Raw genomic sequence first — 121,896 nt, 5'->3', positions numbered from 1 at the left:
CTCCTGATGCCAGACCACCGCTGTGTTTAGTTCGTCTTCTGAACAGTGTCTCTGTATCTGTATCCAGTGTAAAGTACCATATTAAAGCTGTGGTTCAAAGAACAGAACTTTATACAAAAAAGCAAACTGGAAAACACCTAAAGCAATATACTCCTGAACTTCAGGCCTTTAACACAATTTCTTAATTTTTTTCTGTTAAAACATGGCATAAGTGTAAATGTATCTGATTCGCAGGGAAACGCCTTTTCAAAAAAAGGCTCTGGTTGAATTTGGAGAAAAGAGCTCTGTGTGCTCCTTCAGTTCCTGTTTGTCTAACCCTCATTCAGAAAGGATTTAAATCAACTAATAGGGGAATTCACACCCAACAAGTCACTGAAATTTTTGGGTGCTCTTAAAAACAAAACAAAAAACACACACAAAACATCTCAAGCCGAACTAGCAGTGGGTGGCATACAGAGCTTGCATACACTACGCGTATGAGAATTATGCACTGTACGGTACTTCCATGAAATCATTTACCTGGTCCCTCACGTTACTCAGGGCAACCCACCCCCAAAAGAGCAAATTCTGCAACCCTCAGTGACAAAAATGCCGCCCAGCATTGTTTCCCAAAAACCTCCTTGCAAATCGTTTCCCTTAATAAGTATACAATGTGGCAAAAGTTCAAAGATCAGAAAGAAGTCTTTAAAAAATTAAAATTAGTGCATATACAAGTGGAAAAAACAAAAGCTGGAACATCATTCCCCTAACGGTGCTCCTTAATCTAAAATAAACTCTTCACAGATGTGGCCCACCGGCAGCCACAGCTCAAGGATAAGTGAAACATTCTTCCCTTCAAGTAACAGCGCACCTGACCCAAGTGCAAGCAGCTCTGCTCATCTTCTGCTTGTTTCCCAAACGCGAGATGAGATGATGAGAACAGCTCAGCTGTAGTGCAATTTGCTATTGGTTAATAAGCTCCTCGGCCATATCCCGCCTGTTTTTTTTTTTTTTTTAAGCAAATACTACAACTGACCATTTGCAGCTGCAATCAGTTCTTGAAAAGTATTTTCAAAGCATCGCTTTAAGTCACTGTAAGTCACCACAAGTACACTCTTCTCATCTCTGGAAATGAGGCTTATTTTTTCTGGCACACCAGCATCTAACTGAAACAGACAGAAACACAACATATGAAGTTCAAGCCTATTTTAGGACAACATTTCCAACAGTGATATATGAAATATTTTTTAAAACGTTGTCACATTCCCCTCTAGATATTCATAAATATTTTACATCACTAATCACTATGTACACACTTTTCAACTCAGATGCGTTTTTAAAAAACATTGTCCTAGGGGCTTCCCTGGTGGCACAGTGGATGAGAATCCGCCTGCCAGTGCAGGGGACACGGGTTCGAGCCCTGGTCCGGGAAGATCCCACGTGCCGCGGAGCAACTAAGTCCGTGCACCACAACTACTGAGCCTGCACGCCTAGAGCCCGCGAGCCACAACTACCGAAGCCCGTGCGCCTGGAGCCCGTGCTCCGCAACAAGAGAAGCCACCGCAATGAGAAGCCCCTGCTCGACAGAACATTGCCCTAGGGGCTTCCCTGGTGGTCCAGTGGTTAAGACTCTGCACTCCCACTGCAGGGGGCGTGGGTTCGACCCCTGGGTGGGGTATTAAGATCCCACATGCAGTGTGGCGTGGCCAAAAAATAAATAAAACACATGCAAAAGTCATTTTTTAAAAAATTAAAGAAACATTGCCCTATGTTGCTGCCTATCTTATTTTAAAACTTTATTATTTTTATTTTTATTGGAGTATAGTTGCTTTACAATGTTGTGTTAGTTTCTGCTGTACAACAAAGTGAATCAGCTTTATGTATCCATATAACCCCATATCCCCTCCCTCTTGGACCTCCCTCCCACCCTCCCACCCCCAATCCCACCCCTCTAGGTCGTCTCAGAGCGCCGAGCTGAGCTCCCTGTGCTATACAGCAGGCTCTCATTAGCTATCTATTTTACGCATGGTAGTGTGAATATGTCAATCCTAATCTCCCAATTCATCTATCTGTCACGTTTAACATTTGTGTATATTATATTCCATCCAGTTGATAGTCCATAATTCAATTATTCCCCCAATATCTTCCAATTCCTTGGTATCGTGAACTACAGTGCAATGAACATATTTGGCTAATTTTTTTCTTCTATAGAACTACTTCTCTAGGAGAAACACTTAAAAGTATAAATACTGAATCAAGAAGTATGGGTAATTTTATAGCTTAATACATACAGCCAAATTGCTTCCCAAAGGACACAGAACACCACGGATTTATGAGTTGTACCAGTTTACCAGTAACTCCATATCAAGTGAGTGCCTTGCTATTTTAATTTACATTTTTCATTAATGTTACCAAATGTTTTCATACATTTACTTTTGTTATTTCCACCTGTGTGAATGCCGGTATATAATCTTTATCAAATCCTTATCTATCAGGATTTGGCAATAATATTTTAATGAGGTCTTTATAAAACGTAAGTATGAATCCTGAGTCCATCTAATAACTTTTCGTTAGGATTTTCACTTTACTTTTGTTAGTTTTCAATGTACATATTTCCGTCTTCTTTCAATAATTCATTAAAATATGTTTAAAACTAATTCTGAAGGCACAACCTTTCAAATCATTTTACCATCTAATTTCTGTCATCATTTCCACCAAAGTAATCTATGTAAAAAAAATTTTTTTTTTTCTTTTTGCAGTACGCGGGCATCTCACCGCTGCGGCCTCTCCCGTTGCGGAGCGCAGGCTCCGGACGCGCAGGCTCAGTGGCCGTGGCTGACGGGCCCAGCCGCTCCGCGGCACGTGGGATCTTCCCGGACCGGGGCACGAACCTGCGTCCCCTGCATCGGCAGGCGGACTCCAAACCATTGCGCCACCAGGGAAGCCCCAAAATTTAATTTTTATATCATCAACATGGCCATCCATCTCTTTTAATTTATTATACGCTTTCCAAACTTAAAAAATTGTCACATATTCAGATTTGGGATAAATTTTATTTACTCCTATTTTATGAAATGAAACAGAATTTTCAGTTATCCTAATATTCATTAAATAATCTTCATTTAAGATGTCTGTCCATGGCTTATTTCCACAGGATCCACCTGTCAGTGTTTATTCTAGTTCTACATATTTTTAATTACTGGTGCTTTGATACTATGGATACTGTTTTCTAAAATCTGGTAGAATTATTCTCCACTCGTTGCTCTTATGAAAAATGTTTTCCCCTTAAGGGAAAAGGGCAAATGAATATACAAATTGTACCAGGTTAGCTCAATGATAACATACAGTCTCGTTCTGTCTTATTGACAATACTCTACTCTCTAAAGAGTTTTAAGGAGATTCAAACACGGCAAAGCAGTGCTTAAAAATAAAACACCACCGTGTTTTACCTGCAGGGTTAGCACACTGTATGCCAACAGCTCTAAATCATGTGCCACCGTAGGTATTTTCTCCTCTAGTCCTTGTAATTTAGGGACAGTTTAGACCAGGGGTCAGCAAATGTTTTCTATAAAGGGCCAGATAGTAAGTGTTCTAAATTTCAGGGCCATCTATCAACACAAGTCTCTGTCTCATACTCTTCTTAGCTGGTTTTGTTTTTACAATCCTTTAAAAATGTAAAATCTATTCTTAGCTTGTAGGCTGTACAAAAACAGGCAAAAGGATTTGGCTCACAGGCCAGTTTGCCAACCCTGGATTTAGATATAAACCTATACACAAAGGCTAGGATATACTTCTGGAGACCCATTCTCTCTGTAATTCCAAGTAATTCATAAGGAAAATGCACTCCTCCCTCCCTCCATAAATCGCACCTCTCCTGGCCCTTTCAAAAACACAAAGCTCACCTCTCAAAATTATGATACATCTCTACCTGCTTACTTCATCTAATCACTTCTAATTCTCCATTTATCACAGCTGGGTCTAGTGATATGCCCAGTACTGCGTTTTCACTATTATTAACACTTGATTAACACCCACAGCTGAGAGCACATGAACTAAGGACATGCAGGACTCACAATGACTGAGAAGAAAGGAATTCAACTTTTAAAAAATATTCAAACACAAAATACTGCTTTGTTTGTTATAACAAACTACACTTGGTAAATAAAAGAGAGTGGGGCGGGGGTGTGGGAGGCAGTCCTTTTGTGACATTTTATCACAGTAGAAAGATCCACAATGAAGAATTCTTAAATCATTCATGTAGGCGTTAAAAACAATCCTCCCTGGGGCTTCCCTGGTGGCGCAGTGGTTGAGAATCTGCCTGCTAATGCAGGGGACACGGGTTCGAGCCCTGGTCTGGGAGGATCCCACATGCCGTGGAGCAACTAGGCCCGTGAGCCACAACTACTGAGCCTGCGCGTCTGGAGCCCGTGCTCCGCAACAAGAGGCCGCGATAGTGAGAGGCCCGCGCACCCCGATGAAGACTGGCCCCCACTTGCCGCAACTGGAGAAAGCCCTCGCACAGAAACAAAGACCCAACACAGCAAAAATAAATAAATTAATAAACTCCTACCCCCAACATCTAAAAAAAAAAAAAAACCTCTCATTCTACAAATTGTTATTAAGTAGGTACACCTAATAATTATTAATAAAATGTCTTGTATACTATAGCAGACTACATCTTAATTTCTTAAGTCTCTTAGTATTTGTAGGAGATGCAGCTCTATAAATTGTAGATAACAGCACTGTGATCTTAAAAGTCCAGATACAAATTACCTTGTTAAGACAAGAAATGATATGACTGAGGTCAATCCAAGGAGCGCCCGCTTCTGTCACCTGATGAAAAAGATGGTCCCTAAAGAGTTTCAACAGATAACGGTCTCCAGTCTCCGACCAGGTAGGATCCTTCTGAAACCTGGGGGAAGGTAATATTTCACCTCAGTAACTCATGCTGTATACCACAGGGCTATATGTTTATACTTCAGACTCAAAACTAGTTGAATTTTATTGCTTTCTACAATAAATCAGAAAGTAGGGTTTGTGTGTAGTTTTTTTAAATAAAATTTTATGTCCAGATTGCCCATAGATTTTTAAAAACTAATCTCACTGAACATGAAAGTATATGAATACCACTTGCCACTTCTCAAGGCAATCACCCCCCTTACACACTCCTATTTTATAATCACTTCCTTCTTTAGGGCCCTACCATTAGATAAAATGGGGAAGAAAGCAAATGTCTTCAGGTATCTTTAGAAATAGGCTGAAAGAGATTATCCTTTTCCTCCTCCACCCTTAGGTCATACGGTAGAGAGAGATGGTCAGATAGGTGTTCTGCTTTACTGGGAGCATAAAACAGGGAAATGTTTACGAAGCAAAAAGGGGGTAGATTCTGGTTTCCTACCATCATGTGATGATGTGAAAGTGAGCTGCTAAGAACTGGAAAACTGACCAGATGATCACTGCTAAGTTTTCAGTGACCCATGGAACTTACAGGCTAGTGGGGAAAACAGATATTCAAATAGTAACTGCTTATTTAGAGAATGCTATTAAGAAGAAGGGATATGGTATAGAACAGAAACACCAATTCACCTGGGAAAGCAAGGAAGGCTTTCTAGGGAAGGAGTGGATGCTCTTCCCAAAGGAAGAGTGCCCCTTAGTCAGAGGTATCGGGATTTGCAAAGGACAGAGCAAGGAGCGCTTAAGAAACTTAGGAAAGGTCAGTGTAGCTGGATGGGGTTGGGGGAGAAAAGAGAAGAGAAGAGAGGGAGCAGAACTGGAGGGGTGCAGAGTAAGGACAAGGAGGGGTGAAAAGCCAGGCAAAGACAGCACTAGAGGCGAGGAGGACAGTAAAAGGAAAGAAACACATCTGAAGCAAGGATAAAAAGGGAGAGGTCAGACCATGCAGCCTTAGCTCACATTTAAAAATTAGATCTGTATTCTGAGAACAAGGAGGGGTAAGCCCACCACAGTCATGTATCTGGGTTCATACAACAAACGGAAGGTGGAAGATTCTTTTCTGCAGAAGCTGACCTACCCAAGGGAAATACTGACATTTGGAAGTCTACCAACAACAAACAAAAACCATACGTAACAAGATCACGCTGCTTTATCACACAGTCTAGTATATAATCCCTGCTTCCACAAGGAACTTCCCCCTAGCTTTTAAGGATGTCATTTTTAATATGAATGAACAGCCAAGGATCAGAAATCCTTTGCAGAATAAAACAAAACAAAGCAAACTGTTCTTTTTTCTATGAGATATTGCAGGGAACAGAATAAAAGTTAAATAAATTAAAAAAAAAAAAACCCACTCACTAAAAATCTATAATTGACAGTCTCAGAGAAAAGGAATTAAATGCTATAAGACAGGAACATTTAGAAAGCAGAAAGTTGTTGAAAATTTAAAATATGATAGCAGAAATTCAAAAATTCAAAGGATCAGGAAAAAACCCTTTAATTTTAGACAAAATTAAGTTGAGATTATTGCCTAGAAAGTAAAACAAAAAGATACAACATAGAAAATAGAAGAGAATATTAGAAAATCAATTGCAAAGGCCTAAGAGCTAAGCAATGGGAGTTCCAGAAAGAGAGAAGTAAAGTTTTCAAAGAAACAATAAGACAACTTCCGAGAACTCAAAGACATAAATTCCCAAGATTAAAATGCCCACCTGTTGATTCACCAGAATGAATCAAAAACCCACACACACCACAGCACATCGTTGTGAATTTCTGCACATCAGTGATTTAAAAAAAAAAAAAAAAATCCTAAAAGCATGGGGAGTGGAGAAGGATTTGGAAAGAAAATGGCTTTGAGTCTGTCTGGAAGTTAAAAGACAATGGAGCAACGCTTCAAATTCTGAAAGAAAACTATCATTACTATTACTTAACTATGTACTAGAGGTACTAGCTAACACAATCACTCAAGAGAAATCAAAAGTATAGAAATTAGAAGGGAGGAAATATACTGTCATTATGTGAAGACACAATTATATGCCTGGGAAACCCAAAAGAATTTACTGAAAAACTATCCAAACACTAATGTACCAAGGTTGAAAATTTATAGAAATCAATCATTTTCACATACAACGATAACAAGGAGTCTAAGAAGACAGAATGGGGGAAAATTCCCATTTATAATAGCAATAAGAAAAAATACCTAAGAACAAACTTAGTGTGCTATAACTATATGAAGAACAATGTAAACACTGAAGAACACTAAAGCAGACATCAGCAATACAACGACATGTCATTATCTTGGTTAAGATAACTCCACATCTAAAAACGCAAATGCTCCTTAAGTTTACTAATAAACTTAATATACCATCAGGTTTAAAAAATTTTTTTAACTAAACAAGCTGATTCTAGAATTTATACAGATAATTTAAGTTTTAGGAAAACAACAAAAGAACAATAAAATGGAGATAAGAAAGAGCTAACACTCCTAGATTTTAAAATGTCAATCATGATAGTGTGAAAGAGGTGCTGCCTTAATAAACCAGTGGAAAAAGCTAGACTAGTCCATAAACAGCTTCTGGACCACTGGGTAGTCGTCTGGGGGTGGGGGGAGTTGGATTCGTACCTTACATCCTATATAAGTTCTGAATATATAAAAAACTTTAACAGGAAAAAATTGAAACCTTAAGTGTTCTAGAAGGAACTACAAGATTATCCCTTCACAATCTTAGAGTAGAAATGCCTTCTAACTTTCTTACTATGACTCAAAATCCAAAAGTAGAAAAGAAGTTTGATCAGTTAGACTACCATAAAAATGCCTATGTGTGAAAAGATTAAGCGGTCAAAAGAAAAATGACAAACTTCAAAGAAAATGATCACAAAGGGTAAATCTCTCTGGCTCCTGTACATCAAGATGACAGACAATCCAACTGAAAACAAAAATGCGCAAAGGATCTGGAGAGACAGAAAAGGAAATATAAATGAATCAAAAAGATAGGCAACATGCTCACTATGAGTAAATACCAAAAACACCTGCACTGAGATTTAATTTCTCATCTATCAGGTTGTCAAAAATCGAAACTTTTTTCTTTTTTTTTTTTTTTGCGGTACACAGGCCTCTCACTGTTGTGGCCTCTCCCGTTGCGGAGCACAGGCTCTGGACGCGCAGGCCCAGCGGCCATGGATCATGGGCCCAGCCGCTCCGCGGCATGTGGGATCTTCCCGGATCGGGGCACGAACCCACGTCCCCCGCATCAGCAGGCGGACTCTCAACCACTGCGCCACCAGGGAAGCCCCAAAAATCGAAATTTTGAAAGAAGTGTTGTTGGTGAAAGACTCTCATGCACTGTGCCCGGTAAACCCGTCTACGGGCCATCATTACAGTCACAAATTCCAACGGGTGCTGACCCAACGATCACAGTCGAACTCGTATTTGTGCACACACTAAATTCAGTGTGTGTAAGTCAGTCCCTGCAGAACTGCTTATACTAGCAAAAGGCTGAAAACAACTCAAATGCCCATCAATAAGGAACTGGAGAAATAAACTACAGTGTACCTACAGGACGGACTATTACATGGCCATAAATTAGGAGGAAGCACAGCACAGTGGTTAACAGCATGGACTCTGGGACCACCATTCTGTCTGGGTTCGAATCCTGACTCATATGTGACCTTGAACAAGGTTTTTAACCTCTCTCTGCCTCAACTTCTGGGTTAAAAGGGAATACTAACAGTACCCAGCACCACAGGCTGTTAGGAGGGTTAAGTTAGGTCGTATTTGTTACCTATTGAGAATAGTATCGAGCATACACTAAACACATCTAAAGAGAAAGATTTCCAAAATATATTGTTATGAGAAAAGAGCAACAAACAGAACACTGAACATGGTTTACAATTTGTAGATATTTAGAAGTGGGGGGAGAGGGGTGATAAGAGTATACAGTTGTAACTCGGGAAATATGTGCAAGAGACTAGTAAAAGACTGGTGGGAGGAACTGGGGAGACTGGGGGTGTCAGGTATGAAAGAGAGATTTTTTATTTTTCACTGCAAACCCTTTTCTACTTTTTAATAAATTGGTTCATATAAAATCTATTCAAAAGATTTAATTAATAAGAAGAATTTTCTGAGGACAATCTGGAATTATATGCCCAATCATACTATCAATAAAGTATGAAAGTAGAATAAAGATATTTTCAGACTTTCAAAGACTCAAAAAACTCACCTTTCTCAGGAAGCTACTGAAGGCTGTGCTTCATTAAATCAAAAGAATAAACCAAGGAAAAAAGCAAGAAACAGGGCAAGCAACACAAAGGGAGAGACAACGAGAACAGCACAGGGAAGCTCAGGTTCTAAAGTGAGAGTGTGAGCAGGCCTGAAGCCAAGGAGCCCAGAGAGTAAAGGGCAGAGGCTCCAGGTGCAATTTCTCTAAGGGGAGGGAAAAAAAGGGAACTGACAGGTTACCTATTTTTGACCATATGGAAAGGTATTTTAGAACTCTGGCAGAGAGTCTGGAATGAACAAGTGGTAAATATTTTTTCACTTGTTTCGTTTTCTATATAAGACAATAATTAACATCAGGAAAACAAAAATCTAAAAACAAAATACAAAAGAAAGGAAATACAGTCATGATTTACTATGCAAGGCAGCTACGAACAGTATTTACCTTGTTCTAACAATGCCAACACTGAATAAAGATTTATCTCAAAATTCATGGGTTAAGCGGTACAATGTGTGTGTACTTAGTTAAGGGAAGGGGGTGTGAGAGAGAAAGCCTCATCTTCCACAGGACAAAGTCATTAGCTGAGTTACAAATTGAAGAAAACTTTAAACACTGAAGGAAAAATCAAGGAACAGCACTCTAAGCATTATACTTTTTTAAATAAAAGAGATAAATGCCAGCAAGAAGCAGCTAAAAGTCTTTTTTAAATGGTTCAACATATAGTCATGTTCTCTTCATTCAGAAAAATCATCAGGGAAAATGCTAATTGAATCTTTTAACTTTGAAGAAAGCTACGGGAACTTAAATTTTGTGGTCAAAACATTCTCCCAAGCAATGATATTTACCTGTCACCTATCTCTATTAACAGAGGTAACAATCCTGAAATGCAACTTATACTACAGTCACAACAGCTGCACTACTGCTCTACCTGTCTTGGACAGGTGTAACGCACAAACACCAAACTTGCTTCTTTCCTGAACATATGGTTAACTTACAAACAAGGCAGAACTAAACAACAAATAATGTAAGATGGTGATGCTATTCCAATGTCACTGATACGACAGCTATAAATAATGCACTTTAGCAGAAGAACGGCTAGAAACATCTGAAGTATCTAATCTGACCAAGGTAACCTGAACTGAACAGGCTTCAGAAAGGAGACAGGGAAGAGGCAGTACTGACAGGCAGAAAATGCACCCTCGTACGCAAACCACAACAGAGATTTCTAACACAGTGTATTTTCTGTTTGCACGTGCGTGTGTGTGTGTGTGTGTGTGTGTGTGTGTGTGTGAAATCCCTAAGGACAACCACAACATACGCTGTGGTTGAAAAACCACACCCTAATGGCTAACAATAGGCTTAAGGTCACTTTACATGAGAATTTTTCTTTTTCCAAATAAAACCAGTAAGAATAAGGTATACTCATTCTTGTTACGCAAAATAGTGCCCTTGATTGAAAACACATTGTAAAATACTGTAAATCCTTACTCCGGCCTCTCATTGATTGTTCCCAATTTTGCTAGAAGCCTAAACAGTCTTCCATTTTGAACCTCCTATAAAACATTTTAAAAAGAGAGAGAATATTAATGTTCCAGCTAACTGAATATAAAAGCAAAAGTTTACAAAACTGGTATCCTGTACCAATATTACCTTTAAACAATAAATCTTAATATCCCCACCTTCTGGTTATACTTTTGAATACAACATGTCCATTTCATTCAATAGTAATACTCAAGAAGATTACGCAGCTGTCCATTTTTTTCTTTCTTTTTTAAAAATTTTATTGGATAATTGATTTACAATGTTGTGATAGTTTCAGGTGCACAGCAAAGTGATTCAGTTATACATACACATATATTCACTCTTTTTCAGATTCTTTTCTCATATAGGTTATCACAGAATATGGAGCAGAGTTCCCTGTGCTATACAGTAGGTCCCTGTTGGTAATCTATCTTATATATATATATAGTAGTGTGTGTATGGTAATCACAAGCTTGTGATTTATTCCTTGCCCCCTACAGCTGTCCATTTTTAAGAATTATTAAAGTAATTCACATTAAAAAAAAAAACATCAAGATTGTGTCTCATGACTGTAGCAAAGCCGCAAACAAAAAAGAACAAAACAAATGCCCAGAGGACCTAAGAAATCAAAATACGGAACACTAAGTTTGGACAAAAATATCTGCAAACAATCTTAGCCAGCTGTGTACTATATTCAGCACAGTAATTACTCTGTTTTATATCTACTGATACACACAGATGCAGGTGTGTACACACTCCTTTAACTACACACTTTACCTTTGCAAGGTCTTCCTCTATGACATCATTTCTCATTTGAGCAGCATCCAATTGAGTATAAAATCGAGCACCAATCATGGGCATGATGTCATTTACACTTCGCATCCTGTTTTGGTCAGTCAACAAATATCTAACCAAAATAGAGAAGGATCACTTGAATGCCAACCACGCAATTCACACAGCAACACAACCCCCAAGCACGCAGCACCGCTGCCGCCAGCATGTTAGTGTGCGCAACTTCGGAAAAAATCGTTTCATGCAAGTCGAGTTCATTTTTAAAGCTTAGTAGTTATATTTCTTTTCTCTGGAAAACTTTAAGAGCCAATGGAAAAAACTGTAAAAATGTCTCTTTCTCTAAATGTTTTACTATTATGAAAATGAGAAAGGAAAGCTGGGTAGAGTTAGACTTACCATATTTCCATTCTCAAACCCTTCTTTACAACAGTGGGAGATGAAAAGATTGTTACAAATATTTTTGGTGGGGTGAAATGGGGGTGATTGTAGGTGGGGGAATTTTTCCATTGCTCTTCAAAAATGGTTTTTGAAACTAAAACTAGGTCTTCCATTTTGATACGTTAAACAAGCCTCAGCTTTTTAGGAAGCTGTCTCCTGCTCTGTGACCTCATTTACCACCTGTCATGGTATATTTATTTCTGAGACATCTTCATGCACTAACACACATCAGAAAAGACTGAATCAATTTCTTCTATCATTATAACTAAGGCAGAAAAATACTACACGTTTCAAAAGGCCACCTGTCAGAATACAATGATTATCAATCATCTATTACTATTTATTCTGATAGGTAAGCCATGTCCTAACCATTCTCATCAAAGCAGCCTCCTAATCTGTCACTCTCTGCTTATAATTCGACCTTATTTTCTCCATACGACTTATTACTATCTGCAAACATCTTACTTGTTTATATGTTTATTAAGTCTTCCCCATTATAATGGGTGGAAGCTCCAGAAGATGGGGAATTTTGTTCATCTTATTCAGAAGTGTCTTCAGCATCTGACATATAGTAGGCATTCTTTTGTTGAATAAAGGAACAGTTATAAACTCATGTGGATAATCTATGTCTTGGCTATTCATCTGTAATTACTGACATATTTGTATCTAACTATGTATAGTATATGTATACTAACTATGTATAAGCTATGTGACTTTTGGCAAGTTACTTTACATCTTCAAGCCTCAGTTTTGACATCTCTAAAATGGAGCTAATAATGGTACCTAATTTATAGGGTTACTGGGAGAATTAGGTGAATTAATTCATATCAATCAGTTCAAAAGTGCATGATACATAGTTTACTACTCTGTATATTTTAGTTATTGGTTAGTATGGAAGTATGACCTTTTTGTTTATTCATTTTTTATTAAGGAACATTTCATAACATTTGTAGAAGGAAAGAGAATTATATGATGAATCCTCATGAAGCCATTACCCAGTTTCAATAATTATTAACTTATGGCCAATTTATTATATCCTTTACTCTCACTTTTTTAAAAAAGGAAAATTATAACGAGATTATTTAAGACATCCTAGGTATTGTAAGCTACAGCTAGAAATCACTGCTGTGATAATATATGAAACAAACATTTTTATTTAAAAGAGAAATCAACTTATTTGATTATTAAAAGGAACCAGGTAACCACTGGCTTCCAGTGCTCTGTCACCAGCAGGACACTTATGCCAGTGTAACAAAGCACAGGTGGGCAGCCCCATCCTCCATCCCTCAATTCCATACCACAGGGCTAGTCCAAAAAGAAACTGGATCATCCAGGGTTACACAGAAAGATCAGAAGGAACAGCTGGAAGCTAAAAGAGACTGAAAAGGATCAATAAGCTCTAATTGCTTCTAGAACATCATAGAAAAAAATTTCAAAAGAGACTTCCTAGCATCTGTTCTCTTGAATAACTTATAATAAGGGTTATGGTTGTCCATCCCCTGGAATCCCCGATGTTAGACCCATCTTAGACTGTTGTGACTGCAGTCCACAGTGGGCTTCTCTTAAGCCAAGATCATTTCAGACCTATGCTCAAGGATTCCCTGGAGTATGAAGACACAGGAGGAGAAAGAAGCATAGGGACCCTCACACATGTGCCTTCTGGAACAGGTGTCTGGGCCACACAGCACATGACTGGGCTGCAGGTGAGGTTATTTATGACAGCTTTTACAAAGACACTGATCTCTCTGGAGAGCAGCACTAACAGGACTTTCTGAGACGATGCGTATGTTCTACGTCCACGCTGTCCAGTATATTAGCCAGAAGCTACATGCGGCTTCCGAGCTCTTGAAATGTGGCCGGTGCAACTGAGGAACTGAATTTTAAATTTTATTTAATTTTAATTCATTTAAACTTAAAAGGTCATATGTAGCTCACAGATACCAATGCAGCCTTAGAGGGTCTAGCCTTTCGCCAAATGTTTACAACATCAATAACTAATTTAAACACACTGGTTTATGAATTTACACTTGATCTTAGCCAAAAGGCCGAGAAGTGATGGTTTATGAATTTACTCCAAGAAATACATACTTAGCAATAAAAACAAAGAAATTAAAAGTTGTTTAATTATGTTTTGCCTGATTTTAAATAGTGGAAACTAAAATAAAATCACTGTTAAAAGGCCCTCATGAAAAATCTGTCTTATCTCATATGATTATTATATTAAAACTTACAAAATCAGATTCTTCAGATCAGAGGAGTAGTTGATTGTCACCAGTTCCATGGCTTTCTGTAAATTCTCTCGCTGAATTCCTGCCAAAGAGTTGCAAGCCAAAGCCAACACAACTTTTCCTAATGATATCAGATCTGCTTGCTGACATGAAAGAATAAATATAACTTTTAATTTTTCTTTTATAGGTACAAATTTAATACACTGACACTACTGCCTGCATGGAAAAAGCATCTTTACAAAGAAGCTGAAGAACTCAGCACAAGGTTCCCAGGTATTGGAGCTTATCAGTCACCTGGGAGCTTATTAACAAGACCATTTCTGAGCGGCTCCACCCCAGATTCTCATTCAGGAGGTACGGGAACAGGCCCAACGTTTTTAAAGCACCCAGGTAATTCTAATGAAGGTAGTTCTGGGGGATACTTTAAGAAACATTACCTGAAGCAATTCACATGCCAACTGCAGAACTGCTGCTTTAAATCTTTTTTCTAAATTTTTATATTTAAATAGAGCTGATATCCTTACTATTACAAGAGATCTGAGGTTGGTTACCGTATAGTTAGTTGCTTTACAGTGATCATTCACGATAGGCACTTTTCTCATTTTCCATGACGCACAAAATATAGTGAGAGTTCATTTGAAGAAAAGTAATTCCCTTATTCCAAACACAGCAGCAGCATTACCTGATTTCAGAGTAGGTTCCCTAGACACTGACAATGTTGCAAACCCCCATGACATTCCATCTGCCGTTGTTTCCAAACAGACCGTCTTATACTATAAAAGATCTCTGAGCTCTGTAACCACCTGATTTCCTACCCCCCCCCTTTTTTTTTTTTTTAAAGATTTCCCACTCTGAGGCTTTCCTTCAAAAAGAATTTTTAAAAGACAGCTGGCTGAATTGAGGTAAGCTCTCTTCCACCTATTAAAACGCCAGGAAACAGAACGGTCACCCCAGGTGGCCCTGCTTGGCAGGTGAACTATTAATGATCACATGCCTAGGAGACAATGGAGTAGTTCAGAGTTCAATGAAATCATCTGAAGTCATTTCTACAGAAAACTTACATAAATCTTCACAATCTGAGATCTCATCTGAATTATTGGATACATGTTTATTTATGGAATATTGGTTCAGTATAGGAGTTTTCAAACCTAGTTTTACATTAAAATTCACCTGAGAAGCTCAAGAAACAAACAAAAAAATCACCCAGTGGCTATCCCTTCATCCTCTTCTGGTGTTATTAGTCTGGGGCAAGATATACGTATTGGCATTTTTCAAACCTTCATAAGAGATTCAGATGTGCAGCCAGGGTTGAGAATCACTGGTTTCGTGGAAGTTTATAAATGATGTATTTGCAAAATCAGGTGAGTATTTCAAGGCAATCACTAATGAAACTTTAGGACTATACAGCTCTCCTTAACAACATTCTACCCAAATAGTAAAGAATAAAAGGAAAACAAACTCCATTATTAAGATAACATTAAAAAGTTCGAATTTAAAAATTTATCCAAATCTAGCACATATGAATCTGACACTGAGCCTAAGATCCTATAATCAGCAGAACAACTGATTAGACAAACAACTTTGAATCTATCAGGAAAAGAGATGCCAAGGATTCATGCCAGAGAAACTTTGAAACTTCATTAGTGGCAGAGTTAGGGGCCCAGGCTGGCAGGGGAGAAGGTGACAAGGGGAGGGGCGCGAATACTGTGGCGTTTCTGTTCTCCGGATGGCTCTGCCGTGACTGAATTCGGGAAGGGTTCCTCACGGTCATTCTCAAGATCAAGGAAAACATTCACAGTTATATTAATGAAATCCTAAAAATGCGGATCGAGAGAAATCAGTACACGTAAAAGCTAACTGTAAATTTCTACAAGTGTTTCAGTCCAATGTCATCCGCAAAGTTAAGCTTGTTATTGTTTAAGTATTTCAGCAGCATGTAGCAACACACAGCTTCCCAACCCTCAAACAGTAAAACCTTCAGTTCAGCTCCACCCTGAATTGATGCTGTAACTAAACCTCCCACCGAGAACATTCCGTTATTCCGTTATGAGATAGGAAAACCAAAGTGCAAGACAGCTGAAGGACTGTTATGGGTATAAAAAATAAGGCCATCTGATTCTGAGTGTAAACGCCACCTTTCTGAAGCTGACTCAAGGTGGGAATACCCACTTTTAGAAATAGAGTATACATGTCTCATAATCCAGACTAAATTAGAACTGATCTTTTTAAATAAAAGAGGTTAATGAAGTCCTGCTTAATTAAGAGAGTTTAACATCGTAAAAACTCAGTAACTCTCCTTTCCTTATTTCCCAGCTAAATAATTTTCCATTTGTTATTTTGCTTCTTACCTCCATCTGGCTTTGCCCCCCATTTGTTGAATTCTGGAGGTTTTCCCCCCAACTCATTTTCAGTTTCTTCCTGATTCTTGACTTCTTGATTTTTCTCTGATTCTATCTATGGCTCTATTTATGTCCATTTTACTGAAAGTCAGTCTCTATTCACGTGTCTGAAACAGACTATGAAAAATAGACTACAAGAAACAATGCACTCCTTTCTCATGCACCCTCTTCTCTGTAAAATCACAATCCCCCGTTTGGGACTACCTTTAATTCTCTCCTTTACCTTACTACATAAGCTATATGGAAAATCTACACATATATACCCACTCCAAAAAAAAAAAAAAAGGAAAGAAAAGAAAACCTGATACAACTTTTACCGCTGAAAAATAAAGGGAGGGTGACAACTGGTTGAAAGTAGCCTAAGTTTATGAATGAAGGCAGTTCCTAACTTACCAAGTTGCCCCAAATCCTTACTTTAAAGTTATTTGTTTTGAAACTCTGGGATTATTTTTTCTTATGAAGAGTTGTTTTTCAAGGTAACTAACTACACAACCCATAATATAACTCCAATAACAGACATTTGCAAATAAAAAATGGAAAACAACACTGATGTGATACTCACAGAAAAACAAAATCAAACTAGTCTTATCTTATATGAGTAATTAAAAAGAAAAAGGAACTATTCAGAATATAAAAGACTGAAGAGATACCGTGAGACTGCACGTAAAAAACAAAACTGGAAACATGGGGTTTCCAAATACTTGCAATAGACGTTGATGGCACTGGTTCTAAATAATGTCTGATTTCTCTTTAAAAGTTTAATATTATTTTCCTGGATATATAAAGATCACTAGTATTTTAACAGTCAATAACCAGTCACTTTCAGGAGCACAAAGATTATGAAGAAAAATTTTCAGAGCCCATTAGTTAGGCACTAAGTATAAGACAGAAGATAAGCAGGAAAACAGCTAAGAAACAACCAACCTGGATAAGAAAGAGGGAGCAAATTCCCTTCTGCAGAAGAAAGCTGCTAGGGCTGGGGGCTGGGGGCTGGGGGCTGGGGGCTGGGAGGGTGGGTAGCCAGTTTCTTCCATGGAGATCCCACTAGATGGCGCTACCAACCAGAACAGCTTGGCTGCTGCTGGGGGTAGGTGGGCACCAGCAGAGGGGAAGAAGCTGGGTAAAGGCTGCATACAACTGAATGTGATGAGTGGCTCTAAGTCTGGGGACTGCACTGTCCACGGTCCAGTAGCAAAGGAAGAGGTTTATGCATGAATCAACTGTAATACTAAAAACTACCTGGACTCTACTTCTCCTTCTGGCCTTTCCTTTTGTTCTGAAATTCTGTCTCATAAAGTGAACTAAAATCTTTCAAAGATTTCAAGAAAAGAGAATGAAATGAGAAGGACAGTGGGAAGGGAAGGTATCTCCTCCTTGTTTCTCCATGTAAACGAGAGATTCTGCCTTACATCAAACCTCTGTAAGTTAATAAATGTTCAGAAACAACAAAGATTTCTTACATGAAAGAAACTAACATTGTCTTAAAATGACAACTGCATACCTCCAAAAAATATGAATACAAACTGAATGATACGAAGTATTTACTTTAAATAGCTACATTACTTGCACAGGGTAATCAAAGCAAAAGCAACTACACTTAATGCTCCTTGCAGAGGTAGGTTCTTACTCTGCTACACATTGTGTTAATCAAGAAATAAAAACTAAATAGCTAAGAACAAAATGGGACCTAAGTCCACAATATTATGATGAAGTCAGACTATAACCAAATTCTAATAATGTACAAGAAGTGAGTGATAGGCTTTGGTTAAGCAAAAGAAAAAAAATCATTTAGAAAACAGCAATACAAAAATTTTCCTTTGAAAATAAAAATTTTGGATGGATAGTGGGACAACTATTCTAAAAGTAAAAATAACAGGTGTGATTTTAACACACTAAAAAGTGAAGAAAAGGTAAAATGTCATTTAATATATTTCATTCAGCTGACTAATTGTTTTAATCTATGCTGAGGACAAATTTCCTTGTCAAATAAATGCATTTTCATTCAAACAGCTGGAGTCTCTGACACTGTCATTAATTCTGTATATGCCAACGTATAAGGGCTCTACACTAAACACAGCACAGGGATTAAGAAAATACACGTTCAAAGTTTGCATAGAGACCACCCCCAGCATAAACTGAAATCTAGACTTAAAACCCTGAAAAACTTTAAAATAAACAAAATTTATCTTTAAAAAAAAAAATCAAGCCTTAAGTTATTAAGTATCCATGTTAATTCTTACTCACCTGGTATTGAGCCATTAATGCCAATGGATTATTATTCTGACTGTTATCAAATGTTAAAACATCAAAAACTCCAACACAATTTACTCGCAACCTTTAAAGACCAGAAAATTTAAAGAAAATAATTAAAATGAGATTTAAAATAAATTATATACTACTGGAAATTGAACATTTCTTATGATATTAGGAGGGATCTCAGAATCCTATCCAGTCTTACCTCCTGTCCTACCCCCCATAACCTCTATCAATCACCATTTTAGAGATGACATCACAGACATCAAGTGATAGGCCTATGGTTATAAAAGTCAGGAATGGATAAAGCCAGGACTATAACACATCTTTTGACTACCAGGCCAGTGGTCTTTTCACCAAACCGAGCTGCTTCTTTATTAGTTATTCATGAAAAGAGAACTAGTTAGCTTCCTAACATGTACTAGGCACATTCAAAGCATTTTATATGTAGTAATTCATTTGATCCTCTCAATAATCTTATGAGGCAGGTACCTTACAAATATGGAAAATGGAGATAATAATAGTACCTGTCTCACAGACCGCTGAACACAGAGATGTTAATTAAGTAACTAACAGAGCCAGGATATGAACCCAGGTAACCTGGTACTAGACCTTAAGCTCTTTATGCTATGCTACCCAAGACAACTCTCAAAATTTCAGCAACTCAAATAAAACTCTAGTGAAGTCAAGGTCTGTGTTACTTAACCCTTTATCACTGGTTCTCAAAGCATGAAACCCAATCAGCAGCAACAGCATCAGTCACCCAGGCACTTGTTAGAAATGCAGATTCTAAGGCCCCGCCCCAGACTTCCTGAATCAGAACACTGGGGGTGGAGCCCAACAGCTTATGCTAAGTCCTCCAGAACACTGGGACTCGTGACAAAATGTGAGAACCACAGTTGTACACAGAAAAGTTGTACTGACACTGTTTGCTATCCCCCCAACCTTAACCATACATACCTCCCAAACCCTCACAGGATCTTGGTTAATAACCAGGCATCTTATTAAGAATTCAACATTTTAAGAAAACTTACAAATGAACTCAAAGTCACGGCAGTTCTTCTGGATGGAATATATGAAAAGGTAGAATTAAAACAGATCATCACGCTATGCTTACTAAGCTGTCACAGGTTAGGTGCTCAATAAAGAAGCCAAAGCTCAAAATGCCAGTACCTCGTTTTGCCAGTTATCAGAATCTTTGTTGGGTCCATAACTCGACATGCCAAGCCTGCTGTGTGAATGGTGCGTAACGCAGAGCTCAGCTGGACGATATAAGCCCAAATAAGAGATTCTGGCAATAACCCAGCATGCTGTCTGGGCAATGGTCCATCGTGTTGACCTATAAAAGCAAATAAAAAATGGCATCTTCATTTAAATAATTAACTAAAAGACTAAAACATGCAAACCAAGAAGAATTGAAGAAACAAACCCAAATTTTCTTATTTATGATATTATACCTTTATAGTGTTAGCAGCAGCAGAGCTCTCGCTGAGCTTCTCTTTTCTGTGACCATTATAATTATTGCACAAAAATTATTTAAAGTAAGAATTTATACTTAATTGTGAGCCAAATAAATGAGCTCAGATTAAAAACAGGAACTGCGGAGATTATTTTTCTTAAAGTGTGGCTAACCCTTGCCTATACTACCATTCAGGTGTGTGGGAACTGCACACCTGTGGCTTGAGGGAAACAAAAGTCTCTACCATCATTTATGTTGAGTGTTTTCTTATTCTCCTCATACTGCTCAGCCTCCCCTATTATAGCCAAGTCAGTTAGATGAAATGACATCCAATTCACAGAAAACATAAATGTAAAACACTGAAGGTCACTTATGTGTAATGAAGAGACACAAAAATAACCTGGTCTACCATGAAAAGTAATCCTTTTGATTCTATCGACTCTTGTTAAGTGCTTCTTGATACTACTTTCTGGGTCACTGTTAATCAGCAGAAAAGAAGCCGTATAAATTTAATCTAGACTTTGTAATTATTTCAGGGAATATGACTTTATAAATCCAAGTGTTCATACGGTTGTAAACAAACCTTTTCTGAATCAGTTATAAAAGCAACACAGTTAAATGGTTAATTGTAGAGATAATAAATAGCAAATAAGGAAGAGCAAATACAAAATTCAAAAACTGCTATCCCTCAATTTAGACAGAACTAAAGATAATACCATCTGGAAAACAGTGATAGATGACTCAAAAAGTAGCTCTAGTGATAAATGTCAAGACAACATCAAAGACAACCACGAAGAGTTTAAATAAAACTATTTAATAAGTGTGGTAATAAGGAAAAGAAATATTTATAGCAAATATTTATAGCTACATATTCATAGCAAATATTTAGTGCATACTGTGTGCCAGATTCTGTCTAGTTACTTTACCCACATTATGTCATTTTAAACCTCTTATCACAGTCCCTATATGGTATGCTATTATTACTGCCACTTTCTTATTAGAATATTTATTACAATATGCGATTTTTTAGTTTGTTTTAAATTAACAAATTAAGTAGTATAAGAAAGCATTATACTTCCATTTATGTCTCTATAAGTTTATACAAACACTGGCTCTTTTTTCCTTCTTTTTTTAATATTCATATTGCGAAAACAGAGGATTCCCTTGTATTATATAAATTGTTGTAAATTAAAGTATATATGGTACATTTAGGGAAGTTACTACCATTCAAACAATACTAGAAAAAGAACTGATTCCTAGGAAAATGTAAACATAATATATCCAATAGTCAGACAACACCAAAAAACAGAATTAAGATTAAAAAAAAAAAAAAAACTGGAAAGGAGTGCTATAAATCAGTGGTTCTCAACAGGGGTCCGTGTTGCCCCCTCAGGGACATTTGGAGGTACCTAGAGATATTTTTGGTGTCACAACTGGAGGAGGGGCTGCTCCTGGCATCTAGTGGGTAGATGGCGGGGATGCAGCTGAACACCCAGCGATGCCCAGAACGGCCCCGCACAAATAATTATCCAGCCCCAAATGTCAGCAGTGCTGAGGCTGAGAAACCCAGCTGTAAATTAAAGCCAACAGTCACTTCACAGGTGTTATTACTAAAATAAACTTGAACAACTACAGCTATATTCATCTGTAGGAAAAGTTATACCACATCCCCTTCAACAAAATTATGTATGTGCTACAGATGACATGGCAAAAGGAAACAAATGACCACACTATGTGACCAGATTTTTAATGTGAAACAGCCATGTAACCACAGCTTTCTTCTTTCAACTGTCAGAAAGCACAGTTACAAGTAAACAGAATACATTTTTTATCCATAATGCCGGTTCTTAAAGGAGTCATGATCCAAAAGATACTGGAATGTGGACTCAAGTCTTCTCCCTCCTTACTTCCTCTCAGGATATATTCAGGAAAATCTTTAACAAATTAAAAACCACTGCCAAGAACGTAATGTTTCTTTCCTGCCCCCATACAAGAAAATGATACATACATTTTTCCTTCCCCCAAAACATAAACTAATTAACAGACACAACAAAATGGATTTATTTTTACTCTGAAACAACTTACCCTTTAATAATCATTTGTTAGGATGTAATTAAAATATTTTGGTTCTTTGCAATATTTGAACTAAAAAACAATTCTTTAAGTAAATATTAGAAAGGGGCAAAAAAAAAATATTCCCCATTTAAGTAAAAGTTACCTGAAAATTTATTTTGAAGACTAGCTCCTTAAGGAACACAGAATCCCACCTTCAAGCAAAAGCATTTGTTTAGGGAAATAATTACATATTGATAAATGATACACCGTCACACTGGAGTATGCAAAACAAAACAAAACACAACAAAAAACCAAGACTAGAAAGAAATATACCAAGAGACGTGCTTTGGGTGGTGAACTTACAGGGATTACTTTTCAATTTACTGAATTTTCCAAACCATCTTTATTCAGAAAGCATTATAATTTTTTTTGTGTGTGTGGTACGCGGGCCTCTCACTGTTGTGGCCTCTCCCGTTGCGGAGCACAGGCTCCAGACGCGCAGGCTCAGTGGTCATGGCTCACGGGCCCAGCCGCTCCATGGCATGTGGTATCTTCCCGGACCGGGGCACGAACCCGCGTCCCCTGCATTGGCAGGCGGACTCTCAACCACTGCGCCACCAGGGAAGCCCCAGAAAGCATTATATTTTTTAAAGAAAAAAAATTTTAAGAGGAAAAAAAGCCTTTTATCGTATTCTCAGCTACTTAAATTTCAGGTATTTACATGAGTCTTTCATAACCCACCTTCATCTCAGTCTACACATGTACATAACATGTTATTTCCTAACTTGTTACATATTGACTCCATTTCTTTAAGGTATTTCTTTTTTAAATGCAATAGGGTCTTTACGCTGAATGATTACAGGGCTAAATTTACATGTGTTTTAAAATACAAAACTACTCTTCCACAGAGCAAAGGCATCTGTCAAACACAGCTTGCTTGAATCTTTTTCTTACCCCACTTTCTCTTTGTGAAATAGGCATCTGCATTAGGGTCATTGAAGTGTCTGCTCATCATAGTCTCTCCTCCAGCGTGGAAATCATATGCAAACACAAGAGCTTAAAATAAAACACAAACACTCATTACTGCAATCTGGCTTCAAATAATGAAGCCCACTAGCAAAAAGACCATTACAAGTCACTCACAAGGCTCTGCAAAAGCTTTAGTGGTAAACACTTCACGCAAGGTCACGATATTTGAGTGCTGGATTTTCTTCCACATGTCCACCAATACCATGCACTTTGTGTTAACAAGACGAAAACCTGAAAAAGAAAAAATTTTCTGCTAACCTGTAAATGACATCTCCCCCTTATTTCATCAGAAATGTGCAGAGGGCTTCCCTGGTGGCACAGTGGTTAAGAATCCGCCTGCCAGTGCAGGGGACAGGGGTTCGAGCCCTGGTCCGGGAAGATCCCACGTGCCACGGAGCAACCAAGCCCGTGCGCCACAACTACTGAGCCTGAGCTCTAGAGCCCACAAGCCACAACTACTGAAGCCCGCGCCTAGAGCCCGTGCTCCGCAACAAGAGAAGCCACCGCAATGAGAAGACCACACGCCACAACAAAGAGTAGCCCCTGATCGCCACAACCAGAGAAAGCCTGCATGCAGCAACAAAGACCCAACGCAGCCAAAAATAAATTAATTTTAAAAAAAAGAAATGTGCAGAAAAAGCCATGTTATACATCACTTATGAAATACTAATTTCCAAATGAAATAATATATGTATTATCCTTTAAATTCATGTTAAATAAACTCATTTAGGAATCTATGAATAATCTTAGCCTCACTAATATGCTCCGAAAAGAGGATAATTTATCTTCCTTACCATGTATCCTCCGAAGGCAATAAGGCAGATCATCTTTGCTATTTACAGCTTTGTAGCAGGACGTAATGTATCCAAAATTACTTGATTTCTGTATCCGGTTGGGTGGTGGCAGTGGTTCTAGAGGGAACAGGCTATGGTAGCTGTCAACTTCTGTAGGGACTGCTAGAGTAATTCATAAGAAGATGACTTTAACTTGCAGACATTCACAAATCTCTCAGATCTCAAAGTAATGAAGAAGAAACCAACTCTATAAACCAGATATCAAACACACTGTATTCTAGAACAGTGTCAACATTTATAACAATTCTATAGGACACACTCGTCTCACTATCAATAAAAACAGGCATTATAAAACAACCAAAGAACAACTAGATTTCATGCACTCAAAAATATTTGTCTTTTATAATAGCACACCACTCTTGTTTCTCAGCTGTTAGAAACAATTTGCATTATCACTTATGAGATATTAACCATTTCTAATTCTGATGTAAAATAAAAATCAAGACAGTTTTTGTCTTTAAACATCTTATTTTGTAAAAACATATTTAGACAATGGTGTTAAGTACATGAAATTCTTTTTTAAAGAAACTGAAAACAAATAACAATAAACTGGAGTGTATATGTAATATGTCTGTGTATGTATATCAATTTATATGTACAAATATAGCAATCTGTACCAAACTCTCAAACCATTCATTGGAATAGCAGTTTGAATACCTAGCAAAACACAAAAGAAAAAAACTAAAACAGCTTTACCACTATGCCTGCCATGTTCCCCTGTATTTCCTATTAAGAAATCCAAGTGAAACGTCATTAAGAAATTCCAGAAGACAGGTCCAAAATGACCCCTCTGCCTTTACCAAATATTTACACTCATTATCTCTTAGTTCTTGAAACAATTCTATGAGATAGGATTCCCTATTTCATAAACAAGGAAAGTGAAAATCACACATCTAGAGAGGTAGTTGAGATGCAAACCCAGGATTCTGATTCTGTAGTCTTGTGCTCTTAACCCCTAGATCGAATTTTGGCCGTAGTGAAAAACAAACATCAATTCATTGTTAACTTTCAAACCAAGGTCAAGGCATGTTCTATGGAAGAAAGGCGGTATAAGGGAAATATACACACAAGTGAATATAGCTGTAACTTTTGCCCATTTACTATTTTTTATTTGAACAATCAGTTCAATTTCCACAAAGAAACAAATGATGAATAAATGTTGTTTCCTAGTTTTTTGATAAGGAGCACTTAATAAGGGAATTAATTTCAAATTAGTAAAAATATATTGAGTATCCACTATGTATTAGTGAACACATATTAATGAAATACGGGTTCTTATCAAGAGGCTTAGAGAAAAAGGATTGAGATTTACATAAAACAATATAGTACCAAGCAAAACAGCTTTTAAAAAAGTACAATTCACCATGGCACTGGTTCTTAAACTCTAGCACCCTTCAGAATTACCTAGAGGCTTGTTAAAACACAGTTTGCTGGGTCCCATGTCCAGAGTTTTGAGTCAGTAAGTAGGTCTAAACCAGGGCCCAAGGATTTGCAATTCTAACAAGTTCCCAGGTGATAATGAAAAGTCGCTGTTGGGTCAAGTGCTTTGAGAACCACTACACATGGAAATACAAAGCCATGGAAAGGAAAGCCAGTTCCAAGGATATTAGGAAAGATCTTACAGAAGATGTGGCATGTTTACTACAAAATTATGGATGAGACTGCTTCCAGTGAGCTAAAACAAATGGAAAGAGTGGTGAGACAGCTAACAGACCAACAACAAGGACTTGAAATTTACTACACCAAACACCAGTACTCAGAGCATCAGTGTGACAAAGAGACTGTGTGAGGGCCACAATAAGCTAAAAATCTTATGCTCTGAACTCCCTTCTCCCTCTGTCTACTTTTAAGCAAGTCATGAATTCTACACACTGAAGGAAAACAATTGTGCTTCAGTGGAAAACGGTGCACTGTCTAAAGGGTAACCCTCTGGCGTCTGATTCTGTGGGAGATATTTTACACCTCTGTTAAGCTGTAAATAACTGATAAATACCGCACTGCAAAATAATTCTCGTCTATAGGCAATTCTGTCTGGTGAAGGCTCGACGGACTTCCCTCCTCCCCTGTGGAAAAGACAGTTTACACATTTGTTTCAATATTCCTCATCCATGATGTGTTTTGTAATATAGGATTGGCTCCCTCACAACTTAAATAAAATCTTTAGTACTTTCTCCTTTTTATATCTGTACATCCTGATTTTAACCTTTTTTCGGAAAATCATCTTTTAACCCTACATTTCCCAGTCTACTCTGAAATAATCATATGTGGCCTAATATTAACCTTGAAAACCAAATGTTTCCCTTAATAGACAGGAATATTCATTTGTTGTTCTGTTTTGTTTCTAGTTCAGTTTAACAAATACACAAAATTAAGTACCAATAAAGGGAACAGGGGTGTCTCAATCACTGTCTGGCATCAAAAATCAAAGTAAAGAAAACCAACTTGGAAGATCCCAGACAAATGCACTCCTTAATTTAGCCCAATATTTAGTCTGGGGCTCAGTTCAACCAAATAACATTAAAAATAATGATAAAGAAAATTTTAGTTTCTTCCCTCTATTCAACCCAACGTCCCCTCAAAGAACATAGAGAATGACAGACTGGTTCTAAGATACTGAATGTCTGAGGCTCACCATGGTAAACCTATGGCAGAGTTTCTCAAGCTCAGCACTAGTGACATATTGGACCAGACAATCCTTTGTTGTCGGGGACTGTCCTGTGCACTGTAGGGTATTTAGCAGCATCCGTGGCCTCAACCCACCAGTAGCCAGTAGCACCCCGCTGCCAACTGTGACAATCAAAAATGTTCCAGACGTTGCCAAATGACCCATGAGGGGTAAAATCATTCCTGGCTGAGAACCACTGACCTACAGGAAATAAATTATGATTTGAGTTGAGAAGTCCTAATTTGATGCAAGTATGAAGAATGGAAAGGAAAAGGGAAAAGAAAAAGTCAGTAAGACCAACATTAATAAATGAGTGAAAATGAGTCAAAGGTTAATAGTCAACATGAGACATAAAAAAGATCAGAGTGAGACAAGCAACAGAAAAAAACCACTTATTAAACCTTGTTTGAACACGGGCGCACAGAATTGGATTAACCACAATCTTTAGTTTGTGACACTCAAACCACTAGCTCGTGTCCATGCATGGCCTGCTTTTATTCAGTTAATTATTCTTAATAATACGGTAAGCATCTGCAAACTTGGCACACAAAACGAAGCCTCAGACCTTGACTTGAACGGTCATCTAAATACATGGTTCTCTACCAACCTCTCTCTCTTCCTTCCGTTTTTATATAGTTTCATTATACCTATATGTATTCCTCAAAAGTTTATTACGTATATGCATATATGCATATACACATGCATTTATTGATAATGTAAATACATACATAAATTTCAACTTTATAAAAAGGTATCATGCTCTATGTAGTCTCTCGCAGCTCGCTTTTAAACTTAATATTACATTACTGAGATTCTTCCATATTACTGCTTTCTTTATGAAGTGTACTTTCTTCATTTAAACTGCTATGTAATATTCCATTGTCTGACAGTATGTTAATTCACCCACTGTCCTTCAAGATGAGCGTTTGGACTGATCAAAGTTTCTGCTATTGTAAGCAGTGATATTATGGATACTTTATACATTTTCTAGTTAAAAATATATAGTTTACCTATATCTAGGAGCAGAACTGCTAGATCACAGGGTACACAGATATTCAACTTCAGGAATTTTCCAAAGTGATAACACATTCACCAATTTATACAACCAAGAGCAATGTACTGGAGAACCTGTGGATCCATATCCTAATACTGCACATGGTCAGACTTTCCAATGATATCTTATCTGTCTTTCCCTAATCATCAGTGATGTCCAACATTTCTTCGTAGATTTTTCGTTGTATGAATTTCCACTTTCTTGAAATGCCTATTCCTACCTTTTGGCCATTTTTCTGGTTTTTTTTTTTTTTTTTTTTTTTTTCAGGCTCTTACTAATTTGTGGTTTTTATTTTGTCAATTGTGTAAATACCTTCTTCAAGTTTTTTCTTTACTATAGATATCTTTGGAGTGTTTTTAATTTTTTTTAATTAATTAATTAAATTTTTGGCTGCCTTGGGTCTTTGTTGCTGCATGCGGGCTTTCTCTAGTTGCGGCGAGCGGGGGCTCCTCTTTGTGTGGTGCGTGGGCTTCTCGTTGCGGTGGCTTCTCTTGTTGTGGAGCACCAGCTCTAGGTGTGCGGGCTTCAGTAGTTGTGGTGCACAGGCCCAGCCGCTCCGCGGCATGTGGGATCTTCCCGGACCAGGGCTCGAACCCGTGTCCCCTGCATTGGCAGGCAGATTCTTAACCACTGCACCACCAGGGAAGTCCCTTTAACCGTAATTCAGTAAAATTTATCAGTACTTTCTTTAAGAGTCAAGAATTTTTGCCTCCAGTATAGGAAATCTTTCTCTACGGAAAGATTAAATTTACTCATTTGTATTTCATTGTACGAATTTTAAAGTTTTGCTTTTGACATTTAAATTCTTAATCTATTTGGAACTGGTTTTTGCATGTGGTTTGAGATCATGATACAATTGTAACAATACAATCTTTTACCATAAAGAAAACCATTTTTTCCAATGCCTTCCTTTCCCCACTGATTAGCCACCTCTATCACAGAATGTGTCTAGGTTCTCCCTAGTCTGTTCCAGTAATCAATTTGTCTAACCCAGTGCCATTACGACACTGTTTCAGTTACTACAGACTCAAACCAAGCCTCCCCTCCCCAATATACCCAGAACCCTAATCATAATCTTCAAAGTGCTTCAGGTAGTCTTGGACCTTTACTCTTTGATATATTTATCATATACTATGAAAAGCTCTGCTATGCTGTAATATAATAAAAAAATAAAATAAAATCTTGATTAGAAGTGTGGAAATTTCAGCCAATCCCCCAACCTTCCACAGAAGAGAGAGAGGTTGGAGACTGAGTCAATCACGAAGAGCCAGAGATTTAATCAACCACGCCAAGACAATGAAACATTCATAAGAATTCCTAAACAGAGGGATTCAGAGGGCTTACAGGTTGGTGAGCATGATGAGGTGCTGGGAGGGTGGCATACCTGGAGAGGGCATGAAAGTTCCCCACACCCCACCCTATCCCCACACTTTGCCCCATATATCTCTTCCATTTGGCTGTTCCTTGAGTTGTACTCTTTATAATAAGCCAGTAACAGTTTACAAAGTGCTTTCCCGAGTTCTGTGAGTCATTCCAGCTAATCGCCGAACCTGAGGGCATGTTGTGGAAACCCACAAATTTGTAGTTGGCCGGAGAGAAGTTTGAGTAGCCTGGGTACCCCATTTCAGCTGGCATCTGAAGAAGCAGTGGTCTTATGGGACTGAGCCCTTAACAATTAAATTGTTAGGACACGAATTAGGTGTCAGGAGTATAAGAGTAAGAATAGCTCATGTGCTTTGACTGAAATTATACGAATCTATAGATTAGTTTACGAAAGTGGCAACCATTATGTCCTCCTATTCATGAATATCGTATTTCACTCTCTGTATTTATCTTATTTAACACCTCTTAGTAAATCTCTGCCACTGATATCTTACACATCTTTTGTTCTGCTTATTCCTAGGTACTGATATTCTGAAGCCATTGTAAATAGCATCTTCTCTTTTAACTTTTTTTTTTTTACCCTAGCTAGGGCCTCAAAGACAATGCTTAATAATAAGGAAAATTCCAACGTGAACATTTCAAAGGCTATGACAGGTAAGTTTCCTGCCCAGTCTTAAGACATAACAGCCAGACAGACATATTCCTTTGAATTTTTTAGCGATCAAGAGGATACACAGTGGACTGTGCTGAATTCGTGATTACAACCAGGTGTTTTGAGATTATCGCTATAGCAAATGTATTCCTACTCTATTATTTCTAAAGTTTTCCTAAATTACACCATATTTCATTGTGCCTATACCGAATAAGCTAGGCAAAGGGATTTTAATGCTGAGAAACATCATGGTACAGTCAGAAAAACCGAGGTTTAAATCCTGACTCGGTCAGATAATTACTAGCCACTTGTTCTTAGAGGCAAGTTACTTAACCTGCCTGTTAACTTCAGTTTCCTCATACATAAAACAAAGGTGATAATGTTAGTATCTACACCACAGGAGTTTTGTGAGGAAAAAACTCACACACAGAAAGCCTTAGTACCCTGTCTGGCATGCCGCAGCCTCAATAATAACAACACTCACCTCCCCACCCCTACTTAAGTACCTATACTTCATCGTTTCAAAAGAATAATATTCTAGTGCACGATGAGGTAAATCACCATGAATTCTAAAACTACCTATTTTTTGGATGAACTAGAATCTTGTCACATGTAGAATTCTTTGAAAAAATTCTAGATCAATGGCATCTTGGAATTCTTCTTAAGTAGGTTTCAAATAAATGTAGTCATAAAATAGTAATTAGCTAGCTTAAGGCATAAAAACATATAGGACTACATAAGGATTACACTCTCCTTTAAAAGGAAGGATCAGTCAACTTGCATTTTACCTGGCATATCTGCTTGATCAATCTGAGCCATTGTTATTAAATGTCTGTTAATCAGCTCCTAAGAAAAGAAAACAAGTATATTTACATCTAAACACAACTTCTGAAATCTGGACTTTCTATTGCAACTGAAGAGCCTGAGTACTAATATTTTTGGCATGTGTACTTTTTAATGTTGGTATCGGGACATAACATTTCCAATAATGTGAAACGTCTAAATTCCAGTCCTGGATAGACCTGCCCATCGCTAAGGTTGGTTTCAAGTAGCAGTGCTATAACCCAGAGCATACGGCTAGCTCTGTGGCCAAGCTCGTCGATAATTCACTCTACAAACATTATACTGGTGCAACTTACTTCTGTGAAATAAAAACATTTCCGAGAATCGAAGAGTAAAGTAAAATTCTACATATCAAATAATACCTGTTTTAACACTGACAAAAAAACTAAATAATTTTATAAAACCTACTTTACAGAAAATATTGAGCTGCCTTAAAAATGAAGTTCATTTCTAGGCCAAATTACTTATTAGCCAACTACTACAGATATTAGCAAAAAGTTGTCTAGTGGTTAGAAAGCATTTAAATTATTTATTTGTACACTTCAGAGACCTTCCAGTGCACAGGAGTGCCGTGCAAAAAGGTGGCCCATTTAAATAGCTACTCCGTGTTCTACATCTGAACACAGTTACTTGCAATTTTCTTAAAAAATGGGTTTCCTTAAATAAATATCAATTAGTCTCATAAACTCTAAATTCTATCTTCTTTATTACAGCATATTTGATTAAGTAATACAATTTGAAAGGAGCTCTGTTCTTTCTCCAGTTCTTTGCTAAAGCACGACAGACATTAAGTATTTCCACTCCGAACTCGGAAAGCATACCTGTCGGAGTTCATCAGCCATGAAGAAGGAAGGTGCATTTGCTTTTGGTTGCATATAAGCAACATGAGGTGCAGTTGGAGGATAAATATGGTAGTTTGGAAAAACCTGAAAGATAGGAAGGGGGAAAATATCATGATCAATTGATAAGCTTTATCATTATTTCGATAAAGTTTTAATCTTTAAATGACAGTGACAAATCGATACTTTTAATCTTTAAATAATAGTGAATTAAACACCTGAGAATAGCTATTATTAGTATACCTTCTGAATGATTTCGTTTTTTAAATAATCTTTATTGGAATAACAAGTTTTTAAAAATCTAATGAGAAAGGAAACATTTCTTCAGATACAGTAAAATTTTAGCTCCAATGAGAGGCAAAAGGAGCTCTTTGTTAAGTATTTTTTTAAGGCAGCTGGAAGAGAGGAAGAAAGTAGATATTAAAGGTGCTTGGGCACAGTCAGTTCATGTAGTAACTCTGCCGTGGACGCCCAAAGAACTGTCCTCTTTAAGGGTTTCTAGCGACCAAACTAAACAAAATGTTATCTAGATACTTAACACTTCAAACTAGAACAGAAAAGAGGACCAACATACTCTGGGTCAGCAGTGGAGGTGAACAGGAGGGTATGACAATATACCTTCCAATCAAACTACAACAAAGTTACTAAATTCTGCTTCCAGCTTCTTGTCTTTGCCTCTTCCAATTGGAATCTTCTCACCACCCCGCTTTTTTCCCTTTTTCCTCTGCCTCTCCTTCCCTTCAACTGGTCCACGATACAAAATCAAGTACATCTTAAAATATCTTTTGTTTTATTCTTTCATTTTTAAAGCCAAAACAAACATTTTTTTTTCTCTTTTAAAAATGAATTCAGTTGATTTCTGTTGCCCTCATGTGGCTCTTCTGCTCTGGACCTCAACCAGGAAGTGATTTTGCAATACCTGTAAGGTTTCCTTTAACCTATACCTGAAGGGAGAAGAGTGCCTCCTTTTTCTTGCCTTGGTTTCCTTATATCAGGTAGTATAGTTGGGCATGACTACCTCAGGTTTACCAGGAGCATATTTTTAAGAGTGGTTTGAAGGGTAAAAACATTACAAAAATGTGCCACATATAATCTCCACAAAAACAGCTGAGACAGTTTTGTGACAAAAGAACCTCTTCATAGATTAAACTAACTTTTTTCTACAAATGATAAAATAAAAAACGTAAATAATTATAAAATATAATAACCCCTCCCCCCAAAAGTAAAACATTGATGGAATTCTTACTTGAAAGAACCAAGGAAAGTCTCTACTCTACCTCAATTATTTGACCTTCAGTTCGGCAAGCTGTTCTGTGATAACTTTTGAAAGATCTCTGACCAAAAACAAAACAAAACAAGAAACTATTAGCTATTTTATTACTTTTTAGAAAGCATTTTACATGATTTACAAGTACTTCTATAAATGTTTTCACATTTATTTCTCATACGATGGTCGTGTGCTTAACCTCATTTACGATCGGGGGACCAGTCTCAGAGGTACTAAGATTCAAGAGTCACAAAACAATGGCAGAACTGGGACTCTTAAAAAGAAAAAATTAAAATCTGTTGTCTTTTCACTCAATCTGCCTTTTAGTAAAATATTAAATGTAATCAAAATAAATCATTAATTTAACTTATGGGGTCAAAATCTGCTTACCAAAATCCAAACATACTTTTCATCTAAGCCTGTCAGTTATGATTTTGTCAAATATCTACAGTTTAGACCAGCATTCATATTTTAATGGAATTTGGCTTTCTTACTCACGAGATCTTCATCTACTACTTATTTTTCTATAGCTAAATGATTTTTGAACATGGACAAAATTATGGAACTAAAAGTGTACAATTTACGGAACATGACGCTTCCCTCTCGGCCCCTCCCCCCCCCATAGTCCTTTGGTAGCTCTTTCCTTACCCATAATCAGGGCTCCCTGAACCTCCTCCCTCCTTACCAGTGACCCATGCTGGAGGCCTCCTATCACTGTGTCCTCCACCATCCAGAGTTCTAGCTATTAAATCACTGCCTCGCCTGAGCAAGCATTTATCATCGGTTTGCTTTCAGCAACTACTAATAAGAATCCATCTACTTCTCTAACTACTTTCTCTAACTTCAGAGGTGAAACTACCTATATCTACAAACAAAAGTCAGCAAACATCAACACCAGCTAGCACAAGTACTAGGTAACCCCATAAGCAAAACATGCCATAAAGTAATAAACTAGAGCTTAAATATAACTTCTGATTACAAGCAGATTTGTCCAAAACTAGAGATATTATTAATGCAGAAACAGATTACTTTGAACAGGTAAGAAGAGATTAGAATTATCATCTAAGTCAGAAATTAATTACTTTTTCACATCACAGTATAGAGAGACAGGACTGGGTAAACCTCCTCGTTAATCTCATTAATAAGAAGAAGCTGTTATAAGAGCCCTCTCTTTTCTCCTTTAAATGCAGACGTACCATTCCAGTCAAAGGTGCTGGAGTTGTGTCTGTATAGAAGTAAGTCGTCCCACCGACAGTTTCCTTTTGAATCACCTGACCAGAAGATGGAGTCTGAGAAACAGGATTATTAACAGGTGTAGAGGCACTAGAAGGCACCAAGTAATTTGCTGGATTTGGAGTGTGACTTCTTCTTCTGGGAGCAGGAGAAGTATGTGGAGTGATCTTGGGGGAGTGAAGAGGGGAAGATCCAGCAGACAATGACATTCCTGAAGAAGATGTAAAAATGTTTCTTAGAAAGCAAAAATTGGTTTCAGAGAAAAAAATCTGGAAAATAAAATGCAAACGTTCATTTGGAAGAAACATCTTTAGCAAAATTCTTTAAGTTCAAAAATAAAAGACAATTTTGTCTCATTTTAGAGAAAGCTCTGATTAAAAGCAAATGTAAAGAATTTCTTTTTTTCAAATATAGTCATTCCCAAATAAATTAGGATATTTACTGTAAGAATACGTCTCCTCCATATCAAGGTTTACATGAGAAACTTCAATAATAAGAATTACTGATAATTTAATAAATTAATCAAAAAGTGAGAAATAACTGGGACTATAAAATTATGCCTTTTATAAAAGCCTTTCTTTAATAAAAGGCATAATTCCTTTTTTGTAATGAATCATTTAAAACTATGGCTATTAACAATACAAATATCACATATCCCTAAAATATTTTAGTATCAAAAAATCAAATTATTTAATGAGATTTATTAGATTTCTTTTGGCCAAATACCACTAACAGAATGGTTTGAAAAAGCAAAAAAAAACCTAAGTCTAGTCTTAGTTGAAATACATGGCCGCTTAAATACCATATTTTTTAAAAATCACGACGTATACTGTTTCGATGCCTTTGTCTTTAAACAGGTATACGCTATATAGTAGACAATTGAAAATTCCTGCAGATGCATACTCTGCTCTAGTGCGACTTTTACCTAAACACAACTAGCAAGAAACCAGTGTATGCAGAGCATCCTCTATCATGAATCTATGGCGGAGAAAGGGAAAGGACAATTGTCTTCACCCCTCAGGAGATTTCAAGCTATGTGAGAAAACAAGGCCAGGTCACATGTAAAAGACATAAAATGGCTTACAGAAACACTCAAATAGAAACGAATGTACTGTCAACTCCATGCCTCCATACAGATGGAATGCAAATTAAGTAAAACCAGGCACAGTTAGTCAAAGGCTTAATGGAGGCGATCAGTTCTGAGCAGAGACTGAAAATGGTTTCTCCAGCCACAGTTAGTTACACTTCCTGAAAGAATTAGCTTATCCAGGAGCTATTTTCTGGCTATTTGGGGAACAACTGAAAAACTTCCCCTGAAGTAATATGCCATCTCACAATTCAAGAAAAAAGTTACCAAAATGCTTCCGGTCACAGAAATATGATTAACAGGGATATGAATTTCAATTGCTAAGAATTCATAAAACACAAACACTGTTTTTTGAAAAAGATGTAGGCGAATAAAAATAAGGTTGAGAACTGAGATAATACTTATTTTTACTCTGGATAGCCCTCTGTATTTTCTAAAGAGCCCTGACATAATTATTTTGTCTGATTTTCTGAGCAACGAAGGTAGGCCACGTAACAAGCACCGCAGTACAGATCAGAAATTTACACACAGGGGGGTTGTTATCTGACCAAGGACATATGTGCACAGCCAACAGCAAAGCCAGACTTCAAACCCAAGTCTCCAAACTTCCAGTTTAATACTCTTCCTGCTATAACACAATGTCTACTGCACTGACATTAAAATAGGCCAGGAATTTCACAAGTATGTCTTAAATACATCTAAGAGAAACTTTAAAAGTCTAAAACCCTTTAGAAAAATACTTATAAGGAAGCCAAGCTATTATATTAACATGTGAGCCTAATTTTTAAAACTCATGATTCTTTTTTTTTTTTTTTTTTTTTTTTTTTGCGGTACGTGGGCCTCTCACTGTTGTGGCCTCTCCCGTTGCGGAGCACAGGCTCCGGACCCGCAGGCTCAGCGGCCATGGATCACGGGCCCAGCCGCTCCGCGGCACGTGGGATCTTCCCGGACCGGGGCACGAACCCATGTCCCTTGCATCGGCAGGCGGACTCTCAACCACTGCGCCACCAGGGAAGCCCTACATATGAGCCTAATTTTTAGAAAACTTTTCCAGAGTTCTGTGTTTTTTCTAACTCTGTATATTATACATTTAATTGTAGGTCAATCCATACTGCAAAAATTGGGAGGATTATTCAAATATTTTCAAAGATACATACTCCCCACTCATCTAATATGAAATGCATCTACAGTTTTCCTAAAGCTAGTCTCTAAGCCCTTCCAATATAAAACTGGCCAAGTCACCAAAAATGAGTAAATTTGTTTACTACCTTTAAATTAATAACAGCAGCAAATACAGCTACCAATTCTTAAGCACTTTCCATATGTCAGGCAGTAATAAAAGTGCTTCACATACACGACTGTTTAATCCTCACAACAACCCTGTGAAGCAGGTATATCAACAGTCACCTCACAGAGAAAGAAACTAACTTAAAAATAATTTTTAAAAATTTATTGTGAGGGCAAATACAGGTTACTGAACAAAAGAATCAAGATTGAAACTCAGGTCTATTTGATTCCAAAGCCTGTGCTCTTAGCCAATATCTAATACAGCTGCCCAAGCCCTAAGCCCTACACCAGAGAACAGAAAGGGGATCCATTACACTTAGGAGCGTTAGTGTGACAACTTAAACGACGTGTGGGAGCAGGGTGGGGGAAGTGGGGTGCAGCAGGAGAGGAGGGGAAGAGTCTGACACCAGAGCAGGCGTACAAGTGAAACCAAAGGTAGAATCTCTCCTTAAGGCTAAATACGAGGAAAAACTACCAAAAACAATCTAGTAGAATTTACAGGTTGTAAGTTACAAGCTTTCTCTTCAGAATTTTAAATTTTGTGGCTATTCTAGTACAAAGTTTCAGCACTGAAATCTGAGTTAATATATCTGAGCTGAGGCTGGCTGGCATGATCTAAACACATACAAAATAAAACATGTGAAACAGTAATAAGGATCACCACCCATAAGGGTAACAGAATATTTAAGTTGTATGGGAAGCTAGAAAGGAAACTGACCTCTAAATTACTGAAACATCCAGCCACAAAAGGCATAGCTTTGTGCCACCAAAATATTTTGCAAACATGTTAAAGAATCGAGTAAAATACACACATATCTGCTTGGAGAGAGTTACTCTGTACTTGGTACTGTGAAGACGATAAGCACAACACACTCAATAGTAACTGCCTGCATGTAACACTAAGTTACAGACAGCACAAAGGAGCAGAACCGTACTACAGAAATCAGTAACTAAAAGTGAAAGTGAAGTAGAATGCACAGATTCCATTTCATCTCACTCGCATGTAAATATTCCTTTATAAGTTCCATCTTCCCTTATATGGAGGCGGGGGTGGAGGCAGGGGTGCTACTTGTGGTTATTACAACAGTTTGCTGTTAATTAGTACTCAATCGCTGGAACACTTAAGCAAACATAGCAACACACTGAGGATACCATGAGAGACAAACAAGAAGAATGAAAATCGGTATTTAAAAAAAATCTGAATTAAAAAGATTTCATTTGTGTATTTATTTTTTGCATTACTTTTGTAATTAACTCTTAAAATGACATTTTGGTGAGATCATATACAATAATTACACTATAAATTCTTATTAAGTGAATATGCAAACTGAGATATTTAAGTCATGTGTAAGTTAATCGCTTTAGAACATTCGAAAAAATCCTTCTTAAAAGTACCCAATTCAGGGCTTCCCTGGTGGCGCAGTGGTTAAGAGTCCGCCTGCTGATGCAGGGGACACAGGTTCGTGCCCTGGTCTGGGAAGATCCCACATGCTGCGGAGCAGCTAGGCCCGTGAGCCATGGCCGCTGAGCCTGCGCGTCCGGAGCCTGTGCTCCGCAACGGGAGAGGCCACAACAGTGAGAGGCCCGCGTACCGCAAAAAAAAAAAAAAGTACCCAATTCAAAGAAAAGTGAGGAACAATACAGAAATGCCCACTGGACGAATTAACCAGAGCAATGAACAAAATAAAGAAATGAAATTTTAAAAATTTAAGGTTAACTTATGAAGGTAAAAGTAGCAGTGTTTCTGGATGACATAATTCTATACCTGAAAAACCCAAGGAAACAAACAAACAAAAAAGACTCTTGTAAATAATGACAGAATGCATAAAGTAAATGGCTCCAGTATTACGAAATACCAAATGAACATCTTTCCTAAATACAAACATCCACTTAAGACAATCGTATTTCTGGGAAATCAGAGACTGAGCTAAATAAAACAAATACCCTCCCTCAACCCCAACCAAAATTATGAACACATAGAACTGCACGATAAAATACAATACCCACATTTTAAAACATAGCTGAAATCAAAAGAATAGCAACAAAAGCAAAAACTCCAAGAGCAAGAAATTAAGGCAAAATTGTGAACTAGAGATTATACTGTGGGAACTTTGGAAAACCACATCCCAGGCCAGATATAGTGTCTACAAGTTAAGGCTTCCATGTTCACATAGGCATATGAAACATGGCCTTCAGCATATAAAATGTGAAAAATGAAATTCAAATCCCAGTGTAAAGGCCAGGGGTCTGGAAAAGCTGTACCATCAGGCAATGGTGGAGGAGAAAACTTCTACCTGTCAGCCCACAGGCAATAGGTAGGCTTGTTTGTGGAACAGAGATGGAGGAAAGGAAGAGGGCTTGGCGCGCGGTGGGGGGGCGGTTCAGGAGAAATGGAAACCTAATGCCTGCACCATGCACAGGTGCAGGAGAGAAAAATCCCCAGGAGATTCTGTGTGATAGGGATCCCAGTGTGTAATTATAAAACTTAAACTGCATTGGCAATGGACACCTGGGTAAAGCAAACACCAACTATTTCGACAAACAAACATGATCTACAACCCATAGCACACATGATCTCTCCCCAGAAAATAATCTCATGTGAAAAGAACTCCCAAAATGAGAATCAAATATGCACAATACACTGAGAATTAGCACCCTGAAAACAATGAATCCCAGGTAACAGAACCCTATAAAGGAGATTTTTAAAAACCCTACAACTAAAATGATTAAGGACATGAAAGAAGTGACAAACATTTGGCCTCTCCCGTTGCGGAGCACAGGCTCCGGACGCACAGGCTCAGTGGCCATGGCTCACAGGCCCAGCCGCTCCGCGGCATGTGGGATCTTCCCGGACCGGGGCACGAACCCATGTCCCCTGCATCGGCAGGCGGACTCCCAACCACTGCGCCACCAGGGAAGCCCCATTTGTCCTTCTTAAACAGAACTATATTCTATAAGAGTAAAAATTATAACCATTAAAATTAAAGGAGAAAAAACTTAACAGGTGAGTTAAATAGCAAGGTAGACACAAAGACAAGAAAAGTAAACCAGAGAAGAATCTAGAAACAAAGCTTGGAAAATATAAAAGACTGGTTAAGATACACAGAAGGTAGAATGAGAAGGCAAATTTCCAGGATAAAGAAAATACTGGAGAAGCAATATTCGAAGAAAAGCTTTGGGATATTCAAGAACTAGGAAATCCTCATTCCAGAAATCCTAAACAAGAGTTCTGAACAGAATAAGTAAAAACAAGTCCCTTTCAATCAATCAGGTGAAACTGTTGCATGCCAAAGATAAAGAGAAAAACCTAAAAAGCTACAAAAGCAGAAAAAGACAAATTATCTTAAAAAAAAAAAAAGGACAATTACATTCACAGGAGACTGATCAGCAACACTAGACAATGAAAAAATGTGCTCAAAGTAAGGGAAATAAACGTCATCTTAAAGTTTATGCACAATTGCAAGTGAGGGGAAAAGTAAAGACATTTTTAAGGTCACTCACATCTCCTTGGTGAAAGAACAGTTAAATGATCAACTTCAATACAGAAGAAAACTCCTTCCCCCAAAAAGCACAGAATAAAAGAAGGTATGGGTAAATCTGAATAAGCACTGACAGTGAAACAATTAGGCTGAGATAGGTTCAAGTCAAAGTGTAATTAAAATTCTAGGTTACTGTAACACTGAAAGAGGGCAGGAAGGACTTCAACAAGTTCATACTGAGTAAAGCATGCATGGTAAAATTCTAGGGGTGACCACACATAAAACCAAACCATAGTACGTAACATCCAACCTCTACCCTACACCGTACACAAAAATTACCTCAAAAATCTAAATGCAGGAACTAACCTATAAAACTCTAAGAAAACCAGCATATACTTCATGATCTTCAGCTAAACAAGCGTTTCTTAAGTTGACACCTAAAGCACACATAACCAAGGGAAAAAGAAAAAGAAATTAGACTTCACTAAAATTTTAAACTTTTTGTACTTCAGAGGAAACCATCAAGAAAGTGAAAAGCCAACCCACAGAATGGGAGAAAATATTTACAAATCATATATTCAGTAAAGGTCCAGTACATAGAATATATAAAGAACTCTTATAACTCAACGACAAAAATAACCAAATTTTAAAATTGGCAAAGGATTTGCACAGACATTTTTCCCAAGAAGATAAACAAATGGCCAATAAGCATGTAAAAAGAAGCTCAACCACAGTGATACCACACTATACCTACTATGATGGCTATAATCAAAAACAAGAACAATAACAAGTGTTAGTGAGGAAGTGGAGAAAACGAAATCCTTAACACACTGCTGGCGGGAGTGTAAAATAATGCAATCACTTTGAAAACAGTTTGGCAGTTCCTCAAATTGTTAAACACCAGTATTCTACTCCTAAGTATGTTACCCAAGATAACTGAAAACATTATCTTCACACAAAAACCAGTACATGAATGTTCAAAGCAGCACTATGCATAAAATAGTCAGAAAGTGGAAACAACTCAAATGTCTATCGACTGATAAACGGGTGAACAAAATGTGATCTCGCCTATACTATGGAATACTATTCACCTGTATGAAGGAAAAAAATACTGATTCCTGCTACAACATGGATGAAGCTTGAAAACACTGTTAAGTGAAAGAAGCCAGAGACAAGAAGGTCACACGTCGTATGATTCTATTTACATAAAACGGCCAGAAGAGGCAAATCCATAAAGACATAATGTAAATTAGTGGTTTCCAAGGACTGAGGAGAGGGGAAAACGGGGAGTGACTACTAATAGGTAGGTATGAAGTTTCTTTTTAGGGTTATGAAAATGTTGTGGAATTAGACCATGATGATGGTTGCACAGCCTTGAGAGTATACTAAACACCACTGAATTGTACACTTTAGAAGAGTGAATTTTATGATATGTGAATTACATCTCAACAAAAATAGTTAAACCTAAATTACTGCTGCGGGTGAGGGGAGAAGGATCAAGAAAACTCCATTAATCCAATGGGCGTATGGGGGTGGGGGGTGGGGGAGAGAGGGAGAGTGAGTGAGTGTGTGTGTGTGTGTGTGTGTGTGTGTGTGTGTGTGTGTATGTGTGTGTGTGTTGGAGAGGGGGGAGAGACAAACAGATTGCAAAAAACAAAATTCCACTTACATTAACTAGCAATAAAAACCTAAAATATCTAGGCACAAACTTACCTAGGATGTGCAGGACTTACATGAAGAAAAAGGTAAAACTCTACTGTCAGAAACAAAAGATAACTTGAACAAAAGAAAATAAATACCTGTAGCTATTTGTTGTAAAAATGTCAATTCTACCCCGAACTAATCTAAAAGCATAATGCTAGCTCAATAAGAAAACCAACATAATTTTTTTTATTTAGCCAAACCAATTATATTCATTGGAAAAATAAGCAGTAAGATAGCCAGGAAAATTACTAAAGTAAAGCAAGTACAGAGGAAGAACAAAAAAAAAAAAAAAAGAAGAAGAAAGAAGACTGAAAAAGTAAAAGGAAGAAAAAAGTACTGTATAAGGTCACTGGATACTAAAAAAGTGATGAAAGCTATAGTAACAAAAATATTGGATAAAGGCTCCCACGAACAGTGGGTCAACACAACAGAATAAGCATGAAACTTGACCCCAAATATATATGAAAAAATAAGCATAAGATAAAACTTCAGGGGAGGAGATGGACAGTAGTCAGATATGCCAACTTACTAGCCATCCCTAAATGACGAATTGAGTAAAGATAAAAGCAAACAGATGGTTATTTAGATAAAATAAATAAAAGTGACTCACCCTTCCATTCATTACGCCCATAAAAAAGACAAATAAATATTCAGATTTAATATTTAAGAGTTTAAAACGAAAAGTACCTCAAAGAACATTTTTTTAAATGTTATGAAGACATATAAAACACAAAGGTCAAAATAGAATTTAACTTCTTCAAAAAATAAATATTTCTACACAGCAAAAAAAGATATTTGCAACACTTAGTAAAAGGCTAATCATCTTATTATATAGCTCTTAAAATCATTAAGAAAATAGAAAGCAACCAATAGAAAATGGACAAATTACACAAGTAGTCAGTTTGCAGAAAATTAAATACCTCAAACATATAAAAAGATGCTAATATTCACTGATAATTAAAAGAGATGCAAAGTAAAGCCAGCGTATCATTGGCTCAGATTGGCGTAGATTAAAAAGTTTATTTAGACAATTATTAAAAGGGTGGATGGCATATAAATACTGTCATACATTTTTCGTGTCGACTGTTACAATCTCTTTTGGAAGAATATTTGGCAATACCTATCAACTAAAACCTTTTAATTGGCATGATAATGATAAACAATTCAAACTAAAAATGTCATAAAATGAAAAATAAAAGCTATAAACTCCATTAAAGTGTATATTTTTGTCTTGCTCATCTTTGAGGCCCTCAGAACTCACTGAATAAATGCCTCATGAAAAAATGCTAAGGTCACTTTTAAATCCCTTCTAGGAAAAACAAATGTAATATTTTCTTCTCTCAAAGAATTTTTTTTTTTTTTTTTTTTTTTTTGCGGTACGCGGGCCCCTCACTGTTGTGGCCTCTCCCGTTGTAGAGCACAGGCTTTGGACGCGCAGGCTCAGTGGCCATGGTTCACGGGCCCAGCCGTTCCGCGGCATGTGGGATCTTCCCGGACCGGGGCACGAACCCGCGTCCCCTGCATCCGCAGGCGGACTCTCAACCACTGCGCCACCAGGGAAGTCCTCAAAGAATTTTTTAAAAGGTGTCCTCTCAGATACAAATGTATCTAAGGTGCCAGAGCAAAGATCCTCCTAAATATGAAAACATTAGAAGCATCACTTTTAAAATCAGGTACAAGATAAAAATGTCAACTATGACTTCTTCTGTACAATCCCATACTAAAGGCCCTGGCCAATGCAAGAAAACAACAGAAAAAAGATTACAAAGGAAGAGATTATTATCCTTATTTGCAGGTAAGTGTTCAAATTTTATACACACACACACACACACACACACATATACATATGTATATATACATATAAAAGAACCTACAAATTATTAGAAATAGAATGTCGCAAAGTAACCAACACACAAATGTCAATCACATATTGTCACACTAAGAATAATGAACTAGAAAATTTTTATTTTTGAGACGCCAAATTATAATACCAACAATTACCACAAATGTGTCTCAGAATATCTTACAAAATATATGTAATACTTGAACACAGAAAATTATAAAACTTTGTGGAAAGGCATTAAAGAAGACCTGGAAAAAAGAACTGGACAGAGAGCCCACGTTCATGGACAGAAAGACAATACTGAAATCGTGACGATCCTCTTCGATTCATCTAAAGATTCGATACAACTTCCCTGAAGGCACCAGGCTGCTTCACGGATCCACAAGGCTTGAAGACTGTCCCCTCCTCTGGTACACTCATCAACAACCCTCCTTGTCAACACCGAGCTCCCTAAACCCCACCCTCACAGTAAATTCCAATTCAACTTCTGAAAAATCTTCTTACTCTATAAAAATTCTCCTGATACTCATGTTTAAAAATTATTCCCATCATTTTGTACTCTATCTTTTGCTGCAAGTAGCACACAACGCAAACTGTCTCTTTGCAGGGGAGAACTGCGCCTTAATCCTCTCTGTATTCCCAACTACACACGTAACGGCACGGTGTCAGCACACAATACATTTATCGAAAAGGAAAAAGAAAGAGGTGAAAGTTTCCTCTTCTTGGTACAGCAGTAGCTACAAACAGGAAATGAAGAGTGCCAACACCAGAATTAACTGAGTATAACGAGTTGGGAGGAGAAAAGCAAGTGTTCATGTTATCAAGTGGCATAGACGCCAGTTGTCACTATTTAAAAGCAAATGTGAGAGAGAGAGAACCTGAAGAATCTGAGGTGAAGGCATTCTTGTAACACAGCGGTCTGATTATTCCAGTACTACTCTTTCCAGATCTATGTAGCCCTGGGTAAACCTAGATTACACTAATGTTAACTAAAATTGTTAATGCTGTTGTAACTAAAGTTGTTAACTTTAACAAAGTTCCAATAACCACATTAAATCCTCAGTAATAAACTGTCATGTATGGCTACACTGAAGAGAATGGTTTAGATTAGAAATCACCAAAATATATCTCATACTGAACAGATGAATGAAAGACAAACAGAGGAAGCGTTTTATCTTCTCAACAATAGGGCCAATATTTGGGACCTCATCCAAGAGAAAATCATAGTAAGGAATTTATATGATCATATCCAGGAATACAAAAAACGAAGTTACTACTAAAGATATATTTCTTACTTTACTGATTTTTTTAATCCAAATTCCCTAATCACACCCTCTCCCAAATAAAACAATGCCCAGTTTATAGCCCAAAAAACAGACACTAAGTTTATACTCCTAAATTCTAACAGGATCTTAAACATATAATGAATTAATAAATCTTTTTCCTTGATATTGCTTATGATAACTTAAAGGGTGGGTATAGAAGGACAACTCCAAAATTGAGATCAGAGCGCTTTTCTCCCCCTCCCTCCGCCACTCACTCTTTCAGTGAGTCAGAGACAAGCTTTATTTCCTAGTCCATTTCTATCCACTAGCTGTTCTTAGCAGGAGGAGAAAGTGAGTTTAAAGAAAGTGTTTAATTGTAATCATTGACAGTTAAGTCTGTATGTCATGGAGTTCTCTGCAATTTGATGCAACCTGTCAGACAAATCCCCAGGATACTCTAGACAGCTATCCTATACGCAGGACAGACTTCTACTGTGTAGAACTTTCTGAAATAAAATGTTAAAAATTACAGAACAACATCAGAAATGCATTAAATTCTCCGTATGATGTTGATGACTACTGCATAAATAAAACTGCTTTAAAATATAATCCCTACAGTTTCTCAGTAAATTTAGTAACAAAGATCCTTGACTGGTGGGGGGGGGTCCCCCAAGACCACTTCCATGTTCAGAATGTCACTGGAACTCAGCACAGGGTTGCACTCGCGACTAAGATCTACCACAGCAGTGTAGTAAATGTACACATCCAGATCTCAAGGGGCGAAGACGCAGGTGGAGACTAGAGGGATTCATCTGTGGGCTTCCTTATGCCCCCTTCCTCACGAGGGGTCACACGGCCCACTCTTCGTCCAGGAGCACAAAGGCAATATATCTGCTCAGAGAAGCACCAGGGTTTTTATAGGTGACTGGTCACTGCCTAGCACACACCAGAATCCCACACTCCCGGACGGAAAGCATGTGAGCAGCACAAACCACACTGTTTGCACAGAGTCTAGGAACAGTAAACCACCCTAATCAGTTAGGGAAACACCGGACCACTCCCCAACTCCGAGGTCCCAGACATCAGCCCAGGGCCAACCTTGCAAGCAGGCTCTGTTAAGGACACTATGTTAACTCACTTCCGCGCATACACCTTAAGTTGTCTACTACAGTACAGCCACCACTTTTTCATAATTCTGCTCTACAGTGTAGTGAATACTGTTACAGACAAATATAAGGGCAAATGTTTTGTTTCTTACATCTAAACATACCTCAGGGAAGAGGGAGGAGGGGGAAAAGTAAGCTTTAAGTTAGGGCAATGGATTTACGTTGATTCCACTAAGTTTGTCCACACACATTGAGAAAAATTATATAATTAGAGATGTACCCTCTGTCGCTAGGAAATATAGCAAAGAAAAATTAAATACAGCTCATGTAAAACGGAGCTGAACCTATGTGTTCCATCAGCTCCTTTCGTTAGTATCTAAACTATCTAAACACACACCATAAAAGTAAATATATGTGTTATAGCTTAACTAGGATTTCAACAACTAATGTTAATAGAAAAGATTTTATAATATCATTAGTTGGCATATTTTAATTTCTAGTATACTAATATTATAGAAGCCATTCAAAATGTTTACTTATGTAAAAATTAGAGGGGAATTTCCCTGGTTGTCCAGTGGTTAGGACTCTGCGCTTTCACTACCAAGGGCCCCGGTTCGATCTCTGGTTGGGGAACTAAGATCCCACAACATGGCCAAAAAAAAAAAAAACCAAACATGTGTTGGGACTTCCCTAGTGGCTCAGTGGATAAGACTCTGTGCTCCCAATGCAGGGGACCTAGGTTCAAACCCTGGTCAGGGAACCAGATCCCACACGCATGCCACAACTAAGAGTTCACATGCCACAGCTAAGGAGCCTGTGTGCTGCAACTAAGGAGCTGGCAAGCCACAACTAAAGGAGCCCTGGAGCCACAACTAAGACCTGGTGCAACTAACTAACTAACTAAATAAATAAATAAAATAAAAATAAAATTTGGAAGTATATGAAACAAAATTTATTCTTCATAAATAACTGTTGGACTTCTGGAGTGATCCTAAAGAGGATCATCTGGCTATGGCTTGGTGTAGACGTCACAAAAGCAGCTGCTTTCAATCTCAATAGCTTAAAAACTATGCACAGCCTTTGTCCCAGAAATTCTAGCTCTGGAAAGTACCCTAAAGAAATAATCCTAAATCCTGAAAGACATTTATAGTTAAAATAAATGTATATAGGGACCTCCCTGGTGGCACAGTGTTTAAGAATCTGCCTGCCAATGCAGGGGACACGATTCGAGCCCTGGTCCAGGAGGATCCCACACGCCACAGAGCAACTAAGCCCGTGTGCCACGACTACTGAGCCCACGTGCCACAATTACTGAAGCCCGCGTGCCTAGAGCCTGTGTTCTGCAACAAGATAAGCCATCGCAATGAGAAGCCCGTGAACTGCAACGAAGAGGAGCCCCTGCTCACTGCAACTAGAGAAAGCCCGTGTGCAGCAATGAAGACCCAATGCAACCAAAATAAATAAATAAATAAATTTATAAAATAAAATAAATGTATATATACACAGAGCATATACATATGTGCTGCTTTTTAAATGGTAACACTATAATTCAACATTTTAATAGATAAAATAAGTTTTTAAAAACTGAATGCAATTCGAAGGATAGAAAAACACTATCAATCTGAAGTCTATTAAGGTGGTAAGAATGGTTTTAGGAGAAAACAGCTCATTATAAGTGATGTTCTGTGATGTACACTAAATTTTTCCCATGACACAATTATTTAATTCAGTTAAGAAATAAAGAAAAGCTGTTTGAATACTTAATAACTTTACCTTTAAAAATTTTCTTTTAAGTTTACGTTCTGAATAACCTTGAGCATATGTTTGTTTGCACAAATATCATCTTCACTGCCTTGTAATAAAATACACCAAGTTAAAAACCCTAAATTTAGAAATCCTTAGTCAGTATTTTTGCTTAATGAAAATCACCCTATTGAGTCACACTTAAATTCATATAATTACCTACTTAAATTTAAAGATAAATAAGAATCTACTTCATAAACTGCCAACAGTTTGAAGAGAATGTTTTACAATTTCCAATTTTTAAGCCAGAAGTAGACTAAGCTTCTCCCCTTTCTACAAATTAAACAATGGGGCCTGACACAGCTCAGGCACATAAACTCAGTGAAGGTAGAAATGAAGCTAGAATCTAAGTCCCTTGAGTGCTATTACAACCCAGTGGAGCACTCCATGCTGTCGAATTTAACCCAAATTTAAATCCCTGAAGGCCATATAAAACGAATGCACCTACAAGAAAAAGTTTAAGGAGAAAATGTGATTAAAGGCATAAGAACTGTCAAATTTCAGAACACATAAAATATTAAAGGAGGGGAGGATGGTACAACCAGTGCACAACATTTCTCTGTTCAAGTTTCTGGATTTCTACAATAAGCCTCAAAACTATACTGTCAATCTTAAAAGTTTAGGTACTGTGAAAAGAAACAAGTCATAGGAAGCTATGTATAACCGCTACAGACAAGGGTGATCCAGAAAATCCTTGAATTTAAAGACAATTAGAATTTAAAGACTTGAATTAGTGTTTCTGAAGATTCCTAGCAACATGAAAGTCTGGGTTATTTTCCTTATTAAAGTTTCTTTTTTTTTAAGTTTATATGTCTAATGATATTAATTCCACCACCGCCCCCATCCCCGACCCCAGCAAAGGCTATTATTACACTAATGGGATGCATTTTATAATAGATGGCATCTAAGAATCCAGGGACTAAATGGCAATAATCTGTCAAGATGTTGCCATTAAGTAAAAAAATGTAAATATTTTACTAAATTTTATTTTGGGGACATTTTACCATCACTTTTAAGTCACAAACACAGGTAAGAAAACTTTAAAAAGTGGACATAAATAAAGATTTAACTGAGACAACCATCATATAGCCATGCTCACATTTTAAATGTGGATCTAATCCTCAAATAGACTGTACAAAATAAAACAAACCACTATCCAAAAAGCAACAGGATTAGGAAGTAAAAGCTAAAATAATATTAGGCTTTACAGTCTTTACTTCTTTCCCCGTAATAACTCCATCATTCAATCAAATTCAGCTTTGTAGATAATTATTAAAACTATTATTAATCAAAAGTACCAGGCTTAAGGTAATAATAATCATGCAACTAATGAACCTAAAGCTGAAATGTATAAACTCTCATTTGTCTAAAAGCCCAGTTTTCCAAGTCCTGACATGATGGATGATCACTTCCCCTTCTAGCCTGAACAATAATCACCTCAAATACTGACTAGGTAAAATTCCCATTATTCCTGTATATTTTAAATCATACTAACTTTCAAATGATTAAAATAAAATTAATATGTTTATAACCCTTTAACTCTTAAACCACAAAATTATTTGTTACCACACAGATGTATATACCTTTGGCCAAAGTATTTCCTGTATCATGCCACACCCTGTTTTTAAAAGCCTCCAAAAAGACAATCCACAGTATTCCTGCATAATTTATAATGGCCTAGAATATTAGGATAAGAAAAGTTTCCTTTCTATAGCTTAAATCCCTCATGTCTCATATAAAAAAATCCATTTAATTAAACATTAAAATTATCCTCATTTCCCTGAAAACTGAAACTAAAAAAATAACCTTTTAAGGTAAAAATTGTTAATTATCAAAATCACAATATTAGCCATAAGCCACAATAAAAATTATTCACTAATCTAGTAAAATATACACTAATCAAGTTAAGTTCAATTTAATCCTAAAAGTTGCAAGCCACAAATGCAAACTACCTTTGCAAAGATGAAACAACCCAAATGCCAAAAGGTTTACTGGAGAGAAATGTTTATAACCCCATGTGGAAAAAGGATAGCTTGGATTCATAAGTAGACTGCTAAAACCCTATGCTGACCTCTCAGGAGCATACTAATTCTTGCTGGCAACAAACAGTAAAATTTCTACACTTTAAAGAATTGTTTCATTAAGTGTGGTGATAAAATGAAAACAAAGTCAGTAAGAATATTGATTGATGTCAACTGCCAGAACTGATTCCTTCACAAACCCTGTTTTCACAACAGCAACCCCTTATGATTAGGGGAATTAAAAGTTGCTGAACGCAACAATCCCTTCAGTTAAACAAACAGACCCCTCAGAGCTGTCCAACGCTGCCCAAACTATCCATCCTTTAGTCGAATCAGTCAGTTTCATGAATTGTAGGATTTATCTTCAAGTCCAGTGCTGACTCAGAGGGTAGCTTGTTCCCTAGAGAAAACAACCAACAAAAATCAGAACAGCTACTGCTCATAAGCTCTTTCAACACCCAAGTGGAAAGGACAACTTAATGGGTCCAAAAAAATAGTTCAACTTCCTTTCAGCTACAGGAGTAGCCAATAAACTGAAAGCATCTATATGCCATAGGCAGTTCCTGGTTAAAGCTTTCACTCAGTTACAGTAAGAAATGTTAAAACTAAAAAGCTTACAAGAGAAGCTATCACACACACCATAGGGTTTCTCACCCAAGAAGAAATTTGCAAGGACTATAAATGGAAAGTATTTCAAGGGCCAAAGCTGTTATTTTGTTTTGTTTAATCTGTGAAAAGCTGCCTTTCGTGTGCGTGCGTGCGTGCATGCGTGTGTGTGTGTGTGTGTGTGTGTGTGTGTGTGTGTGGAGTGGGGGGAATTAAATATTTCCACCCAGAAGCAGTCTACATGTCTAGGGCACTAGCTTTGCTTATGGCCATACATAAAAAACTAGTGAAATGTTACTTAATTCCCTAAACGCAAGGTCCTCATATTCACTAGTCAGAGAGAATATTCTGAATTAAAAGATAAAAAGAGTAACATGTTCCGTTTCAAGATATGCAATAGTGAACTGCCTTCCCTATTATTTCTAAAAACCAAAAAATCAACATGTACAGCCTTAGAGCCTCAAAATATACCACAATAAAACGGGGGGGGGGCCTTTGCATTTCATGAGTTAGGGGTTCTGTCTACAAAAATATGCTGTTATGAAAAAAAGAGGGAAAAACCTGCATAGGAAGAAAGGCAACCGAAGAACTCAAGCTACTTTCAGAAACATTATTTTGTCCTTTCCGGCGCATGAGGCTAACAGCTTTTCACAGAACACACACTCCTCAAGACCACCTCCAGAGGGAGGCGTGAGGGTGGCCAGCACAACTTTCCTTTCTAAAACATTTATTTGTGTGGGGAAAATTCTAATCAAAAAATTTCCCTTGTCACTTCCAAGCTCTAATATGGAAAATTCTTGATTCTCCACCAAGAACCTCAGTGCCTCAGAGCTCAGATTTATGGAGGACACACTGTCTTGAAAACTACTCTTTTGAATATAAGCATCTGACAGGTTATGGGGGTTTTTTGGTTTGGTTTTAAAGCCTTACTCATTCCTCATTTTCCCAGCCTCTCTCAGAGAAAGGAGAGTTAAATCCCACTGTATGTAATGAATGGTACCTGTCATAAACTATCTGGGGAGAATTCACCAAATGGCCACTCAAATCATTCCCTGTAGTCTGTGGTTCAGGTGAGAAAAACAGCAACCCTCCCAGCTTCCTCAACCTGGGTACCAGTGGATCGCTTCCCATCAAGAAACAGGGCTCTGTGCTGGTGGTTTTCAATCTGCATTGAGCAGAACCCTAAGCTTCCAGAAATGCTTCGGGGCTCTGTAAATTCTTGATTTGAATTTCATCTGTTTTTTTCACTTTTAGTGAATCAACAATAAAATCACAAATGCAGGTCCAAATTAGCATGCATTCTTTTTTAACGTACTAGAGATCATCACCTACATACTTAGCTTGTGTTGGGTTAGGGTATTCTCATGGAGGCTCAGAATAAAGCCTCTCTACTGTCAGCCCTCTATATACATGGATCTTTCATTAGGAAGGCAGTGACTGCAATAATCTTTATTTAAATGCACATGCACTCAGAGAAAATGGAACAAATGGGTGCACAACTTATTCATGTGAATCATGATTTTTATGTTACTATATGACAGAAAATACAGAAAAGGAGACAGGAATATAAGACTAATTACTGTCCTTCACCCACCGATTTCAAATGACTGGGTTCGACATAATACCACATAGACTTGCTATTCTCACTGAATAACTTCATGAGTAAGTTTAATAAACCTGACCCTGTAAATGCCAGTTTTATCCGCTTTATATAATTTTAGATTTGGGGACTACATACAGACTTCACAAGAGTTCTGCTGCTTTAAAAAAAAATGTTTGAAAACCACTGTTCTCTAAACTCTAATTAAGCTTTGGTATTCCTGGCTCACAGGTCCTCTAGGGGCAGAAATGGTAATTAAGTCTTATGATGCTTCCTGAGCTGCAGGTGCCTGATATCGACGTGCTCCCAGCCTGCGTCCAGTCCTGTCTTCTCTCCCCCCATCCTGACAACCCTCAAGAAACAATGTGCCATGGACTTATATACACTACTAAATGTAAAATAGCTAGCTAGCGGGAAGCAGCCACATAGCACAGGGAGATCAGCTCCGTGCTTTGTGGCCACCTAGAGGGGTGGGATAGGGAGGGTGGGAGGGAGACGCAAGAGGGAGGAGATATGGGGATGTATGTATATGTATAGCTGATTCACTTTGTTATAAAGCAGAAACTAACACACCATTGTAGAGCAATTATACTCCAATAAAGACGTTAAAATAAAAAAAAAACAGTGTGCCAAACTCAGGGGTGCCAATGGCAAAGAAAATTGGTAACATTTTAAGAAAGAGACACCAGGTACTTCAAAATACATGACATTTTATCTCAGTGCCATTTTTCATTCATTTTTCCAAGTTCCTGCCCAATCTAACCTTTTTCACTTGCCTAGCAATTTTAATTTGAAAAGAAAATTCCACTCTTCTGATATTTCAGAATGGTGGCTCTCCACATCACGCAAATGGCAAACTTCAAAAATATTTCTTTGAAAAGATAAATGAATAAGAAACTCCACTTAACAGAAGCAGTGACCAAGAGCCTAAGGTAGGTAAACAGAACCATCTATGTGAGCTAATTAATGATAGTAGTTTAAACTGTCATGTGGAATCACTACACACTGGTACCAACGTATAGTTTGTCTAAAAAAAGTGCCAGTTGGCAAAAAAACCTCGCCTTATCCTATTCCCTCCAGGCGAACTCTGTGGCCTCCCCTACAATCAGCATTTAAGGGTAAAGCCTGTTCCAGCAGGACCCTGCTCCAAGCCTATGGCTCGGTACTGCGCCTGACGTTTTCTTCACATCTGTCTTTACCTAACTCAGACTGAATTACTTTATGAAAGTTCACTAACTGAGTGAAAACAATTCTCTATTATGGTAATAAACTGGTTAAAACAAACAGAAAAAAAAATAAACTTCACAGATTCTCAACTGTCTGTGTTAAAAATGTTTAAAGAAATCCTATCTATCCTTTAAAACCCATCTTATGGGTTTTCCATGAAACTTTATCCTGGATAACCTCACTCAAATCAGATAAAATCTCACCTTCCTACAAATTTTCTGGAATTCTGAACTTTTTTGTTTTCTCTCAAAGGGTAGATGTCAGAATCTCCTGTGAAATCTTTAAACATACAGACAATGGCAGTGCTCCAAATGTGGGGTTTCTGACTTCATAAGTCTTACATGGGGACGGGGAAGCTGTATATGCAAAGCACCACGGGCTAATCTGCAACTACATATGAAAGCTTACCGGAACCACTGCAGGAGATCAGGCACTGAGCAAGGTTCCAGGAATTCAAGCAATAAGATCTAGTTCTGATCTCATGAAGTTCATACTTTACTCATAAAGCCCACGACAGTGCTTAAAAATTTTCAATTTTAGTGTTTACTCTAGGTCTCCACGTGTGATCACAATAGTGGATAAAATGATAAAAATGCTTCCAGAAGCATTTAACTTTAAGTGAAGGAAATAAATAAAACATACAGACAAAACTTTAAAAACATTAAGAGATACTGAAAACATTATAGAAGCATAGAGATGGAAGACAGTAATAATGACTTCAGAAGTAGAAATGGCTTTGAAAGGGGGAGAAGAAAAAAAAAAAGAGAGAGGCATTTGACCTAATCAGTGAAAAACAGGCAAGATCTCAAGAAACTGAAGAGCCTTCCAAGTAGAGGCAGGCACAGAGATGGCAAAAGTGCTGCCATTTTCAAATGCATATCCTCAAATATGAGATGTATTTTGTATCAGAGGAGGTCCTCCATGAAGAAAAGAAAGCTGGTAGGCATTTTCAATTATTTTAATTCTAAAAATATTTAATAAACATGTAGACATAGTTCCTTCCACAAGGGAGCTTATATTCCAATAGGCATGAAGAGGACCATTCATTCTAATACAAAGAAAAATGCAAGTTCAAATTGTAGTAAGTTCTAAAAAGGAAGTAAACAGGAGAACACCATGAAAAATAATGATGGGAAATTTCCTCTACATTAGTCAAAGGCCCTCTTCTGTGACACTTTAAGTCACTTTGTAAGTGACACCTAAGAGAACGCAAGCAACCATCCATGGAAAGATGACCTCATCAGTGAAAAACAGGCAAGATCTCAAGAAACTGAAGAGCCTTCCAAGTAGAGGCAGGCACAGAGATGGCAAAAGTGCTGCCATTTTCACCTGCATGTACAGGTGAAACAGTACATGCAAAGAACATGAGCCAGAAAGGAGCTTGACATATTTGAGGAAGACCAGTATGGTTGGAACTGAACACACAATGGAAAGAGTGAAAAGGTGAGATTCGAGAGGTATGTAAGACACATCATATACCGTAGTAAGGGACTTGGAGTTTATTCTAATGACAACTAGAAAGCCATAATGTGCTTACTTGTACTTTTAGGAAAATATAAAGAAAAAGTAAAATATGTTTACTGATTTACAGTAACATTTCAATTATTAAAAACTGTACTTGATTAGAAGTACAAAGATTCTCTCTTCATTACATTACACAATAAAAATAAGTTTCAAACACACTCCAAAATGCTTTCTTTACTTATTTTTTAAATATAAATAACCTCTAATAAAAGCCATGTGGACCAAACCAATATAAATGCAACTCAGATTCCACCTCTGATTTCTCCCTCAATATCTAGAGAATTTCAGCAACTGACTTCTATAAGCATACTTCATTTTAGTTGAATATCTACCTGTGATAAAAGGTATTTGGACTACCTGGATATTGAAAACACTATAAGCACTAATAAAACTATTAAGTGTCCTAACACTTCCTCACAAAATTTATTTAATCTCATTGACCAAATGTAGGTAAATACTGTCAGTTCATACTATGCGTTTAACCCAAGTTGTATCAGCCACATACTCGTACACAATATTTGATGGAGACCACAGCCTGCACAAACACAGTAATCCTCCTCCACTGGGCCTAACTTCAGCCTTACCTCTATCAAGAGCCTCATCTCCATATGAGTTTTCATCAATTAATTCAACAAATGTTAGAATACTATGTGTAAACTACAGTACCTAAACCTCTCAAAATGTGAATAACTTGTCCAGATTTTTAACTCTCTTGAAAACAACTGAATTACAACTTTAAGAACTATACCCTCTGGCCTGCATGTTAGGTCACTTACTTGGATCACTATAATATTTGAAGAAACAGAACAGTGACCTGCTTGCCCCCAAACTTGACAAAATTATCTGAATTAATAAGGACCTTCTCTAGCCTCTGCAATGGTGTCAGTCTGTTAAATCATAACACGTACATTATTTAAACAGAGTCAAAACAAAATGGGAGGAGGACAGGTGTTAGCCGCCAAACAAACTCTTCTGGATCAAAAGAACCATTTTTCTTCTCAAGTGACAGTGAATGTTTATGACTAAATGGTATGCCTCATTCATTGATAAATTATGTTGTATTGTTTATGAACAATAAACATACTCCAAGACAACCATGTCTGATTATAAAAAGTTACAGTCATAAAAAATAAGATTAATATTAGTTAACAATGTAATTTTAACTTTAAATTTCTTTCCAACAAATAAAAGCTAGTAGCAAATTAAGAAGAAAAAATAGTCTGGCTTCAAAAAATGTTGTTATTGAATCAATAAACACTTCTTACTTCTTTAACACGGATAACAATTTAGTTGACCCTTACATAAAAATCTTAAAACATACTTATTAAAACGTAACATGCAAATAAAAGATATCTGATTACTAGTTCTAGATCCGTGAGGTTTAAAATTTTAAACAGCCACGGTACGTATGCTATGCATTTTTCAGACATTCTGAAAAATTTATGAGATGTATCAATAATTGATTTATATTATGTGTGTCCCATAAGCATTACTAAGGTAGAAGAAATCCCTGTGGCCTGGTTTCACTTAAACGGTATTTGTGATCTTGGCTGAGCTTCAGGAACCCCTGTAACAATTAATTCAATGGTTACTTATCTGATAACTTCAGTTACTCAGTACACAGACTCCAACCAGAAAAGCGAAATCAGCCTCAGCCAAAGAATAATTTAAAGCCCCATGCACCTTATTCACAGGCAACAATTCAAGTCCTTGACTCAAAGCCTTTTTCTTATTTAAAGAAAGCGGCAGATTAGGAGAAGAAAAGGGTTGTAAGAAGAAAGAGGAGAGAAGGCAGCACAGAGCATTAAGTAGAGCAGTAGCTCTCAAAATGGACTCCCCAGAAAAGTCAGCAGCATCACCCGGAAACACATTAGAAAAGGAAATTCCCTGGCTCACCCAGACAGACCTACAAAATCAGCAGCTCTGGGGATGGGACCCAGGGAGTGCTGGGTTTTAACAGGTACTCCAGGGGATTCTGACAGACTCAAGAACCACTGTCCTAGAGTTAGGAATACCAACAGCACAACAGAGTCATCAATAAAAAGCCAGTAAGAACTCACTAACATGGTTCCAATAAACTTGTCTGAGCATGTCCATTCAAGGTACTACATTCAGGCACTTTAATAGACTCAGACAGCAAGAGAAATTCCCTCCAAGGAGTTATAACCTGATTGAGGTAGGAGGACAATGGAAAGGGTGAAGAAGCCAAGTAATTACGTAACACTGAAGCAAGCTGCTCTTCAAACTCCGCTACCTAAAGGGAAGGGTAGCAACTGCACTCCGGTTCACTATAATCACCTGACGCACGTCAAACTGAGCATGAGTCATCAAAGCAAAGTCAGTTCTGCGTGAAGCAACAGAAACTACGAAGTCTGGAAACCTTTCTTTGAAAAATTGCTGAGAATATGAAGTTTTGACAATGAAAGCCAGAAAGCTTCTTATATCCAAAAATTCAAGTGTGATGGACAGCTTCATTTTCCATGATGCGAGATAAATCAGTTACTGTAGCTGTTTTGGTGATTTCTTTAAAGTAGATACAAAAAATGCAAATAAGATAATGCCCCAAAATGTCTTTATATGAGATAACCAGGGTCAACTTAAAATTCTGCATCCAAAGAAGACTGGAGCATGTAGGCCAGCTGCTTAAAAAGATGAAAGTCTGGATTTTGGTGGACAGTCATGGTTGGAGAAATTTTGCAGACAATTTCCAGGTTTGTCCATAACAACTTCCCACTCAGGCTCCTCCATGCTTTCCCCCTTCCAGCTGACTGGAGAGATGCCTAGAAACCCTTTGACCTGGGTCCTTAAGTACATGGAGAACAGGATCCCAGACAACCTGAAAAATCTGTCCTGGACAGTTACAAAAGCAAGAAATAAATTTTTGTCATGTGAAGCCACTACATTTTGGATCTCCATGTTTCAGCTGTTTAGCCTACCACATCACAACAGTGGGCAATAAGATTATGGTCCATAGTAACTATGGCTTAGGGAGCATTTTGGTGACAACAATTATATTAATATCCTATTGATCTGTACTGTTTTCTAAAAGGTACACCCCCCCACCAAAAGGGACTATTAGTTACTAGTTATTATTTATAGGAATACCATTCTAAAATCTGGATAACCACATCACAAATATGGGAAGATGTTCATGAAATCATAAGAAAACATCTCATTTCAGAATATCAATGTGTAAGAGATTCATGTCTAAAAAATCAAAAACTAAATATTATCACCATCAACATGTAGTCCACATCTGAGTTTCTGCTCGTATACATGGTTGGAGTTTACATGCCTGTGTGCACTGAGGGTTTTAAAGGGATACATCTCTCTGATTCCTCTACTTTTACTAAGACTCTGCCCCATGCCCTACTGTAGGGTAAATGCACATCCAAAAGGCAAAAAGAGTAAGAAAAAAAGGTGACTTTCACATATGAATATGACTAGTCAGGCTGAGAAGAATCAGGGAAAAGTCAATAGAAGAGGCTGCCACCATTTGATTCATTCCTACAGAATTAGAGGACCATTCCTATCTAGACATGTTACACACAGCATAGTAATTTTGTCCACACAAACACTCTCTCTCTACTAAGTACCTACAATGCACCACTGAGCCAAAAGGTGAAAGAAAAAATGATCCCTGGAGGTTTCAACCTATTTGACTCAAAGGAAATAAAAAGACTGACTTCTAACTCTCCACATCCAGCTGAGAACCAGGAATGTTCTTGGGCACTCACAAATACATGCTGTCTCTCCCTGCCTCTCAGTTCATTCAGGACCTCTACAACACTCTGATTCACCCCAGACCCTAACCTTACACTGCTGAAACAAAACCCCCCTCATCTGTACCTGTGATACAAAGGATTTTCTATTCACACATACTATGTCAAGGAAGTCCATATACCTTTTAAAGTCCTTTTTAAGTCTAGTATCAACACACAAATCAAACTCTTCTCTCCTTTTTGCTACTTCGCATCACTGTTTTCATTTCTGTCTCCTTTTAGTGTACCTATCTATCTCCTATTGATCAACGTGTCACAAAACAATACAATTTTAGATTAGAAAGACTTAAAATTATCGAATATTATCTTCTTATAGAAATGAAAATGCTAAAACACAGGGATCAAACAGCATGCTGAAAGCTACATAGCTACTTTAGTAGAAGAACTGGTACCATGTTCCAAAGGCAATCAAGTCACGATCCAATGAAAGCAGCCCCAAAACAGCAGGAGATGCTGCTACAGTTGTAGATCACTGAACCTATAGTTGAAGGGAACCCCTACCCACTCCCATTCAGCCCTTACTTCTCAGTTAAAGAACAAGTTAGCCAATACATGAGATTGAAACAGGAAGTCCACGATAGAAACGCTCAAACCTAACAGGACACATTAACCAGGGATTCCCCAACCAGCAGAACAATATCCACTGTCAGCTACTTTAAGCCTTACCTGGCAGGTCTCCAAGCCAGCTGCGGCAGCCACATCCCCCTCGCGCCATTAACGTCTCGCCTCAGTGTCCTGAAATTCCCAACCAGGAAGGAAATACAGCCAGCAGGCACTCCCAACCCAGTTACGGCTCTACAGTTCTACTGTTAGTAACCTTCCCTGGGACGTCACCATCTGTACCCATAAACATGCATACACCGAGCAGCCCCCACCTAGGATGAGCTCGACATTACAGGGCCTTCTTCACAAAAACCTCAGGGACCCCTAACCTTAACTATAAAGTTTTCTTTTATTTTTTAATGTAGAAAGCAAGCCCCAATTAGAAAACCTGGGCATGTTTGAGTGATTCTGCTGAATATACCTGAAAAACAAAGTAGTTACAAAAAACGGAAACATGCAATTTAAAAATAATACAAATATTTTGACTGGTTTTAGAAGTGTTTTAGCATCTCAAAACACACAGCAACTCTAGTTCTGATAAAGTTAAACTTTCAACAGGCATATTTCTGTTCCTCATGTGACAATACACCTACACCCTCTTGAACACCTGCAGTATTTAGGAGTTCTTCAAAGATGTTTACGGGATCATTAAAATTCACTGTAATTAAGAGATACCCACCAATTAAAATTTTTTCTCTGAGATAAAAATGAAGCTTAGAGCATTTATGAGGCACCCTCTTTATGCCTAAATTTGTGCTAGATAAGAAGTGACTCCGTCCCTTCTTAAGGAATTTGTAATGTGCTTAGGAAATCTAGACTGACATTTAAAACAGTTAGAAGAATACTTTAATGGTAAACTACCTCTATTGCTATTAAGGGTAAAAATAATTCACAGAAACCAGTTCAGATGGAAATATCAAAATAAACTCATGGTAGGATTACTTGACGGTCCCACAAAATTCATTTAATGAAAAATAATTACAAGGAAGATCTGTTTTAGAGTTACATCATATGAAACAGGGAGATGTTTTAGAATTACCTAAATATTTTGTATAATTTTTATTTTCAATAATTATACTACTTAGTAAAACATAAAATAATCTAAAATGATAGCTTATAGTTTTTATGCCTTGAGTGATTTTAATGTAGAGCCTAAAATACAAAGAGAAATTTGAAATATGAACTTAGATATTTACCATCTGCAAAACCATAGCTTCAATCCATTAGCAACCTATTTTCCCAATGGTACATACACTCCTTAGCTGGATATCAGAGTAGTAATACAGGTAGGCAGACATATCTGAGGATTTAATTTTACCCACACTAGTGTTACAGCATTATGACCTACAAGAGGTTCCTGATTTTTGACTTATACAATTTATTAATTTTAACAGTATTTTCCCAGTTTGCCGTCTCTCTTGTTTGCGTCAAAAACAGATCAGTTATATGGACACACACATACATACAACTAGTCTAAAAAAACAACTGAAAGGGCTATCATGTAGGAAAGATTTTAATTTATTCTATTCAAGGAAAAGACCTAGGACTAATGGATAAAAGATACACAAGGCAGAGTTTAGTTCAACAAAAGATCTAATTTTCTTTTTTATTCAAACTATTAAAATGTACACTGGGCTGCCTTGGTTGGCTACGTAATTCTTTATTAGCGTAAGTGAAAAAGCAGAAGGTAGATGATAACCTCTCAGGAATGCCACCTCTAAACTGGAACAAGGCTGAACCATGGAAACCCCAAAGGTTCCACTTAGACCAGTGACCAGTGTCAGATTACCGCATCGTCCAACTAGTATGCAACTGAAATGAATGAAGCCTCCATTTCTTCATTATGATATAAAACATCATAGAATCAGAGAACTTTATTCTTTAGCACAGAACTTTAAAAAAAAGATCACCTTTCAACATTAGAAGTATGAGAATATTTTTAAATAGTACATTATATATATTAAAAGTTAAATATTTTTCAACAAGAATGATGGATGAATATTAATTTTCCCTTTTCTTTTCCCTTCCTCTTTTTCCCCATACCTTGCCCAAGCCAAAAAATAAAGAATGTAAGCCAATTTTATCTATCAATTTGGCACTCGCAGGAATATATAAGAAACGATTAAGTGTTTCAAAAAACTGGATCTGGGCTTCCCTGGTGGCGCAGTGGTTGGGGGTCCGCCTGCCGATGCAGGGGACACGGGTTCGTGCCCCGGTCCGGGAAGATCCCACATGCCGCGGAGGGGCTGGGCCCGTAAGCCATGGCCGCTGAGCCTGCGCGTCCGGAGCCTGTGCTCCGCAACAGGAGAGGCCACAACAGTGAGAGGCCCGCATAGTGCAAAAAACAAACAAAAACAAAAACAAAAAAAAAACTGAATCTAAAAGTATACTTTAAAATTTTTCTAAAATATTATGATTAAATTTTAATGAAGGAATACAATTATTTAATAATGATAGGTTTAGTATAATTATTAGATGCTTCCCATCAAATCAGTCATCTGAGATTACCATAATAATTTACAATAAAATATACTCATGGTCCAAAAATCTGCACCATTCTCATCTTGAAGGAATGAATATTTGAAAGTACTAAAAAGTCACTTATGGCTCTCTTTCTCATTTATAAATCAATGATGGCATCTTCAAATTCAAGAACTCCCCTCTACCTCTCCCAAGTGTACACACACAATCAAGCAGAACAAGAGATGCTCAATTCCTGAGTCACAGCTGTGCGCTAAACCACCAGATGACATATTAGAACACTACCCAGAAATGTACGCTCCTGTTGCTACCTCTCTTAGAATCACCTTTAAACAGACTACGGCCAAGACTGAGGTAATTAAAGTACACCAAGACTTAGCTTACCAAGTCTACTACCACATCAAAATACTCTCAGGAAAAATTCTGATAGAAAACCATTCACAGCAATTAGTTCTCATGATAAAATTATTTTTCATGGCACAAAAAATTAAAGTATAAGCTGTCTTTTCACATACTTAGCATAGTCATATTTTCATTTCTAAAGGCTATTCCAAAAATGTTTGCCTAAAACTAGACCTATTAGAAAAATATATCTTTATACATTACTTTAAAGGTATTGTTACTATATCACACTCAGGAAATAAAATTTTGCTAAGGGTGTGTTAAGCCAGTGATTCTTAACTTTTGGAAGGCTGTGGCCCTCCAAGAGGATAATAAAAGCTGTGACCAGAGAAAAATGTGTATTTACAAATTAAAAATATGTATATAATTGTTGGGGTTCTAAAAGACAGTTAAGCCCAAGTTAAGTGCCATACCCCAAATACTAACTCTTATAACTACCTTCATAGAAGACACTTAGAAATACAGCTATCATTCTCCGGTTAAACGTGCGGAAAACAACTAAACCTATAGCTCCTTCATTTCTTAAATTAAAATGAAATGTATATACAAGTCAATGGAAACTTAACGTGTGCTGCATATATTTAACACTTTCAAATACCTTTTAGACCCAATTAGCTATTTAAATTCAAATAATTTTTGTATAAAGTTTTACTTCTTGCATTACAACCTTTTTTAAATAAAAATCATGTTTTTAAAGTGATCAAGTTTTAGAGGAACCTGAGTCACTCAGGATCCACTTTGTTCCACACATTACGTTCTTCTTCCTTACGATCTGAGGAAATAAAAATCTTAACATCTACTCAACTTTGCTCAAATATTTTTACATTTTTGGTCGAAGGATATATTTAAATATGTATTTTTTCACATATAATGAAAATGACATTACTCTAGTTTACATCTGAGTGCCAAAATATTTAAGGTTTCATATTTTTTAGGAAAACAATAATTTGACATATTTTCAAAGGTACTAATTTCTGGAACAGAAGTTGAAAAAAAGAGAAAATGAAACTTTATAACTGAAAATTATCACTAGGTTACACCTACAGTAGACAAGGAGGATTAAAGATCAGTTAAATCACCACTAAGGCAGGTAAATAAACTTCTATGACCTTTCTTACTCTACAGTCTTAAAGTGAAAATACCAAGAACCTCTCCTAGGCCTTGAAAAAAATATTTATAGGTAAGAAGTAATGGAAGACACTGAAGGGATAAAATGTTTTTCTGAAAGTACAGACTTAATTTTGTTTTCCTTTGCTCATCTCCACAGTGTTAAGCCATTAACTAAAAGGAGAAATAATAAATGCAAAACCATTAATCACTCCAGTATTTTTGGAAAATATTTTAGCCTCGTTGATTGCCATTTGAATAAAGAACAATTTTTAAATAGTCGGTATAAAGAATTCAGGAATACATTTAATATAATATACTGACCTATTTCCAATGGTTCCAGACAGTAATTACTTTCATTAATAAGAAGCAGAATGACCACTTTAATGTTAGGGCTATGTAGAAGAAGAGTAAATAGTTTTAAATTAATTCATTTCATCCTAAATTTAGGTTGTGAAATCCAATTGGGACCAATGAAACACCTACCTACACACAAGTTAATAACAACTGGAAACCTTAAACAAATACCACGGCATTAATGGATTTTGTAATTAAATGTTTTCAGTATCTAAAATTCCCTTTGACATTCTTAACTCCTCCAGTATTTAAAAAGCCCATCTTTTAGCCTGAACTAGTCTGATCAAAGATGTGAACAAAATATTTACTTATGAGACAAGGGAAAATGTGCTGTTAGGCGAAAATCAACTGGTGCTTAATTAAGAAAGCCAAAGGGTTCTGACTGGCGTGAGGGTTTTGTTACTGTGGGTGCTTTATAAACACTGCTCTGAAGTCTGGACAATCCCTAAGAAAGTTCAGATGTACAGCTGACATGTAGATTATGCTCATGTAAACAATGTGAACACACCTCAATGGGAGAAAATCATAGTAGCATATTACTTACAAGTAAAACTTTAAGGCTACCAGGGATATTCAATTCTGACACTGCTCTCTAGGGAAGAATGGAAAATGTTTACAAATTTAACTGAACCTGAAAAGAGCCAAAGTAGAAAAAAGGTAAAGGGACAAGTAAGGGGGAAGGAGTTGCTGCAAGGTATATCTCAAGGCCCTCCGCACAAAATTATCTTAAAAGTTTCACCAGAAAGGTATGTAATTCTTGGTTATGTTTCATTAATAAAATGATCAACTGCTCACTGGGGTGGGGGAGGATGAGTGGGAGATGAGTGGGAAGGGAGGGAGGGAGAATGAGATGGAGAGAGGGAGAGAGGGAGGGAGAGAAGGGGAGGAGGGAGAGGTGAGGGGAAGTAGGCACTGATAAAATCCTTGGCAACGGCAAGGTTATTAAGCCTCTGAATACACCTGATACTTTATACACTAAGCCGGATGCTCTGTTCCATAAAGTTATCATTATCTTCTCTCATTCTTCTTCCCAAAAACGTCCTTGATTTCAATATCAATATCAAAACCAATGATTTATCACCATCACTGATTAGATTAAGCCCTGGAGGCAGTACTAGTTCCAGGCTGATCTAGAAAGATCTTTTGGCTTCATTTAATGTATATAAATTTCCTTTTGTTTCTGTTTTTTTAAACATTCAGGACCAAGTGATGATTTTCCAGTACAGGTTCCAGAAACATAATCTGGGTGGGTAGCTCAACCATTTCACAGACACAAGACAACCTGCTCAGCACTTACTATGAATTCAATAAAATTCTGCATACGTTACTTGTCTAATTAAGTTACTCAGCAGTAGGAATGGGTGATGTTAATTATCTAAGAAAACTTTCATATTTTGATATGTGTTTATGTTAGAAAGCAGAATACAAAATCTGCATGAATTTTTAGATAAAAGAGGGGAACTTCTAAGAAGATAGGGTTCTCAAAGGGTTACTCTGAACTATGCCTCAGGATCCCTGAGGTATAAGTGCATTTCTTCAAATTCTTCTCCTGCCATTTTGGGTAAACTTGGAAGAAAGTGTTGAGATGTACTGTCTTCCCTACCTCAATGACCCCTAATATTTCACATTTCTTTCCTACCATTGTTTATAATACTTTACCCAATTTGAATTACTGCTACAGATTTATAATCAAACACCTGAAAGGCAATACATCTAAACTTTTATTTTAAATGATATAAATTATTTTTTAGAAATTTATTTCAAAAGGAGGCCCTTGACGCTCTTACAGAAGTTTCTGAGTGAAAGAGCATTATCATGAACTTAAGGAAATACTATGGCCCAGACAGACTTTTTTTCTCAATAACCATTTTCTCCTTTAAATTTATTTTTGTGCTTTTAAACATCCTTATATTCAATTTTTGTTCATATTTAAATTTTGCTTTAAAATTTTCAACTACACATTTGGACTATGGGACCAAAACCTAGAACATAAAACTCATAATGTGTTCAAATATGACTCACTGAAGAATACAATTTCAGGTCTGGTAAACTACCAGCAAATGTGCTGAGACTTGCTATCTGGAACTCACTGGAAACAGTTACTCAACTTACCTGGGGCTAATCCAGCAGCAGCAGCAGGAGTCCCCATGGATGGGTGAGAGAACACTTGAGAGAAGGCAGACGCATGTGCCTGGGACGCGTTACTGAGCCTGGAGGTTGCTCCTCCTTTGGGAATAAACTCGCTTGCGGTAGGATTTGGTGTCTATTTAAAAATCAAATATAGTAAGTTAACACATTTTTAAGCCCAAAAAGACAATGAATCTACTAGGCATTATTCCACAGTGCTCTATTTACTAAGTAAAATATTTTACTGAAAGCATTTACAGTGTTTTTTAGTTTTCATATTTTGGGGTGGGATAATTAAATTTCTTGAAGAAAAATTTTCATCAAATTTGAGGGTTTTAATCATTTCATTTGCAGAATTTAACTTCAGAACATGAAAATTTGCCTTTATTGTCAAATATACATCATTACCAAACTATCCTAACACATTTTAGAGAACTGGGATGTTGAAACTGCCTCAAAACTGAGCCAACAAGTTTGAAATTTAATGTCTTTAAACCACTTCTACCAGGATAAAGATCAAAACTGCCTTTATTCCAAAATTAATCACTTCCTTCTTTATAAGCACTTAAGACATTTCCCCAATAATATAGTACCATGTATTTAAATAACAGTAAAGACAAGAAAAGCACTTAAAAACAAGGCAAACACATGAGAGGACTCAAGACATAAGGAAAACATAATAGAGGCTCCAATGTCTGCTAAGTATTCATGTAACTTGTTACATTAAAAAACATTTTACTATGAGATTACATGAAAAAAATTTCCTCCCAGTTGTACAATGCCACCTCTTATCTAGTCAAGTGGCATGGCACCTTTGCCTTTAAGAATGACTAGCACATTATAAGACTGCAAATCAATTTCACAAATGGTCTGTATTTTGTCCATGTGGAAAAAATGAACATCCTAAATATTTTTCTGAAACTGTGACCTACATGCTCAAGTACAGTGACGATTCAACACACTGATATTTGAATTCAACTTCCAAAAGGGTCGACCAAAGAGATAATCTAGTATGTTCATACTTCAGCCCACATTTTCTGTATACATATAAGCTAAGTTTAAAATACACTGAATCATGATGCAAAACATTTAATCACTTGAAGTATTTTAGAACTGATCATTAAAATGGAAAAATATTTCCATAGAAGGCATCAAATAAAAAGATGGACTAATTATTGTACAATCCAAGAACAACTTCCCTACTCGATATGAATGACATTTTAAACTGCTAGGTTAGAGTTCAAAATATTAAATTTGGAAAATAGCAAGTCAAGAGGCTAACCTCATTTTAAGATCTAAAACAAATGATATTTTACTAGTTACGTTCCAGCTAAAATTAAATGCAAAGTAATAAAATACAGAAAAAATGTTAACCTGTGCTTAACTACAATATAATAGATGTACAGAGAACCTCTTTTACTGCCATATCTAAGACATAAAATTCTGAAGAAAAAAAAGAATCAGGCCTGAACCAAAACATATTTTCCAAAGAGAAAAAAAAAAGTCCTCTTCTGTCACTTATGTGTCTATTTTAAAACCTTCCAAATTTAAAACACTGGCATCTTCTTTAAAAGTACGGCCAATTCCTTAATTTCTGGAGTAGAAAATAAGCCAACGCATTTTATTGACGTAGCAATCCCTAGTTATAAAAGAACAAATGGTTACCAAGAGGATCCCTTCAGGGCTAAATCAGTGTGTACTAGTTAATGCTGAATCTGTTTTAGAAGATGAAAGTCAAGATAAAATCAATCAGATAACTTGGTACAAGAGGTCAAAACGCAATCAGATAACTTGGTAAAAGAGTTCAAAACGCCCAGGAGAGATGGATACTTCAGGATTACAAGATTACTAAGAGACAGCAAATTTAGACAAAGAAATTAATCTAGTCTAATCCCGAGAAAAAGTATCACCCAGTTTCCATTTCATTTATACCTTACATTTACCTTGAATAAGAGACTTTTGATTTCAAAGCTGAGTTTCTCTAAATCAAATCTATTTTAAATTAGTCTGAAAGACTATTTTTAAGGGATCCTATAAAGGAGAAAAAGGAGGGGAAAATCTATTCTACCTCCCCCAAATAAATTATATATAAAATGCCATTAATAAAGGTTCTTCAAATTTATTATGATAGAAGTTATTAAAATTAACTATGAAAATGTATACACTAAACTGCAACTTTTAGGGATTCAACAACCACAGATCCAAAAAACCTACCAACAATGAATTTTAATTAAGAAGTGAAAAGAAGGGCCTAAACCCCTCCCTCCATTTTTTTTCCTGATTTATGATGGCAAGGCATTTCCCTTGTCTGGGTGGTTAGACAGTTTGTTTTATTTCAGATGAGTTTATCTGAGATGAGAGAAAAGGTTAAAGAATTTAAATGGCAGAAAAAAGAATTACATAGTAGGTATAACACAAAAACCAAAATCTAGGAATAAGTGAGTAGCGCTACTATTATTAACAGTTAATATAAATTCCTCTAACCAGGTTAGAGAACTATTAAAAATACTTAATGAGAAATTATAATAATGAGAATACTTTCTCATGATAAAATTAGTTAAAATAAGAACTATATAATAAAAGTTATATATATAATAACTATATAATAAAAAGATGCATTCTTTAAACCACTTTAATATAACTGGTTTGTAACATATATAAGGGTTTTATAAAGCAACAAAATACCATAGGCACACACCTTTAACATGTTAAAAAGAATACTTTTTTAGAGATAGATAAGGCAAAACTGGTAATTAAAACCAGTATCACATTAAAATGAAATCTCTGTTCATCAGAAAATAAACGATTGGGACTTCCCTGCTGTCACAGTGGTTAAGAAGTCAGCCCGCGAGTCACAACTACTGAGCCTGCGCTCTAGAACCCACGAGCCACAACTACTGAAGCCTGCAGGCCTAGAGCCCGTGCTCCGCTACAAGAGAAGCCACCGCAACAAGAAGTCCGCACACCGCAAGAGTAGCCCCTGCTCGCCGCAACTAGAGAAAGCCCATGAGCAGCAAAGGAGACCCAACACAGCCAAAAATAAATTAAGTTTTTAAAAAAAGAAAAAGAAAATAAAGAATATATTTTAGCTTTAGGAGGCAAAGGTTATATCTAGAAAGAAGAGTCAAGGACTTGGGTTATATAAACTTGTCTAACTTCAACAACACTAAAGAGAATGCAATAAATGAGAAAAGGAATAGTGAAAAAGAACACCAAAGTTTTATTACTCCCACCCTGTGACTTAGATAATCCCATCATAACTCTCTAAATATGTTCCTATAATATTAAATTTGTAGGTTTTCTAACATACATATAATTATATTTTTATTCATAATTTCTAATTTCTATTCATACTTATTTATTCTTATTTGTTTATTTTTGGCTGCGTTGAGTCTTTGAAGCTGTGCGCAGGCTTCCTCTAGTTGCGGCGAGTGGGGGCTACTCTTCATTGCGGTGCGCGGGCTTCTCACTGTGGTGGCTTCTCTTGTTGCGAAGCATGGGCTCTAGGCGTGCAGGCTTCAGTAGTTGTGGCTCGCAAGCTCTAGAGCGCAGGCTCAGTAGTTGTGGCGCACGGGCTTAGCTGCTCCGCGGCATGTGGGATCTTCCCGAACCAGGCCTCGAACCTGTGTCCCCTGCATTGGCAGGCAGATTCTTAACCACTGTGCCACCAGGGAAGCCCTCTATTCATACTTTAAGTCCTAATTTTCATTCATATCTTAAACAGCTCAAAATGTACATTTGGGAAAAAAATCAATGTTTATGTCAAACAGCAGACATTCACTCTGTGAGAAGTTATCAATAGAGTTTTAGGTTCTCACACACTTAAATTTACACCGCAACTTTCACAACCAAAAGAACCAAGTGCATTTTATTTAGTGAGTTCTTCAAACAACATCATCCCCCAACATTTGGATATGATTCCTACCTGTCCTCTCCAGACAGAAATATACTAAGTCAAGAGTCCTGGCCTTTAGCTTAAAAAGCACTGTTGTAATTATTATCATTATATTTTAAATGAAATAATAATGTTTCAATTCAGACATCCCAACCAACCAAAATGATAGAGTGTTTCCTATTTTACCAATGACTGATAAAGGTTTTTTTTGTTTGTTTGTTTTTTTACAAATGAAGTAATTTTCTGATGAGGTTTCTAGCTCAAGATTAATACAACTTTATGCTTTTCTACTATTATATTATTTCTTGGAAACTGTTACTTTTAAAGTCTAATTCAGAATTTAATACTCTGCTGGACTCCACTACGATCAAGAGTACTTATTAATAACACAATAAATTAGTCCCATAAATTAAGGGACTAATTTAATAACAGTGAAACAAAATAAAAAGTTCAGCCATTAATTTTTAATTAGGTAGAATGACAGGAAGAGGTTTATACTGGATAAAAACACAACACAAAATATTATGTAATATTTCACTGCAAATATGCCAAAAGGTCTGTTAAGAAAAAGAAAGCTGTCTTAAGGTGATGCGATGAATGACTGAGGAATCACTGCTATTCCTGAATATTGGTCAGGCTTTTTAAAATCGCACAGTAACCTCATAAAACCATAAAATACCCTCCTTAGTAAAGCTCCTTGTAACGAGCTCAACTTGCTTCACCTCTTAATAGCTTCATAAGCTGCTATCAGTAATCTTTCTACTCTCTGAATGAACGTGAATGACCTGGTAAATTTTTCTGAACAGCTTTATCTAGATATAATTGACATATAAGAAACTGTACATATTTAAATGTAAGCTTTGATAACTCTTGACATAGGTAGACCACCATGAAACCACTACCCAAATCAAGAAAATGACTACATTCATCATGCCCAAAAGTTTCCACAAGCCTGAATGAAATCCCTCCCTCCTGTTCCTCTCTGCTCCACTGCTTTGGACTCCAGGCAACCACCAATAAGCTTTTTGTCACTATAGACTAGTCTGTATTTTCTAGAATTTAATATAAATGAATCTTACATACATATGTAGGTGCTGGGTTTCTTACTAGCTTCTTTCACTTTGCATCATTAAGATTCATCCTTCTTATGTTTACTTTGGGTTTAATTTGTTCTTCTTTTTCTAGTTTCTTAATCTAGAAGCTGAGATCACTGATTTGGGAACTTTTCTCCTTTTCTAATACAGGCATTTAGTGCTACAAATTTCCCTCTGATTACTGATTTAGTGGCATCCCACAACTGTTGGCATGTTTCATTTTCATTCAGTTCAAAATACTTTTAAGTCTCCCTTTCTAATCCCTCTTTGACACATGAGTAAGTCAAAAGTGTGTTTGTTATTCAGTCTCTGAATACTTGAGATTCTCCAAAGATCTGTTACTGGTTTCTAATTTAATTCTCTTGTGGTCGGAGAACACATTTGTATGACTTGTACCCTTTTAAATTTATTGAGACTTCTTTCAAGACCCAGAATTGGTCTGTCTTGGTGACCAATTTCTGTGTGAACTTGAAAAGAGTATTCATGTGGTTGCTGTGGGGCACAGGGCTCTACGAGTAAACTACCAGAGCTGCTCAGGCCTCCCATCTCCTTAATGATTTTCTTCCTCTCATTGAGAGAGGAGTACTGAAATCCGTATCACCGTCTACTTCTCCTTGCAATTCTACTAGCTTTTGTCCCATATATTTTACCTCTGTTTTTAGGTGCATAAACATTTAAAAATGGCGTATCTATGCTCCTAATAAACTGTCCCCTTTACCTTTATCAAATGACCTTCTGTATTCCTGGTAATGTTCTCTGCTCTGAAATCTACTTTTTCTGACATGAATATAGCTATGCCAGCTTTCTTTTGACTAGTGCATGGTATAACTTTTTTTTTTTTTAATGGTATAACTTTTAATCTATTTTCGTGTTTATGTTTAAAGCAGGCTTCTTGTCAGCTTCATATAGTTAGAGTTTGCTCTTTTTCTTTAATCCAATTTGAAAATCTCTGCCTTTTTATTAGGCTGTCTAGAAGACTTATATTTAATGTGATTACCGATAAGTTCAGGTTTAAATCTAGCTACCATGTTGTTACTTGTTTTCCATTTCTTCCACCTGTTCTTTGGTCTCCTTTTCTGTTTTCTGCCTTCTCTGGGATTAAATGATTTTTTAAATTTTCATTTTACCTCCTCTCTTGGCTTGTTAGCTATAACTCTCTCTGTTCTGTTACTGTAGTGATTATCTTAGGTTTTACAGTACGTATATTTAACTTATCACCGACTATCTTAGTCTGCTAGAGCCATAATAAAATACCACACACTGAACAGCTTAAACCCGCGGTCCCCAAACTTTTCGGCACCAGGGACCGGTAACGTGGAAGACAATTTTTCCACAGACAGGGGGAGGCAGGGGGATGACTCAGGCGGTAATGTGAGCAATGGGCAGCGGCAGATGAAGCTTCGCTCGCTTGCCCGCTGCTCGCCTCCTGCTGCGAGGCCCGGTACCTAACAGGCCGCAGACCAATACCGTTCCGCAGCCCAGGGGTTGGGGACCCCTGGCTTAAACAATGGAAACATATTTTCTCACAGTTCTAGTAGGTGAGAACCCAAGATCAAGGGGCCAAGAGGGTGTTTCTCCTGAGGCCTCTCTCCTTGGCTTGCAGAAAGCCATCCTCTCACTGTGTCCTCACGGCAACAGGCCTTTTCTCTGTGTGTGTGTGTGCAACCCTGGTATTTCTTCATCTTCTTCTAAGGACACCAATCATATTGGATTACAGTCCATCCTTACAACCACATTTAGCCTTAATTAAATCTTTAAAAGCCCACTCCTATATACAGTCATATATATTTTTTAAATGAATTTGGGGAAGACACAATTCAGTCCATAACACCAACTATCATTGAATTTTAAAGTACTTCAGATATAGTGTAACAAGCTCACAATATTATACTTCCATTTCTCCCCCGCCAGACTTTGTGCTATTATCATCATATATTTTATTTCTACATATGCTATAAACCCAACACCACACTATTACCGTTTTTGCTTTCAACAGTCAGTATCTTTCAAAGAGACTTACAGAATAAGGGGGACAGTTTCTTATATTTCCTCACGTAGTTACTGTTTCCAGTGTTCTTCATTTCTTTGTATAGATCCATAAGGTATTTCCTTCCTTCCGCCTGAAGTACTTTCTTTAATATCTATTAAGTACACATATACTGCACGTGAACCCTTTCGACTCTTGTATGTTTAAAAGGGTGTTTACTTTGCTTTTTAGAAAATATATAATTTTGAAGTAATTTGCAATTCACAAGCAGCAGTATCGCTCACCCTCCCTCCCCAGAGACATCACCTTCCGTAACTAGGGCGCATTTTCAAAGCCGTGACGTTACCGTTGGTGCGATAAGTTTAAACTGCACGTTTTATTCAGAATTTCACAAGTCTTTATTTTACTTTTTTTTTTTTTTTTTTTTTTTCTGCGGTACGCGGGCCTCTCACCGCCGTGGCCTCTCCCGTTGCGGAGCACAGGCTCCGGACGCGCAGGCTCAGCGGCCATGGCTCACGGGCCCAGCCGCTCCGCGGCATGTGGGATCCTCCCGGACCGGGGCACGAACCCGCGTCCGCGGCATCGGCAGGCGGACTCCCAACCACTGCGCCACCAGGGAAGCCCTCACAAGTCTTTAAATGCACTCAATGGATTACATTCTTGCATTTTCCCCAAGAACGGAATTCTAAGTTGACATTTTTTTTCTCTTCCTATATTTTCAAGTTATTGTTACACTGTCTTCCGGCTTGTACTGTTTCCAACAAGAAATATGCTATCACTTCTATCTTCGTTCCTCAAAAATGAATAGTTTTCCCTCTGGCTGTTTATCTGGTGTGCCTTGGTGCAGTTTTTACTCCCCCATGTTTCTTTCGTGCTTGTGTTCATTGAGCTCCTGGATCTGTGGGCTTACAGTTTTCATCCAATTTGGAAAATATTTGCCCACTGTTTCTTAAAATATTTTTTGTTTGCCCTTCCCCCACCCTGCTTCAGTGACTAAAAATACAAGTGTGTTAGGCTGCTTCAAGTTATCCCATGGCTCACTTTTTCTCTATTTTTTGGATAGCTTCTATCACTATGTCATCAAGTTCACTAATCTTTTCTGATGCAATGTCTAATCTGTCATTAATCCCATCCAATACTTTTCATTTCAGCCAAAGTAGTTTTAAATTTTAGAAGTGTGATTTGGATTTTTTAGTAGGTCTTCCTTGTCTACACTAACATGTTTAATCTTCCCCCTAGTTTCCTGAACACATGGAGTATTGTTGTAACTCTTCTGACGTTCTTACACACTATTTATGTGTTATAATTGATTACATTTGCTTCTCTTTATGGGTCATATTTTCCTACTTCTTTGCATTGCTGGTAATTTTTGATCAAATGCCAAATATTATCACTTTTATCTTTTTGGGTGCTGGAGATATACATATATATATATATATATATATATATATATATATGTATATATTTAAGGATGCCTTGTTTTTTTCTTTATTTTTAATAAATTTATTTACTTTTTATTTATTTTTGGCTGCGTTGGGTCTTCGCTGCTGCGCACAGGCTTTCTCTAGCTGTAGCGAGCGGGGGCTATTCTTTGTTGCAGTGCTCAGGCTTCTCATTGCGGTGGCTTCTCTTGTGGAGCACAGGCTCTAGGTGTGCAGGCTTCAGTAGCTGTGGCGCACAGGCTCTAGAGCGCTGGCTTAGTAGTTGTGGTACACGGGCTTCACTGCTCCGCAGCGTGTGGGATCTTCCTGGACCAGGGCTTGAACCCGTATCCCCTGCCTTGGTAGGCGGATTGTTAACCACTGTGCCACCAGGGAAGTCCTAGATATATTTTTATTGCTATAAATATTCTTGAGATTTGTTCTCCATTGTCATTAAACTGATTAAAAATCAGTCTGATTCTTTCAGGTCTTGCTTTTAAGCTTTATTAGTTAAGACTAGGGCAGCATTTATTCTAAGGCTAATTTGGTCCCACTACTTGAGGCAAAAGACTTCCCATTACCCTACTTAATGCTTCATGAATTATGATGCTTTCCATGTTGGCTCATGGGAATAGGAACTATTCTTGGCCTTGTGTGAGCTCTGAGAATTATTTCCTGTAATCTTTTCAGGAATCTCTTTTTCCAGTTCAAGTAACCTCCTCACTCATAGCCTCTGATCAGTACTCAGCTGAAGATGCAAGGAGAATCTCTGTAAGTGTCCAAAGTTCTATGTATGAGCTCTCTCCTCTCCAGTACTTTTTTTGTGAACTATATCCGGCTTGGCCTCTGTAAACTTCCAGATCACCAAACATAAGGTATTCCTAATTTGAGCTTAAGTTATAAATATATAAAATTTAGCCAACTCCTTGTTTTGGCTAGATCAGACACCCACCAGTAAAGAGATGTTTTGCAACTATTAATTCAAACTATTTATGAGCAAATCAACTACTTCCCTATAAAGCTGGTTTTTCAGGTTTTGTTGCGCTTCCTATACAATCTCTTTCCTAAACAGATAAATTATGTCACAACCATCTTTCCGATAATGCAGTTATCTTTGAAGCATCAAGTCAGCATCAAGTCATGCAGTCTATTCTACATCCTAAATATTTCTCAAATTCAACTACTTCTACTCATGTCATTGTCAGTGCCCTAGTCTAGGTTACCATCATCCCAACGGACCAACCTGACTCCAGTCTTGCACAACTCAAATCCAGTCTTGCACAACTCAAATCCATCTTTCAGCCAGGATAAAAGAAAGAGAGAGAAGCAGAAAAAGAGAAGGAGGAGGAGAAAAAGGAGGGGAAAATGGGAAGAAAGAAAGAGAAGGAAAGTTTTATTTAATGACTTAATTGCTGAAATCCAAAGACTGATCAGGTCAAGTCTCCACTGTCCTTGACTGAATTAAATCATTAAAAAAAAGCGAGAGAGATAAAACGTTGATACTAATCTTGGTCATATCTACTTTTTTCCAGAACGTATGACTCCCATCTCCCATCTTCACTACTATTCTTCTCTCGGGGCCTAGTTTTGGACTAAGTCAAAAGATTCATGCTCAAGGTAGAGGGCTGTATGTATGTCTGTGTGTGTCTGTGTCTTGGCAAGGGCAGAGAGCAGTGAATTATCTGGAAAGGCAGAAGAGAGGATACTGATAATGAAGGAGAAAGGCAGGGATAGGCAAGAATTTTGCCTTGATAAAATTATCTAAAAAGGCATAAAAAGATGAGACTTATAGACATAAAGAGCAGCACTATTCAGAGCGATTTTTACTAGTCTTCAGTGTTCATCAATAACACAGAATAAAGAGGAACAGGGAGAGACAGAAAGGAGAAGTCAAATGGCTAACCAGAACCTCCAAGTTCATATTTCTACATGGTTTTTTTTTGTTGTTGTTGTTGTTTTGCCTTAGTGGGTTGTTATTTCTACAGATTTCAAGCATGTCCAAATACAGTCAATTTAAAATTTATCACAATATACTCAACTTCTGGGCTATTCAGAAACTTAATATTTTAAGACCAGTCAAGTTTCATCTTATAAAAGTTAACATATAACACTACTACTAAAAAAAAAACCAAAACAACAACAACAAAAAACACTACTACTATTGTGAAATTAGTCTAATATCACAATTTACAAATTTTCTGAAGTAAACTGGGCCTTCTGATAAAACAACCCAATAGAGGAAATATGACTCTCGAAATAAATCAGATTCAAATTGGTGGGGACAGTGAAGGAAAGTTGACTACTACTGCTTACAAGAGATTCACACCATTGTTCTTTTAAATATAAGTTCTCCTACTAATAATCTGACTGTCTTAAGGACAAAGTGGCATGTGTATGTCAGAACGTGCCAGATGAAAGTCAATTAGTAAGAGGTTTTATGTTATGGTAGAGTCAAACAAAAACATTTCTGGGAACTCAGCTTAAAGTCACTCTCTCTATATAAGAGTGTGAAACTGTAGGCGCATTAATTTCCAAAGACGCTCACTAGTTCATCTTTCATAAAGTTTGTCAGAAATGGGTAACACTATTCTTGAGAATAGTTTGATACTATGTATCAAAATGAAAAACAAGCATATCCTTTGACCTAGTATTCCTACATCTAGGAATTTAGGCTAAGAAGAAAATCACCCAAGTAGAAAAGATTCCATTTAGCACAGTTTTTTTAAATGATTTTTTAAAGTGGTGGGGGGAGGGATAACTAAAATATCTATCAATAGGGATCTGGTTATGTGGATTATGGTATATACAATAGTGTGTAGCTATTAAAAAAATCACGTGAATTGATATATTTTTATGTACCATGAAAATAGGCCAATACCACTACTGAGAAAAAATAAAGTAAAATTAGGCTACAATGCTGCAATTATACTAAACTGCTTTTTGTAAAATGGTGTGCAGATGCCTAAGAGAGCGGGTTGGGCAGGGCGGGAGGGAGAGGGAGAATGTGTGCACGTGCGTGTGCACAGGTGTGTAAAAGGATTCTACCTGAAGATGCTCACTGACGTGCTAAAAGAAGATTCTATCTCTAGGTGGTGAGGAAATGGGACATTTTTGCTTCCTCCTTTGTACTTCTCTGTAGTACGTGAATCTTTTTCAATAAGCATATATAACTTTTACAAAAAAGTTTTAAGAAAGTTTGTTAAGATTTGTAAATTATGAAGCCACTTACAATACTCCCTTTTCTTTGCATATCATCATCACTGAATGGAGTGGTACTAAGAATTCACAGAGAAGATGCAATATTCAAATTGAGACGAGTAGGACCAATGTATATAAAAAAAGCAAAATCTGTATCTGGAGGATAGAAGGCATTTAAAAACAAAAACAGAGGGGCTTCCCTGGTGACACAGCGGTTAAGAATCCACCTGCCAATGCAGGGGACACGGGTTCAAGCCCTGGTCCAGGAAGATCCACATGCTGCAGAGCAACTAAGCCCGTGCGCCACAACTACTGAGCCTGCGCTCTAGAGCCCGTGCTCCGCAACTACTGAAGCCTGTACTCTAGAGCCTGCAAGCCACAACTACTGAAGCCCGCGTGCCCTAGAGCCCGTGCTCCACAATGAGAAGCCACCGCAATGAGAAGCCCACGCACAGCAACGAAGAGTAGCCCCCGCTCGCTGCAACCAGAGAAAGCCCAGCAACGAAGACCCAACGCAGCAATAAAATAAATAAAATAAATAAATTTTAAAAAAAAGATGAAATGCTTGCTCTTCCATTAAAAGTTATTTACATGTCAAAGTTCTCCAATAACAGTAATCATTAACCATCACGTATTCTCAATATTCTACCTAGTTAATTCTTAATATTACTCTTCCTATTTGTGTGTCAATTATTGGGTTGGCCAAAAAATTCGTTCGGGTTTTTCCATAAGATGTTAAGGAAAAACCCAAAATGAATTTTTTGGCCAACCCTGTATCTCAATAAAGTTGGGGAGAAGTATTACTCTCCCTAAAAGAAGCAAAAATATCCATTTAGGTCAGTTAATGAGTAATCCAGGAGACAGCAAGACCATCACCACATTCCAGAGAGGAAATAATTACTTTACACAGCTATAACTATCTTGTATACCTATGTACATCTTCTATCCATAACTATACATCAGTAAAATCTATTTGTCACATTGCATGGTAATAGAGACTTACTTGGAGGCATTCTCTCTAACCAAGAATCCTGCCACATTTAATCACAAAATTTAACATATATTAAGATTTTTCAAACATTTTTCCATAATTATATTTTATGTCATGAAACTATACCAAAGGAAAACTTAAGAAAACGTACAAAACTTAAATTCAGGACTAAATTTGCCCAAACACTCATCTCACCAGATAATCGTTAATCCAGGTTAATTCATTCAACTAGTTGAATAGCTAATAATAAAAGATAATGTGCTGGGCGCTGTGCTAGGCACTGTGGAGAACAAAATATTTGAAACATAGGCACTACGTTCTAGAAGTTCACAGGCTGGCATTTCACAGGTACAGAATGTACCCTGAACCCAATTCCACACTCCCAAGAGCTCAGAACATCCATGTATCAAAAAAGAAAAAAAAAAAATTAACTACCTATAGTGTGCCATTCACTGCTAGCCTGTAAGTTATATACACATTAATTACAGCAATGTGAAGTGCTACGGAAAGGTGAACGAATGCTTAGACCTGCCTAATTAGGTCATAAGACCATATGCTTGAATCGAATCCTAAAAGACAAGTTTGCTGAGTCAAGGCAGAGAGAAGGGCACAGCAAGCAAAGAGAATGTTCGAAGGCGGAGGCAGGAAGAGCGTGCTGCTCTTCACCGTGCCGCAGGTTGTTCAGCGGGTCTGCAGCAGTAATCTGAGGGATCAAGAGGCACCTCGATGCCTTTCTAAGAGACCTGGATTGCATTCTAATGACAAAGAACAGATGACGAAGATGAGAAATCAACCAAGTAGTGGTCTGAAAGAAAAGACAAGAAGCAGGAAACCAGGTAAGAGACTACAATAGTAATAGTCCGGGTAAGAAGTGGAGGTGAGCCTAAACTGTACTTTGGTAACATTAAAAGTGAAGAGAGGGCTTCCCTGGTGGCGCAGTGGTTAAGAGTCCGCCTGCCGATGCAGGGGACACGGGTTCATGCCCCGGTCCGGGAAGATCCCACATGCCGCGGAGCGGCTGGGCCCGTGAGCCATGGCCGCTGAGCCTGCGCGTCCGGAGCCTGTTGCTCCGCATCGGGAGAGGCCACAACAGTGAGAGGCCCACGTACCGCAAAAAAAAAAAAAAAAGTGAAGAGAATTTCAAGGTAGCACAATCAACAGATCTTAGTGGCCAAAGAATGTGACAGATATGGAAGATGGAAGAATGAAGAACTCACAACTGGGTGATATCAATAACCAAGACAGAGAGTGGGCATATAGCTGTGAATAAGTGTGTACAGATGTGTGTGAGTGAAAGAACAGGTTTGAAGGAAAAGATATAGTATTCATTTCAGACACACTGAGTTTTTAAAGTCTTACACCATACAGATGAAGATGTTCAGAAGCAGGTAGTGTGTGTGTGTGTGTGTGTGTGTGTGTGTGTGTGTGTGTGTGTGTGTGTGTGTGTGTGTGTATAGGAGTCAAATGTGACTAGGGAGTAGCTGAAGTAATGAAGATAAGTGAGATCACCTAGGGGCACTGTGTGCAGAGACAGGAGAGTCAAGGACAGAGCTTGGGAAAGTTCCTGAGGGCACAGCAAGGGACAAGAGGTCCCTGATAGAGACTAATAAAGAACAGTCTCAGAGCTAGGAGAACAATAGTCAATAGTTTCAAGGAAAGAGGAACGGATGACAATGTCAAATGCAGTAGAGGTCAAGTAAGAACTGTGACTTTTGGTAGTTAGGTAAGTTACCAAAAAGAGTCTCAATAGAGTGGTGAAAGTGAAAGGTAAAACGCTGGGAATTAAGGGATGAATGAAGGGTGAAGAACTAGCAACAAGCAGGAAGCAGTTCTCAAATTGTATCACACAGTTTCCCAAATGTACTGACCACAGAATATTTCCTCATGTAGCACTCCTTGGTACTGGAAGACCAAGCTAGGAAGAAGACATCAATGTCAAGGGAGAGACTGTCTAAAACTGAAAAGGGATAAATAATGAAATAAATTGCTAGAGGGACTAAAGACAGGTTCTGAAGGATATAGTAAAGGAACACCTGTTTGTTTGCAACCAAAGGAAAAATAGTGGGAAAGGGTGTAAGTGAAAATGTTGTACATAGTTAGAAAGCCAACATATGAAGCAATTCATTCTCAACGACCTCTTGTTTCCCTCCTCTGAAGAACACAAGTCTCTTGCTCAAAAGTGACAGAGGGGATGAACAGGTCTGAGGTGAATGGTAAAGGTTTAGAATAGCAGCTGCAGAGAAGAGGAGAAAAGAAGAGGGTCTGGGATGGGCTGTGGGTGAGAAATCAGAACTTACATAGTAACATCATTTTAGCTGCCCCACAGTTCTATAACTTTTCAAAGTCCTGAGGAACCCTGAGTAGATGGACTGAAGCATCACTCTTATAAATTCCAATCCATTCCATCTAAAGCCCAAAGGATCTCATTTCCTGGGGCATAGAGACTAGAAATCTTCTGAAATAACACCAAAATTCAGTAAGTAACTAAAGACTGAAGCATATGCAGTGAGTTTCCAAAACCTCCCTGGGATCTTAAAAGCAACAGTAACAAGCAACTAGAATTCACTGCTGAATTTGTGGGCCGAGAGATTTTAATGTGAGCATTCTTACAAATTAAATACTTATAAGAAATGCCATTTAATCAGACCACAAGGGGAAAAACACCATCAAAAGAGATGTTAACAAGTATGAATCTCCTAATACACCCAATAGTCCAACAGTTCTCATTCATTTACATCACTCTGGGGGTAAACTACAACAACAGTTAATACTAATAATTTATGATTCATAACTCCACTATTTCCAAAGGTCTAAGACAAAATGAGACTTACATGTTACATAAAGTCTTTCATATATATAAATATATATATTTATATATATGTAAGACTTTATGTAACATGTCATTACTTTTAGGTACATCTTAACCTGCAATACTCTGAGAAGTTTATAAAACCATGCATTTCCCATCCTTTCATTCAAGTTGACATCTGATTGTTACATGAAGGATGGGAACACATTGTTATCCCTTCAAAAAAAGCATTTTTAAAGTAATTTTTTAAACTATTCAAGTGAGTCAGCATTAAAATGAGAGCCCCTAAGAGACACTTAATGTCACTGCCTCCTTCCATATATACCACAATGCCATGCACATCTGAATATAAATAACTGAGAGCACCCTAAATAAACAGAAACAAAAACCAAGTTTAGGAGGGATGAGGTCAAATTGGAGGGATGGACATTTATTTAATATCTACTGTACAAATAATAGATTCAAACAGAAAGCTGAATCCTCACAATAATTCTATAAAGTAGGTGATAAAATAGTTCAATCTTGAACGGCATTTGAACCATAATCATGGAACAAATGTAAAATCTCAAATTCACACGCACATTGGTCAGGCAGAGGGATGGGCAATCATCTGGGCAGAGACTAAGGAAAGATGAAAGTGAACTTGCACTTCAGTGAAATAAAGAACTGCTGATGCAGAGTTTTAGGTGACCTTCCATCTACCACCTGCTCGGTGTTTAGACTGAGACCATGAGAAAAATACAAAACAGAGGAGCTTTGTCACATAATAACACTGTCAGGAAGTAAGACTAGTACCAGGCTCAGAAGACTGAAAAATATCAAGAATATTTCTACAATGTTAAATTTTGAATTAAAAAAGAAGAAGAGAAGATCGTCTAACATTTCAAAAGAAATCACCACCCTATGTTCTAAATCAATTATGATAATTAAACTAAACAATAGTAATATACGATGGCTATAAATCCCAGACAACCTATGATCAATTTTTCAAAATATATAAATTTCTTAAAATAAACTACCACAAATTTCACATATTGCCTAAGAAAATAAAATTATACAATGACATTTAGAGACAAGCAGAATACCTTAAGGGTACAAAAATAAACAACACATGCCTAGTCACACGTATTTACAATTCAGTTGGAAAAGACAGGTAAACAACCAATATAAGAGAGAATGAAATAACATTAAGTATTGTGAAAAGAGTAAAAAAAAAAAAAACAAACTTTTTTTTTCTTTGAGGTGTTTGAGCAGGTATTTACAGAAAAGGTAGCATTTGAGCTACTCTCAAAGGAAAGGGGGGACTTCCCCGGTGGCACAGTGGTTAAGAATCCACCTGCCAATGCAGGAGACACGGGTTCGAGCCCTGGTCCAGGAAGATCCCACATGCCGCAGAGCAACTAAGCCCGTGCGCCATAACTACTGAACCCGTGCACCACAACTACTGAGCTTGCGCTATACAGCCTGCGAGCCACAACTACTGAAGCCCGTGCACTTAGAGGCTGTGCTCCACAACAAGAGAAGCCACAGCAATGAGAAGCCCGTGCACCGCAGAGAACAGCAGCCCCCGCTTGCCACAACTAGAGAAAACCCACATGCTGTAACAAAGACCCAACGCAGCCAAAAAAAATAAATTTAAAAATAAATTAAAAAAAAAAAAAGGAAAAGGGAAGAAAGTTTTTTTAGGCTCTATTAACAATGGTACAGAGATAAAAAGGTACAGAGAACTGACAATGTATTTCATATTATATGAGGTATAAAAGATTCCATATGATTAGAATTTAGTACGTGTGGACAGTTAAAGAGAGATAGCCCTAGAAAGGCTGAACAGATCCTGAAGGGATGTGACAAAAATTATTTAGAAGATACACTGAGGGTACATATGTCAGTTATGTTTAAAAACAAAAAGAAAGAAAAAGGAAAGGATAAAAAGATACCGTGGAATTTTAAAGAATGGGGATTAGAGGCAGACAATATAGCAGGAAAATCTCAGGATATAAAATTTAATAGATCTGGAATCCCAGCTCTACCACGTACGAACAATAAGCCTTGTCTAAACTGCAATTTCCATATTTTTCAAATGGGGATAATATGTCACTATTGTGGTAAAGCCTTAATATGATGGCAAATGTAAATTGTCCAATGTATCATCTTTCAATTAATGGGTAGTCAAACCTCAGTAGTTTCCTTTTCATAATAAATGGTAGAATATGGGAGAAGACAGGGAAGAAATGAAGCTATGTAGTCTCAGAGACCAGGAAGATAATAAAGCCATTAACTAAAGAAGGAATATAAAGAGAATATAAAAGAAGCAGTAAAAAAAAAAAAAAAAAAAGAAGCAGTAGATTTGGAGAAGAGAAAAATACACTGAGTTCTAGACTTGCCAAATTTGTAGTGATAGAGGGATATACATCTACATGCAAAGATACCAGAAGGCATGAAAGATTTGGGTCTTGAACTGAGAAGACAGTTCTAAGAGAAATAAAAATTTAAGAATCTTAGGCATACACGGGAAAGCAAAGAACAAGTGAGCCAAGAACAGGAGCTCACAAAGAGCAGGGATGAAACAGAGTCAAGAATGCGTGGTGGGGACTTCCCTGATGGCGCCGTGGTCAAGAATCCGCCTGCCAATGCAGGGGACACGGGTTTGAGCCCTGGTCCGGGAAGATCCCACATGCCGCGGAGCAACTAAGCCCATGTGCCACAACTACTGAGCCTGTGCTCTAGAGCCCGCAAGCCACAACTACTGAGCCCATGTGCCACAACTACTGAAGCCCACGTGCCTAGAGCCCGTGCTCTGCAACAAGAGAAGCCACCGCAATGAGAAGCCCGTGCACCTCAACAAAGAGTAGCCCCCGCTAGCCGCAACTAGAGAATGAAGACACAACACAGCCAGTAATAAATAAATAAATAAATAGACACAATGAAGACACAACACAGCTAGTAATAAATAAATAAATAGGCAAGCAAACAAAGAAACAAGAATGCATGAGGAAAGAGCTTCAAATAAAAAAGTGGCCAGCAGTATTAAGTACTGGATAAAACTGTTGGATTTGGTGATTCAGGAGACCTCTGACAAGCTTTGGGATTTGTTTCCAGCAAAATTTTTGCTAACACCAAACTCCAAGCACTGAAGGAATAAATGGGTTGTAAAGAAATCAGAGAAAAGACTAGAATCTATTTCAAGGGTCCCCAAGTGGGAACTCCACAGTAATGGAGACCAGATGGGTATGATCAATATTTCAAACAGCCATATGAAAAATAAATTTGGCCTCCACCAAGCTACCTCCACAATATAAGAAAAATATTAAATTTCTTTGATTCTCTAATTAGCATATTATATATTTTAGAATGAAAGCATGAATCACTGTTTTACAAATGTCCTGTGTTCAGTAGACAGACTCTTTCATATCACAAGATTCTTGGTAGAAAATAAATAAAAAGATTATTAAGTACTAAAAGGCTGGGAATCATAGGGCTCTCGAAAGAAATCCAGCACTGAAGAGAATAAATGCAATTATGAATGATCCAGGTAGAAACTTTCAGAGCAAGTTTCTGTTGTCGTTTTAAGGTTTTTGTTAGTTAGTTGTTTGCTTGGGTTTTTTTGTTTTGTTTTCAGAAGTGGAAAAACTTGTCTTTCCAAAATTTGTTTTCCAAAAAGATGTTAGGTCAAGATTAAGAAATCAGTGTAAACAAATATTTAAAGTTCCAGAAAGAAAGGCAGTTAAATGTCACTGAGAAAAAAAAAAGATGAATCATGAGGAAAAAAGACTGACCTTACAAATACTGTGGAGTTATGCATAAGCTACAGTCCATGTCTGGAAACCTACATACCCATTCTCATCCTCAAAAAAGGTTGTCCTACAGAAGTTCAGTTAACCATTTAGACAATCACATCAATCATAGCTCTAGTACAACCAGAACTACGTTACACAGAAGTGAAGAGATTCTGAAGCCTGACAAACATGGGTTCAGAGCTCTGTTCCTCCACCAGCTACCATTTAACCTTAAGGTTACTTAGCTTCTCTGAAGATGTTTCTTCATTTAACCGTAACAACTGTCCCGTAAGAGACCAAAAGAGACAATACGTGTAAAGAGCTTAGCACAGTGCGTGGCACAAGGTAACCATTTAAGAAACATAGCTATAATCACTAAAATAAAATATAGATAAATATTTTTCTAACCTTAGGATTGAGAAGACCTAAGCTTTAAAGGAAAGGAAACAAATGCAACAGGAAAGATTAATATATCTGGCTACACAATCCTTTAAAATTTTTATATGTGAAAAATCTTTAAAATATTTGAAGGTAAACAAAATACAGAATTAAAAGGCATAGGTACAGAATTGACTTATATAAGTTACTTTTCTCATACAACAAAAAGATAAAAACCCCAATAGAAAAGAAAATTGCACTGACATACTCTTTGCTCTAAATAAACAATACCAGGTACCCAACTTAGGAATCCACAAAGACAGTAATGGACACCGGGTAGGTATTTTTCAATGCTTCAACACATGACTGATAGTGTAAGGCATTCTTGCCCCTCCAACATCACATCAAGCTAATAAGGCATTCCTCACATCCTTAAAAAAGAACTATTTGAATTATCTGAAACACAAAATAATATTAGTATTTGAAATATCAGATTCAGACAGCATCAATTCAATCTTTAGCACACTGAATGCAAATCTATTATTAGCTTTGTAATTAAAAATAAAGCATAATCCTAGCATATATTCTTTAAACGAACCTAATGATTTTTCAAGCTATGCTAAAGAGAAGTACCTTGGAACTGCCCCTGAGACACGGGGGACAACGGGGGGCGGTCAAGTGGCCGTACCTCTGCATCATCCGTGTTTCCCCTGCAACCTACGTGCACTTTCACTTCCACCTGTAACTGTCCTTACGTAACTGGAGCCCAATTTATTTTCAGACTTTCTTTTTAAAACTGGAAAATAATTCTAACAATCCACATCAAACCTCTCTCCTGATCTCAAAAGGAAGAATTCAGTACACATTCTTCATAAAGGATATGTCCATTATGAATTCTTATTCATAATGGACATATCCCAAACTTTCCACAGAAATTTTAAGTATTTGATTATGTGGACCACCCCCCTCCATTTCCCTGTTTTTCTTTATATTTAGAAAAATACTATGAAATTTTCAGTTGAGACAAATAACATGTTTTGCAGTATTTTGGGGAATAACTTTTTTATTTCTGTGCCCAAGGTAACACAGATACTGCTATGGCATTGACAGTAAACAGACCAAAATACTGTGGAACCCCTTCATGACACAAAGTTGCTGACAGAAATAAAACCAAGTTGTTGACTCTGTTATATCTTTTCTGTGTGTGATATGTGTATGTGGGGTTATAGGCTTTTGGCTAGCAATATATTAAAAAAATACCAATGTACTCAGAAAGTTTGGGATGAAAGATATTCTACTTCCAGCTAAACTGAAATTTTGGTCAACAGAGCTATTTTACACAATTACCAATTTCTTTAAATGAGACTATAATAATTATAATCCAAATTAAAATGGAATATAATTCAAATTATTTCGTAAGTACTTCAGATTCAGAGTCATACAAAAGCTAGCCTTTGAGTTATAAAAATTCATTTTCATTAGCACAGATAATGCAAAGACTGAAATGTATAATAACTCTAAGACAACATACTATTGAAGTTGGTTTTACAGCCAACACTTGACAAGTTTACACACAATTTTCATCTCCTAGTAAAAATGTACAAAAAGACAACATGTGGAGCTTTCTATTGCTCAGACTCCAAATAAATGAGATTTTCTGTAATAAATTTTATATGACTTTTTAATGTAGTACAACTTTGTGTATTAAAAATAATTAAACTTAACTATAAACAAAATCCAAAAGGGAAAAACTTAAATTAAATGGAAGAATAGGAAAATATACTACAAGCAGAGAAAGTTCAAAAAAAAAGCCACAAAACAAAATCATTTAGTTAGTGAATGGGCCACTAATCTTACTTTGATTTAAAAAAAAAAAAAACAAGAAAACAAAAAACCTAAGTGTATCAGCTAAGTCATCCAATCTCATACACACCACCCCACACAGACACAGAAAGCAGCCAAAATATTCACTTTTCAAAAATGTCTAATAAAATTATTTTTACCTGTAAATTGTTTTCTGTGATTCTGTTCCACCAAACCATATTGATGGGTACTCCTGATTTACACCTGTCAGCAAGGCAGCCAATAGGGTTCTTTGCTTTTCGTGCCTTTGATCCCATCGGAACTAGCCTCTCCTCCAGCATCCCCAGGCGATACTTCCTTGGCTAGGAAAAAGAAGGAAAGAAACCAGGCCACTCCTAACATCCCCCATACTAATCTAAGCTAACATAACTAACATACAGAAGATATCAAGAATGGTGGAATAGGAAACAAGTAAAATTTCTAAGACACTCCCTCTAATGTCCTTAGCACCACCCCCCACTCCCCATCCCCACCCCCAGTACGCACACACCTCCAAAATAACCCATAGTCCTAACAACAGTATTACATAAAACAACAACTGTTTTAGTGAAATACATTATAATCTGAATTTAGTGAACAGAAATTAACTTATCAGCAAAGTAAATGCTTTGCAAATTTTTTTCCACTGGCACTTACCTATTCTCACTGCAATATGAAGAAATGGCTTCAAGGGCACAAAATACAGGTAAAAAAATTTCTTCACACTATATATCTTTTTCTGCTCCCCATCTCACTACCTTATTTCCTACTGAGAACCACTCCACTTAGAAGAAGCAGCTAATTTCAAGGAATGGATTGTTTTTTAATTTTTAAAATTCTATGCCCATTAGGGCAGAGTACAAATCGATCTATCTTAAACAGGCATTGTACTCAGTGAAACCTGTACTCAATGAAAAACAACAATCTCAGACAAAAAAATACACAAATTTCATTGGTCTTATAAATCTCAGTAGTTTGAACAGATTGATACTAAGTAGCCTAATAAAAGCACAGATTCATTGGCTAATATTATAATAAAGTTAGTAAACAATCTTAAAAGTGGTTGGCAGGGATTTTTTCATACATGAAGGTTAATGAACAGTTTCCACCATTTTACTTCTCTTAATTATAGCAAATTTGTACTAAATTGCATCTTAAAGGGAATCTGTATATATTTTTTCCCTTTAAGGAATACTGACACATTCTTGGGAAGGTATCTAATTTAAGACCTAAAATAAGAAAATCTATGTTTACTCATTGTTCTGTCTTAAGACTGCTGAAGCAAATAGTTGAAATTAACCTTCTTCAAAAATTAAACTTGCATAAGAAAGGAAACTAGATTACCCATCTATCCAATAATTATAGCAGTGGGTAAAGTTTCATGAAGCTAAAATATTTCCACCTCTATGCAATCTTGAACCAATTCAATTACTCTCTGTGTCTACATCACAAGCAACTTTTGTGAATGAGAACAGAAATATACCCTTTAGAACCAAATTATAGATGAAAACATTTTAAAGCAAGTTATTTTTAATAACATAGCTCACAACTATAAGGCTCTGACATATAGCAAAAATAATATAGCCTTAATTAAGCCTTCACTAATTTAAAATTTATATTTTAGAAAACATCTGGGCTAAACATGATCCTATCAAAAAAGTTCAACACATCAAAGAATATTTATTTAAACAAAATCACACCATGTCAAATAGGTTCTATGTATATAAGGACACCTAAATTCTAGTCATACATTTGAAAGCAAGAAAATTATTGCTTTAAATGTTCTTCTGTTATTTAGAGCCTTCACAAATCCAGACTTGTTTTTGAGCCAATTATTACCTTAGTGAAATTTATTCTCATGGTAGTACATTAACCAACATAGAAAAAAAGGTTTTAAATAAATCCAGTGTATAATTCTCCCACCCCAGCAGCTCTCATTATATGTTTGTTTTTCCAAAAAGGAATTCACTATTCCTCTCCCTCCTCCCCATCACCCCCAAAACCTATAATAAGCCCAAGACCTTTCCTCTTAGGTAGAAGAGATCCCCAAACTTGTGCAGCTACAGATTTAAGTTCCTTCAATAAATAGAGAATAAAGTCCAATCCAAAAGTAAAACTTTCTACGTGATACTGAATGAAAAGACCTAAGGTATCAATACCATTTAAATACCATTATAAGAGAAGACAAATGACATCTGAAAAGAGATGGCAGCAATACAGAGCATGATGGTGAGCCAAAAAGATTACAGACAGAAGTCTCATTGCACAGAATGTAAATTATGGTAAAATCTCATGTCAAAGCTAATTTCCAAATTATTTGAACTATTATTTATTCCTTGAAGGAAAAATGTATTTTCAACGAAACATGAGAGCCTACTTTGTATCAAGAACTGTTCTAAGTACTTGGAATGCAATGATGAATAAAACACACACCTTTCCCTCCGAAAGAGAACATAACCTAGTGGTTAACAAAGTCATGCGAACAGAACACACTCATTGTGATACGAAAAACGCATATATAATCAAGGTACCAATTGAACAGAGGCAAAGAAGGCTTCACAGAGAGGATGAATGCCTGAGCAGTGTTAAAGGAAGTGTCTAGATAGCAAACAAAACAAAACAAAACAAAACAAAACCAGAGTGAGTGAGAGAGAAAGATGTATTTGTAGGTTAGGAAAAATGCACATGTAGAGGCATACAGGCACTCTGTTGTCAATTAAGGGAAAACTACAAGTTTTCAGTCTATCATTAGTAGAGGGCCAAACTTGAGAGCGAAAGATGAGGCTTGAAAGCAATAAAAAACCATGAATTGTCTTGTATCCTATGCCAAGGAGTTTGGACTTCACTCCATGGGCAATGGGGAACTCTTGAAAGCTTGTGAATGAGAATTAAACTGGAAATAGGTAGATAAATCAATGGTCTCTGATGATAATCCAGGTTGGGGTTTCCCAAATGCAGCACTACAGACTTTGGATAATTCTTTGCTGTGGAGGGCTGTCGTGGGCCACTGCAGGACGATTAGCAGCATCTGCCCCAGTCGTGACACCAAAACTATCTTTGATGTCCTGCAGGAGTCGGGGGACAAAACTGTCCCCACCTGAGAATCACAGGCGCAGGTGAAGGATGGAAACTCCAGGAAACTGCAATGCAAATAGAAGGCGAAGGCGTGGCTGGGGAAAGAGCTGCTGGCTTAAAAACAACTATCGGTGATTAAGTGACAGTAGGGTCTATGGGAAATAGAGAAGTCAAATGGAAGGTGAGGAAATAAAGGGCAAACAAAATTTTATGGGAAATGTTTATTTTCCCCAAAGCCTTCTGAGTCCTACAAGATCCAAACCCCTCCTCCAGAGCAAACAAAAGCACAAGCCCTCTTCCTTGCCCCTTAGCTTCCAGCAGTCCCTTCCTAAACCAATCTTGAGAATGTGTTGGTCAAAAAAAAGGTATGTTTCCTGGTTGATCCTCCACTCTTGACAGCCTCCTTGCCAGTCCAGCCTGCTGGTTATCATGAAACAGAAGCATTTTGCAAACTCATGTCCTGTTGGTAAGTAACCAGTCTGTCTGCTCCACCTCCTAGTAAGTCAACATCGTACATCAAAATTCCCATTCTCTTTTTGTTCCTGTGGTAAAATGTCCAGCATACCGTGTAACTATTTTTCTCTCTCTCTCTAATATGTATCATTTTTAAGTCTCAAGATTCACTACAAAACTGATTTTTATCATTTTTCACAAAATCTAAATAAACAGCACAAGAAGACAGTAGTTGAAAACAGTTTTACACATTTTATTGGGCATTTAAAAAATAACAACTTAGGGCTTGAAAAAGTTGGAGAATGTATTCTAGACTAGCACATCTCAACTGTAATGAACATATACTCTTCTAGGGACCTTGTTAAAATAAAGATGCTAATTCAGCAGACCTAGAGTGAAGCATGAGAGTCAGCATTTCTAAAAAGCTCCCAAGACTACTAGTGTGCTGCTGGTCTGGTGATCATCCTTCCAGCAATAAAGTTCTAGAGAATGTCAGGGAAGAGGCCTGGGTAAGAAACAACTAGTGGTAAAACAGAAATTGGGGCCACCCCCCAAAATAAAAAAAGGATAGGGGTTCAAATAGTTAACATCCCACTCCTTTAGCTTGCCCTAAATACTCAGAGCCTTCAGAACCATTACTCATAGCCCCCAAAGCCCTGGCTCTTCAAAAATCCTTGCCCTAGTCCACAGAAGACCAATCCAATGGTTTAGGACTAAGGGAAATCCACTCTCATTCCTAACAAATAAGATAAGTCTCCACACTGTGTCAAAAGAAAGAACAATAAAAGCTAATTTTTAGGACTGTTTTATTTCAAAACCTTAAATGCAAACACATTTTTTTTCATTCATTCATTCACTTAACATTTCAGCATAAGGCTTTTTGCCCTCCCTAGATGACCTAGAGGGGTGGGATAGGAAGGACGGGAGGGAGGCTCAAGAGGGAGGGGAGGGCTTCCCTGGTGGCGCAGTGGTTGGGAGTCCGCCTGCCGATGCAGGGGACGCGGGTTTGTGCCCCGGTCCGGGGGGATCCCGCATGCCACGGAGTGGCTGGGCCCGTGGGCCGTGGCCGCTGGGCCTGCGCGTCCGGCCGCAGCGGGAGAGGTCACAGCAGTGAGAGGCCCGCGTACCGCAAAAAAAAAAAAAAAAAAGAGGGAGGGGATATGGGGACATGTGTACGCATGTGGCTGATTCACTTTGATGTACAACAGAAACTAACACAGTGTTGTGAAGCAATTACACTCCAATAAAGATTTTTTTAAAAGAGAGAGAAATACAGTGGTAAGATCTATTCTCTTCCCCTAAAAAGTTCAGTCTAGCAAAAGAAAAATATATAAATACCACTGCTCACATAGAAAATGTTGTTATAGACCAATGTTCAGAGCACAATTTTTTTGGTAAAACTGCAAAACAGCATCATCTCTACAATACTTCACATTACAGGCCTTGTTATTATATATCATAACCTAATCATTAGTTATAAACTAGAGAAATCAATTGTTATCCTAGCACAAAAAGTTTCCAATGCCGTGAATTTTAAGAATGCCCTCTGAACATCAAAAACAGAATAACTGTGCTTTCACTATTTATACTCTGAAACAATGAATGATGATTTAAAGCTACTGTGAATGGCACTTTTTTAAACAATTTGTATTTTATTAATCAAACATCTTCACATACTTGGAAAATAGTTGTGCACATATATGAAATACTGATATTATCTCCCTTTAGACAATGTTTAATGAAATGTATTAACTCATTGTCTTTGGCAATTACAACTCGGCAACCTATCTACCACTTGCCACTTCTAAGGGTCTGAGGTCCACTAACAGAAACCTCTGGCCTAGAATTTACTGTATATTTATTTGAAAATCAACTTTCATTTCTCTTTTACGACCTCTTCTGACGTACACTGGTTTTCCCTCAATTAATTAAACGCCCTAACGGTTTAGCGTATTTGTTATTATGAGAACTAAATACAAGATTACATTTCCATTAACCGCCAGTGGTTAATGTAAAACTCACTAGGAAAAAATAGACTCCACACTGATTAAAACAATTTGAATATTTTAAATCAAATAAATTAGCTAATTTCCATACAGACACAGGGAACTACCTCTACTTAATTTATTAGTTAATTAGGTGTGTTAATACACCTGGATTTTAAAGGCTCTCACACCTAATCAATTTAGAATAGTAAATCTAAACCTATAAGTGATTGTATATTGGGCTCCAATTAATTTTCTCTAGTAAAAGATTCAAAAATCAAAAACAAAAACAAGCCAGCCTCAAAGATTACGTTGTATTTTGTCCTGCCATTCATTATCAGTAATTGTAGGTTTTCATGGAAATATATTAGGTCCCTTAGGTTTTCACTGTTTAAATAAAGCCAATTATAGGATGGGATGGTGAGCAGGTGTACAGAAAGTGGGTCTACAGAAAAACAGACTGTCATTGTTAAAGACTCATGGGCCGGTAAACATCTATAAATGAAAAAGATCTTTTAATCCGTGGAGTCAATACAGAAATCACATATATGTTGAGAGGATGAAAACAGAGGACGCTGCTAGGTAAAAAGTAATCTAAATTATGTCAAATAGAGCAGAACAGGATTTACACACACAGAAATGTTTTTTAAGCTCTACTGAGTCTGATCCTGGGAGAAGAGGCCCACTATATTATCTACATAAATTTAAGAAAGCCTACAAAGTAGTCATTACTTCTGTTCTCAAAACCTCAATGTTACAATGGAGTTTTATGCCACCAAAAATGAGAACAGCTGTTAAGCAAGGTCACATTCAATTTCTAAAGACTTGGAACACCAAACTACGACTTCTTTTAGTCTTTTGCTTTAGAATAGAACCAGAATACAAGATGTAGAAAAACAAAATACCATGCCAAAGTTATTAAAATCTTTTAAGTGCAAGTGGGTAATGTTGTTTTAAGTCATGAAAGTTATTTCTACAATAAACTATCACCTGTAATGACCATAAAAAAATTTTATATGGATTTTAGTCCCTTATCAAAAGCAACCATCATGCTAAAATGCCTATTTGCTTATGAGCAAAAGGTTCCCTTTTGATTTATTTATATGTGTACACTTGCTTAAACTGAATCTTGAAATGAAGCAGAATATCTTCAGCAATGCTCTTTATTATGATTGAACTTAAAGTAGGTAGTGGTTAATCAAAGATAAATAATCTTACACACATTCAGAAACAGATAAACGTATGTTTTTAAATTGCAGGATTATAAGCAGCAGAAGACTGCAACAACAACTACCATTTGACAAGCACAGTGCACTATGCCAGGTACTTAACAGCCATTAGTATATTTAATACTCAAAATTCTGTGAGATAGGCACCATTATAAACCAACTTTACAGATGAGAAGGGTGGCCTTAGATGAGGTTAAAATAACTTGCCTATAATCTCAAAACTAACATAAGGTCAGGCTCCAGAGCTTGTACTCTTAACTAAATTTATTCCACATTCTATAGTATTCCTTAACATGTTACAATCTTAACATTATTCTAGCTAATTCTAAAATGACCAAATACAAATTCCTACATTAATCAATCTCTCTTTGACTCTAATTGGCATGGATGGGATCAATGAGAAACAGCAGCTACAGAGACTTCATTAAGCCACTCCCTCCTCCCCACTTTCAAAATGCAAGAACAAATCTTGGGAATTAAACAGAGTTAGGAAAAATTATATAGTTTTGGTTAAATTTAGCTTAAAACTTAGGCTACCATGTTTGTGGATGAGAATTCTAAATTGATCTTTACTAATTTATTCCTGACACCGACTTCCTAGGAAAACAGGGATGAACCACCAGTAATACCAAACTCTTAATATCAGCTACTACACTTTGTAAATACAGTGCCCAGAGTAGAGTGTAAAGAAGCCAACCAGAATATCTCAGAATGATCTACTAGTTCCCAGGTCCAAGTGGCAGATGCAGCATGGTTTCACTAAACTACCATTATTAGGTAAGAGCCAACTCAAAATCCCCAAAGCTAAAGTTAAATAATGACTATAGTCAACAGTATTACATACTGTATACAAAAACCATGCTGTTTCAGTTCACATGCTTAAATACGGTAGCGTGTCAAACACAAAACAACCATACACACCTAAAAAAAAGCCTCCAGGGCTTCCCTGGTGGCACAGTTGTTGAGAGTCCGCCTGTCAATGCAGGGGACGCGGGTTCATGCCCTGGTCGGGGAGGATCCCACGTGCCACGGAGCGGCTAGGCCCGTGAGCCATGGCCGCTGAGCCTGCACGTCCAGAGCCTGTGCTCCGCAACGGGAGAGGCCACAACAGTGAGAGGCCCGCGTACCGCAAAAAAAAAAAAAAAAAAGCCTCCAAAACAAAAAACTCTCGTGAGATCTTTTTAAATCAATCAACAGGACAAAATTCCCTTGTAATCATAAATTTTGAAGACTCTTGACTCAACAAGAGCAAGTTGTCACTGCACACAAAGTACAAATTAAAATAGAGGAAATACGTGGCTGAACTCCTAATTTGTTACAACAAAATTTAATCTGTTCTTTCCAAAGCACACCTTTATCTCAACACAATTCTGGAAGTTCACCCTGGAGGACTCTTCATTTAGGAGGAAAATAAAATTAACTTTTTCAAAGTTGAGCCCTTTTCTATAGGAACTATCATATTGTTAAACAAGTTTCAATCTAATCTAATCCATCACTTTAAGAAAAGAACAGACTGACGGGTTAAACAGTAAGAAGAACGTCACATTTAAGTCTAACAGAACAGAGAAGAGAGAGAATGTAACTGTTTGCTAAAGGGAAGTTGATTACTATAGATCATTAGCAATAAAAATGATAGTGGATTCAAATTACATAAAAATAATGACAGTCCTTTCAATATAAAATCACCAACTCATCAGACAGGGAATTACCATGTTATTTTAACAAAATGAGCTTAATATTCTATTCTTTTTTAATGTACTTAATAAAAGATAATCAGAGTAATAAGTATGACATTTCAAAGTTGACAGCATAAATTACTTGTGAAATTCAAGACCAAAAAACAAAGAAGCTTAAATGTCTCATAAAGAAAGAGTTTACAACAAATTTAAAAAGGATATCCCAACAGTAAAATAAAAGCATAGGACAGCAAAGAAACACCAAAGGTCAATAAACATAAGAGAAGCTCAATAGCAGCAGTAATCAAGTTTTAACAATGAGGGGTTTTGACTATAAAATGACAAAGATATGAAAGATTTTTACATCTCAGTGTTTTCAAGGCTGCAGAAAAACCAGCACCCATGAGTAGAAATATAAATTTGTGCAACATTTCTGAAAAGTTAGCTATCAATTATCAAAAGCTTAATTGTATATTTTGCCCTAGAAATTTATACTGTTTACAAAAACTTACACTGAGATAATCATATAAATGGGAAAAAATTTTTACCTTATAGAAGATCTTACCCTTCTATACTGTCCTAGAAAAATTTTTTTCTCTGAAACATAATATTATCTATCTTATTCCAAGTAAATTACTTGATCTAACTTCCATTTCCCAATCTGTATAATGGAAAAAAATAATCTCTCTCAAAGAATTGTTGAGGTGACTAAATGATAAAATGAAATTATAAAACATTTAATTTTATAAAAGTATTACCATATTACCTGAAACGGATACAGAAGATCATTGTCAACATAAATAAAATCAAGTCTGCCACTGCATAGTGAGAAAATCCCAGATGTATTTTCACCAAATTTGAAGGATGTGTTTGAGAAGCTAACAGCTATGTGGGGAGGAGGGGCCTGAACACCTCAAAGAAAAGATGGACATTCTCAAAGCAACTACAGGAGAACGGCTTTTCCAATGGACAACTCTAATACAGCCTGATCCAGAGTGAGTAGCAACAATTTATTTATTTAATAATAGTTAACAGTTCCCAAACAAGACTAGAAAGGTTTGGCTAGCACCATGTAATACCAATAATAGCTTCCGTTTATTGGGCATTTCTCATTTAGTCCTCATAACACCTCTACATGCCAGGTACTAAGGTATTATTATTCTCATTTTGCAAATGAAGAAACAGAAAGGTTTAACTAAGCTTAAAGACACAAAGACAATCAATGAAGAAACAGGGATTCAAACCCTAAAACCTTGACCATTATTCAGTGCTACTGGGTTATTACTATTCCCAACTCTTTGCTCTTGGAGAGAGATAAAAACTCACCACGAGCTCTAAGCAAGCTATAAACAGGAACCATGATGCTCCCCTGCCTACAGGAACTTGGACTCCAACAATTCTACCATACATATCTCTAAATCCAAAGTCTGTGCACGTTCCCACAGCATGGCAAGCAGAGGTGAATGGAGGTTCAGTCAACTCCAGTAAAAGAAGAATAGCTCTGAGTGTATTAATTTGGAACTCTAAATACAATTTTCCATAAAAACATTCCTGCACAGTACGCATGGGGAAAAGATATGGATGTGGCTGACTTGGAAATCTAAATACTAAGTAAAACAGTATTTGAGAACATATATAAAATGCTTAAAAATAGTTTTATAGGTGAAGTTTTAGGTTGTGATTCCCATTACGATTTATTTTTCAATATCTTCCCCCTTTTCTCCTCACCTTTTATTTTTTCCCCGAGATCAATATTTGGTTCCACGTTCAATCAATATTTGGTTCCATGTTTTAAAATGAGCCTAGCCATCAGAAGGATTGCGGAAAGATTTACATCCCAGATTATCTATGCCATAATCCTATTAATTTCTCCAAATTTACTTTAGCTTTCTCCATAAAAGAACTCTACCATAATACTCACTAGTTTGTTATTCCTATTTGGTTCCCTATGTAAAAGTAAATAATGTAAAAGTCATCTTTTGAAGACATTAGAACAGAAATGTACACAAAAATTCTTACATGTCAAATTAATCAGAAATCATACTATATATATAGATCAGTAAGTTTTGTAACACAGATGATACAAAAAGGAAAGGATGCTCTTAAGATTTGAGAACAGTGGGGAGGAGGTTCCAAACTGAGATCAAGCAGAATCATCCCAAACTAGGCCTCCACCAGCTATACTTCCTCACAGATAAGCCATCAGGAGATAAGCCAGCCTCTTTCGATCCCACTTCCCTCATCCTGACAAAGAGCTTTAAAATCAAGAACAGAAGAAATAAACATGATACTTCACAAGTCTTTTGTCCTCTAAACCCAAAGAATTTAACTTGTTATTAAAACCTAAAAGATGTGAAAATCTGTCATCCCATTATCAGAAATAAAATGCAAATGCCCAGGTAAAGCTGCATATTGACTGAAACATCACACTAAAGTACAATTAAACTAAGAGATGTAAATGATGAGCACCAGAGTGTTTTCGCCTTAATGTGGGGAGGGGAGAAAGCTAAATAGGAAAATGACTAGACAACTAAAAAAGAGGGCAAAGAAGGACCAAGAAATATATAAAAAGGGAAAAAGCCAAGATTGCCAGACACAAATTTTGAAGGAACATTTGTCTCAATCATCTGTGGCTGCACAGCTTAGCGAGAACAGTTAGCAAGATATCATCATGTTATTTATGAATATCTGTATCTCTACATCTAACTTTGTTATAAAGGTACTTTGTTCCCAGAGGAGTTCTGACCGAAAATTTTACTGCTGTCCAGACCACATTTGTGATTCCCAGTGACTCTCAGGTCTTTTTCTGTCATACCAGTTCTCGGCTTTATCTACCCTGTTGTTAAGGTTTCCTTATGCATTAATGTCTAATATATTCACTCCCATTTTCAACAGAACTCCATCTCCAGTGTTTTGGGGGGCTTACTCTCCCACTGAGTATACAGCCATAATTCAACTCCTTCCACCACCACCCTTGGCCAACAGTAATTGTACACATTTTCAAATAAATGTTACTTTTATAAATAAAAGTAACAAATAAAAGGTTACTTTTCCTATCTATATTTATGTATTTCTAACGTAGAAAATTTTAAAACTCAGTGCTTCTCAAATATCAACTGTAAAAGATCACATTTTTAAAAAATTTCCTATGCATCATAGTCCTATATGTTCATAAAACAAAAATGAATTACTAGAAAAATGATGACACATTTGGATGTTGTGGTATTATCAGATTGTTATAGAAGTTTCTAAACATTTACTTTTAACGTTTTAACTTATCTCCCTACAGACAGGAAACAACTCACCGTCTAGCTCCAGTCACTCGCCACCCTATGAGCATCAGTGCCCTAAGGCATATATATTCTCAGCATACAGCTCTTCAGGAAATTTTCCACGTTTGACAACAATAAACCAACCCAGACAAATGGCTAGGAACCTTCTTCTATACTGTTTTCACATCACACATTTTACTTCAACAAGTCCTTACATATACAAGGCCCTCTGCCATAGTTTCTTAGCTTATCTGTGATAGAAGAGAATTTTTAAATTTACTGAAGATCCTAACTCTCTACTTGTAATCAAACAATTCCTTCTGCTTAATATGTTTGCTTCCCCATATTCCTCACCCTCAAAAACCACAACTCAAAACTTCTCCATAAACTCTTCTGGATCTAGAGAATTCTCTGCCACTAGGCAATCATCCCACATTTAAATCCACGCCGATTAATACACCGCTGTGTAAATGTTCTCTAGTAGAGTCATGCACTGTCTCTTGAATTAGATTTGAGGAAAGCAAGAAAAACATCAGCCCATTCTTTTTAAGTTTTTCACACAGCCCAGAGTAAGACTGCCCACAGTTAAAATATCCAACTCATCAGACCCAAGTAATTCACATACCCCACAGGCAAAAAGCAGCATTTGCAGCTCAGGGGTTGGCCCAACTGAGATTTTCAGAAAATAATTTATCTAACTAGCCATGAAATAGTAAGTATGGCCTAACTACCTGTTTTCCAATCTCATTCTGAAATAAAATGTCACTGAGTTATCATGATAGCCTGCTTAGATCAACTGGAATTATGACTGAATATTTACATAAATTTGAGGTACTTCCACTAAAATTACATCATTAAACAGACGTTATAAATTACTAAAACAAAAGAATAATAGACGGAGGGTGGGGGGGATGAACTGGGAGATTGGGATTGACATGTATACACTGATGTGTATAAAACTGATGACTAATAAGGACCTGCTGTATAAAAAAATTAAATTAAATTAAAAAAAAAAAGAATAGACAAAGTCTCCATATGCCTTCAATTCACAGCATGCAATACTCCCATACCAAGAGTTGTTTTTTTTTACCAAGAGTATTTCTAATACAAAGGAATTTTAAACCTTCTCAACTCAACCATTAAACAATTTAAAAATATATGCAACCTGTACCCACAAAGATTCCTAATCATGGAGCCCACTACTGGAAAAAAATCTCTATGTCCCTACATATTATTTTAAATATAAATGGCAAGAAAATATGGTCCTTCAAAGATATACTATATGAATACTGAGTTTCTAAGTAGAGGCTGACACGTAGGTCCTTTCAGTTTAGCCAAACATTGAGTTTTAGAGATGAAAGACACCACAGCAATTATCCAGGCCATGCTCATCATTTCACAGATGTGAAGATTACAGCCTAGAAGGTTGTCCCAAGGTCACAAAGCTAGAGATCCAGGACCTCAAAAACTGCAGCACAGTGCTCACGTCACTAATCTGCTTCCATTTGGATACATTCTAATCTCTCTCCAAATACAGATGTCACATTTATAGTAATATTTCCTTCTATTATTTTCCTTTACTAAAATAAATTTTAGAAGGATGGGTATTATAATCTCCTTTTTCAAATCTCCAGGGCTCTTTACTATTTTGTCAAAAATTAATGTCAACAACAACAAAAAAATTAATGTCAACAGCTCTAAATCACATATTTCAACTTTAAGGTGCAATCCACCAAACCCTCATAAGTATTTATTTGCCATTCTAGTCTTACTTTCTACTCATACATCAGAAATGCTACTTATCACAGTCAACAGATTATTATTTTTAAAAATGTGAAAAAGCTACTGGGGGACCCGTAAGACTACTTAAGGGCTTTTTGTTTTCCCCTACACTAAACAGCTCCAAATAACCTGACTTCTAGGTCGTACCTGCTTTCCAGCACTTCACTGCTTCCTTCCATATTGAAGGTTTTGTCTACTGTCACTTCTCACTCACCTCTCACTGCTTGTGTCCAACTCTATTCCACTTCTACCACAGGGATTTAGAAAATACATATTCTCATTTCTGAGACTAGTATGTAAAGCAAAAGTAAATGTGTTCTTGGTGAGAGCCTGTAAGGAAGTCTATAAAACCAAACCCATACCTTTTAGTCTACCAATCTTAGCTGCTTAAAAGCATTTTGTAATTAATTACCTCCTTGTTCTCATCTATTTTCTAAAAGGAGATAATACTAGGTACATGAGGTATTGATATAATTCATACCTGACCCCACAGTTTTATTTTCTTGTCTAGAGAACATCTACCTAGTATTCTTTTTTTGTTTGTTTGTTTGTTTGTTTGTTTGCTTTTTGCGGTACGCGGGCCTCTCACTGTCGTGGCCTCTCCCGTTGCGGAGCACAGGCTCCGGACGCGCAGGCTCAGCGGCCATGGCTCACGGGCCCAGCCGCTCCGCGGCATGTGGGATCCTCCCACACCGGGGCGCGAACCCGTGTCCCCTGCATCGGCAGGCGGACTCTCAACCACTGCGCCACCAGGGAAGCCCCCTTAGTATTCTTGAAATTCGTTTTATACTACCTTCTGATCAGAGACTTCCTTAAAGCACCTTAAGCTTACATCAGTTTTCTAAAATTAATATTTTCTTTTTGATCTTTCTCCTATTAGGAAACTGAATTAGTTATAACTTTATAGTAATTTCCGCCAAGATTTACAACCTCCTAAACATCTTTAGCTGCTACTGATCCTAACCAAAATTAGCACCGTCTCTAGATTACTATTAACGTAGTGATTCTCAGTAAGACTCAAAGGCATCAAACTATAATAAACTACTACAAGGTACTTCAAAATCGATTCACGGTCTATCAACCTCAATTCCAAATAAAACTAAATTAAATTTCTAATATAAAGAGATTTTAAACTGTTTTCAAACAGTTGGGCCAATTATGAAAAGCTGAAGATTTTAAGTTTGCCTTGTAATGAGGAGTTTAAGTTAGGGGAGAAATCTTTGGTATTTAGACAAAGCAGTCAGAAAATAAAGTTAAAAGATGATTAATATACCTACAATGGGTCACATAACATCTAATTTAATGTTGTAGTTGCTGTTATCATAAAAAGAATGCATTAAGATAAAGAAAATGAGCAAAAGTAAGAAGATTTCATCCCTTCACATAAAATGTCTCTATTTCATGCACAGAGATCAAATAAAATTCTGCATATAAGAGATATACACCAAGGAAAATGGTTAACAAAAAGCAAGAAAAACATTACAGTCCTCCCCCACTTAAGACAACACTGACCATTAGGTAGGTAACATCCCAGTATCACCCCTATGTTCCATTTAGTTTCACGTAAGTTTCCATCTCACCTACCTTTCTTCTCTGAGAGATGTTGAGGGCACCAAAGTCATTAAACAAGGATGAAGCAGGTGAAGTTAGAGGATCTGGAAGGTAAGTTACATAAGTTTCCACACAGACAACTCAGGAAACCTATAAATCTAATAAATGTTTAACTTGAATGCTTATAAAGTAGTAAAAAAAAAAAAATCATATACCACTACAATAAACTCAATGCCTCACACAGTGGGTGTTCAAATATTTTGTAATTGAATGAAACACAAACTGGAGACTACTTCATTCAGCCAATAGTCAGTACACATCTATTCAGAAGCTATACGAATTAGAATGCATCTATTTGCTGAGAACCAAAAGAAAAATAAAATAGAAAAAAAAGGTGATCTTAACCATGTGTTAACCATGTGTTAACCATGGTATTAGGAATGTGTTTATGAAGGAAGTCTTCCTGTAGTTTGTGTTCTTGAGACCAAACCATAAGAAAAATAAAAAGGAGTAGGAAAAAAAAAAAAAAAAAAAAAAAAAAAGGAGTAGGGGTGGCAGGGAGAGTAGTCAAACATACTCTGAGCGATAGGACTTGGATGTTAACACTTAGGCAAGACCTTAAAACCATCTACCCTACAGAATATTCCATACTTTTAAGTTTATCACCACATACTTGATATTCTTACTAAAAAGATAAGGTAAATTAAGTTTTTAAAGATGAAAATATTAAATGTTTCAAAACACAAACATGAAATCCAAAGGTTTTATAGGTTCAAAGCTCTATTACTCTGCGGCCAGAAGTTACAAACAAAAGTACATCTCTAAATTGTTTCTCACTTAACAAATCAGAAGAGTTTCTGAAAAGGAATGCATGGTATACATTGAAATATTTTTGTCTTCATTTCTGAGCTTTAGTTAGTCCTATGTTTCTCATTAAATTATCTGTAAAATCCTAAAGAAAACAGAGTAAATGTTGTCATTTAAAGGAACCTTAAATCTCTTCATAATGCAGTACATATAAGTTGCTGCTTAATTTCTCTGGTTTCTTCTGTATGGATTTTCACAGTCTAGTCCTTCATTAGAATTAACATTAATTTAATATAACTAATAATGCAAAGAGAAAGAAGTTAATAAAATAATAAGATACAAGATTTTTATGTAATTTATACATTCAAGACTATAAAAATAGGTATTATTCATCCTTTACGCTACCTTTGATAGCATTTAAAAGTCAGCATATAAACTCTATGGGAATGCCAAAAATATTATAATGCTATTATTAGTTTCTAATAATTTTATTCAATATTAAAATGTTGCTATTTTTTCCTACAGCAAAAGAAGAAATTTCTAAGTAATGAGAGAGATTCGATACACACACATAAAAATGTCTATCTCAGAAATAATCAACATGCAAATTCTTATTCTCATCGTTATAAATAACTGTTTACATTTTACCAATATAGAATATTAATATTGTTACATATTTTTTAAAAAACCATTCCTGAACATTTATTTTTAAAAATAGGATGCAGAAAGATACAAAAGAAACATTTATTTTTAAATTAGGATATGAAAAGGAAATTCTGTATCAAAAGGCTTAAAAATGTCCATAATCTTTGAAACAGTAATTCCATGTCTAAGAATGTTTCCAAAAGAAATAACTCAAAATATGAACAGATTCATACACATAAGTCCAATACTGGACTTTAAAAAAACAAAAGTAAGTAAATTATGAAAATAAACAACAGGATTCAATTTATAATGACCTAGAAACACTCATGTTATAATTTAAAAGTATATTTAATGCAATCTCAGGTATTATTATGTATATAAAGTATTATGTATTATGTGTATATGTATGTATATACATATATCCAAACCTTAATACTAGTTGTCTCTGAGTGTGAAGATAACAGATCATATTCTTCCTTACATCTATCTGTAATTTTCAAAATTTTTACAATGGACATATTGTTTTTAGAGTCAGAAATACATATATCTGTAAGAGAAAAAGGGACCAAGTCTTACCATGGCCTGCATATGGCTTGGCACTGTCATTTAGAAGGCTTGGGGAGCTGCTACTATTAGTCATTCTCTGAAACATAAAATATATATACATAATATCTTTGAGGAATACAGAATTAAGAATATTCAACCGATTAAGTTAAGACTGACCCTCTTTGCGTCTTCCCCTCCAATCCATCGTTCACATCAGTGACACTCTAATCCTCCTATAAATGCTGCTGCTTGGATTACAATCATCTATGCAGAAACTTCGAAATACTCTCTACAACACATCAAATGAAAAGTTTACTCAATAGCCAGGTATTTAAAACCAAAGTCACAGAACTATTTTGAATTGCACTTCCATAACTTTTTAGCCTGAGCAAGACACATAACTACTAAGTTTCCTTATCCATAAAATATAAACTCCAGTATCCATCCAAGAGGATGTGAATGACTGTAAGTCAATAAACACTCTCTACTATTCTCTCCCAACGCATATTATCCTTCATACACCTCACAGATTCTCTAAAATTAGGTTCTTCTCTGTTCTCTAAATACGTCCCCGCGCTTTCTTAACACACTCCACAGCCTCTATGGTCTCACGATCCTCATAGGCCCTCATTCCACACTCAACAAAACACACAGAGGAGTAAAACCAGTCTCTTTCTATCCATCCTCTACATTCTCCAACTCCACCCTTGAAAGCTCACCCTGACTCCAAACCTACAAGAGACGGCTCACCTATATCCCACCTACATCATCACCTCCTAAAATCCCACCTCCCACTCAACAAAAGTGAAAACAAATGAAAACTCCAGATGTCTCCATCCCCGGAATAAACTTCAGTGTTTAGTGCCATATAAATCCATACCAACAATACCTGCATCAAGGGATACTTTGTTTCTACAGGGCTTCCAAATCCATTAACTCCAATAAAGCTGGTGCTGAAATATGAATCTGTGAGGCTGGTATCAGTTAAAGCACCTCCATCTATTCCAGGAACTGAAAGAGAAGGAAAATTCAAGTATTTAAATTATTTTAAAGCACAAAACACTGATGTAGTTTCTCTGTTCCCAAATAAGTTTTAAAGCCTCAAATCTCTGTCACACTTGTTTTTATTTACCTGTTCATAAGAAAAGGCAGAACCAAATAAAACTGTCTCAACTCTAGAAACTTGTTAAACAATGCTCAAGTTGAAATTTTTTTTTCCAGAGATAGCTATTTATTTTATATTAGTTACCTGAGAGCCACCAAGCACAACATGAAGAAACAAAGCACACTTGCATTTCTACTTTTCTCAAGTTTTTTTCTTTAACTTTGCAAGAGGACAGGAGAATATAAACCACTGCAATTTCTCCTGTGAATCTTCATATGCTAAACAGAGACAAGTTTCTCAGGACTGTTTCTCATAACACATCTTAAGAAACAGACCAGCAGTCTCATATTAACTCATAATTCAGTAAGCCAATTCTACCGTGGGAGCAATGGGATAGAGCCGAGGGATACAGACAAGCTTTCTGTCGATTTTACGGCAGAATAATACAGAATCATTGTAACTACTAACACAACCCATCATATAGCAACAAAGTGATGGACAATGTTTTAGATGCTATTTCCTGGTAAGTACAGTTCATCCTTGAACAACACAGGTTTGAACTGCATGGGTCCAATTATACACAGACTTTTTCTCAATAAATATATTGGAAAAATTTTTGGAGATTTGTGACAATCTGAAAAACTCAAAGATGGACCTCGTAGCCTATAAATATCAAAAAAAATGAAGAAATCGTACGTCATGAATGCATAAAATATATGTAAATGTGGATACCACTCTATCCTTACATAGGCATAAGGTGAGTGACATTTAATATAAAATTAATGTGTTAGTTTTCTTACTGTTTTATAACTTTGCTTTCAAAGAATTACATTACCGTACAGTATGCCTCTCTCTCTCTGAACTGGAGAAACTATTACAGGTGACATAACCTATCATCACAGGTTAAGTGTTTTTCTTTAAGTGTAACACTTCCAATACTGTATAATGAATATGACTATGAAAATTTTATAATGATTCATTTATTAGCGTATAGGCCAGGCTATTGTGAAGCAACCATGTCACTTACACTAAGCTACCATAAAGCAATCATACTGCTGCTTCTTCATTATCAGTGCAGGACACCTGTAAATAAATACGAATTTCTTTTCACATTATCTTTTCATTTTTGATGTCTAGTGTTAGTAAAACATATGACACTTTGTATCATATAAGGCAACAGTGATGTAGGTACAGACAGAAAGTGGTTCACCTTGTAAGCATACAATGTAAATTTATATCGATCAATACAGTACAGAACTGAAAATGTATTTTCTCTTCCTTATGATCTTAATAGCCTTTCCTTTTCTCTAGCTTACTTTATTGTAAGACTACAGTATATAATACATATAACATAGAAAATATGTTAATCGACTGTTTATGTTATTGGATAGGGCTTCCCAGTCAACAACAGGCTATTAGTAGTTAAGTTTGGGAGCAGCCTGAGGGACTGGAGTTCCATAGACCATGCTTTTTTAAATAAAAAAAAAAGCCCAGCTGAAACTACTAAGTGGTTCTCCTCTGCCAACTAGGACATCAGAGACAAGATGCTGGCAGTGCTCATCCCAAGGGATGAAATCCAAACTTCCTAGTCTGACATTAAAAAGCCCTCAACAATCTGTTCTCAACCTATCATTCTAGTATTTCCTGAAAGTGCTGGGTTTGAGACTCAATTCTGCCACTTACTAGCCACAATGTCTTAGGCAAAATGGTTATAAAGTAGAGATGATACCATGACTTGTAAAATGAGCCTCATACCATCTACCCTGCAAACTTCCACAAAAAGTTATGAAAAACAATGAAACAGTATCTTAAAAGTTCTTGTAAAAATCCTGATGGTTGCACAGCTCTATAAATTTACTAAAAGTAATTGAATTGTACATTTACAATGGGTGAATTTTATAGCATGTAAATTATATTTCGACAAAGCTCCTTTTTAAAATCGGTGGAGAAAAATGGGATTACTCAATAAATGGACTTAAGACAACTGTGTATCCAGCAGGGAGAAAACTGAGTACCTTACACAGATATTTCCAAAAGATCAAAGATTATAATGTCAAAGTATACACCTACTATAAAAAGGTCTTACAATAATCCTAACATTATTGAATTCTCTCCTCCAGTCAAAATGATAAACTCACTATATTTTGAAGGTCCACACTTCATCAGTTCTAACACACACACACACACACACACACACCCCCCAACTCTATGTTCTACAAGACACAGGTATAATGGAAAAAAACCAAAACACTTGAAGTTAGTCATTCAGTTCTAATCCAACTCTTGCCATTCACTAGCTGAATGACCTTGAGCAAAACCCTCTAAATTTCATTTCTTCATCTGCAAGAGAAGGCAATCCCAGCTCACTCACAGGGTTGTGAAAGGGACTCAAGTGAAGTAACCTATGCAGAATGCCTAGCACCCTGTCTCATAGGTAATCATAAATGTTATTTTCCTCTTCTCTTATCTCTAGAACGTATACCCCAATTATTCCAAGTTGTGTTTAACACACAACTCTATCTCTTAAGATACTGTTTATATCATTCATGTGACAAAATTTTTTTCCTTTGATCTCTTATTGCTGTCTTCAACTACTTAAACATTTAAATTCTTACCTGTTTCTGAACTATCTACCCATCTAAATTATCTGTAAACTGAGATTTGGGACTACTCCTGATATTTTTCTGGTATGCCCTATTCTACTAGCACATTTACATAAACACTTATTTACAGTTAAGCCCTTTTTTAAAGTAGGTATTTTTAAAACTTGATAAAAGATACAATAGATTTTCACAACCAACTTCTATAAAACACCCCATGCAAATGATATTATTGCCTCCATTTTTCTGATGAGGCAATGAGACTCAAAGACACTAGATTGACAGCACAGTGTGGATGCAGGCCCAAGAAACAGGGGCTCCTCGACCACTCAGCAGACACTCACACCATCCTTTTCTGTACTGCACTGCGGAATGAGCACAAACTTTTAGCAAATACAACTGCCCATAAGGTCTGTTTCAGCCAGTTGCCAACTACTGATCTTTGACAGCATATTTAACCTAAGTCTTTTTTTTTCCTCCTCTGTAAAATAGAAACGACAACACCTACTTTCCAGTGTTTTATGAGAATAAAAGGCCTGGAAGTTTGTACCTCTTGACTATCTTCACTTATGCCCCTGGACCCCTGCATCTGGCAACCACCAATCCGTTCTCCACTGTATCTGTGAGTTTGGGGTTTTTGTTTTTATTTATTTTTTTATTTTTGGCTGCGTTGGGTCTTTGTTGCTGCGCATGGGCTTTCTCTAGTTGTGGCGAGCGGGGGCTACTCTTTGTTGCGGTGCGCGGGCTTCTCATTGCAGTGGCTTCTCTTGTTGCGGAGCACAGGCTCTACGCGCGTGGGCTTCAGTAGTTGTGGCACATGGGCTCAGTGGTTGTGGCTCACAGGCTCTAGAGTGCAGGCTCAGTAGTTGTGGCTCACAACTTAGCTGCTTAGTTGCTCCATGGCATGTGGGATCTTCCTGGACCAGGGCTCTAACCCGTGTCCCCTGCATTGGCAGGCAGATTCTTAACCACTGCGCCACCAGGGAAGCCCCAAGTTTGGGGTTTTTTTAAGATTCCATATGTAAGTGAGATCATACTGTACTTGCCTCTACATAGTTTTTTTTTTTAATGTAACAAGTTTAAACCAGATTACTGTACGCTCCTTAACATATGTGTACATTTTGTGTTAATTTATGTATTAGTATACATAATACATTAAGATATAACAGCTTAGGGCCATCATTTGTAATAGTAAAAGACTGTAAACAATCTAAACAGCCACTAAAAAGAGTAAGGTGTATTTTTATGTGTGGATGTGGAAGAAACTAGAAGATATGCAGTTTGCTGAAAAAATTCAAAGTACATTAGGCTTCCGTGTGTGCACACGTGTATATGTGTGTCGGTATGTGCTACAGATAGGTTAATATAAACATGAGTCATAGTACAGACAAAGAATATTTCTGAATAGATACATAATAACTTGGAAAGAGTGACTGTCTTTTGGAGAGGGATCAGGGAATTAAGGAAGAAGGGAGACTATTTTTCACTGTGTACCCTTTTGTGCTATTTAAGTTTTTAACCTGTGCATGCAGTACGTTTTTAATTCCAAAAGCAAGATACTGTTCCCAGTTTTCTAAAGCTGGAACTTTTAATAGTAAAAATATAATTAAAAACTAGTTTTAGAAAAATGGGTACAACATCTTTAGTTTTTTAAAGAAAAAGCAAGATACCAATAAAGACATCAAAAAAGGAAGAGGTTTTATCGGAAGAGGACTATTACCCCCATGCCAATTAACTCAGCCAAGATAAATGAGCATGTCCTCCCCTAAACTGAAGTTAAGCTGCTCTCAGGTCAGTGATTTTAAAAGCTGTTGGGAAGGGAACAAGATGAATTCTAAAGATTGAACATAAAATAATTCGTTTTCTAGAACATAAACATTTAGAAAAACACAGAAACATTTTAGAGCTGAAGAAATTTTAGACATCATGTACTCCATACCCCTTTCTCCTATTTACAGATAAGGAAATATATTTCCACATGGACTAAGCTGCTAGCCTAAGATCAAAGTTACTTTGTAAGAGAGTATTAAAATCAAAATCTCAGGACCCCCAGTCCAGAAATAATTCCTATATACTGAAAGGAGACACAAATATTTTATGTATTGATTTGTTAACAATTATATGATAACAGTACATAAAACAAATATTTTATCACATTCCTTTGTATAGTTTCAGCTCATAAACTACCTTATAAACAGAATATAAAGTTAATATGGAAAAACAAATGTAAGAAATACTGCTCTAAAACTGGAGTGTGTGTATGCGTGCCCATGTTACGGACCTGACCTGTTTCCCCCCCAAAATTCACATATTGAAGCCCTAACCCCCAATGTGAGTGTATTTGGAGACAGGCCCCTTAGCAGTAATCAAGGTCACATACACAAGACTATTCATGATGATTAACCCTGGGCAATAAGATGAGATTGGCTTACTTTGACTTTATACACTGCTGTTCCAATGAAAATTTTTACAGAAAAGTTTATGGCTTTTATTAACTTAAAAACTAAATTAAATTCAACCTTAAAATAGATTTAAAAACTATTTCTAGGTGCTGTAAATGTTCATACCTTTGTACACAAAAGCACATATGCCTATAGAAAAGCAAACAAACAGACAAATGAAAGCCACTCCAAAATAAAGATAGATATAAATCTGCCAAGTTAAAAAGAAAAGAGAAAAATTCAGCAAGAAAAACTCTCAATATACACAACTTGGCTGAATCTTGAGGGAATTATTCTGAGTCAAAAAAAAAAAAAAAAAAAGCCTAATCCCAGAAGATCACATGCTATATAATTCCATTTATAGAACATTCTTTTTTTTGGGGGGGGGGGGCCATGCCACAGCTTGAGGGAATCTTAGTTCCGGGACCAGGGACTGAACTCAGGCCACGGCAGTGAAGCACAGAGTCCTAACCACCAGACCACCAGGGAATTCCCTATAGAGTCTTTTTTTTTTTTTTAATTTTATTTACTTTTTATACAGCAGGTCCTTATTAGTCATCCATTTTATACACATCAGTGTATACATGTCAATCCCAATCTCCCAGTTCATCCCACCCCCACCCCGCCCTATAGAACATTCTTGAAATGACAAAATTACAGAAATGGAGAGCAAATTAGTGGTTGCCAGGGATTGGTAGGGAGAGTTACAAAAGGGCCACTTGAGGGTGACAGAGCTGTTCTATGTCTTGACTGTGTTGGCAGGCACAAAACATACACACGATAACACTCCACAGAACTAAATATACACACGTGTGCACACACAAGTACAAATAAGACTCAGAAAATCTGAATAAGGTAAGTGGATTGTATCAATCAATGTGGTTGTGACACTGTACTACAGCTATGAAAGGTATTACCACTGGGGGAAACAGTGACGGGACAAAAAGCTCTTTCTGTATTATTTCTTACAACTGCATGTGACTCTACAATTATCTCAAAATAGAAAGTTAATTTAAAAACAGAAAAATCCTATAAAAGGGCAAAAATAGGAAGATATTGTTTTGTTTTGGCAATCACATATCTTCTTTAGAGTCATTTCAAATGCACTTCCATGCAAAGCGGTCTTTTACTTGTTAACTGACTCTTAGCTAGACTTAACTTTAGGACAACCCTTGTTGAGTACTCCTCATAAAGCTCTAAGCCCTCCTCATAAAACTTCTCAAGATCTGACTTTATCTTATACACGTGTCTGTACTCCCCACTAGAATGTAGCCTACATTAGGGCAGACTTTTGTTTCATTCAATGTTGTATTCCTATCACCCAGATCAAAACCTGCCACTTCGCAAGCACAATATTAAAGGAGTGAACTGAATGGTAGTCTTTGTTGTCTACTTTGTGTATTGTCAAATAAAAATGTTTAAATCTATACCAGCTATCCTAATGGCAAATTCCCAGTACTCACTTTTCCGTTAGCTGATTCGGGTTTGTGGGATGAAAAGTATAATCCTGGCTTAAACAAAAACAGTTTCACCATACACGTTATCATACACTCCAAAGTCTGTATATGAACTTCAAGTTATCCCCTGCTTTCTTTCATTTGGACAGACAACCGCAGTTCAATAATCTGTAGCTATTTTACTGGTCTTGAAAATATACTCTCAAAAACTGGGAGGTAAGGAAATGTACAGGCTAATTGTAGACTTCCTACTAGTAATATTCAATAACAGCAGCAACTAAGCCTGAAACCTCACTATGCGCCAAGCAATGCACTGACAGTGTCACGTGCGACCCTATCACAACTCTTAAGTAGGTATTATTACTACCTACATTTTTTTAAATGAGAAAAACTGAGGCTTAAAGGTTAAAAATTTGCCCAAGATCACAACGCTAGTAGATAAGAGAGCCAGGCCCATCTTAGATGTGCCTTATGACAAAGGCTTCATTACTAACTAAATTAGTAGAACTAAAAATAAGTCTACTGTGGTAAAATAAACAAATCTATTGGGTTTCAAATTATAAGTACTGTGCATGAAATACAAATATTGGTATAACAGTTTAGCTGCTAAAAACTGAGCACCTTGAAGATGAAAAGTCTAGCTGGTTGAAAATATTAGAATTACATCTTTAAAATATCAAGAATCAATAATTCAGTTGAACTCAAATCAAACCACATTTAAGCCTTCAAAGATCCCAGGTCCAAAAGAAATAAGAAATGTCAAAAACTTAAAGTAAATGCTTTTTTAAAAAAATAAACTGTTATTTCCCAAACAATCCTGAATGCCAGAACATGTTTACTACCACAATGCCACATCAACAGAAGAGCTTGAAGTGAGAAAATGTACTACTCTGTATAGATAAAAAGTAAGCAACAAAAGAAAGTATAGTTCCTTTACAAGATTGAACCACCACAAGATTGAAACACCATACAGAGAAGAAAAAGCCTTTCTGCTTCAGTTTTCCAATGCTTACAAAATAAGGATAAAATTTTCTTCTTGCATGTACCTCTAAAGTTTTAACAGAATGTGAAACACTAACAAAACAATTCTGCAAATGTGAAGTACTAAAGCAAGGGTCAAAAACTCAAATGCCAAGAGGAGCCAGGCATAGAAAAGTCACCCAGTCAGTAATAAGGCAAAATGGAGAGTCTTGCCCCACCAAAGACCTAACTCCAATATACAAAAGAGCCGCCCTTCAAAGGAAGCCAGAAATCTGTATTTCAATGTTAAACCTTCTGTTTTTTAAATGTTGTCAACTAATTCAATTACAATCCTCACACATGCAAATTAAAAACATAAGATTTGCCACCAAAATGCCTAAAAGTATAAGATGGAACAACAAGTGTTGGGGAGAATGTGAAGCAACTGGAACTCTCCTACTCTTGTAGAGGGAATGTAAATGTGGTACAATCCCTTAAGAAAACTGAAGTCATCTACTTAAAGCTGAACATCTGCATGCCCTATTACAAGCCTGCAATTCCACTCCCACGTAATTCAACATAAATTCGTAGACTTGAACCAAAACACATGTTCAAGGGTGTTCAAAACCGTGCTCTTCTTAATAGACAAAAATTGGCAACATTCCATTGCCCACTAACAGTAAAATGAGAAAATAAAATGTGGTATATTCATACAATGTAACACTACACAAGAATGGGACTAAGAGGCTGTTCCTATATAACATGAATGGATCTTATAAATATGCTGAAAGAAATAAGCCCACAAAAAGAGTACATACTACCTGATGCCATTCCTATAAAGCTCAAAAAAGCATGAAAAATAAATCTACAATGTTATAAGGTAGTGCCTGAAACCAGTAGTTACCTCTGGGAAAGGGGAGTGACTGGCAAAGGGCAAGAAGAGCAAAACTTCTGGAAGGTACTGATTATGTTCTATTTCTTGATCTGAGTACTGTTATACACTATGTGTTCATCTTGTGAAAATTCCAAAACTTATGATTTGTATACTCTTCCCTAGGTATGCACACCTCAATTTAAAAAAAACTTTTAAAACACACACACACACACACACACACACACACACACAGAGAAGATACCCAAGGAGCCCAAAGTATTTCTGCAGGCAGACCCAGCTTATCAGAGCAGATCTGTTTGACCTCTCAGCTAAAGAAATACTCTACATTCTTACATTTAAAGAACAGCAAAGAAAACAATAAAAGCAAAATAAAATTGTGTCAGTGACTCTACATGATCAGGTCAGTAACTAACAAAATATAAATTTCTCCTTATAGCAACACCTCTTAGAGTGTGTTGTCCAGTTTAACTGCTTCATACACTTAATTAACAAGTGTCTCAAAAGATACAGTATAAGAACACAGTAAAATGTAGACAGTAGACTAAAAATTAAACAATAAAGTGTACAAATTCAAAGCAGCCATTAAATCACCGACACAATCCTCTTCCCTGATTCCTGAACAACTTGACTTGCCGCTCATTGATAAGAGGCAATTTTATCTCATCCAAAAGGAGTCACAACCTGTACCACTGAGTTACCAAGAAGCCTACAGCAGAAAAGAAGAGCCTTAGGCTTCACCCAGTTAAGTTAAAGCAAGCCCTACAGAATCCAACTACATAATACAGCTACTTAATCAAATAACTGTTAAATGACTAAATGTTAACTTTAAAATGCCTTCTTAGCACTAACTGTGTCCTCTCAAGACCCTATATCCCAATTCCTTTCTGTTCCTGAGATATGAAATGATCCCCAACTTTGAGTCACTGCTAGTGTTTCCCCTCCACCTTCCTGTTTCCACCTGTTTACAGCCTGTCCTATCTTTCATGTCCCAAATCTACTACCTCTGTGTATCGGAAGATCCTAGAAATATCACATATTAAATCAAATACCTGCATTTTTGAAAGTGTCTCTTCCTGTAAGTAACAAATACTGTTCAGTTTCATTGCTTACTAATCAAACATAATTCGAATTAATTTGAGCCGTAACTCAAGACATACAGCAAGTTTACCTTGAAAATGCAAAGCTGCTGCTCCAAAGTGATAAAATTCCACCAATCAAGTAACCATTTTGACAAAACATTTTAAGTTACAAATTAATCTTCTTAGCATACCACCCTCACCAAATATATCTGCACTAAAGTAAAGCCTATTGCAGCAAAAGAAACAATCTTTGACACACACACGTATCTCTGGGAAGACACTTATAGTCCTCATAGAGCAAGTAACTGCTAAAGCATCAAGACAAGTACATAGTCCGTTTACAGTTTAATAAAAAAAAAAAAGGATACTACAACAATGTTCTGACATTCAAGTTAAGTAGCCTATCAAATGATTTTCAGATCTGAAATCAGTTTAGAATTCCCAAGAAAGTAGGACTTTCCCATTTGGTTTAGAAATGCTCAACAAACTCAAAAACAAAAAAGGAAAATCTGGCACCTCTACTTTTTCCTTAAGGGCAACATTCTGTAAAACAGATTACACTCACACTTACTAGAACTTCAAACTCCACTCATTAACGGCTCAAAAGTTGCAAGGCAACAGATAATGACAGAAAGTAAAAACAATGCAAGAGTCCTAAGATATCCGCATCCAAATGCTCAGTCGCACACAAAGGTGCGCTGCACAGGACACGCTTTCAAGGCTCCACGCTAAGGGTTCGCTTGGTACAAAGCAGTAGAAGACGAGATCCCTAGTGACACCCTGCAAACGTCTGCCAGCTTTCAGGAAAACCATGCTGAAATGCAAGTCCTGTGAAATCCCTACTCGCAACTCCCGACTCAACCTCAGCACACGATAAACGCGGCTGTCCGTTCGCTCTTCATCCTTAGAAAGCATTTCCTGCCTGGAAAACCTTTCTCCCAGAAGCCTTGCACAAACTTTTTCCGCTCGTTCAACCCACTGCACGAAGCCTCAGAGCCCGCCCTCCCATCCCGCCCCCGACCCACACACACCCACCCGGCGACCTCAACCCTCGGCCGACTCCACTCCACACGGGCACGCAGAACACGTGTGCCCGCAAACCCAGCCCCTTTCCACACCCCCCGGAAACGACACCCCCTTTCCCGCACACCGCACGCCACAACCCATCCCCCTTCCTCCCCGCCCCCACTCCACCACCCCCGTCCACCACCCACGTTCCCAGGAAGCCAGCCTCCCCTTGCTCCCGGGCTCGCCGAAGGCTGTGGGGAGGGGAAGCAGGAAGACGGAAGGAGGGCTCGGGCCTGGCCTAGGCCTCTCAGAGCGCCGAGGGAGGCGAAGGGGGGGACCCGCGGGCCGGGCTCGGTCGCAGAGCCTCGTCCGGCCCCGGGCCTTCCCTCCGCCGCCGTCCCGAGGCCGACGCCGCCCTCTTAGCCCGGACCACACTCACTTGCCAGCCGCGGTCCGTCGAGGACCCCGCTGCCGCCTCCTCCACCGGCCGCGGCTCCTGCCACCGGGCCCCCAAGGTCCGGCTTTTTGGGCCCCGGGGGCGGCCCGGCTCCCCCGCCCGGGACCGCTCCGGGCGGAAAGCCGGCCACGGGCGCGCCCGCCAGAGCCAGGGGGACGCTGTTGCTATGGAGGCCGAGGCCCGGGGCAGCTCCGGCGGCTGGGTCCTCATGCAGGAACTGACACTCCTCCCCGTAGAAGCAAGTCTTATCCTTGGCGTAGTAGCGGCAGTACTTCAGCTTCACTCCCGCCGCCGCCCCGCCGGGGACACCCCCGACCCCAGGCGGGGCCACCACCGCCACTGCCGCCGCCAGCGAAGAGGAGGAAGAGGAGGCGGCGGCCGAGGGGGGCGGGAGGCCGCCGCCACTGTTCATGGCAACGCTGCAGCCTCGTCTTCCGCTGCCGCCCGAGGAGCCGCCGCCGCCACCATAGACCGGGGAGGGAAAGAAGACGCTGCCGGTGCCGGAGAAAAGCCTGGGCGGGTGGGTCTGTCCCGCTGCGGGAGCCGGAGCCGCCCGGGGAGAGGGGGGAGGGGAGGGAGGAGGGGGTAGGAAGGAGGGGAGGGGAGGGGGAGAGTTGGGATTCTCTCTCACTCACTCTCTCGTTCTCTTTTCTTAAAGGGGCCGCGCGGGACGACGGGGTGGGCGCGCGGGCCCGGACGGGGACTTCGAGGACGCGGGCTCGGGGAGGGGGAGCGGCGGCGGCGAACGGGCGGGGAGGGCGGAGGGGCCGGTTTATTTTTAAATTCTGCCTCCACTCGCTCTCTCGCGCTCTGGTTCCTCCGAGTTGTTTATTCCATTTTCCTCTTCCTGAGACGGCCGTCGCCGGTGCGCCTGCGCCTCGAGGCGCAGGGACTTGTGGGTAGCGGGAGCGCGAGGGCTAGCCTGGCCTGGCGTCGGGCCCCCTGGGCATCCGAGAGCCGGTGGCGGTTGGACGGGCGGACCGCGGCGGCGCTCCCCGACGCCGAGCCGGCTCGGGAAGTTCTCACGAGGCGAATGCCCTCCCTTTTTCGTATTCCTCTTGTTTATAAAGCCAGGCGTCATTTTTTAATTGACGAAATTTACAGAATGTGATTGTCATTTTGAGGGGCCACACCTGGGGCCGGAGCCCAAGCCCTTGCTCTGCTGGGAGAGTAGCTCTGTCTGTTCGCCACGCTTCCGCACCCTCGCTTTTTCCCCTCCCTCTTCTTTTTCCTTCCCGCTGAGGGTGATGAGAACTACGGGACTGGTTGCCTAAAAACTCCTGGGCCTTTTATTCCAAAAATCGAATCTGAGAAGGTTGATTTGGGCAAACCCCCAGCTGAGTGCAGCACCTGTTTTCTCTATTTATATTACTGAAAGCCTTCAGTAAAATATTATGAACAATGAGATGCCACCTGGGGACACCGCTGCCTAGGCAGCACCAGAAGGTTTCCCTTAAAATCGCGCTGGGTTTCTTTTCTCCAATCGGCCTAGTCTTGACTCGAAATTCATTTTTAAAAGAGTTTTTTTCCCTCACCGATCGCTGATGTTATGCTCCGCTGTATTTATTTTAAAAAAAAAAAAGTTTTAAGGAATTTTAAGGAGTTGCTATGAAGGGAAAATAACTTTAACGTTTTAGTTTTTCTCCTCTGCGAAAGGTCTTCTCAAAAGGCAATTGGAAGGGGGGGTGTTCGTTGGCAGAATTTGAGGAACTGTGGCAAACAGAAGAGGTCACAGAAGAACGGATAGAAGCAAGTGTACCACACTGCAGAAAGGGGGAAAGTGGATTCCATAGACCACAAACCGGTAAGCCTGGTGACGTTCCTTTGCTAAATTCGAAGTAGTAATAACGTTGTATTGTGTCTTTCTGTTTAAAAATATTTCCACATGTATATTTACTCAACCAATGTTTATTAATGCCCATCACGTGTACCAGGAACTGAGCTCAGAGCTGGGGAACCAAAAGAAAACAAAATGCAGTCTTGTCTGAGTTCAGATGGCTTGTTTATTCTCTCCTTGGGGAGACACATGGTACACAGGCCATCACAAATGAGTGTCTTAGGTGCTAACCTTGTCACACTAGCTATTAGAGGATATTAAAGATGTTGGCTTCCTGGAGAAAGCTGATAGCTTAATAGCAGGACTTGAGAACATCTGCTTTGAATTCAGACAGATCTGAGTTTGTAACCCAGTGGCGACACTTAAGAGCTGTGTTACTCTAGGTAAGTTGTTTCACTTCTCTGTGCCTTGTCTGTAAGCCAGGTAAGAATACTACCTACTTGGTAAAGTAGAAACTAATAATGCATATAAAGTATCCCATGCTTAGTAAGGATTCAGTAGGTTGTAGCTATCACTATTAGTAGTATTGCTGCTACTAGTAGTCAGCATGTAAGAGTGCAGGAAAGAGCCTTCCAGGCAAAGCAGACAGCTTGTGCAAAAGGCCTTGAGGTGAAAAAGAGCTTAGATTGTTAGAATGGTGACAGTGGAGGACCATATCACGAAATCCTTGAAAAGCATGTTAAAGGATTAAATTTTTTCTTGGGGGCAATAGAAAGTTATCACAAGGTTTTAAAAAGTCAACTAATAACATGATCAGATGTCCCTTTTGATTCTCATAAGAACCCTATGAGGAAAGTAAAGAAGGTGGGTTATCACCATTTTATAGATGAACAAACTTAAGGCCTAGAGTTACACAGAGTTACCAGCTTATCCTTGCAAAGCCAGGACCTGAACTCAGGCCTACTAATCACAAAACATGTGCTCTTCCCATTACGCATACCATTTCTAAAATAAGCGTATGTGTCTCTGGATGACTTGGAAAGGAAAGTGGTGTCTGTGGTGAGACAACAGATTCATTAAGTTCACGACAAATTAAGCATATCATTCCAGCAAACCTTTATTGAGAATCTACTGTGTATTATGTACCAAGCAAGTTCTGTGCTAGGCTCTGCTATGAGAAATGTGTAAGATACCGCCTTCGTCCTCAAGAGTTACCAGAATCATGAGAGAAATGCCAAAGATAAAGTAAGTCATCCTTCAGTACCACATTTGACAAAGTTTTCTATTAAATCCCTGTGAACAAGATGGAGAAACGTAGGCTAAGATCCTACTATAGTTAGGTGACTTTAGTACTCTTTGATTAGTCGATCAAAATGTTGATAAAGCTGGCCTTGGAGCTCCTTGAACAATATCCAAAGAGTATTAATAAATTGACGCATGTCAGCATGGTCTTTACTGTCCTGCTTTGAACTCTGTCCTTAACCTACTTTTAATGAAAACAATGTTTTCTACTGCCTAGATGAAGAATAGCAGATCTGCAGTGTGTTGTTGCAAAACCAGTGGACACAGGCAGTGTGATAAGGGACAGATTAGGATTTGCAAATCTCCATCAGTGGAAAAAATGGAGCAGTGCTAACAAAATGAAACCTACAATGAATCGGGGCAACAGAGCCAACAGGCTCTTTAGTACAGCACTGATGGTACTGCCTCAGCCGCCCCCCGCCCTGCACCCTCAAAGCAAGTTAGCAGTGTCTCCTCAGGAGCCTTGAGAATGTGCATCACCTTTGAACTATTCTTGTTTTATTTGGCAAACAAATCCTAGAAGGTAGCCATAAATAACAAGTTTTATGCTACAATGTACTTGTTACAGTATGACTTATGAAAGCCAAACAAGAAAAGTTGCAAACAGCCTAAATTCTAAAACCGAAGGGAAAGGTTAAACGGTGCGCTATTCACAGAGAATATTATGCAGCCATTAAAAAGCCGTGAACTGTGCAACAGTGCTTATGATGCAGTGTAAGTATTTAACATGATACAAAATTGTATGTGCTGTTTTACTGTGATGATATAAACAATAAAAAGCCTAAGAGAAATAAAGATTAAAGTATCTGTCTCAAACATTAACAGTGGTTTTGCTAAGATGACAAGATGACAGAGTAGGTTCTTCCTATGTTTCCTCTACTTCCCAAATCTGTATCATGAACATATATTATTTCTATAATAGAAAATAAGCATTAAAACTTCATTGTAGGGGCTTCCCTGGTGGCACAGTGGTTAAGAATCCGCCTGCCGATGCAGGGGACACGGGTTCGAGCCCTGGTCAGGAAAGATCCCACATGCCGCGGAGCAGCTAAGCCCATGCGCCACAACTACTGAGCCTGCGCTCTAGAGCCCGCATGCCACAACTACTGAGCCCACATGCCACAATTACTGAAGCCCACACGCCGAGAGCCCGTGCTCTGCAACAAGAGAAGCCGCCGCAATGAGAAGCCCGCAAACCACAATGAAGAGTAGCCCCTGTTTGCCGCGCACAGCAACGAAGACCCAACACAGCCATAAATAAATAAACTTTATTGTAATTTAATCGTAACTTTTTCCTTCTATGGAGTGAGTACATGGTTTGTTAAATTGTTCTCTGTATTTTTGGTTTCATTTTGTTTTCAATAAATTAATTTTGTGAAGACAAGCTGGACATTTGTTGTTGGCCGTTTCTTTAAATTTTCACTAGTCCAGTGTTTCTCAAAATATATTTCATGGAAGACTGGTTTAACAGCATGTTAATTGATATTACACAAAGGAAAAAGTTCTGTTATTGAGAAAGTTTGAGAAACTCAAACAACTTGAAGTCTTTTTCAGAGTCTTTAATATGTTGATATGTTGTAATTATTGAAAAGCAGGATTTTTTAATTTTTTGGACCGGCAACCTGCCGTTTTTAAAATAGAACATTTATTGCTTAGAGGTTTGATACAGAACAGCTTTTCTTGTTTTGAATTTGGAACTACTATACAACTGAATACAAAGAGGAACAAAAAGTACCAAAACCGAACTTGTGATTCTCTGTTAATGTGGCATAAACCAGTTTTGTACATAACATGTAGCAGCAGTTTTTTTTGTTTTTTTGCTGTACGCGGGCCTCTCACTGTTGTGGCCTCTCCCGTTGCGGAGCACAGGCTCCGGACGCGCAGGCTCAGCGGCCATGGCTCACGGGCCCAGCCGCTCTGCGGCACGTGGGATCCTCCCGGACCGGGGCACGAACCCGCGTCCCCTGCATCAGCAGGCAGACTCCCAACCACTGCGCCACCAGGGAAGTCCTGTAGCAGAAGTTTTTAAGTTCCCTTTAGGAAAATATGAATTCTATACATTTTTTATTGTTTCCTGTTTAATGCGTGGGCTGAACTCACTAGGATCAACTTCCTTCTGGAGGAAAGAGGAGCAGAGGGTGGAAAGAATGGTGAAACTTTCTGAAACCGGCATCCGACTATCAAGTAGCTTCCCCAGGGCTGGTTGAAAAAATAGCCCTTAGGGTTTTTTTATTTTGTTTTCACAGCCGGGAGTTTCATGTATTGATTGAATCTCAGCATCGTGTCCATAAATCAAACTTGCACCTCAAAAAACTTTTCAGAAGATCCATATAAAAGCAGGATTTACACAGAATTTACGAAAATTTTTACCACTTTTTTCAGAACCGTTTTGCTTTGAGAAACATTGTCCTAGTCATCTGCTTTCTCATTTTCCCTATACTTTAAAATTCGTCCACCTCCTTCAGTCCCCCATCGCAACCCTTGTACCTTTCTGTTCCGTACACCCATAGAAAGGAGACACCGGCAAACCTCATCAGAAGAGGGGCCCTTCTTCCATCCAGGACCAATCCTTTCACTCATGCTCTGATCCTGCCCTAGCATTTCCTCAGGAATCTAGTCGTTCTCCATCCAGTGTCTTCTCTCTCTTGACCCTCTTCTTAGGATATGAATATGTGCATTGAAATACTTTTTAAGGCATTTATTCTTTCATATTGTGAACCTCTTGTAATCAGAAGCAGTAATGTTTTTGTCCTTGTTTTTAAAAGTCTCAGAAACAAACACTGCTGGTAAGAGGGCTAACTGACACAGCCACATTGGAGGGCAATTCGGCAATATCTATACAAGTTTTGAATATCCATACGCTCCGGCCCAACAGTGCC

The 121,896-nt window shown here is 37.5% G+C and overlaps 1 protein-coding gene across 1 annotated transcript; it reads right to left on the bottom strand.

Annotated features, from left to right (window-relative positions):
- Window positions 1-1,004: 1,004 nt before the first annotated feature.
- On the bottom strand, window positions 1,005-116,350 carry PAN3 (poly(A) specific ribonuclease subunit PAN3). The gene is made up of 19 exons (XM_065896119.1): window positions 115,921-116,350; window positions 104,826-104,947; window positions 103,967-104,033; window positions 101,972-102,042; window positions 87,077-87,238; window positions 65,510-65,660; window positions 34,077-34,324; window positions 31,596-31,700; window positions 30,720-30,777; window positions 24,118-24,279; window positions 23,438-23,554; window positions 23,249-23,350; window positions 19,954-20,119; window positions 18,772-18,862; window positions 14,132-14,271; window positions 11,448-11,577; window positions 10,638-10,702; window positions 4,753-4,891; window positions 1,005-1,145 (listed from the first exon to the last, which is right to left on the bottom strand). The coding sequence occupies exons 1-19, from the start codon at window positions 116,348-116,350 to the stop codon at window positions 1,005-1,007; spliced, it is 2,667 nt and encodes an 888-aa protein (XP_065752191.1).
- Window positions 116,351-121,896: the final 5,546 nt, after the last annotated feature.

The sequence above is a fragment of the Phocoena phocoena genome, chromosome 18, assembly GCF_963924675.1.
Source record: "Phocoena phocoena chromosome 18, mPhoPho1.1, whole genome shotgun sequence".
NCBI lineage: Eukaryota > Metazoa > Chordata > Mammalia > Artiodactyla > Phocoenidae > Phocoena > Phocoena phocoena.
The sequence above is the reverse complement of the archived record's forward strand: the minus strand, read 5'-3'. Positions and strand labels throughout refer to the sequence as shown.

What these genes read in the sequence shown, in the direction of transcription:
- PAN3 (XM_065896119.1), bottom strand. Translation starts at nt 116,350, where the DNA reads ATGAACAGTGGCGGCGGCCTCCCGCCCCCCTCGGCCGCCGCCTCCTCT. An exon ending in TGATCAAGCAGATATGCCAG is followed by an intron (nt 24,280 to 30,719) that starts GTAAAATGCAAG and finishes GAATTACTCTAG; the next exon opens with CAGTCCCTACAGAAGTTGAC. An exon ending in CATTAATGGCTCAATACCAG is followed by an intron (nt 14,272 to 18,771) that starts GTGAGTAAGAAT and finishes CTTTCATGTCAG; the next exon opens with CAAGCAGATCTGATATCATT.